The following is a 107,887-nucleotide window of genomic DNA, read 5'->3' on the forward strand; positions in this document are numbered from 1 at the left end:
AATTATATCACTGTTCTTGTACTGAGCAAAGACCATTGATTTAGGACACTATATATTGTTACACTATTTTGAAAGTTTAACGGAGCATGTGTGGCGTTACAGTGTTTTTCCCCACACTGACCATTTCACTACTGAGTCTAACTTCCAGAAAACACAAAACAAACTGAGTCATTCACTAGTCCAAAACTTTGAAATTTTATGCAGAAATATCCTCCTGTGCGATCGAGTGACTTTTATTTTTGTTAGTGTGACATTGCCCATATACAGTATAACCCATCCCTGACCAGCCCACCACCACCACAAACATGCTCATAGACAGATGGCGTACTACATACAGTATATCTCTGACTCATCAAGAGGACTCACATGAGTGTGAGCGTGGACTACTAATCCTGAAGCTCAGGAAGCTGTCAGAATGAGGCGAAATGGGCTCTCTGCAAGGCCACTCTTTGATGCTGGATCAGTACTTTTTCATAGGAGTGCTGTATGCGTCTATCACTGAGCCGTCACCAGCAGTTTCATAACATTCATCTCTGCAGACATGCCATATTGGCAGGCAAAAGTATTACTCTTGCTCTCCCCCACCTGCTCAATTCTGCAAGCACACCACACTGACACATGTAGTCGCAAACACCAACCAAACCTCTAATGACGGGGCTTATACTGGACTGTATGGGGCAATCTGTCAGAGTAGGAGTGATTCTACTCAGAAGAGCTCTATGGCCATGTTTTCCTCTCATTATATAATCTGCAAGGTCAGACTCATATGTTTGAGTACATCCCAGGTCCTGAAAACACATAAAAATCTGAGTAAAGATTATACTTAATCATAATGGAGTTCCATTCAAAAAAATATCCAGTCATAGTTCAGTAGACCCCCCTTATGTGGGGCACTTTGGGTCTGCGATGAGATAAAGATTTAGCCACTCCACACAACTTAATTTCTATATGAATAAATAAAACAAGATGGCCAGTTGCCCCCAGAGGCAGATTCATAGCTTCCTTACATTATGTGCATTCTGATAAATGAATTGCTCCAGCAGGGCTGAAGCAGTATTCTTTTGCATTTGAGTAATTGCCAACATTAGTGAAAATTGTTTCCTCCTGTGCTCTTTTATGGGTCATACCTTCTTTATACTAATGGAATTAGACCCTGACATAAGTTTGAATATATTACCAATAATGTACTAAATTTATTTGAACATACATGCTGTTTCACATTTAACCACACTTTAAAGGCATTAAGTTATACTGTGTCATACAGTGAAATAGCTACTAATATAACAAATACTTTGTAATACTCCAAAGTGATAAATATAGTGAGACAAAAAATGAAAGCAGCTTTTTTTCTTTGCAGTTTCACATTTATTGCATTGTCATTGCTTTAGTTATCTGGCAATCAATGTGTTGATCACAAAAGGCTATAATATTTGCCCAAAACTATCATATCACACCATAAAGCCTCTGGTTAAAAGGTAAAAGAACAAAAAAAAGAGGTAGGAGGAAGAAAAAAGAGAAATTGAGAAAGTGACAAACAATGAGCTCAGAAGGATGAAAGAGCATGAATAAAAATGCAAGCTCATTCTGCGTTTCAAAGAAAACCTCAAGTTCAACTCGGCTTACTTTCTCTGCTGCCTGCAAGGTGACTTACAACCAAAATAAAACTATTCTTTCTTGAGATGGAGCCACACTGAACCGAAGGCATCCCAGAAGACAATGTGCTAGATTCCGCTCCTTGTAAAACCACATTAAGGCCAGGCTATTTCTGAAACACAAACCTCAGGCTACAGACCTGTTTCTGTGCTTAATTCTGATTCTAATTCCGTGAGTATGCTATTCGTCAGGCCGTGATGAATGTGCTCCACCTTCTTGATGTATATCAGCCATGACTTGAGTAAATTTTGCAAATTGCACCTCATATATGAAAGTGTGCTTCATTTTTCTGCACATGACACGTCTTCAGTTGATTAAACATGTCCTTGAACCCCATTTGAACATGAGGCAGGTAGTGTTTGTGAGTCAGGGTGTCACTGATGATGCTTTGTCACATTAAGCCTCCTCCTCTGTCCCATAAAAACATCTACACTTGAACACAAGCACTGTGTGGTCGTTGCACCTCGCTGGCTTTACAATACATACGATAAACACTGCCCACACAGACAGCGCATCTCCCATTCTGCCGCCGTAAACCCTAAACATGTCCTGTCATTGGTAAAGGGCTTTAAATAGATGAGCAACTAACCGAAGCAAGATACACCCAACTCCCCACCTCCACCTTCTTTATTTGTACCCATTTCTCCCCACTATGAGATTTATTCCTGTCAGAGGGGCAAGGACATCTATTGCCGTCTGCTGAAGGTCCAGTGTGGCAACACTGGCGCCTATAGATCACCAACTATCATGAACCTGGGTGACAGCTCACTCTGAGTGGCTCGTCTGATAGAGAGTGAGGTCCCAGGCCTTGCTGCACCATCCATCATGCTTCCTTCAGTACCAATATGTGCTCTTCATCAAGGCCGGGGCAAGGATGAAAGCTGTAAAAGATGGTGCCCAACCCCCCCTTTCTCCAGTCATCGTCCTCGTGGCCCCGCTGTCGCTCATTTTTATTACTTCCGATGAGTCGACAATTAGCTGGCTCATTAATAACCGCTGGATGGAATTGGACATTTGTTCAAGTTTTAGAGAGTCTGTTCTCCCGGGGCTTCCACACACATTTTCTACCTCAGCTGTGATCCCAGTTAGGAATACTTAAACAGGAGCAGACAGGACAGTTTGGATGATACCAAGGAAGCAGCTGCAGAATGTGTTAATGCCAGCAAGCAGTTTGCAGTTTGACTCCTTGCCAACTAACCCGTGGATGTGTTTCAGTGTGCCTTATCGCCTGCGGTGATGAAACAAACCCTTCATTCTTTTTAAGTTTGGAGAAAAAAAAAGAAAAAAAAAAAGAAACCAAACAGGAAAAAGGTTTAGTGGGACAGTTTGGATTATTCATTTATTTATTTAGGTTATTTTATGTGCAGTTTAAGAGCAGCAGAGTGTCTTAGCTCCGCTGAATTTCACCAAATCAAATACAGTAGCAGCACCTCTGTGCCTCGGGAGCAGAGAATGGGGTCATATTCCTGGAAGGAAACTTCCATCGTCTCTGTCATTCCAAAGCACCATTAAAGTTTCAGTGCTGCTGTGGTTTCCTTGGCAAGGGATTGCGATGGATATTATGTGTTGGGTTTTTAGGACCTTGTACTGGTCTGGAGGGTGTTAATGCAGCAGGTTACTGAATCCAGGAGCCCGAACGAGGCACCAAGATACCGATGAGTCCTGTAGGAGAAAAGGCATGTGGTGATTAATTGCACCGGGTGTGTGCGTTGGTGTGTATGTGTTTTATGGGGTAAACACATGAGGGAGCATTGCATCACACAAGCCTACTGGATAGTAAACCAGCTCTTGTTGGCATATTAGCATTCAGGTTTCACTTTGTCGTCAGGGCTTATGACCCAATTTACTGGCCCTGCTAAAGCACTGTGGAGGTTATGGAGTGCAAAAAGTTCAGCTTTTTTTTTTATCAGAAAAACATGGTTTCCACCTCATCTCTCTCATCTAAAGTTCTCTATTGCAAGTTTAGGTGTTTAAGATTCAGGTCTGGATACTACAGAATCATGAAATACATACCGACCTCCGGGCAGCAACCTGCCACACTGAAAATTTCAAGTTTTGCAGAGGATTCAAATCGTGCAGTGAGGCAGCCCTGCTCGTTTTTTCAGTGGATTATACATTTTAATAACAGTGCTCATCTCCCTGCATGCAAATGTTTCACCAAAACAATTCCACTCATCACTAGTGCATCCTTCATTTAGCCCCACCCAAGATGACGGTGATTAGTTTAAAGGAATATGAACAAGCCCAAGAGTTTTTTGTTTTTTTTTAACCTATGACAAAATGTGGTGCAGCCAGACCACGACGGTTAAGAAACAGATAAAATAGTTGTGGAATTTCAGCACTTTTTGGGCAGCAATCATATTTTTCCCTTTTCATGTTTTTCCAAGACAGCTTAGTGTAATGTTACAATCACGGTGAATGTGTTGGATTTGTGAATACAGAGCAGAAGTTTACTGACATTTTCTGCCCACACAAGTCCGACTTATACTCAGTAGATCAATATAGTCAAACTATTCCAGGATTCATTCATACAAATATAGCAGTGTGAAGAGAAAAAACAATCTCACATTTGGTGATATCAGTCTTTAAAGCAGCACCGGCTGTCCTAAGTACACTTTTCTATAGGTAGTACTTGGGAGGCACATTGTTCTTCAGCAGCTTGAAGAACCTGCCAAAGATCTTGTATTTAATCTATCTCAGCGTCTCAGTGTCTTGTGTCTCCACACCGACTCTCTAATACTGCAACCCTGTCTCACAAAAATCACCTTCCTATTTAACTAAACTGCATTTTCGTTTTTGTTTTGAAAGAACACATTTTGTCCTCCAAAAGTAGGACTATGATGCAATACAAAACACAGCCTGAAAGCCTTCGACAGGAGGAGGAGCCGTAAGTCTGAAGACACGTGGACCAGAATCTTATGTATGATACATCACAAACAAATGTTATGCAGGAGAAAATATGTTTGTCTTACAATGTAATTGAGAGTGCTGTTTAATTGTATAGGAACATAGTTTTTAGTAGACAGAACTTAATGTTGAGATCGGGGCTCTGTGGGGGTAAAAATATCTGTTGTTGGACCCATAGGCTGCAAAATAAATTTGAGACTGATCAGATGGATGGTGTTGTCTGATAAGAACCTAAACACCTAAAGACTGTAAAATCATGCTTACATATGGGACATCGAGTGGACTGAGCTCATGTTTAACCCTCTGAACCCCATTCATTTGCTCCTGTCACTGTTCCACTCACTGTATGTTATTTTTTACTGCAACATAGAGTCCTGTCTCTAAAAGTAGAAAGAGCTCAGAAATGTGCAGTTTGACACAACTGTAATGTCATAAAAATTTTTATATTTTTTTTTAAATTATTGTTATTTGCTGGCATCAACTGGAATCAACATTGTTTCCAAGTTTACGAAAGCGTTACCAATACTGGAAAAAAGTAATCTATGTACTACAGATATTTCACTGCGTACATTTTTATTTTGTTTTCCTGTTTGTCTTGTCTCTGCTCTGTGTAATCACAGCCTGCAGTTCAACGTCTCAGTTTTTGTCATGTGACTGTTGTCACAGCTGAGCGACTCGAGGCTTCACAGATCTACAGAGAAGTGTAAAGTTCTTCTTCTTTTTTCTTACAAAATCTGTTCAAAACAAATGCTTTATTTTTGTCAGATTCTTAAATGAGTCATATAAAGTGATTTTAATTAAGCTTCACGATTTTAAGCTTATTTTTTAGCTTTTCTTTAACATGTCACACACATCATGTTCACAGAAATGTGACAGTTCTTTCTGTTTTTATGGTGCAATTTTGACTATTTTTGTTGAAGACAACCTGCAGGCAGGTCTTGGGCTTGAGTGGGTTGATGTTGCCCTTAATCACTGTGCCCATAATTTCCTTTAAGACTAGAATAAAAGAATAAAACTTTATTGATCCCTTCAGTACAAAACCTCAGGGAAATTGCTAATATATATATAAGATGAGGGGATACTTTATTTCTAAATAGCACATTTCACTGTCAAACTTTATCGATACATTCGTGTGTGTTCACAGTGTTCGGTAACTCCTAAATCTACATTAAAAAACAATATTAACTGGATCCCTGTGACGCTTACACGTTTGCTTTTTTTGACCAGTGTACGGTTTTGTTTGTGTTTTCGTCACAAAGGCAGAGTATGTGTGCTTCTTGATCTTATTTTTGTGAAGAAAACACCGGGTCCTCTGTGTAAAAATACAGCATCATTGAAGTGTCTGGTAGGTGTCTGTGTATGTAGCGTTTTAGTTTATATTTAGTAGTTTAGTGGGTTTTTCCAGGAGCAGAAACTGAGGCAGCACTGTGTTCCATTCATGTTTCAGATCTCTGAATAAGGCTGGCCAAGGTTTACATGCAGTACAAAGACGTGATCTTATCGCAGCATGAGAAGAGTTGATATCAGGTCATCACAAATAACCGTATGCATGGGAAAATAAGTCATGTGTAAATTTTTAATATCATTCATGACGCCATATTTCTGGTGAGCTCAGTCGAACTGAAAATTAAAAATAATTATGTTGGTCACACATGTCATGAATGAAAGGCGGATTAAGCATTGTAGTGGTTTGATAGAGGCTACTGATTAGCAGTCTTCGTTATAGTCATTTTCATTAAGTAATAAATGTGTCAGAGAGAGGCATGGCACTCAAATCCATTAGGAAAAGAAGATACAATTTATTTGGGCTGATTCGCTTGTAGCTAATCCATCAACACAGAGAAAATAGGTCAATGATCGAAGCCAAGCAGGGACTGTGCCCAGAAGAGGACAGATGCAAATGGGTCCAACACACAGACAGAAAGAAACACAAGGATTTTCACAGGATCTCAGAATTCCTACAGACAAATGCAGAGTGATGTTATAGAAGGAGATGCAACTTACAGTAAGCATGGTTTCATGAAAGCAAATCTGGGCCTGTGCATGCCTTTGCATCTGCTTGCCTACTCATACAGTAAACTGGGTGGACATGTGGTGAACAGAAGAGTCACAGTCACCACCTGACCTAAGTTTCAGAGATGCTGACCTGGTATGTTTAGTAGAAAACTGCACGTCTGCCTTGCACAACTTTATACTCCTCTAGCAGCCCTACCATCACCTCATTGAAGCGCAGCATCTCCTGGTTCAGTGCCTGCTAAAAGTCTGCCATAACACTGATTTTGGACAAATGTTCTTGTTTCCCTTTATGTTTTCTTTGTGTTATTTTAACACTTTCCCTTTTCAGCGACCAAGGATGTATTTAAAGGAGCCCCCACTGTTTATCATTTGGTTATCTTTAATTTGAGTTGTTTTGTGATCTTAGTGTTCTTGATCTGAGCCTGTCTTTTTATTTCTTATTCTCTTTGGTCTCTCTCTCTCTCTCTCTCTCTCTCTCTCTCTCAGTATGTGCTATAGTACTGGTATTTAAAGCTGTTGCTGTTGCCAATGTTTGATGTGTTTTTATTTGCCTGTGTTTCTGCCTGGTGTGTTTTTTGCTGTTGTTGTTTTCTTTTGTTTTCTGTGTGGTGAACCTTCTAACCCCAGTTCATTCTGTTATGGCACCACCGCAGTCCAGGATGACGCTGCCCCAGGTACCCAGGAGTACATTATGTTACGGCAGGACTCCATCCACTCTGCGGATATAAGGAGTAAAGGGTCCCCCTTTCGTGCTAAGTGTCACGAAATCTTCTGCTGCCCGCTGAAGCAAGCTGTCCACAAAGAGAGCGCAGAGCCCGAAGGTTTGTTCACACCCCCTCCTTGTTTTGATTTGCTGATGCTCCTCATCTCCCCTGCCCACTCTCGTCTTGTTTTCCCCTCTCTCTCATATTCTGTGTGAACTGATAGTTCTCCGCCCCTCCGAACTAAGTTCTCTTTCATTCCTGTCCCATTTTTAGAGAGCATCTGGTATGCTTCTGCCCCTTTCCAGCATGTGTGCGTCCGTGCACGAATGCGAGTGTGAGTGCTTGTGTGTGTGTGTGTGTGTGTGAGCATGGTATACGACTGGGGAATGCTTGCTTGCAGAGAACCTGTAGGACGCCTTCTCTCTCTGGGCCTCGTCCAGTGCGCTGTGTTTGTATGAGTGTGTGTGTGTGTGTGTGTGTGTGTGTGTGTCCGCCCGCACACCCCTCATGTTGAACCGAGGAGCATAGCATCTGTAGCTCTTGCCCACCCCCTCCCTACCCCAAACCATTAACTCGGTCATTGCCACCCCGAGGCGCATGCACAGACCAAAACAAAGCGCAAAAAGAAAAGGGGTTATAGATGGCGGCAGCTGCTGCCCTAATGAGTTCAATGACTAGGCAATTTCACTATGTGCTTTCACCTTAACTGGCCTCATAGAACAAAAAAGGCAAAACTCTTATCTTCCTGTCCAGAAGATTATGTATTATATTCATGACTAAAGAGTGATCTACTCAGCTACAGACTGCAAGTCAGCAAACCCCCCCTTCCCGTTCCCTGTGCTTCCTCTGCTTCTGCCTGTGGCTCTCTGGTCTTGGTGGCTGCAGCCTGCCTACTCCTTACCTCCTTCCTTCTCTCCCTACCTGATATTCTTTTTTCCTCCTTTACCCTTCCCCCCCCCCCACCTATGTTTCTTTCTCCTTGCTTTAGTGCTTGCAACAGCATGGAAATATATCTGAATATGTTACTGGCCTTTTTCCAGTTAAAGACATGTAGTGAAATAAGTTTTAAAAAAAAGCATGCTACCCTGCTCTGCCTGGCACTCAGGCTCTTTGACAACCTCATTTATCATCTATTCCTCAATAGAGTGCTAAGATTTTAGATATTGCTTTCCTTTGCAGACTTCCTGATAGGTAAGAGATGAACTCCCTCACTACTGATGTGTTTTCTGCAATGTGTTGGTCTGTCTTCTGCTGTATCTATAAATGGTGCGTGTTTGGTTCAAGTTTTTCTGCACTTGGATGTCAGTTAACCTGTTGATAGTTTTCTCTTCACCCGCTGAAGGAGTCGAGCACATGTACTTACCCTTGCGAGGAAAGGGAGGGAGGGAGACAGATATAAAGAAGTGGTGTACTAGCAGAGGTCTGGCTAGAGAAGTACAGATGTATTATTCAGTTTGTCTGCAGCTCCGGTTGGACGTGACTGAATTTACAAAGGAAGGAGGGGAGACTACAGCTGTTACGTAAGCGGTTCATGAAGACGTCATTAATGCTGATGCGTGATGCAAATGGAAAGTGTATTAAAGCGTGCATGAAGCAGGGAACGCATACACACAACAACGCAGTGCTGTGCATTAATACTGGTGCCAAATGGAATAACAAACACACTGAAAAACTAACACACTTGGTAAGATAGTGATATATTTACATTTAACTCAGAAACGTTGGGAAAAAGCGACACCTTTGCTGATCTGAGTTTGCATGTTTTGAGGATGATTTAAGCAGGAAAGATGGCTTTGTCACTCTGTTACCATGGCAACAACACTCCAACTGCTTTGTGTTGCACTTATTAACGATTTCTACAGATTCGCTACAAAAATAGTTCAATGGAGTTTGTAAGTCACAGTGGCTCCAAGTCAGGAATGGGTTGGCTGCCTGTTTTTCCCCCATAGGGTGAGATTACACCAGTGACAGATTAACGGCAGCTATTATACTAAGTAGTGAAAACAAAAGTGCCTCTGAGAAGCTGGAGTGGATGTGCAGTTGTTGGAATTGTTGACACCTGTTCTGAAAGGTATGAACAGTGAGAACCATTAAGCAGCTTTGACAGAGTCAGCAGCCTCCTGAAATCTCTAATTCTTCTGATCCCAGCGCTGCAGTGAAGGGGCAGATTCAGAGAGCCAGATATTGGTTTCACATGTCCAGAGATACGCTTGACAGAACAACACGTCGGCAGCACATGGATTTAGACTGTAACGCCTCGGAGGATGAGTTCAAATCATGCCGGTTCATCTCTGCTGAGCTGCAGGGAGCATAAAGACACATGTTCACCTCAGGCTGAGCGCCACGGACTCTTCCTCCATCCTCAGGCCCGTGTCTACCTGCTGTCAATCAGACTGTTTGCTTTCTGGCTCAGTCTGTGTCACTACTTCTTGATTCATTTTTCTCCTTATTCTCAAATCATCCTCTCAGTTTCCTCTGCTTATGTTTCTCTCTTTGGCTCTGTTCTGTCTCTCCACAGCAGAAACAAAAGGCAGCGCCTGAGGGGCAGATCTGTGTAAATATCCATCTATAATTCAAACGACTGCAAGACTTTGTGTTTATAGTTCCAGGCTACACAGACAGACAACTATTCTTATAGAGATATAAACACAGAAACATAAGGCTTGAGCAGGATGTGTGATATTTAGGTGAGATATACTCAGCAAGGAATAGGAGTATTTCTACTTGAACTAGGCAGTGCTGTACACTTGTTGGCCTTAAATTTGAACGCTCACTTTTAATTTGAGATATTTTCACCTCCTCTGCGCTGACTTGAAGGCTTTCCTGACAGACACAAGAGGAATTTTGCCTCACACTGGCTGCATTTAGATTACAGGAGTTTTAGAAAGGCTAAACTACTTAGAAATTTGACTACATTGCAGGAATAAAATCGCTCTGTGGAAAAGTATATTTGAAGGTTTATCTGAAGCTAATACGAGGCCTCAGCAGTCTGTCAACTCATCTGGGTATCTCCCAAAGTTGCACTCTCTTCCCTATAAAATGACAAGAACACAACTTTTTTTTTTCTTTCTTGATCTGTAGCAGCCAGATAGAAACACTAAAGGGGCTTTCCACTTATCCTCTTGATTTAATTGGCTGAACATTACATTAACTTCAGATAATGAGGAATTTTGCACAGAACAAGGATGGAGGATTTTGCTTTTGTTTGTTGGAAGCATCCTGTTAAGGGCTGGAATTAACAGAAAGATTCATTACATCAAACTAAATCTATTTAAATATTGATTTGAACCTAAGTAATGTTTTAAAATTTTAGAACACTTCCTTTAAAAGATGACAGCATTGGTTTTTGTTTGACTCTTAATCTGCAAATCACATATATTTCACATTTTTGTACACGATGACCCGTTAGGTTGACTTCCAACCCTTTGGACAGCCTTTGGTTTTGGTTCTTTTCATTGTAGCATGCAAACATTTAAACTTCAGCTAATCATGTCTGTCAATTAGCTTATTTTGCTGTGAACTGAGCTCTGAAACAAAGTAATGAAATCAGTGAAGTGATGTGTCACATACAGACAGAATGAGGTCCAGCACCTGTGTTGCTCAGCATTCAGGCCACTATCTAATCTGTTTCAGCCTTATTGACAAAATAATTCATCTGCTGCCCACTCAGCCAAGAAAATGGAAGTAGAAGTGCAAGAGGAATGAGTAGTAGCACCATTCATTTCCCACATCCAAATGTAAAATGCATGGCCGTGACTCACCGCAAAGTTGACACGGTGCAATTACATTTCAGGAGGATAGTGTTGCTGCTTATAAGAGAGCATCCTGTTGTGGTGTGTCACCAGGTTCTGCACATTATTGCAGTGTTGACAAGACACAAAACATGCAGCCACAGGATGTACTCATACTGCAGTAGCAGCTAGTTTAGTTTTCTTTCTTTCCATGCAGCCTGTCTTTCTGCACGAAAGCAACAACTCTGTTTGTCTAAGTCGATACATAAATAGACTATGCATGAATAAATCATGTGTATGATAATGTGATTTGGTGCCTAGAGAGAGCAGGCTAGCAGGAATGTGTCAATGTCACATCAGCACTGTAAGTTCTGCTGCTCTTACCTGACCACTCAGGTCATCTGTAAGAGCACAAGTGTGCAGTTTGCATTATATAAAAGTTCTGCTTGTGCCTTTACTCTTGTTAAGATGGACAGGGAGTACACCTGAAGTATAAACTTTGATTTGTTTTAGCAGACAACATTAAGCCGAATGCAAATTAAAGCTACAATGAGACAATATCCAATACGAACGATCCCACATGTATGAAGGAGTTTTAGTTTACATTGCAAATTAAGTTTAAAGTGTGACAAAATGTTAAAGAAAAGCAGAGTGCATGTTCAATTGCTGTAATATATATTTATATCTGTAAGCAAAAAGTCGTTAGCAGCTTACTGCATAGCTTAATGCCACATGTACAAACAGAAGCACATATTTCCATTTCATACTTTCTCAGATTTGGACAGAAATGCTGATTCACTGTTAATTTCTGACTCCTCTGGGGCTTAAACTAAAAGCAGAAGCAAACAGCAGGAGTGGGTGTGCATGACAACATTAACAAGAAACTACTCTGGAGACCGACAGAGAAATGAAGCAGAGTCAAGTTGCCTGGCTTATTACATTCCATCATTGTCTATTTAATTAACGCTTCTCCCTTATTTGCCTGCGCACCTCAGGTCCTCTCCTCATGGCAAACTTAGCAACAGCCACACAAAGAGATATAAAGGAGCCAACGATTGGGAGCGTATTGTTCATAAATATAGTGCACTGGTCTGATATGACTGAGTTTACATGTACTGTACAGTACATGTATGTGCACCATGTCATACTACTCATGCTTTAAATCTGCACCGTGACAGCCATGCATGAGAGAAATTAGGCTGAACCTATAGTGTCACATTTCTAAAAAAAATCTCCTGAATTGTCAAATGCTCGCCCTAAATCGCACAGTGCTCTTATAAATATAGTCATGCAGCAAATGATCTCCCTTATCACGATTTTTCCATCATTAGCATATAGCTTGTCAGCTAAGAAGGCTGCAGAGACTAGAAGGAAGAGTGGAAGAGAGCAGAATGCATCAGCACGACGAGGCTTCATTTCAATGGTCCATTTTTATCTTTAACCAGACTCTATTCTATCTTACATTGCTTATTTTAAGGCTACTTTTAATGAATAACACTTGCCAAATGTTAATTCATTATATTACCAAGCTCATATTTATAGCACACCAGGCAATAAAAACATGCCTCCCTGGAACATGCTGTTTTATATTCCACACTGCCACATGCAGCATGTGTATTTCATCCCTCATGTTCACATTAGCAGTTTTCCTGATGTAGATAGTCCCCATTACTCCCACTACCTGACTCAGATATGACAGACCTTCACCCAGCTTGACACTAAAATCCCAGCTTATGCCACTAATGGACTTGCTGCATTGTTTTTATTTGGTAAAGTCCACATTTAACTACAGCCTGGCTCTAAATCTGAGCTAAACAATCGACAGAGAAGTCAGGGTAAAGTAACTGTGACACAAGCAGCATGTAACTTTTCCCCAGAGTAAACAAGCGTTAAGCTATTTAATTGGGGTAATGAGGCACACTGCTGAGTCAGCACAACATTAATGGGAGGCGAGCAAAGTGGCTCCTGACAGCTGCCAGGATGCAGATTACAGGTATACACAAATTACTGTCACTTACAGGGGAGAAGAAGAGGTTTACATGTTGTACATCTACAGTAAATAAATAAATAAAAATACAGCATCCTGTTTTTAAGAAGCATAACATTATATTCTTTCTATTTATACCCTCCTTTGCAGTGACTCCTGTAAGGGAAACGTTTAGCTACTTATGTGTCCTCACCTTGTCTACAACGCCGTCCCCTGCACTCATGCGCTCTCTCCAAATGCTTGTTTTAAAACTTTGTAGAATTAACAGGCTCGATCTCTGTTTCTAAATTTAATATCACATCATTAATAATTTCTTTAACAGCTCATAAATGGAGAATGTTCATGTGTTGCTCATGAGTGGATGGTCAAAATAGACAGTGCACTAAATAACCCAAATTTTGTATTCATGTACCCTAAATTCCATTAAGTCTATCTGAAGGTCATTTTTTGTGAGCAGAAGTATTAGATACTTGTGTGTCACTTTCAGGTGCTGATTCTCACTGATTGAGAACTGATGCTGGAACAGTTGCACATTGTAAAACTTTTTCCATGACTGATGTTTACGGGGAAATAGAAGTAGACACACATATTGGCTTTATGGGAAAATAAACATTTAATGTACGTTTATTTAAAATGGTTTTATGGAAATCTTAGAGGTTTAACTTTCTGGCTTTGATTTACCAATATTTCCCCACCGCTGTCTGGTACCTCACATGACACCAAAAAGTCAAGTCAAAGTCAATAGGCTCCACACTATACTGTGTACTGTATTTGGTCCTCTGCCAACACTGCAGCATGCCACTGCTAGTTATTCAACAGCTTGTTCCTCTCCCCAAGTCATAACACAGACATTCACTGGTAGAGACGAGCCCCTCTTCATTTCTGTGTTCCCTTTTTCCTTTAGTGTTTACTCTTGAGGCTTAAACAAAATTTATGTGTACTGTATGCACTTAATTGTGAGACAAAAAGCAGCAACGAACTGGAAAAATTCAACTATTTGTTTTGCAGGCATTCAATTGGTTTAGAAAATTTTCTACATTCTATTAATGTGTGTTAGAACCAAGAGCTCATTTTAGGTATTTTTGTATACATTAGGAGCAGGAATGCCAAAGATCTGATTGAGGTTGTTTAGATTCTGCATCACTATTGCATTGTGTGTTCAGCAGAACTAAAATGTCCCACTCAGTAAATAAGATACAGAAGCTATAAAAAAAAAAAACAACATGTAAGAATTCGTTTTCAAATATGTCTGTATGTGTGTATGCTAAAAAAAAAAAAAAAAGGATTTATTTCCTCTATCTGCCTCAGAAGTCCATCATTGTCCCCCATTTCTTCACTGCTGTATTCATTAATTACTGACAGTTGAGCTGTTCTGGTTGGACAAGCTGCTCCAGTGATCACAGTAGTTGTTAAAGTCTACAAAAACTGTTAATGTCAGCACCTGATCACACTGGAATCCCTCTACTAACGGACTGAACTCACTTGTTGAGCCCTGACACTAATGACTGTCAAAAGGACATTAATAAGTGCACTGTGACTATTTAACACCTTAAATGCTCCTTTAGAGCTCCTGAGTTGCGGGCAGCACCAGAATTGTCTGACCACCACGTGAGCGAAGCCAGCTTGGCTCTGACACATGCAGACAGTTGGAGGGTCATCTTGGGAGCTGGCAGGGTTATGTAAAACCCTTACATTTTCATCTCAGGGGAAACCAAGTAATGTGCCGCCCTGCCAGCCAAGGCTAATGTTGGCTCGGATTCAAACAGGCACCCAATTTTTCCCATCATGTCGCCTGCCAGCCCCCGAGACGACTTGGCTACTCCAGGGAGCCAGACGAAACCAAGATTAAGGACTAGAAAAGTCGTGCTGTCCTCCACATACAGAGCGTGTACTGTACGGTGATGCTGCCAAATGCTGCAGAAAAGTTGCTAAGCTGACATTCAAGAACATTTAGTCAGGAGTGGGATCAGAATTGAAACACTAGTGTTTAAATGCTGTGCCAGCCAGACATTCTGTCTTTTCCCCTCCCGTCTCCCTTTCTTGGTTGTATTTTTATGTGCTGCACAAGAGAGAGATTTTTGTTTACTTTCTTTTCAATGGTGGTTAAACATCTGGAAAGTGTCCAGGGTATTCCACAGTTGCCTTAGCCAATTTAATGCCGACTCAGTGATGTGTATGCTCTGCAATCTCCTCCCTAACTTTGCAACAGCAGCTATAGAAAAGGAAAACAGCTAAAACAGCCAAGTTATATATTCAGTAATTATGATGACATATATTGGCTGTTTGCATTGGCATTCTGCACTTCTGCTTATGATTCATATGTGATTGTTTGCTTAACCTTTCATAACTCGTTCAAATTTAGGGTTTGCATAAGCATCACAACAAATAATCCTCCCAAAAAATAAAAAAAATTCTATATATATATACATACACATACATACATAAACTGTATGTCAGAAAAGACGTATTTCAAACAGGAAAAGATCGTTCTTCACAGGAAAAAGTCTGGTGCAATAATTAATGTAGAGCAGCCTCCTAAAACAACACAACTCTCAAGGTCATTGTTAATGACTACCTTTAAATAATAAAACTGTAATTTTTCCACTGTCCAAAAAAAAAGACTCTTCCCTTTCTAGTTAGTTGTCCTATTCTCTTCTTCAACTGCCCCCAGCTTGATTTTCTGTTCACCAAGGTGTACAGTGCTTCTCCGTTACCCTCTGCGGGCGTTTGTCAAATGACTCCTGATACGAGTAACTCAATTGGCCTGTATGACGTGCCCTTTACTTCCAACAAGCTCCATCAGAGTGCAGCGCTCCCGTGTCACACACAGCCTCGCTTTTTCCTCATCTTTCTTGCCGCGCAAACAAACACACACCCTCAGTCGGGCGTCTTGCATCAGTATGCTGCGAACCGGAGGCCCGCAAGTCATTATCGCAGACTGAAATCTAATTTTACAGCACGTATACAAGCAATCAAGCGGGACAGGCCGGTGCGCTGGGCTGAATAAACAACAACACAGAGGTGTTGCATCTGTGTGCCGGTGCTGCACCTCAGCTGTAAAGTGCTGCTGATTGGAAGCTCTCACGCAAACACACGCATGCACACAATCAGTCCAGTGAAGGCAGATTTTAAAAATTCCACCACTGAGTAGTCAACTATACACTGTCCAGCTCAAGCACCACCCGTGGACATCTCTGCTAAATGCCTCCCAAAAGCCTCCTCCTGACCTCAGTGCATTCTGCTGTCACCTCACTGACCTGTCAGAGTCTCCTGTTGTCAGTGGCGGCTGGTCAATACAGGGCGCAGGGGGGCCGCCCCACTACTAATGACCAGAAAAAAGTAGTTCTCAAACACAATATTAAACTTGAATTAATTCTAACATAATAATAATAAAATTAATAATGATGTTCATATTCTTTTGCCACGTTAACTATATTTGTATTATTAACAGATTTCATATTAGTCTTTACTGCGTGTTTACTAATTTTACACTTCCTGGATGCGGGGCGCCGGCCACATGAGTGTATATGCAGCTCGAAAAACTTTTCGTGATCATGTGACCTCAGCCCGGGTTCTGATTGGCAACTGCAGAGTTTCTCACGGGGCGCAGCTCGGTGCGTCCTGAACCCTCCCACTTTGGCTGTAAGCCAATTAAATTTTGTCTTGACGTTCCTACAACTGGGCTTTCTGACGCCGTCATGCGGCCGGTCCCGTCGCTCTTCTACTGGATGACAGCTGCTGTCGTGATGGCTTAATGCATTGGCCATGCTGTCAGTGGAGAAAAGAATGCTCACAGAGAAGAGTGACTTCAACCACAAAGTCATAGAGAAGTTTGCTGAGCAGAAAGAGAGAACAGCCTTTTTTTTTTTTGTTCAAATAGCTCCAGACTGCATTTGCGACCTTTATTTTGAGAGTGTGTGAATTGATGAGCATGATGATCATGAAGCTGTATTAGTGTCGCTGTAACCGGCACAGGAAGCTGCTGTGTGGACCACAGTGGTGAAAAGTAGGACTTTTATAACTTCGGTGTACCGCAGTATTTACGCTTAAAAATGAGGTCTTCTCGTGAAAAACTGAGCGTTTTCCCGCTCATAGAAAAGACCGTGTTTAGAACACATGTAACTCGGTTTCATCTCGGACAAATCTGACATGAGAACCCCCTAGTTTATTATTTTTAAAGTTATTTTGGTCGCACACCGGTCAGAGCACACCACAGCCACCAAGCAGCGTCTACCACAGCCTGCTATGTGGGGCGTTTAGGGAGCATCAGTAAATCGTAGTGTCTATTGATAAGAAAATGTTCAGCCAGTCATGCGTTTTACCACTGACCAGGTGGGAGGTGTGACAAAATGAGAAAGTGGGTCGCACTGGTGCTATCAGTGAAAAAGTTAGTCTGGAGCCCTGAACAGTGGTTTTTTTTTTGAGTTTGTACAGATTCTGTAAATATTGATCAAAGTTTGATGAATGGTTTTGAAATTTAGTTCTGATAAGTCTTCATAATGTTAAATTATATTATGATTAGAATATCCTCCATAGGTAGACAGTTTGCATTCCTGTAAATAGTTGTGCCTGATGTTACTCATATTCTGATTTCTGATTTAAAATAAAAGGTCATTTGCATACTGCACCCACCCATCAAAAATTTTCACCAGCCGCCACTGCCTGTTTTCTCAAAACCACATCATATGGCAACAAGCCCCTTAATTGTCAGCACTCAAAACACAGCACACTTGTCTTTTTCCAATTAGAAGAATACCCCGAACAAGCTTATCTGATCTGCATTTTTGACTTTTGTTCAACTGTGTTTGCGTGTGTTTGTCAGGGCCTACGGCCTTATGGCAGCCATTAGTGTTAGCGCGCTAATCCACTGACTGGAGAGATAATTAGACATCGCACATGTCATCAGCCCCTGCCAGCATACATTGACAGCTGTCTCTCCTTTTCTCTCTCACTCAGTCTCCCACAATCCTAGTCAGAACCAAACAAAGCCAAAAGAATCATGAGTTTTAAAGTTTGATGATCCATCAGAATGCTCAAATGTGAACAAAAAACAGCTGCTACATGTTTCCGATGTGTTCTAATAACAGGAGAGCTTCTTTAGTGTGATGATGATTACCACATATGTGCTCTGCTCTGTTGGTGTCTGTGTAGGATGTCACAGGACTCTGATGCATGTTCAGTATGATGTAATGGGTAGCAATCAGGCAGACAGTGAGGCAGTCCTTCAGCGGTACAGATGATGACACGTAAAGCCCCATCACAACAGGCCAGTGTCACGCAGCCTCCCATCTCTAATCTGTGCTCCTGACTGCCAAAGCATTGGTTAATATGTCCTAATCTCCTCATGTTATCTCCTCAATTGCAAACACACACATTGACCCTGGATGATGGTGCGTATCACAGGTCATGCTTAGAGACACTACACTCTGCAGTATAAATCTGACCCAGCAGTACTGAGGCAAACTGAGCAGCACTTGGACCAACTTGTTCTCACTTGTTGAATATGAGTGCATGTTTGTGGCAGCTACTGTTGCTAACTGAGCCCCAGACACAAAATACAGCAGCAGCTGTGCTGCTTGGGGACCATAGCTTTAGTAATATGATCTAGCCTCCAGTCATTTGCACTGATCCTTCAATCGGTAGCAAAGGGTTCAGTGCAATCATTCAATCATTTTAAAGCATAACCTCTGACTTAGTGCGTGCCACAAGGGTCAATTTGGCTGCCGGGCCTGATAGAAGGAGGAGCCGAGAAAAACACTTTGCCTCAACCCGATAAGGAGTCCACTCACACTGAAGCCTTAATGTTCACCTCTGTGTTTCCCAGTGTTAAGTTCATCCAATGTTCTTTAGCTAACGTGCTTGCAATCAGTACAAGTTTCTGTATTTATTTACACTGAAGGTGCAATGAATTGAAAGATTTTTTTGTGAAGTTTCTCAATTTCTTAAAGTTGGAAGTCCACCTGATGGTTATTTTTTAATACTCTGAAAAGCACTTCTAAATAAGTTTAATGGTTCCAGGTTAATAGAACCATTTAATCCTCTGAACTCCAGGGATTTTTTGCTCCTGCCACATTTCCCCTCACTGTGGGCTACTTTTTCTCTGCAATATAAAGTCCTCCACTTCTATGGAACCAGTGCAACTATGGCTAGAAGTAGAGAGAACTCAAACATGTCTATTGTGCAATATGACAAAGTTATGATAAGCTTGCTTTAATTCACTGTTTAAAAAATTCAATACAGTCGAATCAAAAAGCTGTGCAACTGCAACTCCTTTTTTATATATACGTTTAATAAGTTACTTATGTTGCGTTGCTTATCTTTGTCCTTGTGCACAGCATTTGTAGCCCTTTTCATCTACATTTGTAATGTTTATTGATTTCCAGCAACATAATGTAGCCCATAAATCCATTAATGCTCAGCAGCCGTCTGCCGTTCATCAAATGTTAATGTGTCAGTGTCACGCCTGCACTTACATGCACCAAATAAGAAAGCTTTACAGAAATGTTCTTAAATACAGTGGCACTAATGTGTTGCATAGAACAGCTGAACATGAGTGATGCACATGGAGTCAGGTTTTTGCTTTCAGGCATTTTTTTTTAGAATGTTCTTTCACAGTATTTTTCATATATACCAACATTTAAATAATGTAAAAAGTCATTGTAGTCTGTCTTTCAGTACATGTTAATATCGCTGTGTTAACATCTGCAATGTCACCCCAAAGCCAAGGAAGAATAAACAAAGAATTTAGTTTTATTTTATTAAAAGGTCACTAAAACCTCTGTTACTGGGTCACTGCCTATGTAATGTAAGCAAAGAGATTAGATAACATTGTGTTATGACTGCAGGCTTTATTATGATTTTATAGGACTTATGCTGTTCTGCAATAGTGTCAAACAGTGTTGCATTTCCTACTACATGCCTGCTGCAGACCACAGAGAGCCATCGCTGCTTTACTGCTGTGTTTTGTTCCACCTTTTCGTACCTCTGCGGGGTTCTCTATCAGCTCGGCACAGCTCCTCCCACCTGTTATGTTCCAAACATTGGTTGACTACCATCCATTGTCATTACGCTTCTATTGATTTCTCCGTGTGCTGACTTCACTAACAAGCACGGGGAATGAAAGTGAAAAGTGGGATACTCTGTGTTGGGTAGGGAACATGACCTATTTACCCACCCACTCCCATCAGTTGACTCATGTCTCCTGTCGTGTCATTTTCAGCTTAGTCGATCTGTTCCACCTAACGCTTTTAAGTATACTGAAATAAACTATGCCAATCTGAAACCATGCAATCACACTGGCATGTTTACACACATTCCAGTCTTTTTTGTAAATATGCATAATCGTTTTAACTTCAAGTGCTGCGCCATAGATTTAGAATCCATATACAATCATTCAATCTTATACTGTATACACAAAAGCTGAAGAAGCATTCTTTGCATCCACCCCGTCTCTCTGATCTGCAGCGGGGAGCATCATGAGACATCACTGCGTCATACTTTCCTCCCAGGGAAATCAAACACCCAGCACCTTCCTTGAGGACATGCATCAGTTTCAGGAGAAACCCAGAGTGTGTGGCTAGACTAAAATGAGCTTCATTAATGTTCACATCCAGTTCGCTGCACTGCACATTTTACCTCATTGCATAATATTCGCAGTTATTCTTGAGACCAGTGATGGGGTTATTCTGAGGACAGAGATCTGGTTAATTGTGAAGATCAGTGACAATAACAAATAACTGTCACAAGATGACAAACACCAAGACAATAGCCAGTCAGCAGAATGCTTTCATCTATATTAGGAGTGTGTTTTTTTTTTTTTTTTTTTTTTTTTTTTAGGCCCCCTTCTTTTTTTTTTTTTTACTTTCATCATCCTTCTTAGGAAGCATCCATTACCTAAGATGACAATGTGTCCAAAGTTAGCAACTCCTAAAAAAAGCAAGCATGGCCTTGTGCCCCTTTGCCAGTCTCAGAGCTTTGCTTTGTGTCTCCATCAGTAAGCAGACAGTTTAAGCCAGCTGGTGTCTGAGATGATGCCTTTAATCTTACTCCATCCCCTTACTTGATGTGTCATACTGGAAGGGATATGTAGGACAACATCACTGCACTTACTGTATTCTGGGACTAAGACTACTCTTGCTTGACGGGTATAATTAGCATGGAGTTATTAATACAAACTTTCAGAAAGTCTGCAGCACACTTCCCTGATTTCTCTTTGATACCAGATGTCCCTCTTCACTGCGATGAGAGCCCATTTCCTGGGTGTGTTCTGGGTAACGGAGGAGGGATTAGTTGAAAGAGAATAAAAGTGATTTTGTTATTTATGGCCTTTCAACTCCTAAACGCTGTCTCTCTGTAGCTTTCCCACCACGATGGATTCTGCCAAAGGGCTTCCACTGACTCACCATGTATGATTCACACATGTGACTCTTCAGTCATCCATTTTGGCAAGGGAGCGTCTCCTGCACTTGATTTCCTCCTCCAGCTAACTCCTGTTGTGATGCTGGCAAGGATACACACTGGATGTTGTTCTGATAACAGGCATTTAGAGACTCATATTAGATTTGGCGGGCTGGCTGCCTGTGGGTACACGCGTGTATGTGTCTGTGTGTGACTGTCGAGTTATCTATATACACAAGTGAATGTGTGTGTACTGTTCATCATGCTGTGTGATCTTATCTTACACTCTGCTTTAACTGGGAAAGTAATGTGGCGTTAGAGACTGTGTGGAGTAGCTAATCTAGAAACAGGAATCACGTGCCTTTGTCTCTTCTGCAACTTAACTGCTTTCCATATAACCTGAACTGTTTATTAAATCAGTATTATACAGTGGCTTTAGTTGTATGAGAGCATCTGCTGTTTAACATATTCACACTGTCTAGGATTCCGTGCACAGCAATCAGTCACAGGGGCTTTTAACCACCTCCTTCTGGCTTACAACAACACTAGTTATGATTCACTCACAATCCCCTGTGGGACCAGAGAACTGCAGGGTCATGCAATGGAGACATATCCACACATATTGCACAAATACACTACGTGCCTATGTACACACATTTCAATTTTCTTTTTTTTTTTGTTAAACTGATTGTATCTTTTCCATATTACAGCTCAGGGCACCTGGGGGGAAAACAGGACATGGTAGACTTTGTTAATCTGCTTATTTTATCTGTATGATTCAGCTCCGAGATCGTCAAGGTCTGTGGCCAGGAGCTTTTTTAGTAAAGTATCCCCAACAAACCCCGTCTCTGAAGTCTGAGGAGAAGTCAGGGTCATCTGCTTAGAGGACAGGAGAAGTAAGGAGCCTCTGTAGCCTGGAGTTTCACACTCTTGTATGTGACAGGGTAATGAGATCACAGTGCTGGTACAGCATTAGTCATTCTGAGCAGGCTGCCGTCTGAACTCTGGCCATTTCACACACCGTTTGGTGCCTCTGATTGAGAATTCTCCACGTCATTACAGTTTAGGCACTTACACACACATATAATCACATAGGCGCAAACGCACATTGTAAAGCACAACAGAGCGCAGGCAAAAGCATGTGGAAGCCTGCAGTATCCATCCCAGCTTCATGATGTACTTCACATGGAGTCAAATGAACAAATCAAACAAGTCAAAGCAGTGTAAATATATTGACTGGTGCAGTCGCTTTGTTCGAGCCTGTGATTTCTTTTGTTACAGGTAGACCAAGCACATGCCTCGGACAGCTCATTTAGTCTAATCCCAAAGACAAACATATGAACTATTATTGTCTAAATTGACAAGACAGGCTGAGGAGGAGCATATTGAAGCTCTATAAATCCAATTTAATGATAGTCTTTGGTGTTGTGCTTTTTTTTTTAGTCAGGATGGATTATCCAGTTCAAAGTGTATCATATCATTTTCATTAACTTACCATAATAATTCCCTTGCAATTTGAATGTCCTTGTTTGTTAAAAATAAAACAATCAACCGAGTTAAGCACTCAGGTAACAGAAAGGTAAACCAGTATTTCTATATGTTTTTATTTAGTCACTTATATTATTTACATATTTGAATAACTGCATGTATCCATCCATCCATTTTCTATTCATCACTTTATATGGTGGCTGATGAAAAAAGCAGGGTGGCTGGAGTCTATCCCAGCTGACAGGTGAAGGACATGGTCCAGCCTTGACCAGTCATCAGTCCATCACAGAGCCTAACTGCATATTTACAACAATAATGTCACAGATTGTGCAACTAGTTGAGGCACACATGAATGAAATGAACTGAAATGCCACTTTTAGAGATGATCATAATCGTTTTTATGACCCACACTTAGCTGTGGACGTCCAGATTGCAAACAAATACCTAATGGATGCAAATTATTCAGCAATGAACCTCGTCGTCTATTTGTATCATTATCAAACAAACAGACACAAAGTGTCTGGCAGATGCTCAGCTCCTGAAATTGCTTGAGTTCTGTGTTTCAGTGCCATATTTAGCTTTTATTGATATATGAAATGGAATTGTGTTCCTTTCACTTGGGTAACAAAAAAGCTCTGCAGCTATTCCCTCCTTGTGAGAGAAAATATGGCAGCGCTAATCAGCGGATAAAGACTTTGAAGACAGTTGTTGTACAAAAGGTGAGAGGTTAGACGACAATTGCCAGGCATTCTGTCTGTTCCTAATTAGTTTTAGCAGTTTAAACTGATGGTGGTGGCGTAATGAGGTGCAGACTGGCTCTGAGATCATCTTATAATATAGTACTGATGTGTAAAAAACACAAGTTATTTTCCCTGAATCTAAAAACAAACCTGTCAAAAAATGGTAATTACTCCAAAAATAGAATACTCTGGTACTTCAGACACAGGATGAAATGCAGAATCACAGTTTGGAACCCACACTATCTACAGTATATCTAAGTTTAAGGTTGTGACATGAAGCTGCTCCTCATTGATGGCTGACTGTTGTGGTGGAGATCATCCTGAATTACCTGCAGGAGGAAATGCTGGGAGTCATGTCCTCCTGTTTCAGTCTACTGACTCCTTCCTTTCATACAATGAACACAGCTCTCTGGTTTAAAAGGGACACAGATCACACGATCATTGCCACGGCTCTGCCAGTCAGCCATGACTGTGCCGTAGCCCCCTCCTCTGCTGGAACCTTGAGTAACTGATGCTTTCTTGTTCTGTAATACCCAACCCCCCATTCTCGGCACACATTCTCTCTCTCTCCGTCTTTCTCTATCTCTATCTTTCACACACACCCTCTTACGTATGTGCAGTCTCCATGGTAACGCATGGTATCACTATGGCACTGCTGGCCTAGCATGCTGCAAGCTGCTGTTGTAGTGGATTTACTGTACCCGCGCACACAAAGAGCAGACAGCCAGCACAATGTTGCCAAAGGGCTGATTTGAGAAGCGGTCCTTTTAGCTTATAGGAGATCATTCCTTTTCCCCCTGATGCTACTTAATTTTATCCCCTCACTCTGTATCGAAAGGTTACAAATCCTGGATATTTCAGTTAGAAACGATGTGAAGATAATATTTTAGTGGGACACTGAATATCTTGATGTAGTCAATCGCACAATCCTAGTGTGCAACTTTGCCCTCTATTAAGCACCACAAGCAAGGTTAACCACCCCATTTATTCAGAGTTTGCCCTTGGAGGCCAATTTTCTCTCTGAATTTAAAAAATTCATTAAACCCTGGGTGTTATCATGACAGCCTTGGGTTATTAATAAGTGGAGATAGCTTTAATTGTTGGGTTATATTTAATAATACAAAGGTTAACACGGTGCTCAACCTTGGCACGCCATCTCTCCCTTCTTCTCCGATGTTCTGCTCTCTAGTGGACAGAGATGGGAGGGCAGAAGGGTGAACCTTTGGGTCTTTTAAGTGGTTCTAGGTGTGTATGCAGCCTTCAAACAGTTAATTGCATAAGGAAAAGGAGATGCCAAGCTTCAGCCTTCTCTATTCCAGCAGCTTCTGCAGTAGACCTCTTCCTCGTTCTACCACATCTAAAGTGTGTACTGTATCAAATGCAAATCTAATCTTGGCCTGTTAATGCAAACTTTATAATATATTGCTATAAAAATGTCATTTAGCATGCATGTTGCAGGCTCAAACACTGTGGCTCAGGCAGAATATATTTTACACGCTACACATATTGCATCTGCATGGTGACGGATACAGTCCAATCTGTGTGCTTTTAGCTATTCTAAATTATTTTCTCACTCTCCCACTGTGTGTATGTATGTGTGTGAGCACAGCACAGTGAAGGTGCCCCCGGGAGGCCACAGTAGACTGGCATTCTGGGGCACTACAGTAATTAATGTACCCATGGCACACTGCTACACAAGCAACCAAACTGCACAAACACACACACACATACAGAGAGAGAGCACATGTAGACAGTTTCTGTGTTTGTGTGTGCCCTTGCGTTTTACAGGCTTGTCTTAATTGCTGTCTATAGGTGCTGGTTGCAGAGGTCACTCGCTAATTGTGTCTGTTTTTGAGACGGAAACCCGTTTTGAACTTGGATAAAAACCACAGATGGCTGCGTTATCTCCAATCTGCTAGTTTGGTTTTCTAACAGCATAGATCATGAGTCTATCCAGACTTCAAATGAGTCAAATATAGCCATAGTCCTATTTAGTCTTTCGAAAAGACAAAAAGGCATAAGAGACTGGAGCTATATTTTCTTCTGAGACTTCTGAACACAAATAATACTGCCAGAATTAGGATAAGGAAGAAAGGTGTCTGGTTTATTTTGTTCACTTTATGTTATTTTTACTGATTCAATTTGTTCCTTTGTGTGCTGTTTTGTTTTTACCTTCCTTATCAGAGCCTGGTTGCTTCTAAGAAAAGCACTAAAAGGAGGAGGGACATTATCAGGCTTATACACATTTGTAGTTTCTTCAGTATCATCTTATGTGCTTGATTAGTGTCACTGTCATACAATGCAGCCTGACTCTCATCACCCCTCTCTGTCTTCCCAACTGTCAGCGATAAACCCAGTCATCCTCCTGAAGGGCCACACTGTCTGCTTGAGTGATGGCATGGATTTATCAGCGGTGGGACAACTGATGCAAAACCTGGGATTAGCGGAGAGCGCTGTCTGTCTGTATTTGCTCATGGCAGAAATAAAGGTATTAGATGGTACCAGGCAGGGATACTGTATGCTGCAGTGTAAATCCGATTGTATAAAGGTTGAACATGCTCCGGTAGTAACATGCATCTGGGAGAAGGAACATAATATGCCCATTAAACAGGGACGCTGTCAGATGTGCCGTTGTACGAATGGTTGCATTTTACAAGGAGCACAGTTGATACGGCATGTAGCTGTAATGTGACACCACTACCATTAAAACCTATATTTGTAGTCATTTTTAACTCACAAGCTACATTATGTGATCTGCAAGATTTTTTTCAGATGTTTTAGTTACATCCAAATAAAGTAAGATTTTTTAGTTAATTAGTTAGACTAGTCTTATTTTCAACATTGCAACTTACTGCATTACATCTGTTTCATGACTTTGCTTTGGTTAGAGTGTATATTACATAGGTAACGATGCCCTTAGCAGCAGAGTCGTCAATTCGACTCCTGGCTGGTCCTGCGTCCATCTGTCTTTCACATCTTCCGTCTACCATCACTGTCACTATCTATATCAATAAAAGCAAAATAAGTTAAGGAAAAAAAACACTAGATTGCATTGAACAGACTGATGTTACTTTTGTTTTTTGTTTTTTTAAAAATGCATCATGATCTTTGATTTTTTTTTTTTTGCTGCCGCAGTAAATGGAAAAAAAAGAGCTCCACATAAAACTTGATCTAAAAATAATCTCTTATCTCAATCATTCTCGTGTGTAGAATTACATATCGAGTCACATGCAGGAGGAAGTGAAAAGAAATACGAAACTGTGCAGCGTTTATCGAACAGCTAATCATTTGTGACTTTGTAAGCACTCTCCTCTCATCTCATCACAGTAAAACACATAAATAAAAAAATCCCCCTTATGTATGTGATTGCTTCGTTATCTTATGGCGCAAGCTGCTTTTGAGATAATGCTTTGACAAAACCAAGTTCAACCTTCAAACAACCTTTGCCAACTACATTTTCTCAGAATGCGTGAGGTTAAAGGTCAGTCGGCTCCGGAAAAGGTCACTTCCTCTCTACCATTATGGAGAGCCATATATGGAACACATCGATGATGGTAAATGGGAAAACAAATGCTTTTATCATTGAAGTATGCCTTATGTCATTTAAGCCACATCCCTTGTAAATCAATACATTGTTATTGACCCATGAACAATTTCTATTCCTATCTAGTCTTTCAAACCACACAGAACTACTAAAGTAAATTAACTTTTTATAGGAGCATAAATGAGCTGCATGGCTGACTGCTCAGCATCTTGTATTAGCACTTTAAGTGAAATATTTATTTTTTCCCAGGCTTAAATTTATTGATTTGTTGCTTCAGCATGCTGGGATGAGGCATTTGTAAATAATTTTACACTGTTATCTACTTAGTTTGTGAATTTGAAGATGAAGTGTCACTTGGAGACAAATTCTTGAACTAAACTGAGCTATAAATAGTGAATAATTGTGGTTTTATTGAGATATTGGCTTCAGTTCTACATTAAAAAATGAGGGGGGAAAAAAAGACAGTCATAAAAGAGAGAGCCAATCCCCAGTTAAGTGTATTTAGACCAGTGACAAAGTTTGGAATATTAGGTCAAATTCTGATTAACTGCTTACAAAGTTACTTATAATAATACTGTATGCAGACTTTAACATTACTAAGAAAAACACAGTTCTGCTTGAAGTCAGGTTTTTTCTTTGAGCGTGCACATAATGTCTTTTTTATTCAGTCCACTTGCTCCATCTAGTGTTCAAACTGTGCACAGTCCGTGATGCTACACTGCTTCTTTTCCAGGGCTTTAAGTTTAGACTCCAGATCTCATCAGTAAAAGCTGCTTTCACTGTGAGGCCCGTCTGTAATTAATCCAAAGAGACGCGCACCACACTCCAAACTTTACGCACACACCGTACATCAACGAACGAATAAGAAACGGATCTGCGTCAGCAAACCAGGAGAGTACACTTCTTGGATTGTTTTGTGTTGCTGATGAATACCATTATTATTATTATTATTTTGTGCTTAATTTCACTGTTAACTGGATGATTCCAGACAACTGTGCCTAACAGTACCAAGGAACACAGAATCGCCTTAGTAAGAAAAACACTTCGCCTAATGCATACTGTTGTCTCACTTGATTGCTCATCGATATTTTTTCAGTGGAAAGTGGACAGGCCCGTATAACCGGTTTAGTCAACGCATTATCGGATCATTTTACATCATTTTTTGTAATATGAGAGCAAAGTCTTCACTGCCCCCAAGAAGGAAGTACAATTCCAGCCTGCGTTTTTCGTTCACTTTGCTCCAATCTGCGCTCCCCCCCACCTCCTCCGAGCGCAGCAATACATTGAACACACGCCCGTGTTTGCCGGATCAACAAGACCTCGAAATGAATGTTTAATGAGCATTCTAGGAGTCATAATGGCATGTCGCTAATGTCCTGTAATGATCTCCCTGTTGATGGCCACGCCTCGATGCTTTTTCTCCTCCACTACGCCTCTGACAGTTGTCTGACAATGGTTTGAACTTTGCTGAATCTAGTCTGCTCGTCTTCACTTCACTGCTCCAGGATTGCAAGCACCCAAAGTCACAGCTGTGGAATTGTGCTGTGGAGAAAGTATGACTTTTCCCTTGAGAAAGTCAGTTTCAGGTAGGCTGCCGTGCTTGTTTTTGAGTTTAAGGAGCACTTGTATTTGTTTTTGCTTCGCATTATGTTGAAGTTTGAAGTTGTTTTCTTTTTGTAAAATGGCTTGTAATGCTTCTAATAATACCAGCTGTAGTGTTTTATTGTGCTGATGAGCGGTCGACTTCTTGTACTGTTACTCTACACGAGTTAATCCTCTTGTAGCTGTCCATGGTGCTGAAGTTGAGACTTTTAAAAAAAAAAAATGATTATTTTTTTATCTTTTGAAGACTTTATCTTGATTTGCAGCTGAGTTTTGGTTCTGTTTGGTCAGAGCCTTTCGACTGTATTTACTAAAAACACATCCAGGAGATTTTTAATGAAACTGGTTAGTTTTATATAATTCTCGACTGTATTTAATGCACTAATAATGTGTCAGATTTCAGATTAAACTATATGACGCCTCATATTTCAGTACAAGATACAAAATCAGCAAAACAAACAAACAAACAAAAAAAAACACCTTTACCTGTCTTGCTTGTTTGTATTCTATATATACATACTTAAAAATGAGGAAATCAATCACAAGCTTGCGACAGTTTTGCTAGAGGACTGTAGATGGCACCATTGGTTAGTGTTAAATGTGCTCAGTTCAGTTCTGAGGAAAGCAAAGGAGCGATGAGGCTGGAAGTCAGACTTGGAAATCACAGTGTGGGACCGTAACCTTTGGTCTGGAGTGTACAGCTGCTGAAAAAATGCACAAAACACTTTTTAAAGTTGGCCTTATCATTACGCAAATTCACAATTTATCAGCCGTTTCCTATTATAAGCGTTGACAGACGTCTTAGCGGTATGGGGCGTTGTATATTATTGCCATGATAACACGTGACTGGCGAATAATTATTTAGGGTGTTAATGGCATCGTTAAATCCACCTGCATCAGGCTGTTTGGATCTTATTTCATTGCTGCACTATATTCATTTTTGCATTAACATCACTGCTGACGTCTAACGATGCCTACCTGCTGTTCAATTCCTCGCAATTTTACGCACGTTAAAACAGGCAGTAAAATGAGTGGATGAATATGTTTGGTTATTGTAGTGATTTGTCTTTGTAAAGTCTGAGAACAAGGACTGCACGTATGCACGGTTGGAGGGTTGGAGGCCCTTAATGAAGTTTAAAATCTGGGAACAACTGAGCTGCACCACTAAAAAAACAAAACAAAAATGCCTTTTTCCCCCCGTGACTTTCTGTCCAGTCCTGTGAAAGAAAAAGTATCATAAATGTGTGCTGAGCTATTCTCCCTCTCTCTTGTCCACCTTCCCGCCCCCACACCATCTACGCCTCTCTCCCTTCATATTTAATATGAATTATCGCACCTGACAGCTTGTATGCAGATATGCATTGTCTAACTGTGCGCACTGACTGGGTTTGTGTCTCACTAGTTAGGCTCCCCGTCCTCTCCCTCCTCCCCACTGCTCATTCTCCAGGCTGTAGGTGGGATGCTCTCAGCAGCACAGCTGAGTTTGTGTTTGCGCTGCGCTCGGATACTGATCCAGAATGAGGCGCCTCCTGCTATCACCTTGCGTTGCTGCGCTTCAACAAAAGAGAGAAAAACTAATGGAGTCTCCGTAGTGATTCGTGCACATCCTCTGCGTTGCATTTCCAAAGCGCGCTTTAAGTGTCTTTCTTTCAGCAAAGGATTAGAGAAACCAGATAAAGAGCAGCGCAAACACTCTCCCGGCGTCCGCAAACAGGTGTTTCCATCCATGGCTGCGCGCTGAGCTTCATTCACGACTATCTGCCTGCACGATCACCATGTGCGCGGCCATGTAGTTTAGTGGGATGATGCAAAACCGCTTACAGAGACGGGCTTTGTGCGTATTTGTTGTGCTACAGAGAAAATGATACAGTTGGAGGAACATGCAGCGTGCTGTGGTCAAAGTCTTTGTAAAGCTTCGGCTGGAACGTGTGGTTTTTATTTTTTGTTAAATTTCACTTTTTTCTCGGAGATACAACGGACAACTTCTAAATACCGTCTAAAAAAATGATTCATTTGGACATTATCTAACTGGCTCTACCGCACCTCTGGGACTATTCCATTACACCATTTAGTGCACTTTGCAAATTCTTTATTTTACGTATCGTTGCTGCCTCAGATTGTTGGACATTTCCCTGCAGAATCCAATTTTCTGGATTCAAAGGGGGTGATTATATTCACGCTTCTCTGGAAGTTTTCTCCAGAGCGCTGCCAAACTGGCTATGGCGGCAGCGATTGCCAGCTCCCTCATCAGGCAGAAAAGGCAGGCGAGGGAGCGGGAGAAGTCTAATGCCTGCCGCTGCGTTAGCAGCCCCAGTAAAACCAAAGGAAGCTGTGAAAAACCCAGCCGACTGAACGTTTTCTCACGGGTCAAACTCTTTGGTTCCAAGAAGAGGCGAAGGAGACGACCAGGTCTGTTGTACGAATTCTTCAGCCTCTTATCCCCTTGATCACTAACTTTTCGTCTATTTTAGGATGCCATTGTGTTTAAAAATCAGTGGAACAAGATAGCATGTACTTAGTGCTGCTCAATTCCTCTGAAAGATTAATGACTCTGCCAAAGTTGCTGAGAGAATGAGGAGGCTCCTTATCAAGTTTATCCACAGAGAAGTCACCTCTGGCATCTCACGTTGCGCTGAGGGATGTATTAAACAGATGCATAATCCTTCACTGTCCCTTTATTCTATCCACACTGGAACTAGATACACAAAAATGTTTACTCAGTGAATCATTTTAAACTTTACTGTAACTAACAAGTCATGGTTCACAGTTCAAATTAAACTGGAACAAAGTCAAATTTCTGTATTATCTATTTCCAAAATGGCTTAATACCATTAATACTCAGTGGTGTGGAGAGAACAGATTAAATAGCATACAGTTTCATAATCGCTGAGACAGACACAGGTTGGCACACAGATTTAAATAAGCAGGTCCTAACTTTTATTTTGAATTTTAAGCAGACCTCACAATTAGCTCCAAAATTATATTCCCCGCATAGTATTGCCAAGTTCTTTGTTGCTGAAATTTATCCAGCTGAAAAAAACATTGGCAGATAAGAAGAAATAAGCTGTACCTGATGGTCAAAAATAAAACTAGAGATATTGTAACCATATACTTCTACTCTTACAACAAGTACAGCGTATTGCTGTATCTCTAGACATGTGATACATGTCTGAGTGTGAGCTTGGAGTGTCTGCTCTTACTCATATTTTTGCAGTGACAGAAGTGCCTAAAGCACCCGCTCCTTTACAAATCCAGTGTAAAAGCGATCATCTGATCTGATCATATCTTAGTCAGGCCCAAAGCTTACCTTTTGTCAGGAGTGTCAGTATCTTGATGTTTTACAATATACATCAGTGTTTTCTCCACAGTTTTATTCTATTTTTTCTACATCATTCATTTTCAACCGGTTTTATAACTCTGTATATAATACAGCTGACGGTTAGGGTGCATGTTTATATAACAGTATAACTATCCTACAGTTTTTGCACCCCTCTCACTTCCAATTTCCATTTCTATCCTGTGGAGGAAGCAATGAGTGCCAAGAAGAAGGCGTTGTCTGCGTGTGACTTACACATCGTAGCTCACTAAAAACACACAGAACTGCCATCTTTACGAAATACAGTATTGTCTGTATGTGGTTTGGTGCATTGTCACATAATGCTGTGTGTGCACGATCATATTCTGCGGTGCTTTTGTGTACATGCTGATGTAGAGTGTGTGCAGCTGTAGGTCTGATGCACACAAGGCTTCGTGCTACTGTTCTTTTGTCTAAGTGTCATAACTCGATTGTGAAATGTACAAAGTTGTACAACAAAATCATGACAATATCCCCGCTTTAGAGGCTGGATAAACTTTCTGTGTAGCAAAAGTAACCTTAGTAAGGATCGAATTGGCAGTACTGCAAGATAAGTGAGATGAAAGGATAGATGAAAGGTGTGGTTAACCACAGTAAAGGACACTCCACTAGGGATAGTAACCAGAGAAATGGAGAGCACTTAGCTCTCATCATACTCCGATGTGACACAGACAGGCTAACCCGCACTAACACTTAAAACTATTGTCTTTTAGACCCACTGATGCTTGTTTTTCTCTCTTGCTGCACATCACAGTGCAGCTTTTGCCCGTTTTAGGAGTAAAGCTACTACCATTATCATTAGTTTATGTTTTTAAATATCCTGAGAGATATTTGAAAAACTTGGCTCATTCACTGCCTCAGCACTGAATTTCTCCCATTTGCAACTAATTTTCAGTTACCTTTATAGTTCAGAATTGACTATTTTTTATTCTTGTGGGTGTTTAATGTTAGATTTCACTAAAGTTCAAATTTGTATTTACTTAGCTTTAAAAATAATGTGTTATGCTACCTTTCTTCCAACTTTATTGCAGTAGAAAGTGCCAGGAAGCATGGAGAGATAAAGAGAGGTGACATGCAGGAAATTTCCCTCAGCCATCTTGGGCCACTGAGCCACCAAATGCCCCCCGGAGCCATTTTTAATTTTGATACTTTTGGCTCTCGTCCATCTGTGGTCTTATTTATGTCTTGCTAAGCCACTGGGGCTACTTTTTTTAGTCACCTCTGGTCCAGTGCAGAGAAAAGACAGTCTGCCAATGCTCATTGCTTGTGGAGACAGCAGCATTGATCAAACTCTGACTCTTACCATTTCGCCATTGACACACTTTGATTCCGCTAAGTGGGAACCACCGCGACATTTGAAGCCAATGTGAAAACATCTTAAACTGCAGCTCTTCTAATGATTGCAAGATTCCAGCTCTGAGGCTATCTAGCAACACACAACTGCATTAAAATGGCAAATTCTTTTCCACAAGAGGAGTCAAATCTACATAGGTGAATTTTCTTCTTCTGACACGTCTTTGCTGGCCATTTCGAATTCTGTTTGCGTGACTGATAGAAGTGTCTCAGTCCATCACGATCAGCTGTCCTAAGTGCTCCTCTCTGTCCCACCTCTGCTCCACTCAGCATTACTACCCTTTGACTCAAATGGATTTTTGTGGCTTCAGTAACTTCTAAATTGATGTCAAGCAGTAAACCTCAAGCTTCAAAATGTCCCATTAAAAGGCTACAAATGACATTGCCTAGCAGTCTGTGGTTTCATTCTTGTGTCTTCTTGTCTGCGTTTCCCCTCTGCTTTCACAGAGCCCCAGCTGAAGGGGATAGTGACGAAGCTGTACAGTCGACAAGGTTTCCACCTGCAGCTGCAGGCAGATGGAACCATTGATGGAACAAAAGAGGAGGACAATGGTTACAGTAAGTTTCACTCCAATATTTAGTTCCACCGTTGTTGTTGTTGTCTTTCTTTTTTTTTTAATATACATTCATTGGCGTTAGGCTCCAGCCCCTCGGCGACCCTAATGAGGATTAAGCGGTGTATAGATAATGGATGGATGGATGGATCCATTGGCATGCCATGCTGTTGGCCAGGGTTAACTTTTAACCTTGTGAATATGAAATTCATGCACAACAGACAGCCCTACACAAGTCATATACCATCTAACAAAGTGTCAACATCAAATCCATGCCACTTAAGAGAAGCAGTGGAGAACTTCTATCTTCCAATAGTTTTCTTAGTTTCACTCCATTCTGAATTTTAGCACTGTACAGCTTTCAAAATGTTCAAAAGTGCTTCTGTTGTTAATTTGCACTACTGTGATATAATGGTCCGCAGTGCAGAGTAAAACACTATGTGTGTCTATGTCATTGCATTTAAGTGGTGCAGCACTGAGTAGCTGTTTAATTTTATCCAAACAAAGTCATTCTATACCAACCTGAACACAGATCATGACAGGCTTTTTACTCTCCTACACACTGTCTCTGTGGCGAGAGCCTGTTTTGTCTTATGCTATGTATTGATGCATCCCTATCATTGCCACAACACCCACCAGCTCTTTGTTTTCCAATAGATTACAGAGGAGATCAATGGAATGTAACAGCTCAGCCACTTGTCTGGTAGCAATACAGGAGACATGTACCATCTTGTGATTAGTTCAATGAGCACCACGTGTTTTCTAATGGTTAGAACAGCACAATGGTAGTTACCAGGCTGAAATTCACTTGGTTCTGAATAATACTGTTGGAAGAAAAGATCTGCATGATGCACTGAAACAGCTTTCATGTAATACTTAATGTGTAATCCTACTACCAAGCGGATGTAAACACTTCTGGGAGTTTCTTAATTTATTTGTGTGTGCTTTAAGTATAAACAGCAGCTCTGTTGGTTGTCTTCTGTAGATCACCACCTTGTAATTTTGAGTGGAATTTGCTTCTTAAATTAAATATTAACAAAGTTTAACACCACATAAAAATGAAATTAAATCTTATACCTCACTTTACACACCGACCACCCCGCCCATCACATCTGCATGGACTCACTTTTCTACTGACTTGCATAGTAACTGGCCTGCATTGGCACCAAAGTAGTTTATGAGGAGAAAATTAAAGAGTGCTGCTGAATAGGAAAAGGAGAAAGAGTGAAGCTCTTTGCACTGCTCCAAAAATAGCGTTGTTAGGCGCTGGGTGCGCTTGTCTCCATGGTGACGGAGAGCGCAGTCCTCTTGGAGCTACTGGTGTCTTGTGATGGTGGGAGAGGACCTTCTCAAATGCGTGCACACACACACACACACACACACACACACACACATACACACATGAAAGTAAGGATCTGATCTCTGCTACGAGAGCTAGCTCTGAAGACACACAGACTCTGGCCGTTCGGCTGCAGCAATAAAGACGTTTGATATTTTCGTGACATTTTCATTAGGAAGGAAAACAATGTCAGGAATAACAAATCCAAGTCTGACAAATCCCACCCATTTCTCTCCCGGTTTATACAGTATCAGCTATTTTCTTGTGTTGCATCACAAGCGAGCAAACCCACTGGGTATAGACAGAACCATGAGGCAACTCTAAATCCTGTTCTGTGAGAGAAGGAGGGTACTGTTTCAGTCTTCAAAATGCAGTCCATTTACAGTCTTGTCCTAGATGCTACTCTTTCAAGGCTTTCTTGTCTTTGCAAACAGATTCAAATGCAAACATTTGAAAACTTGTTAAAATAAAACAATTCATTGTCAGCAAGATTATAGATACTGTGGACCCCAGAAGCAGGCAAAGAAATATGTCTACTGATGTGTAATTCACATCAGACGTGCTGTTTTGGCAGCTAAATACAAGAGTCTTACATTATTTAACTAATTCAGCCTTGTATTTTTATTGAAGTAACCCAGTTTTCTCAGCCAGAGAGCCACTGTAGTTCGACACTAATCAGACCACAGAAATGCCATGTAATGTTGTCACAACAGCTTACTTTTAGGCTCTAATGCTTTGTCATGTTGTCATTTTCAGACTGCTCTAATTGCCGGCATGCAGCTAACAGAATGAGTAACAGATATGACAAACGTTTAGAATGTGACTTGCTATTGTTAGGGACCTTCAGGTTTATTGTCACGGTGAATTGGCCGTGACTGCTCGGCTGTTAGTAGGTAGAATTGAGACACGGAGACAGGCTGAATGCAATTGTGAAAACTGTCCCTCAGGCCTCTTCAGCTGTCTTATTCCATGTGTCTGTGTTGCACCAGGAAAGGTCTGCGAGTGGGTGGGTGCCCTGTCATCCTCTTCAGTGTGCTCAGGTGTTTCTAGGAGCCAGGAAGTAATTGAGTTTCCCCTCTTGAAAATCTCCATCAGTACACCGGCTGGTAATCCTTCTGAAATGAAGTAGCGTGCAGGTGTGTACGTGCAGATCGCGGTGGGGGAGTATCAAGGGAGAAAACTCAGTTGAGTGACGCAGAGCGAGAAGGGTGCAATTATAAAGACAAGAACTGCTCATGTAGCGAGATGTTTCAGGGAGAGGGAGACATCAAATCATCAAATCTAAACCTTGCTATATACAAGAAGAAAAAAAAAAAAAGGTTTTTACATAGATTCAAATTTACACTTAAATAAAACTACAAATCCTGTTGGTTTGCCAGAGTAGTGAGGAGAGGTTTCTTATGAAAACACTTGTTCACATCCCCTGTAGCTCTATTTACAGCAAAGCCAAGATGGATCAATCTGTACAATGGCTGTGGAGAAAGTTTGCGGATAGTGCCATCTTTATCCTGTAACCTGAATTCCTGGCAAGAAATGGTTGAGCATCCGCATTGCAGCATTCAAGGACGCTTTAAAAAGTAGAAAGAGTTAACTCGGTGTAGTCTTTAGTTGCAATGGAAACTTGCTTTCGCTTAGTTTCCCCATGTCTGTGGCTTGAGACCTTCCAATCATTTATTGAGAATGCATTTGCTGTGAGCTAGTTTAGTAATTATGTTCACACACTAATTATAGTTTATTCTTTATTGTACCTTCAGTAAATTAGGAACAATCCAAATAATTATTGTCTTTTTTCCTCTGTGTGTCCCTCATTAATCTGTCAGCTTAATAAATGCACATGGTTACTGTAAAATACACCTCCAAGTACTGCAGAGGTTGTAAATAACAGGTTTGAGACTTTAAAAGCAGGCATCACCAAAGATACTCTCCCAGAAAAGATTCGCCAAACTGTCATTTCAAAAGCTTCAAGATAGAGTGGTTTGACTTTCCCCAGGGAGCCACGTTTTGATAGCTGGAGTACTGTGTGACTGTCACTAACTATGTGTTTGAGGGATGGCGCCGTTTTATTGTGAGCTGAAGTTTGTTAACAACGTAACTCAACCATACCGCGCCTGCAAGTATAAGTGGGAATTTAGGCTGAGTGGCAGATTCTCTACTGTGCAAAAACAGCATCAGTTAACAGAAGTCCTGTTCAGGAGAAATGAACAGCAGGTCTGATTATATAACAAATAAATAAATAAATAAAAAGTGAGGGAAAACATGAAGAATGCCTGCTATTGAGTATTATACTACAGGGTAGACAAAGGCAGTGTTTGTGATGACAGATGTTTTAGAAACATTTCTCGTCTTCAGTCGAGTCTCTGTAAAGCAGCTAGCAAGTAAACTCATTGGATTTTTTTTTAATCTCTTCAAAATCTTGGCTTTTTTTTCCTCATTATTGTTGTATGCTATTTATTATATTATTTGTCACCGGAGACAGGCAAGAGTGTATATTTAGGAAGACCCTTAAGGTGGCATTTGAAGAAACAAACAGAACTGAGAGAGATGGAATGAAAAAGAGGAGGGCGCAGAGAGAAAGTCAAGACAGACAACCAGAGAGCTGGTTGTTTTGGGACTTAAATACCTCCACAATGAACCAAGAACATGCTGGCAACACCTGTTTACTCCACAAAGTAAATATATTATGCAGTCTTTTGGCATGTTTACAATGAAAGCATGAAGAGAAGGAAGGTCTGCAGCGTTCAGGCGATAACAGCAAATGAAATAGCCCAACAAAAAGCCCCTATAGTACATTTTTGCTCAAAGGAGTCTGCAGATAGGGATCTGCTAAGTGGCTGACAAGAGGACCTATAGTAAGAGCACACACTGACTCACAGCTTAACTGATGTGTCAATGTGAAACTCACAGGCATCTAAACTCAGACGTCCCTATAATGCAACAACACACACTCCTAACATTCAAAAAGGGAGAATTAAGTGGAGTGTTAGGATTCTGTTGTGGACATAATTTACTGTATTTGGGACTATTAAAAGGTACTAAAAATTCATAGCAGTGGTGATGGCATCGATGTTTGGGAGTAATATCCAAGAACAGTCAGTACAATGGAGCAGAAGTTTTCTTTTTTGGGAACAGGAGCAGGCAAAGAGACTCTCAGGTGGACGCTCATGTGCTTCCCTTTATTTCAGCCTGTGGGTTCAGCCCAGCACCTTATGAAATACACACACTCATATACTGTACAGGCCGACACTAATTAGGGTGAGATGTACCTCACTGACCAGCTGGGCCGCCGCTGGCACTTTCAGAATAACAACTTCCACTCAGCGGCATGTGTGTGTGTGTGTGTGTGTGTGTGTGTGTGTGTGTGTGTGTGTGTGTTGAGCGTGTTGTGTGCAAGTTGTGCAACAACACAGCATTGCGACAACATAGCTAAAACCCCAAGCATACTGTAGCTTTGTTGGGTGCCAGTGCCATGTAGTTATTTTATCTGAATGATTCTCTGTGATTAAATTACCAAATGCACCACCAGATGTCCTGCACTATTTGCTGGATTTCACTATTGCAACAGTGACCGATAACAAGCATGAAATCACCTCCTGCACTTAAAATCTCCAGAAAACATTGTCGGCTTTGTCAAGGATTTGCATTCAGCTGCACAGTTTGTTTCCATGTTTTTATTTTGTGGAGTTTAATATATTGTTTGCAACACTTTAACTTTAAAAAGCCTGTTTTCAAATCATATGTGTAATAATTTCTTAAGTTGATTTGCATAATATCTCTTTCTACCTTCTAATTTTGTTCATTTGTTTGTGTGATAGTGTCTCTCTGACCTTATGTTGTTCCTGTATATGGGATGTGGTTTGACAACTCTTTCTTTAATTCATACAGAGATACGAGTCACTAATAACGATTAAAATACCTTATTGGTGAATGCTACATGGTTAACCAAGCAGAGTTTACCAAATTACAATTTGTGATATTTGCATAAATTCTGTTTTTAATGTATTACTCTATTTAAAAATATATATATATCTATATGATAAGTATATTAAATCAATTTGTTTATCCTTTCTTTCTTCTGTTTTGTCTCTTTCCAGCCATGTTCAACCTTATTCCAGTGGGGCTGCGAGTGGTGGCCATCCAGGGGGTGCAGACCAAACTCTATCTGGCTATGAACAGTGAGGGCTTCCTGTACACATCAGTAAGTGTCTTGCTTTACATGTATATTTTTGAGCAAGCTTGTGTTCGATGGGATGTTGGTCTCTATCATAGAGCCTGACCTTTTAGTCCAAATGTATGCAGAGAGAATGTTGGTTATCTGGCATCTTCATGGCATCTCATAAAGAAGATAGATGCTTTAATGTAATAGAAGTCACTTAGCTTAAAGTGTTTTTTCTTATTTTCTAATATATGTGGAAATGGCTACTGCACCCTCACCACGCTCACTCTAACACAACGCCAGATAAAAAAGAACATCATTTTCTGATATAATTCAATGTCAATAAAAAACTCAAGAATGGTGTAAAGCCAGCTACGAAGTGAGATATCCGATCACGGCAGCTGGCTCTTCATCTTTGATTAAATGTGCAAGGTTATGAATAATTCAGTTACGGGCCGAACAATGTCCCTGTTCGTCTTTTTTTTCCCCAAATGCCACCACTGCATTGTGTGGCAGGCGTCAGTGAGAAGACTGACAGGCTGGTTGATTGTGCATCCAGAGGGCATGCAGACAAACACGTTCGCTGTTGACAGACAGTCTTGATAGTCAAATTACTAAAGATTGTTCTGTATGTTAAAGGTCTCCTGATTGATAGCAACAAGAAACGGCAAACAAAACCTAATGATATTGTGACTTTTTTTCCTGCAGCTGCTACTGACAAATTATCTGTTAAACACTTGGGCAGTAATGTGATAAGGGAAGAGGAAAAAACAGCCTTCTGGCGACTCTTTCCTTGCTCTGATTTTACTCTCTCATACACACAAACACACATGCCCTAATAAACAGATTTCTATGAAGCCAGAACACTGACTTTAAATTTTGGTAGTGAAAATAAACTTTGGCATTGAAAATGAAACCTTCACTGAAAAAGGAAACACTGGCAATTAGACACTTTCAGTAAAAAAAAAAGATGTACTGGTACTGAAAAGGGATTGGCACTAAAAAAAAAGTTGCACTGAAAAATACAAAACAAATCACAGCTTTGAATAATAATCATTAAAAAAAATAAAAATCTTTACAAAATCTTTTAGTGCTTTTGCAGTGTTTGACCTGTTACCTTAGTTCATTTTGATGTCATTGTTTTTATGCTCACTTTTTCTTTTCAGTTGTTTTCAAGTTTTAACTGTAGACCACATATAAAAGATGGACATCCAGGTCTCAGAAGTGAAGCCAATGTGGAAGAGGCATCTTCATCATTCTTTGTACCAGTCAGCAGGGGGCGACTCCTCTAGCTGCAAAAATAAGTCTGATTATATAGAAATCTATAAGAAAAGCTACCTTTTACTGGATTTCTTATCTCAGTAAACATTTTCCTCATGAATTTATGGTCTCAATCCCTCTTTGCAAGCCTCCTTCAAAACAGCATGGTGTTCATTTTGGGAATTATAGTCCCGTTGAGAGTAAAATAGATGATAAAGCAGGGTGTGCTTTAGGGCGTGGCTACCTTGTCATTGACTAGTCTTTGCCATATGGCTGTACATCATGTCCTCCAGTTCTCAGCCAGACCCACCCATCACTTGTCAGTTTCAAAATACTAAAATGGCAGTCTCGCACAATCTGACTGGCTGAACCTCATTATTATATTTCTACAAGGGAAAAAACACCCTAGGGTGATTGTATTTTCTAAAACCAATGACAATCGGAGCCAAGCAAAGGATGCAGCAACATGGTTCCTGCAAAAGGTGGGGGGTTGTTTTGGTGGAACATTTGTAGTTTCATTGTAGGAAACCCTATTTATCCCTATTGATCAGGACACTCATTAACAACATATAGGTTTGGTGCTTAAACAAGAGCTAACAGAGTTAGTGTATGGTTAATGGCAGCCAAATCTCACACCCTGTAAAGTATTTTTATTTCCTTAGAAGTTAGAGGTCAGTGTTATGGCTGCTGTAGAAGTTTTCATAAACATATAAAATATTCGGCAGCCGCTACCCCAGTACATCGGAGTTGAGTGCAGTAATGTGAGCAGCAGGGTCAGGAAGCACAAGGCTGACCGCTAACAAACCAGACTGACACTATTGAGCTATTGCTGAAAGTAAACTTTAACCCAGCAGATGCCCAGTCTATGTTAAAAACAACAAAACAAAACAAAACACAATAGCCAAGAAAAACAGCTTACTCGAGGTGTGGGAGTTCTACTTAAACTAATGGAGGCTAGTTGTAAAGCTACGCAGCGTTAGACTGGTTTGAGATTAACAGCATCATCTGTACAGAAGGTGAGGGCAGGCATTGGAAGCAGCATTGGGCAAAGACAAAAAGCTGTGATCAAATCAGAGAGTTACAAGCAGCCTTTAGCCTGGGCAGAAAGTCACAGAAACCCTCACTGTCTTTTAACATTTGATGCCAATCTAGTAAAATGTTATCAGACAATGCCACCAGCATGGATGTATTACACATAAATACATCCATGCTTCAGGCAGAGCGCGAGTCAGGAGGAGAGATGCTCTTTTTGCAGTATGGAAATTATATGCAGATTATATGGTAATCATGTTCTCACTAACCCCTCCTATCAACACCTCCCTTCCATGCCAAAGAGAGTTGAAACTGAAAACCACAGATGCTGAAAAGACACTGTCTGGATAAAAAGATTGACGAGAAGGAAAATGTTGCAGGTTACAATCAGAAAACACTGCAGAATTTAAAATAAATAAATACATCAAAAAATCTAAATTAAATATAATACTAAGCTTGCAAGTTTATGGTCAAACAAAGAACAATTACGGAAAACTAACCTTTTAATGAAAACTGTTTTTTTTGTTTTGTTTTGTTTGTTTTTTAATGTCTGTATTTTATGTTTTGTTATTTTTAGTGCATTTTTTTTAAAGTACCTGTACATCTTTGTGTGTTTTCAATTCAGGTTTTGTTTCCATAGGTTCAATATTTCACCCAGCATTAATGAAATGAGAGACATTCAAGTCAATGATTTTCAAATAATTATACTATAATTATATTATCGAGAGGGCGCTCAACAATAATGAAGGACACAGTGCTGAAAGAGCTCCGTTTCTAAATAACAAACACATAAATGACCATTAGATCTTCAGAAAGACAATATTAGACATACTAAACAGGAGACTGAAGTGCTGGGAACAGCAATCGGCTTTATAGAGTAGGATACAGTTAGTAGCAGTTCAGAAAAGGTGTGAGCCGCTGATAATGATGTGTAACCTGAAGCTAATCAAGTTAACTTAATTGCAGTTGAATCAATATAAATAGACAGACTTATTCAATGTTAAATGTAAGTTAAAGACTTCAGTCACACATTGCTGCATGCATAATCACTGTAGCAAATGACTTAAATTTGCTAAATCACTGTAATAGCCACAGTATTTATGCAGTATGTCTCTGGTCCAACCTGAATGTTCCTGCTCTGCCTCCCTTTGGAGAAATTAGCAGTTATCTCTGGAGGGGATCAATAGCACTCATTAATAACTTGACCTAAACTGTCAGTGATTTCTTATATTGCAAATAGTTGTAACATATCACCAAACATACAGTGAATACTGGTTTTTATTTGTATTTTTTGTACATTTTTAATTTGTAGACCAGCTTTGCATTTACAACAGAAAAACTCAGGTTTGCTTTTATTCGACACTCTGAAAACAGACACAAGAGCCCTGAGTGGCCGTCCATGTAGTGTGAGTATCAAATGTAATTTCCGATATTCACCAAAAAAAAAAAAAAAAAAGAAAAAAGTTATTTCTTGTTAACTACATTCAAAAACAAAGAGCTCGTTCATGTGAGATTTGAAGGATCAGAAGAATGACAACATAATCACTGTAGCTTTTTGCGAATGTTGCATGGTCTGTCTGTAATTACATTCTAGTGTAGCAGTTGTTTGACAACAGATCCACGGGTGTTGCACCCACTAAGCTGCCTGAGGGTAACATACAGGAGTAATTGAAATAAAACACACTCCTTCACTCACACACACGTTTATATGCAGATTGAACATGTCTCCTCACCAGTCCACAGCTCCCAGTGAGTGACTTTAATAATATGAGTGTGATGTCTGTCGGTAATAAAGCTTATGAAGCAAATTGAAGGATTCATTTAAAATAGATGATTCTTTCTGGCAAACACTATGCAAGCAGAGAAAAGCAGAAGTACAGGTATTGTCTTATTTCTTTCACTGCCAAAAGGTTTAGGGCAAAAAAATTGGATCCCAGGGAGCTTAAAATAAGCGTAGATTGGTGTGATATCCTTGTTGAGGGTCAGTCTTGTTTCCATTTGTTGCATCTGGTTTGTCATGGTGATGGCGGCGCGAATGGACGCAGTGGCCCTGTTAGGAGACACCGAAAGTGAATGTTTTGAGTGTCTTTCCTATCCCAGACGTTCATTCCGCAAAACTTAAAGCCGAGAGACTTTGCTGAACATCAGGACAATAAACAGCGCTAAAACTGCGGAGATCGGTTGTGATTTGTACATACTACGTCAACACAGAATCCTATGGGAGACTACGCCGGCAGTTACCCAAGAGAGAGGGAAGCGCAAGTGATACGAACGTAAACAAAGAAGGAGGAAGAGAGCCGGGATCCATGCTAGACTAAAGGCTAACCCCTCCAGACCAGCAGTCTGCATTGACGAGCTGGCAGATGTGCTGACTGACATTTTCAACATCTCCCTCAGTTAGGCCATTGTCCCCAGATGCTTCAAAACATCCACCATAGTTCCAGTGGCAAAGAAATCAGTTGTAGCCGGTCGGAATGAATATCGCCCCATCGCACTGACACTGATTGTGATGAAGTATTTTGAACGGCTCGTCAAACCACACATCACAGCCAGTCTTCCTGCATCGCTTGACCCTCTTCAGTTCCCTTACCATCCCAACCGCTCCACAGAGGATGCAATATCCACCACCTTGCACTCAGTTATCACCCACCTGGAAAATAAAGACACCAATGCTAGAATCCTGTACATTGACTTCAGCTTAGCGTTTAATACTATCATCCCCCAAAGACTAACAGAGAAACTCCTCCTTCTTGGCCTGGATACATGTCTCTGGGTCCTGGAATTTCTGACCAAAAGACCCCAGTCTGTCTGAGTCGGAAAGAACATCTCCAACTCCATCCTGCTGAGCACTGGATCTCCTCAAGGCTGTGTACTCAGTCCACTGTTGTTTACACTGCTAACACACGACTGTACAGCCACACATGAGGGGATCCAGATCATCAAGTTTGCTGATGATACCACAGTAGTGGGACTTATTCTCGAGAACAAAGAATCAATGTACAGAGATGAAGTGAAACACCTAGAGGGTTGGTGCAGTAAGAACAAGCTGCTGCTCAACATGGACAAAATGAAGGAGATGATCGTTGACTTCTGGAGGTCACGTCCTGAGCATGCTCCCCTCAGCATCAGCGGCTGCACAGTGGAGAGAGTGGAGACCATCAAGTTCCTCGGTGTGCAGATCTCACAGGACCTGAGCTGGAATAAGAACACCACAGCGATCATCAAACGGTCCCAGCAGAGACTACATTTCCTGAGGAAGCTGAAACAAGCCTCTCTCCCTGCCAGCATCCTGAGGACTTTTTACAAAGATGTGGTGGAGAGCGTTCTGACATACTGCATCTCAACATGGGACTCCACTGCAGTATGTCAGACAGAAAAGCCCTGCAGAGGATAGTTAGAGGAGCTGAGCGGAGTTTCCCTCCCCTCTGTCCAAGAACTTTTCCAGAGCCGCTGCAGGAGCAGGGCACTGAACATTGTCAGGGACTCCTCATACCCTCTTCATAAACTGTTTGAACTACTACCATCAGGCAAACGTTTCCGGCGCATTAAAGGAAGAACCTCCACAATTATCAACAGCTTCATTCCACAAGCTGTCAGAATGCTGAACTGCTGATCTAGATATGCAAAAACTTCTTTATTTAAATTGCTTTAAGTTATTGGATCCTAAAGAAAAGCTCTTTCATCTTGCCTGTACTACTGTGTATGTACAGCAATATGACAATAAACTTGATTTGATTTGATTTGATTTCAATGAAACATCTCTGTGCCAAGTCCTCAGTGAAATCAGAATGCACAGTAATGTAAGACAATAATCAAGGTTGGATTCTCAGTGCACTGTTCTGTACTGTTGATGGTGGTATCACCAGTTATAAGACTGTGGCAGTGGTTGGGTTTCTCTGGGCAAATCATGAAATCCCTTTTGAATACTGTTAATAATGCATTTGCACAGTCTGTTTTGCGGTGTACCACAAGGTTATATTGTGGGTCCTATTTTGTTTGCGTTTTCTATCCCTTCAGTAAATACTTTGAATGTATATCTTATTACTGCCATGCAGATGATGTCCAATTATACTATACATCCCTTTAGGACTAAAAATAGTCGCATCTGAAGATGAGATGGAGAATTTTCACATATTTACCGATCCAGAGACTACAAAAAAGTTTCTGGAAAGAAGTGTCCTCCAATCAAACTCAACCTTAGGGTCCACATGATTACATTTGGAGCTTTCCTTTGGTCAAACATCTGTGAACATTAGCGAGCTACAGTCTCTGTGTTTCTGACTGGAATTGGCTTCTCAACTTACTCCTATGGGATTTTACATCTGCTGACAATACAGACATCATTAAACGGCAGCTTAATTAGCTCCTGTTTGGATTGCTTGTTAATTTTTACATATTTTATGCTGTCTCTTACCGTAGGCATTTTTCAGATCATCTTTGATTTCAAATATGTATGTATATTTGTTCTGAAAGATGATACTCTGTACATATACATGGCCTTACTTCCACTTTTTCACTAAGGATAAATAAGTGGATTTTCGTAGTATAAAGATGGATTTTACTTATAGAAAGAGGAACCAGGATTCAAAGAACGCTAGAATCAGAATTTGCACTGCAATCATGAACATCCTATCCTCCAAGCTTGTCTTAAACAATGAATTTTGATTTTATTCTCTTCGGTTTTAGGTTACACTGTTACATTTTAGCCAAATAGAGAAGGGAAAAGCAAGAGTAAAAAAAACAAAACAAAAAGAAAGCTACAGTCTAAATGTAATATTGCTGGCTGCATATAGTCTATTATCTACAGGGTTTTAAATACCAGCCCTTGTGTGGAATATAGTACATCTAGTTGATGTGTTAAATTGGAAAAATGCAGTTGAGGGGGATGGGTTGTAGAGCTTTCTATTTCAGCTAAATTAGAGAGGGAATTGAACTGAATGTGAAGCTGGTTGCCTATTAGTGCCAGTCTTGCTGGGATTGCCTCTATGGTAAAGTGCTGCCATCAAGCCACACACGATACCAGCCAATAGCAGGTCAGCATTGGGGGGAGAATCCCTATCAACAGTGGAGAGACAACAGATGACGTATTCTGGGTGGGGAAAGGAGCGCTGCTGCTGCTGCTGCTGCTGCTGCTAGGACGTAGATGTCTCCCACTATTCTACATGTGTGCGTGCAAGTGCATGCATGAATGGAAATTGGATTCAGTGTTGAGTTAATACAATAAAAAGAATTCATATGATTTGCATGTATAATAAATTTAAATTTTTTAAGCAAATTCTAATGTGCGCTAAATTATAAATGCACATGCATGTTTAGGTTTACTGTGATGTTAAACATTTGCTTTGATGGCATTAATCTGAGTGGCTTTTCCAGCACAGACTGTGCTGCCTCACATATACATCTGGTGTGTGTGAATTTGTTTGTACATAACTGGGTGTACTGTACATCTAAGGGCAGAAAACATACACCAAGATAGAAAAAAGATAGAGTGTGAGAAAAATGAAGAGTGAGCAAAAGAGTGCACATGTGTGGGTGAGGCAAAATGCACCAGTGAAAATATATTCATCAGCGTCAATGTGTGGGAGAGGAAGAACCAATTAATATGTATTTTACTTTACTATCCTCTATTTTCCTGTTTGCCTGTCTACTTTTACAAAAGTAGTGCAGCAAGTTTTGCTTCCGAACTGCACAAGCGTCCTTTTTTTCCTGACATAATCTAAAGCATTCTGCAAAAACACAGTAACCAACTTATTACCCCTTTTAATATTGAAAAAAACTCGCTTGAGTTTTTCGATATGTTTTTAGATTTGCGAGTATGTTTTCTAGATCCTGAGCTAAGTGGTGTGCACATATCTCACGAGGTGCCTTTGAAGTGGTGTTATTAATTTCCTGGTGGGTCATATTTGAATTAGTGTGAGTCACTGAGGCTCCAGTTGAGTCTCGTCTAGACTGCTCTGTGAGTGTGTGTGTACAATGTAGAGTTAAAGGCTCTCGGGGTGGAGATATTTATCAGGCAAGCACTGAGGTTTACAGGCTCTTGTACCTAAAATGTCAGTTAAATCCTTACAATGATCAGTTTCTGCACAAGACTCAACACAATCCCAGTCATCCGTAAAACATCGCGGATATGCTTTTAGAACCAGCTAACTGTCTAAATTGAAAAGAAAGGTCATTTGAATAATGTATAGAGAGCACAAAAGCTTCATTGAAGAAAAAAAAAAAGTTTAATCCACTTTATTTCGAGTCAGTTAATGTATTTCCTATTTTGAGTCGGGGTTTAACTATAGATCCGTCCTTCAAAAAAATCATTCATTTTAGTCACTGCCACCCTGTACAATGGAGGCAGAGGCTGTGAAATAATTAAATTTTTCTTTAGAATAAAACAATGACATGTTATTTGGGTGTTTGTAGTATAATCAGAAATAGAATTACAGGCAGTTTAAAAACAATCTGTAGCTATGTTGTTGTGCTTGTACATTACGCATGTGTGTTTCAGTCCACTCCTGTTAGATATGTAGCTGACTCACAGCCATGCCTTTTCAGCTATTTAGCAGGCACAATGCCTTTGGTAAATAACCACCGCTGTAAGGTTTCACTCCACTGAGCTGTGTCATTAACTACTTTGTGTTGCGTGTGTATGTGTTTCTGGAGTGAATGTGTACCCTGTGTGGGTGTGCCTATTTGTGTTTGGTATTTGCAAGGGTCTTTTCCGCGAGATTAAAACTCTCCTAAACAACCCAACGCTATGAGTGTACTTCATCTTTAGCAGAAGGAAAAAAATAATAATTTGCCTTTTAATGCACTTCCACTCCATTGAAAAAGACTGGGGCATTGAAAAGCCGGCTTTAGCAAGATTTGTCCTCACTGGCCAGTGTTTCCGACTCTCACAAGCAGCGATGTGGCTGCAAAGAAACTAGAACAGCACTCAGCCCTGATTGTATTGGCATAATTGGTGTCATTTTAGTTTCGATATGGCAGCTGAATACGCATGGGGCCGTGCGCAGCATTGATTTGGCTTGACTTGTGAAAAGTCCGGCCAATATTTTTACAGAGGAGATCAGATCCATTATGGTAGTATTTCTCCTCCTGCTGATTGGATCAAGAAAACATTGCTGGGCTGTAATTACTCCCCAGAAGCCAACCGAATACAGTTTGAGAGTGCATCATAATTGATAGTGTTTTCTTGACATAACTGCCTTGATAATGGCATATTCATTTTACAGTTACCCTTACCGCTGTTAAATTGTATAATTGTGTGTGTAAGTACAAAAGATTTCCCAGTTGGGCAGTGTGAGCATGTTAAGTCCATGTGTTTTATAAATGGGAGGGAAACATCGTTAGCACACTTTGCCCAACACTCCATCAGCCTTTAAATGCCGCCTTCCTATAGGCAGTCATTAGATCGTAAAGAGCTCGGGCCGTAACTTCAGTCAGGATTCCCCCTCGTTGTAAAACGAAGACCATTCTCTGCCTCCCTTTGACCTTTGTCCATGAGATAAAATACAAGTGCAAATTAATTTGTGTTTAAGACATTTCTGTATGCAAGAATGCACATAATTGGGAGGTGAGACACTGACGTTGAAGATGTTTTTTTTATATACATTTAAATAAGCTTGTTTACATTCCAGTGAACACACTGTACTGAAACAACATTTGCATTCCTGTCACAACAGAAAATGTCAAAAGAGCAGAGAGATGAGAAGGAAGGACGCAAGAATATCGTAGGCAAAGTTTTCATGCCTCTACAGCTGAAATTCACACAAGATAAATCCTGATGTCTTGTTATTTGTAATCTTACTTGTTTTAATTTTGCAAATACTTTCATGACATTAAACATAATTAAACTAAGTATGAATGCGAATATAGTTTTCATCATGATGAAAACTATATGGTGGAATCCAAAATCGACCGCAAGAAACACCTTTTATCCACACAGCTACATGAGAGGCACCCTGTGAATACCAACCAAGTCTACAAATTTAATGGAAGGCAGGAGGTAAAAATAGATGTCATTGCTGGCACTGTATTAGGTTAAACAACGAAGCTGGTATAAAACATGAATAGAAGACACTAAAGCTTTCAATTCTCTGTCCTCCTGCTCTCTTTCTTGCTCCTGTCTACCAGGCAGGCCAGTCTATAAAGTCAGATAAAAACATTACTCACCCCCGACACAGATGATTTAGAAAAGAAGTATGAATAGGGATGGATTGAATTTGGCTATTTCATTCCTATAAAATGAGAAGAAAGGTTTAACAGAGCTGCCAGCAGCGCACATTTTCCCTCAGCTACAGAGGGCAAAGAGCAGGTAACGGACCTATACAACAGGGGTAATTAGGCCTCTCATTTAAATCTTCATTGTATCAAACACACCAGAGCTTTCATCATACTTTCCATCACCCCACTAGGTTTTATACGAAAGAGAATCTGCACCTAAAAGCATTGTATACACTTCAAAAATCTGTGATAATATTTACAAAACTGCTTGCCTGGACTTTAAGTGAGCGAGGTTGCCAGCTGTGCATCATTTGGACAAGGACTTGTCATAGTTGCACATTTCAAGGAAAAGCCCACGTAGTGTAATGGGATCATTAAAAGTCCATTTAGCCAAACCACCATAGAGACATGCGGGGAGGGAGATGACAAGACAGATATTATTTCTATGCAGATAGTGTCCTCCTTTTTTTATTTCTAAAGTGATTTCCCCTCGCTCCATCTGGCACTGGAGTCATGATTAAAGTGATGTGATTTTTTTTTCACCGGGAGATTGGTTTCAGTGAACAATAGATATGCTATTGAGTGAAGAAGATGCTACTGGAGCCTATTCAAAAGAATCTGAGTGTTTCTGTCTATCACAGTCCTGTTAGAATAGAAATGGGGATCCCCTGCCATTTTGGCCCCTCCTTGTGTCAGCCTGAGATAGCCTGTTGTCCAGAGACCCACTCCAACACAGCAGTAATGGCCAGCAGCCGCTCCTCCATCTTGGCTCTAACTGTGCCTGTATCTATCTGTATATGTCTGTTTATCAATAGACTCTTATTCATCTCCAGGAGGAGTGTAACCAGCCAAATCCACATAAGCTCATTATTAGAGGTAGAACAGAACTCCTGGCTCGAGAGCAGCCTGTTGTTTTGCTTCCAACTGCTGCTCGTGCATAACTGAGATGGATGCTGCCCAGTTTCTCTAAGACTGCTGCTGCTAATCAGGCTGAGCAAGAGACTTCATATAGCAAGAAAGAAAGAACACGCTGAGATAATGATGGAGGTGAACAGATGAGAAATAGACAATGCTTGAGAGGGTTTACGAAGGCACTGGAAGACAAAAATATTACAAGTAAAATCTGTCTTCTGGAGGATAGATGGGAGAAAACCTTGGATACCATAAAAGGTCTAGACAAAAGCACTGACCTTACATCTAGTTCACTGTGTGGCCAAACAAGAGAAAGACAGCACATCAGCAACATGGAAAATATATTCACACTTCTTATTCCTGCTTAGCCTTTATAATCTTTCTTTGTTCACACAAATCAATTGTGGTATGAAAGTTAGTTCTTGCTATGTGTGGACTATGCATGTGAGTATAATATAAAAAAATAATTTAAAAAAACAAATCACGTGACAGTGACAATCTGGCAGCAAGGAAACCAGAAAAAATATGTTTTAAAATGGAAGAAAAATGTAACATCCAATAAATACATGAAACTGAAAATAACGATTAACTGTAAAATAAGGATTTTTTTTTTTAGCTGATTTCACTACAGTAATAAAATGTCATTTTATGGTCACACACAGTAAAAGAACGAATAACTATTTCTTTAAAAAATAGATAGATTTTTCATGTTGACATCATGTACAGCTTTTCATGCCATACTGATGTTTCAGTCAATATGCAAATTAACATTTTGTTCTGTAATTTTACTAGAAAATATCTTACATTTTATAAATCCTTCATATACAACATTTTTCTTTTAAATAATTTTAAACACCTGTAAAAGAATTCTTCTTTTTTTTCTAATTTAAACAGTAAATTAGTGTAATCCTATGGTCAAAAATTATAAAAGAATCAACTGCCATTTATGAAATTACAGATTTTCAATGTGGACATGATTTACAGATTAAAGATTAACACGTCGTAATGTGCACTTTAATGAAACAGGGAAAATCTGTAAAATAACTGATTTTTTTTTTTTTTACAAATGACAGTTAAAAGGGATCATTTTTTACATTGTAGGACCCTGTCTGCCTTTCAAACATCAGTCTGTTGTGTGTATACTTTGAGAGTGATGGCAAGTCGTTTCTGCTGGTTAGAGCGTGATGCTACTACACTCTCTGTGCAGTGTCTCCTCAACATTAATTGGAGAGCTTTCTCACCCCCTCCCCCCTTTTCACAGCATCAGGCATGCTGTTGAGCTGAAGGGTGTTAGTGCCTCGGATATTCAGACAGGGCTTAGTGGAGGGAGGGAACTGTTATCATTGTTCCACATATAATTGCACACCAGATATGGCATTTTATTGGTTGATGTCTTATAAATTGCACGTTTGTTTTGATTTTGATGTGAATTATGCAGCTAATTTCCTTAAATTAAAATAAATTTTCATGTGTAATAAGTAGCATTTGGTCTCATTTATATGTATATGGATTTATGATGCAGATGTGGTGTTTAATCATGAGTGCTTGAATGGGAGGAAGCCAAACAAGATTTTGCATAAGTCCTCCAAAAAAAGGTTAAAACAGTCCTGATATCAAGACGAGATTCTGATACACAGAAGAAGAATACTGCTGTGCACAGATCACAGTTACTCTGAGGCTGAACTGACTTTCTTTCCATAAAACTATAATTTGAGGGATACAAATAACTTAGAGGTCTACCTCGACAACACACTGGAAGGACAATGCTGCGTTGCCTAGGCAACTAGGGGCCAAGGCAGTCTGTATTTTTTGAGGATGCTTAGGTCCTTTAATATGTGCACCAAGACACTGTAAATCTTTTTTTACCACTCTTGTTGTTGCGAGTGCAATATTGTTGAAATCTGGCGGGCATAAACATCAGAGCTGGTGATGCAAACAAACTGAATACGCTGATCACAAACACAGGGTCTGTGCTGGACCTACTTTGGAGCTGTCAACAGTTTGGAGAGGAAGATGCTGCTCAAACTGATGTCTATCGAGGAAAAAATGTCTTGCTTCTTCTCCAAGATCTAGAAGAAAAGCAACAGAAATCTTCCAGTAATGGACTGTAATGGGCATCTGCTTGATTTTGTTTAGGGATTTGCAAAACCTCTTAAATAGGCCCTTCATCTGCAATTAGAAAACGACAGCTCTTTCGCTCTAGTTGATGCCTTAAAAGGCCTAACAATCAAAATTCTGCTATTTTGCTAATTTTGCAACGTACCAATGTCAAAAATGTAACGTCCGTCTTGCCCACGCTGACAAGGAAAGGCCTAAAGGTTAGCATTAGTATTATTCACACTTTTGAAAACATGATTTGATGGCAATCTGCTAATTAGATATTAAGATATGAGTAGAAATAATATCTACATTTTATAGGAAAGTGGTCAGCCCATGTCCCAGCAGCCTTGATCATACTGTCGGATGGACAGGCTGAAACATCAGTGGACTAAAAGGTTGGCATTTTACACAAAGCAAGAATTGTGGGTTTTGTCCTCCTTCATTTATACTGGAAGTGCTTTAAGAAGAGTTCTCATAGCTTCGTTGTTCCATCTCAAATCATCAGGAGTCTTGTGCTCGACCACGCCTGGTTCTTCTGAAACTTTTTTTTAATCATAAACTGGATATTTAAAATAGCACATGTGAAGTTTTAAATTAAAATATCTAGTACTTTCTGAGATAGATGGATTTAACAGTTTAGGTTTTTTTTACATATTAAAATGTGAGGCTTTGCTTGATTTAAAATATTTCAGGAACTATTAAGGATACAAACAGTGCCTCCAATTGTAATGTGCAAAACAAAATGTGCTGAAAGTGGTTTGATGGGCAATTAAAAAATTTAAAAAAAAAAAAAACAGAAAATATTTGGTAAAGCAGTCTAAAATTTTACAAATATCTTTAGAAATATCCATATTTTATGCTATAAAATTTCAGGCAAATCAGAGACGGTCAGACAGCAATAGTATTAAAACTTTAATGATTTCAGATGGAATGACCCAGTAGCCTGTATGGTCAGGAGGAACAATTGCATTTCATGAATAAATAAATGCAATACATAATACATAAATACATACATGATTTTCGTATAAAATACATTATTTTCTCTCCACTAGCAACTACTGCTGTTTGGTCGCAGCACCTAAAGGACAGAGATAGGATGTAAGTGTTTATGTGAATGTATCAGTGCTTGGAAAAAAAATAATGTGGTAAAGAAGAGTATGTGTCATTTTACTTGTCTAGTCTCAGAGCTTTTATGTTTTTGTGGTTTAAAAGCAGTCTTGTCTGAAATAAGCATCATTTGGGGGGCCAGTTTCTTACTGACCCATAACACTCTAAGCTTCCAACTGGATCTGCAGCCGCCCTGATGAGCTTAGCATTAATTCAAATTGAGTTTTGGGTACTCCTGTGATGTTGAAGCTTAACAGAGACCTGGAGCTGAGCCAGCAGGATGTACCCTACTGAGGTGGTTTGTCACAAGCTTTCTGTCACTTCATCTATGTTTCTGTCAGAGATTTTTGTCAGGGGTGGTCTGTGAAGGTTGGATCAAGGATGATAAATGAGTGTGGCTGTCAGTTACTGTAGGTAGGTGTAGGTTCTGTGGCTTGGTGTGACAAAAGGCGCAACAAAATGTGGAGGCCTTTTAACAAGTTCAACAAGTGAACATTTTCCAGTCCATTACAGTTCGCTGCTTTTATATTACGTAGTTTTTATATTTTGTAGCTGTGTTGTATACAAAGACTTCAATAGAGGAGCGAAGCACATCATCATCATCATCAGACATGAGCCTCATTCAGTCTTTTGAAGTCCGGTTACTGCTGCACATGAAGAGTGACGCTGTTAAACTGTTAAAAAATAAATAACAGAGAGGCTGTTACAGATGACTCCCTGTCTGGTAGTGACATGTTGTTTGTCATGATCTCACAGCAGGTCTTTGGCCCTGGGGACACGTCATCACTCCCACCGATGTGAGGTTTTTTTAATTAGGTTAGCACTGAGCCCAGCGAGACCCACTTTGGTCTAAAAGAGGTATCCACACGTGTGTTTCTTAGGAAGCTCACAATACCCATTGTGAGTTTCAGCCATTGGCTATTCCAACTGTGTCGAACTGTGTGGTGGTGTTTTCATATACTGTGTGTATTTTCTTTTGCAAAGTGTCCTCTGAAGAAAAAATTTAAAGCAGAACAATTCACTGCTGACTAACTTCACTCCTCTTAAGTTGCCTCATGCACCGTCTTACACACTGTCCCTCGATCTCTCTCAGGGAGAATTGTCTTCTAAGTGATTAGTTTTATGCTCTGTTTTGCAGGCACACTGCCCAAGCAGCTCCTCAAATTGAACAAACAGTCAGACACCTAAGCACACACACACATATACACCCAGGACCACACACACACACATACACACACAAAATCTTGCCTCAGGGGAAATAAACCTCAGCCACACCGTTGCAGCATTAATGGCAAAATCCCATTGAAACTCAGGATTCAAACAGAAAGGGCGAGTGAACTCTTGCCCAGTGTAGAGTCTGGAAGATGAATTTTGCACGTCTCTAAGGAGTCAACCAACAACCAGTACATCAGTGAAAGTGACAAAGAAGCACCTTGATATCATAAAAAGATAGAACAGCGACCTTGCGTGTGATTAGTGAACACTGGTTTACACGTGATCCTGTTAAAAACACCTTTTAAAGCGCTTTAATAATATTTTTTGTTGTTTAAAGGTCATTAAATAGAAAGCACAAGAAGTCATGACAGTAATAAAAGATCTTGTCCAGCAAAGTCTTAAATGAACAAAACTCCGAAAGATAATGAACTGCCCATACATAATTAATAACTCGAACCAAATGAGAATATACTATTCATCTTGGTTGTATGTTTTATTAATGCTCCTCTGCATCTGTCATATCACTGCTATCTATGTCGTTAAGTGCTACATTATTCACTGCAGTAAATGGAATGAATAGATTTAAAACATTAGCAGGAACTTGAGCCCCGAGATAGTTCCTTCACTGGTTTCACGGCCGAGTGTGCGTGTTGTACGTACATGCAATGTACCGTTGTTAAGTTGCCCTCTCAAGTTATGAACTGTTGCATGTCAGCTGCTTCTATTCATAACAAGATGTCACTGACTCTTGGAACCTCGTGAACTACTGTCCAACAACAACTGTATCTGCTTGTTCTCCCTCCTCCAGGAACACTTTACACCAGAGTGCAAATTCAAGGAGTCGGTGTTCGAGAACTATTATGTGACATACTCCTCCATGATATACCGGCAGCAGCAGTCGGGCAGGGGCTGGTACCTCGGTCTGAACAAGGAAGGAGAAATCATGAAGGGGAATCATGTCAAGAAGAACAAGCCAGCAGCCCACTTCCTACCCAAACCTCTAAAAGGTAAGTCTGTCTGGATCCACATTCACATTTTACTGTTCAATATTCAAATCATGTTCAATCAGAACTGGTTTGTGCAATGTGTTGTCCAGCCCTGTGTTCATAGCTGCTCTGAATGGCAACTCAAAGGTGTGAAAAGTCATACAGAAGGGGGAGATGTAATGTTTAAAAATGGGAACACTGCATTCATGCACTCGAAAAGATACGTTTTGTGAAGAATGAAAAGAAAAGAGGTAAAGAGAGATAAGTTTATGAGCCACATCTGATTTTGAAAAGGTGTCTGTGTGCTGGTGGGGTTCCAAAATCCTTCAGCGATTTGTCATGCGGTTATAACACAGCATATTGGCTGCTCAAACAATGCAATGCTTAGCATCAGGGATAAAGTTGCTGTAATTACATAATCTGTTAAGAAACTTCTCTTTGACTATTCAGGCGTTTGGCTATTCTAGCTGGCAAGGGAATTGTTTTTCACAGTAGGAGACCTGAGAACAACTAGTTTTTCTCCGATTAAATTTCCTCATTTTCTTTTTCATCCTCTTAACACTTGAGGTCCGCATGGAGATTCTTTAGCTAAAGACTAAATTAGCTGCTTTCTACACGACTCTCCGCCGTTTAGCATTCTCCTGAGAGATGCCGACATGTGCCTATTCGGTAGTTCGCTCTAGCTGGTCGCACTCGGCTGCAGACGAAGCGCAGAACAAGGTTGAGCCATTGTGTGCAAGCAGACCCACGTTTAAATGCTTTGAATGGCAGCAGACAGGACTTCATTTTCATTAAAGTCACAGAAAACCACACCCATCCAGACGCTGTGTGTGGCAGTGTGGCTTTGGAGAACAGAGGAAACAGGGAGGAGAGAGGGGAGAAATGGTTCTGTTCTCTCTGTTGAAAAGGCCACAGTCCTTTCATCTTCAACAAGACACAGATTCACCTGTCAACAGAGAGGAGACAGTGAGAGAGTCTGTTTTTTTTTATTCAGGGAAGAAAAAAAAAGAAGAGCACTCTGGGTCTGTTTTTTCTTTTTTTTTCTTTTTGTCTCGGTAAGATATGAAAGGCTTGCACATCCAAATACTCAAACAATACAGAAAACAGGGCAGTTTCTTTAGATTGTTGGTTGTTGAGTACAGTTTGGATTTGTGATCTGTACATGCACTTACTTTTTCAGTAAAATAAGTAACTATCCATTGTTAAAGTGGGTAGTTTAGTCAATATACTGACACTGACACTAACTGGCTCATCTACGAGGCTTGCCTGTATAATCTAGGGCAATCTAAGTCAACAGGTCTGTACTGGAGTGGATTACATTTAAAGATAATTCCAACATTTTGAGGACGTATGTATGGAAGCTAATACATAACATTAGAAACAGCTTTAAACGCAATGCAGTCCATTACAATGACAAAATGGAACAGCGGACAAACACTGAATTAACTCTCTATGACTTAAATGAACACCAAATTGTTTCATAATATTATCAGTACAGTAAAGGCCTAATTAAAGTTTACATGCTAAGTTGTGGACACCCCATTTCACTATTCTAATTTCAACTAAATCAAAAAAGAAATCTTAATTTTGATTCTGCTCATGGGTTCTTCAACAGATTTCACTAACTCGTTCCAAATAACCAAACAGCACAGCGATGTAGCACAGACTTTTTGTGTTGTCTGGGACAGAGTTACAACAAACACCTTCTGAATAGCGGGCTATTCTCAGTACACCTACTCAAGCTGAGTTGCTCCATTAGCAGGTGAACAGCACAAATTGTGTTACGGTCTTCTAACAATCATCGTACTTTAGCAAATGCTATTCTACAAAATGCTCGGCACTGGCTTCCTGTCGCTCAGAGAATTGACCTTAAAACAGCGTTGCTTTTGTACAAGTCTCTTCATGGTCTAGCACCAAAGTACATCTCTGACATGTTAGTGCCATATGAACCATCTCGGGCTCTGAGAACCTCAGGTAGTGGTTTCCTGCTGGTGCTCAGAGTCAGGACTAAACACAGTGAGGCTGCATTCCAGTTGTATGCAGGTAAATTCTGGAACTGTCTTTCAGAAGATGTGAGACAGGCTTCAACTCTGACAATGTTCAAATCCAGGCTGAAAACAGTTCTATTTAGTTGTGCATATGACAGCTGAAAGTATTTTATCTGTACTCTTGTAATTAATGATTCTATTTATGTTTTTATGGATTGATTTTATCTGCTTCTTTGCTTTTAATGTAATTAATTAATGATTGTGTTTTATGTTTTGTGGATTGACTTTATCCGATGTCTTATAGTTTTGTGTGAAGTACTTTGAATTACCTTGGGGACAAATTGTGCGATACAAATAAACCTGCCTTGCCTTGCCTTGCCTTTACCGTGACAGGATTGGACTCGTCCATCGTTAAAACAGAGTTGTTAAAGTAAACCTCAAAATATTCAAGAAATCAGAAAAGAAACCACTGTCGTTATGGTTATGATGACTTTATCTAGTTCTATGTTTCTGCTTGTACTTTTAACACAGTTCTTCTGTTGAAGCGTAGCACCATTACCAGAACAGCGATTTTTTTATTTCTCTTCTGTGACAACAAACACAAAATTTTTCTGCAACTATTCAGCTTATCGAGGCGCGTTACAGCAGACTAAATTAACTTTATGACACTTTATAGCAACACATTATCTGTGACTGTGGCAACGTGCTGATATTTTTCTGTCACACACTGGGAGAGAATCACTTCACACAACACACCCACTAATCTTCGTCACCACATTTCTTAAAGTGCAGTTAAGACTGTGGCTGTGCTAACTTCACTAGCTAGAAACACAGTAAATATGTTAATTCATGTAACTGCTGTTTGTTTACCTTGATTGGCAGGGGTGGTTGAGGAAGTGTTTTACCTAAGTAAAAGTATCACTACCACACTGTAACAGTCCTGCATTGAAAAAGTTATAAAAGGTATCTAAGTGTAATCATATTACAGTATGATATATCATTAGATTCAAATTTTTAATGCAGGTAAAAAGAGGATTTTACTGTTGCAGTAACAATAAGCTCCATGAAAATTGGAATTGAGAATCAGTAAGAACCAGAATTAATAAGCAGAATTCTTAATATACAACCATAGCAATGCTCCTTTACAGAGAAGGTCAATAAAAATCACTCTTTTGTTGCCACAGAACTTAAATTAAAGGATAAACTATTTCTGTCCAGATTTATCACTGTCACACCGAACACAATAAACGATGTGTTATATGCTTGTGTTTGACTATCTTAGTATTATATGAGGGATTTCATTCAGTAATCCAGAAGTAATTGCAGTGTTGAATATTTGAGTTTTTAGAGTCAAGTTTCTCATTTCTTCTATTTGCTGCCTCTTCTTGCGTCTTTGGTGGAGCTTCTCTAGCCAGCATCTTATTAAGAATCCATATCTGCCCTCTGAGATCGCTATAATAGCTTTTCACTTTCATTTAACGGGGCATCCAGGGGGTCTCAAACACACTTAAGAGCAATACCCAAAGAATGATTGCCTTGCTTTATGCTGAGAGAGAAATACTGAGAAAGTGAAGAAGCTGAATAACAAGAATAGATATAGGCTGGGTGAGACGGTAATTCTAACAGATACCAAACACCATTGCCCTTAGCTGCCTTTTGTGCATTTTATCTAAAAGCAGAAAAATAGCGTCGCTGAAGTCCAACAACAAATCCAAAATGAGAAAAACAAATTTAATACATACTTTTGCTGTAATACCCCATCTTTTGGACAAACTTCAAATGATCCAGTAACGCACAATATTTACTAAATCTTTTGCATAATTTAAATTTCAGATGTAGGTAGCGGCTCGGAAAGAGCTCCGCGCAGTAAGGAGAGAGAAAGAGAAATAAAGGAGAATTTGTTCCAGCAGCTCATAAAAATTCAGAGGCAGTGGTGTTACAGGGCACCAATTAAGAAGCTGTCTCTGCATTGGTGATGGCATCTCCTCCAGGCATTACTCACTACTCTGCTGGTTCCAGTCTGAGAGGCTCAGCCCACAGCCTCTCATTCTGTCTTCCTCTGGATGAAGCAAGTTCAGCTCACGTCATTCAAACCCAAACAGGAAAATCCTCTTAAAATTCTTCCAGAAAGCCCCGATACAAGAGACAATGCCTTTATCTGGAGAGTGTGTAGTCTGTCAAGTGGCGTCTCTCGCTGAAAACAAGGGGAGGTTTGTGTGGAGAAAAAATTACAAGATGGTTAGTTGTTACTGGAGATTAATGCTTAAAAACCAACAGCAGCAATGGTGTTGAGGCGATATTATAATTCTGAGGTCTGCCATTATAATCATACAGTACTGTGACTAACAAGACCGACACCAATAATCAGCAGTTTTCCAGCAAAATCCTGCCAATGATTGATGTGTGTACACAGAGATGGTCTCTGGATTGCTGCTGTAACAAAAAAATGCTGGGCTAAGTGAAGTGTCTGAAGGCCTGGGTTTGCTGTTTCAGCCACAGACTCCCTCAGGAATGAACATCAAATAGCATTCTAGGCAGAAGGATGTTGACAACATCCTGAAACCAAAGACTGTGAACCTCAGATTACTGATATTTCTTCTGAAAAGGAGGCTGCTGAGATGCAGATTGGGCCAATGCTGCATACACAGCAAAGCTGAAGCACTAGCAACTCTTGAATTTATAATGCTATGCTGTGAATATGGGATTTTTTTTTTTTTTTTTACTTCAGCACCAAGCTAGTCTATTGGGATCTCTAGATTCAGCAGTTTGCAGGAGACTATACAGTGGCTGGAAAAAGTAATTGAACCGTCAGGTAGTCTTCCATGAGGTTCAAAAGGTTAGTTCACAAAATGTTGTAAAGAAAAAAAAAAATGTATTTAAGCCACAGAAACACATATGAAGCTCTAACCAACTGTTTTCTACTAAAACGAATCAATAAATCATGTGATAACATGAGCATACCAGTAAATGGAATAGAAACAGCTGAACACAATCTAATTGTCAAACTAATGAAACATGTCAACAGCTCCCACTAAATTATTTAAACTTTGGTAATTTTAAGCCATAAAATTGTGAGTTATGGGCACTTAGGTTCAACAATTACTAAATTACTAAGTTTTAAATTTGTATAGCTGATATAAGATCATTTTGGTTGGGAAAAAACTAAACTAAACTAAACTAAAAGACATTAAAATGAAACCACTGCTTAGTCATGTGGGAAATGTTAGACAGATAGATTTGCTTTTGTTCTTTTACATATTCTCAGTTCAAAAACTTATTTTGGTATGAAAAACTTATAGCTGCAGCTGTTGAAGCTGTTTTTTTTTTTGTTTTTTTTAATTTATAATTAGTACAAACACAACAGAATAGGCTGTTTCCAGTTACTTTGTTCAAAAGCATATACGTGACACTGAATTCAACATTTGCTAATATGTTCATTTGGTTTCTTTAGAAACTATAAAAGTTGTTGTGTTGAGAGAACTCTCAGGTCTCTCCTTTCAACTCAGCTTTTGAAGACAAAAAACCTCAACTTAGACTAAATATTGTGATTTTATGAGTTCTAAAGAGGTGGCAAAAAATGGCAAAGGCAAGTGAAGTGAGCTCAGCAAAAAGATATTCAGCAGGTCTGAGTACAGAAGTCCATCCTGAAGCTCAAAGAAATACGACAGCCAGGATAAAAGTTGCAAAAGAACATATGCAGAAAGACATTCCAAATTCAACTTAAATGGACGTGACAGTAGAAAATATGCGTGGAGAAAGCCAGGAGAAAGCTGGGAAATGGGAACGTCAAAGTCTGGAGCCGTTTCTGTCTTTGAGAACTAGCATGTACTGATGGAACCACAAACTCTGAAGTGCACAGAGGAATTTTGGATGCAAATTTGAAGAAATCAGTCAAGAAATGATTCAAGCTCCAGAAAAGGATCTTTTAGAAGGATTGCAATCCAAAGCAGACCAGCCTGTAGTTCAAGGAATGTTTTACCCAAGAGAAAAGTCTTGAATGGTCCTCCCAGAGACCTGACCTGAATCGAACAGACCACCAGAGAGAAAATGTCATCTCATTGATGCTGTAGCGCGGATAAACAGAAAGTTTTGCTGGCTGACAAATGGAAAAAGTTTTTATTACAGTTATTATAGAAACTGTTTTTTTTACATGCAAAGACATTGTCAAGCAGCTACAACCTACAACATAAAGTCTAATGTTACCATTACGGGATCCATTCAAACCACCAGAAGAGTTCCACAAAAGTTTTTCTTTTTTTTCTTCTATTGCATTACGTACATAATGTATTTATCACAGTTCTTGTTTTCTATTTGTTCTGTGTGTTTAAGGTATAAAAAATGTCAGTTTTTCTTATCCTGACTTATTTTGTGTTTCCACAGTGGCGATGTACAGAGAGCCATCTCTCCATGACTTGACAGAGTTCTCCCGCTCTGGCAGCGGCACGCCCACCAAGAGTCGGAGTGCCTCAGCCGTCCTCAACGGAGGCAAAGCCGTGAGCCAGAATGAGTCGACGTAGCCCGGTAGCCAAACCCAGGCCTGGGGCCGAACCACGAAACCTTACCTCTAGCAGAGCGTGAATCCAAGCAGACTTGTTTCTCCGATCAGCGGTTCAGGACTAGCGACGACAACAAACCACACATAAAACGCCCAGACACCACCAATAAAAACAGCTAGGTACCATCCTGGTCAATCATCATCAAAAAAAAAGCATCAATAGTAAGAAACGTAACAGCACATAGATCATTCTGGATTTTTAAAAAACGAATGAAAAATTTTGTTTTTGGGCTTGAGATTTATTTGTTACCTTGGTCACTCTCTTTTGGTGATGATCGCATACCAGTTAGCTCATCTTTATCTCATTTTGTTCTTACTTAATTTCCTGTGGACTAACTTTTCTTAGGTCATGCAAACACCAAGCAGTCGTGCATCTGTCAGACAGGGACGGGAAGGTAGACATGCAGGTGTTCAGGGCAGCCAGTCATGGTGCTGGTCTACAAGGCTGCAGTGGTACAGTACAAGCCCTGATCTCTGTCTCATCCATGCTTCTGTGAATACAAAGCCTATAAACTCCCTGGTGTGGCACAGCCTAGTGCTGCTGGGACTGTGGCCAGCCAGATGGTAGCTCTCCTGCGTCCTAGTGCACACGCTCAGAGACTGAGCTCTCTAGCATGGGAAAATGAAGCCTATGTTCAACTGACCTGAAATATAAAAGGGACAGTGTGGCTCTCTTGCAGTTTTTTTTTTTTTTTTTTTTTTTTCATTTTAGAGATGCCACAGCTGCACCTTGTTTTTTTTGCTAATTTTCTGAATTAGCTGAGCGCTTTTTATTTGATAACCGGTTTTGTTTTTTTTGTCCCCTCTTGTTCTCTTCCCTTGCCATTGTTCAGTATTTGTATTTTTGTTTATTATAGAAAAGGGTTCCAGCAAACCAAAGACAGAGCGTAAGAGTGTCCCTTTAAGCCGCTGAAAACCAAGCCAGTATAAAAGGCAAAGCTGGAGTTTTTTTTTTTCATTGTACATTTTTGATGAAAGAAAGCAAAGATTTTGTGGGGGGAAAAAAAGAACAATGGACAAAGGAAGTGATTTTAAACACTTTGGAGTTGGCAGCGTGCTTCATGTTGTGCTTTTTGCTGATATGCTCGATGACCGAGGTATGAAACGATTATTCTGTGTCCCCATTCCCTTCTGTTACCACTGTGTCACAATGTCTCTAGCTCTTGTCCTCGTGATCTGTTTCCTCCCTCCGTGCTTGTGTCATACTTCGACTCCCCCAGCCAACCCTATTTTGTCGACTTCTATTGACCGATACAGTTCACCATAGGAATATGGTGGGAGCCCCTTTCCCAGGATGCTTGTTATGTGTTTGAGTAACTTATTGTGGTGACAATATTTTCTAAATTTAAAAAAAAAAAAAAAAAAGAATACTGTGGACTTTTAGGTGGCTTAACATTTTATAGGACACGTCATATTTGTAAAAGTGAAAAAAAAAAAAGAGACAAAAACATACAAAAATGAACATCTTCCCTTTCTTGCACAGGGCATGTACAAACACAAATATGTACAAAAAGGACCCTTTTTGTGGGCTATGTACTCTTCCCTTCAGCTACATAACTTCTTTCTGGTACATGCTTCTGGGAAACTTTATTTTCTTGGTTTCCCCTGGAGGTGGTTTGTATAAGGTGAACCTATCTGTTGCATGGGAGAAAGCAGGGAAATTCTGGTCTAGGGCTGCATGATGTAGGCTATGTGTATTAACCCATGTTGGATCATGTGTTCCAAACTACCAGGCTAAATCTGATATAAAAAAACAACATACACAGACGGACATTGTGGCTGTCTGATAACTTCCAGTTGTTTATTATTTGTTGTATACACAAAAATGCACTGAATAAAATGTTTATATTAAGATATACTTTTAAAATGTGTCAGACTTTCTTCTTTGTCCGATCACTTGCCTCACGAATCATTGCAGGTAAAGAGAACACTGGGCAGAATTGAATTTCAGCTGGCACAATCAGCAGCAATCGGTGGTGCAGAAGGGCCTTCGCCATTAAGGCCCTCCTGAACACACGCTCAGTTTTTCTATCTGTGGATACCAATGTGTCACGTAGAGGTGGGATATGCCTTTAATTGCCTCAGAGTTGCAGCTGGTGTACAGGCTTAGGGCTCATTCTATGTAATAGATCAATATCTCTTTTGGACATGATAGAAGACTTGATACCTGGAAATTGCTCGGCTGCTGTGGATTTTTCTCTGCGTCTGAATAAGCGCTGCCCTGACTGTGTAATCTCGCTAAGTAAGTAAGATTGCTTTTACCTTCTTCCCAAAGGCTAAACATGAGATTGCCTTTAGTGCAAATGATTCAAATCTTTTCTTCTTAGAAAATAAATCACATCTGAGCAAAGGCACAAGACAGCTTTGGGTTTCATCTTAGTTGGTGGAACTGCAGACTTTACCAGGTCAAGTTTTTACATAATTAAGCAAGAACAAAAAAAAAAAAAAACGAACAACAATCCTTTTTGATGAATACAATTAGAACCCTTAAGTGCTATAAGGTCTTCATATGTGGAGAGAGGCCGTGACCCAAGGTGATGATTACATGGTGAGTCCGTTACCGCTGAGACAAGCCGGGAAAGAATAATCTGAGTGATGGCATGACACTGTGTTAACCTGCCGAGCTTTGTTAATAAGGTCAGCCGTCTCCCTCGCTCTCTCTGTCATCTTGGGAAGAAGCACTTTCTTTAATGAGGGGTTACGTCCATAATCACTCCGCTCTGATTGTCAGCTACAATAGATGTCAGAAATCATGTGTCAAAGTGTGATGCAAAGAACAAGCAGTAAGGAAAAATTCAAACTGACAATAAACACTATTGTAGAGAGGAAGTAGCAGCGGAGTGGATAATGCAAGAACATTTAGGGTTTCCTAAATTAAGTTTATGATATTGTGGAGCTGTTTCTAAATGAGCTACAGTGTGCGTATTTTACATATTAAAGCCACTTGTCACCTGGTGCGGCTCAGCGATGTGCTTTTGGACAACAATGGAGTTTTTTAAACACAAAATCAGATCTGATCATACTTTGCGCTGCAGATGTGAAATTGCAATGCTATGAATTTTAAAAACAAGTCATAATGCTATAATTAACACAAATGAAAACATTACAATAGAAGCACGTATTATAATACCAGCCTGCAGCTCACGATCGTTTGTTGAATGACATCAACAGTGCAAAAGCCTGCAGTTATAATTTTGATGTTCTCTCCAGAGTGCCACTGATGTGCGGTTACAGCCGAGACCTTTAACCACCAATAAAAAATAAAAGAAAACTACAAAAAGACATGTTAAATTTCTGATTCATTCCAATAGGCATTTTTTTTCTGAATTTAACAAATAGCATACACATGCAGATGCCAGTATAATGTATAGATTTTCTTCTTAATCCTTAGATTGACCTAAAGATCTAAGTCTGACTCATGTCATTTTACACAAGCGAAAGATACTTCTACTGGTTATTACAGCCTCTTGTTCAGCTTTACAGGAAGCTTGCTCCTCATCCTTGGAGTGCGAGTGTGAGTAGGCATCAATCTGGCCCCTGGAGACTACCTCATTACGCCCATCGCCAGCAGAGACAGGAGGACTAATAGGCCTCTGTAATATAAGCCCTGATATGAGCTACTTCATCGTTCATGTAGTTTGACATCCCCCTACTCCCTTCATTTCCTTTTGCCCATCACTAGACTCCATTCATTAGCATGGGACAGTCCAATTCATTAACGGAGGCTGCCAGCCTTGTTCAGAGATGGTGATGTGAAGACAAGCCGCCTTCCCTCTGTGGTATCTCTTTCTCCTTTTCCCTTCTTTCCCTCACTTACTGACCAATCAGTTATTCTGCCCTTCACTTGACCAGACTAATGAGTCTTCATGGAGCCCTTAAAAATAAGGGCAAATGCAAACCCAGGGTGTGTCTCATACACACATATATATATACACACACAGCCAAACATATAAACCATAAACACAAGTCAAGCAAAGCCATTGTTGCTCAAGCGTGCAAGGATTGGAGATTTTTTGAGTGAGATCATGCTGAAATATTCTGTCACGAATCCGACAGAGCTGATGGAGCTGTGATATATGTGAGCACTGTGTACCTGTGAATGCTATAACTCATTGCCCTTTATCACTGCCAGCACAGGCTGACTGGCTTCCTTTCTCTCTCTCTCTTACTCAGTCTCCCTTCCTGTCTGCCTTTGTCATCTCCTTCACAATTGCACTGTTCCGCTGTTTTAATTTTCAGTGCGACATTCTTCACCCGTACAGAAGATGACATGAATGCCGCTATAATTTGCTTCTTATAGAAAACTGAATGGCAAGTGTCACAACATGATCTTTTTTTTTCTTTTTGAAGCCACTTGTTAAAACTCTATCAAAAGTCCAATTCAACTTCCTGTATTGATTCCTCAATTATCAATCAGGATTAGAAGTTTCCCTCCTTGTAGCTCCTTCCTTTTCTGACTGTGTTGTCACGGGAGGTATGTTATACAGAAAACAATTTTCCACCTGCCAGTCAAGAAGTCAATGCATGAAATTACTCTAATTATGAAACCGGCTGGAACGATTTGCTCCCTGAAAATTGCACACAATTTAATGTACAGCAAACTGAGTTAAGTGCAGCTTCCCAGAAATATTGACGTTTTTACAACCTTCGGAAGAAGACCAAGACAACTGAATTTAATTGACCAGCTGGCGCAGAAACCTCCCACGAGGGGCAGCTGCATCTCTCATTTACTTCTCCTTTTCTGCTCTTTCTCAATCTCCTTCCTTATCCACTTGTTGTGGACAATTTAGGAACACATTGACAAGTTATTTGCAAATAAAAGGGAGAAACAGAAATTATACATCATCAAGAAGGGGTCTATTAAAATATAAAGTTTTGTTATAGTTTTTCACAGGTCCCAACCTCTGAAAACAGGCTTCACGAAAACAAACCAACGATAGAAATTGAAGCTAACAGACTCTAAATAATGCTAAGCTATATAGCCCTAAACCCTGGAGATATACCAAGACTAAACAGGATGAAGTGGGCACAAAAAAATGTGATAGAGGAAGAAGAAATAGGATAGAAAGGCTTAACAGTGAGATAATAAACCAGTCAGCTAGTGTTAGGAAACAAAGTTGTGCATAAAACCTCCTGGGGAGAAAACAGCAAAAATGAGTGACACTTGACTTTAGTTATTGTGTAAAAAACAGTGCACAGACCTGCATACATGCCTGGGCTTTCGCAGGGAAAACAAAGCAAACACAGAAAATAAGTCTTTGCAGGTGGCAGCAGTCAGAGACACAAGCTGACTAACATTCTGCAGGCCCTCGGCTCATACAAGAGAAAACTGTCAGGTCGAGAAATTGATGAAATTGAAAGAAATGCACTGCTGCTAACCCTGAATGGCCTCTCAGTCCCTCAGCACCCCGGTGCCCTCTGAGAGCAGAGATTCCAAATAGAGTTGGCGGCTATTTGTCCCTGTAACAACCTCTCTTCCATCACCACCCCCCGTGTGCCCCTCGGTTGGCACAGAAAAAGCAGCGGCTTCGTTCTCAGCAGATTACCCTGTGCAGAAAGTGTCTCACACTTCTGCTTATCAGTGTTACCAGCACATCAGAGCACCAGAGACGGACAGAAAAGACGGGCACGACATGCTGCTCAGAGAGTGCACACATTGATAACATCCACCGCAAATAGCATCAGACATCACGGCTTCCACCATCAAAAGATCCAGTACAGCTGGAGGGTAACCTTCTGCTTGTTCTTCAGGTTTTAGTTTGATTTAATATGGATTTTTTTTTTTACAAGAGGTAGGAGCTCAACACCATTTGTCTTTACTGAGAAAGAAACCTAAAAGAGGAAGATCGGAACACTGTATTTGCAAAACCTTTTTGTTGTTGTTGTTATTGTTCATGCACTGAACTCCAGCCTGAACACTGAATATGAAATGAAACAATGACTGTAAGGTTCAAGTTCTGACTTCAAGCATTAATTTTAGAGTATTTACATTTTATCCACATCAGATAAACAACATAGCTCTTTTAAAACATGCTCCCCCCAATGTAGCGCATAGACATCAGTAGACATTTGGGATCTTCCTTCCTTCTTAAATGTTTTGACCACATTTTCGTGTTCAGAAACTGAAATCCATGCTCAGGTGAACCAACTGACCTATTCAATTAAGAATATTCCCCACTTTGGCAATAAGAAATTCATTGCATGCCTCATTTGTAAATTTGGGGTAAGTGGCAAGCTACATGTGGGGCTCTGTATTTAAAGGGCTATAAGTCCTACAAAGACCACTGCAGTGAAGACTCCGATACTTTCTCAAAGTCAGCATGTGGCCCAGAGGTGTAGGACTCTTAGGACTGGTTGATACACAGCTGGTAACTTTTGTTGCACGTCAGTTTGCATTTGATGCTCCAGATTAGGAAATAGATGCACTGAAGTTATTACATGTCTGTCCAAAATTTGGGGGCAATTAACAGTTGTCAGCACATTTAATGTCACCCATTTCCTGTGTAATCAGTTCATTAAATGGCCATGATCATATCTGATATCAGCCTGAGTTTGGTTAAGTTTAGGCATCAAAACTGCTTGGTTTGGTTTAGAAAAAAAGGATCATGATATGGGTTAAAATAACATATCACTGTCATCATACTGTATGACTAAAAATTTGTAGGCACTTTAGATTTTTATCCATCCTTCAGTACCATCAGGGAGGCATCTGATTGTCTTGAGTCAGGCTGACTAAATGAATAGGCAGAAGCAACTAAATTAACAGAAAAACTGTGGTAAGTTTTTCAAGGTGCTTGAAGCCCATCTGCTAAATATCTTGAAAAACTGGGTAGAAGTATATCTACAAGAACCAGTGCTAAGCAGCTTCCACACACATAGCAATGACATTTAGTTTTCTAAATTCTAGTTTGATTTAGTTCATACTTTTTTCTACTATGCATTGATAAAAAAAAATACATTTTTAAAAATCACTTTACTAACATTTTGGCCCAGTACTGTATGTGTCTGACATACAGTTCATCCATCCATACAACACATCTACCATTGTTAGCACATAAGGGGTTTTTTCCACCCAAGTTGGCCTACTTCATTCACATCATGGTGCAGCACACCGTGATGACATGTTTAACAAACCACCCGACAGTAGTAAAAAGGCTAAACGAGCCGCAGAAAAATAAAGTAGCATGAGTTAAAATTTAATGTAAATGACTTCTTGTGCATTCAGAATACAGAGAGGTGGGTGGGCTTAGAGTGCCATAGTATTCCGGTTTCATTAAGATATCACTTCCCAAGAGTGGAAATCAAAGTTGCAGATTTTTTTTCTTAAAACCATTTGTACATCTGAGGGCCTCAGGCAAGACAGAGAAATTGCAGCATTGTAAAAGCTTTTAGTTACAGCACGCATAACACTGTCTTTTATTTATATTAGGCAAGTGGTTGTCTCTGGAGCTGAAAGCTGAACCCAAAGACAAAAAAACTGCAGTTCCACAAATGTCCAGTTGAGGCTGGCTCCAAAAGTGATCCAACCACTTTATAGCTGAAATAAACGTGTTTACAGCCTCGTACAAAAAAATGTTTTGGCATCTAGAACCAATTTCCTCATTCATGACAACTGTACAGGGGGTGAACTTTATATAACTAAAATATTTAAATGGTAATATGCCTTAAAGTTCTCCTTTATTAAGGACAAGGCTGCTTTGAGTGACAGGATGGTGCCATCATTAGAAATTCCTGAACCAGCCTCAGCTCCAAGCATGCTCCATGTTTTTGCTCATATTTGAAGTAGCTGAGATTTTGGCACAGACGGGCATTGTCAGGATGGTGATGGCTGGAGCCACCACACTGTGTCAAAACCGCTCTTCAGGAATCCTGTGGATGACGTCACGGATAGTTCGCCTATCTTTATCTACCATCAATGGTATTAACAGATTAACAGAGGAAGCACAATTAGACATCACAAAATACACAAAAGCTGACAAAAACCCATTATAAAAAGCCATTTGTCCAGTTTCCGCAACTTTTATAAAATCTAGTAATGACATATAAATTCGCACATCTGTCATCAGGTCTGCCGTTCATCTGGACCTTCTGGATGTTTTATGCGGGATTATATATGCGCTGACAGTTTTGCACAAGACCCATCATTATATCAAAGATTATAATAAATACATGATGAGTAATTAGATTGAATGGAGGAAAATAATTGGTTGATGCAGCATCACAAAGCCTGAAAGGGATACGACCAACGAAAGAGTAATCACATATTCCAGTCTCATGCAGACAAGTGAGATTAACATTATTATAATCCAGACAAAAGGAGCAATCCATTACATTAATGAATAATCCCCAGTTAATAACATGGAAGAGCCGCTTTGGATGTGAATTACGGATAATGTAAGGTGGAAACAATGAATATTTTCTCTGCTGAGTACAGCAGTTGTTTCTCATTATAGTTTTTTTTTATTCACATGCCCTCAAAAGGTATCTCTGGTCTGGCGGTGAAAGATAAGGAACCAGCTGTAGTCGTGTTGTTTTGTGGACAAGCTCTCTTCTTATTTCAGGAGGGGAGGAGAGGTGGGAGTACACACATGGGATGCCACAGTAACTTCAACATCTAGCCTTAGATGTTATATCCAGCAACGGATCTTCATGTTGTCTGCTTAAGGTACAGTACTCTGTATGAACTACGCTCGGTGTAAAGGTAAATTCACTCTAAAGAGTAATAATATGCTTTTAAGATTCTTACAGAACAGTGTCAGCAGACGTAATGCTGATACACCTATCTTACAGAGTGACATTTACATGACTTGCTCTTAAAAGCTGAAAATACTCGAACATGATATCTTCAACATAACATGAAGAGTGTCGTAAACGGTAAATGCTCTCCAGATGTGCTGAACTATTGACCACATGCATTTCAGCAGCAAAGTGCTCCAAATTTTGATCGTTGTTCATCATTTTTGTCCGTCTACAGGAAGTGTCTGTTGATTGCATTTTAGCAAATATTTGCTCAGTTTTATACTATAACATAGAGCATAGGTGTTAAACTCAGACCCGCAGGCCAAATTAGCACAGCTAATACTACACATCATGAAATGCTCTGCTAGTGTGTTGGTGCATCAATGAAGACCCGCAAGCGTCCCCTCCCCCTTCTGTTGACATTCATTAGCAACTCCCAACATTCATTAGCAACCTCATGTTACCAGTCACCTTGGGAAAATTTAAGCCACCCATCACATAGAAGACCAAATGCAAGATGGAAGACAGGAGCTTATTCATTTAAATAAAAATAAGAAATGAATGCACTGCTGAATCTTTTATTTGAAATTTGATTTCTCATGTGTTCATAATATTAAGCTTTGCTTCTTCTAATAATTAGGCAAAACCTAAGTTTGCTTCCATATGAAAAAGTGTATCATTATAAACCCAGAGAGAAAGGAAAATATGAACAATTGTGGTAATTTTTACAATAAATATTGAGTCTGGCCTGTGACTTAATCCCAATTTTTTATTTTGGTCCACTGAGTGTTTTAGTTTGACACCAATGCTGTAGAGTGTGACAAACTGAGTGAACTCAGTCTGACAAACATCAACTCCTGCTTTGTACTAGGCTTAGCTGTTATATGCGTACTAGTTGGCAAAAATGTGGTGGTATTCATGTTTTTAGTAATTGCTCATAAACAATGAATATTCATTTGGTTAGTTTTGCCATTTCACCCAGTCCAGTTTAATTTATATAAATCACTTAAAAAGTAACAGAGCAATTTAATGAATTTTGGCAGTTTGTCTACGGAAAATTAAGACACTGACATCTGTATACTGAGAAGTCAAGCATCTCTGCTCTTAAAAGACATCAAGCGTATGTATGTCTGGGCACAGTGAGCTGGTCTGCATGATGCAGAACATTGTACCAAAGATGGTCTTTTTTTATTGGCATATCTGTGATGGATCTGATTTTGTCAGGTCATAAGAAATCTGTATGTGCATCCGTCCCTCTCTCATGCAACATTTTCCAGCTCTTCCTGGAGGACCTTAAAGTGTTCTCAGGCCAGATGAGATATGTAATCCCTTTCATGAGCTATGGTCTACCACAGGGCCTCCAAACCTCCAAAAGAAAGCACTCAGAAACCCAAACCACTTAAGCCTATAAACTGTCGACTGACCAGAAGTTAAAAAACAAAACTGGAAATGAACAAATGAACAAATAAAAAAAAAAGTGACGGGCTGCATAAGGTCAATACGAAAACACAGGTTTTGCGACTGATCTCTGATCCTCCCACTGCTGCATGTGATTAATATGATCAGTAAATGCCTGGAGTTATTTTGTACAAAACAAACAAAATTACAATAAATTATAATATTTCCTTGTGGCTGTTTTGTCTTCTGGTCTATTGAGGTTAAAGTCTGGAGACAGTTTCTCTCTCTGGCTCATTAAAAATGCATTTCTCCCAGAAGGATAATTACTATAAATGTCAGTGGAAAATGTTATCTGGCAAGAAGCTCTTCCTCTTTAAAACTAAGCAACTGACACCAAAGCCTGATGCTTACTGTCAGAGATGTTAGATAACTTTTTGTGAAGCCAATTAACATCGCAGCTTGGTGATAAAACTCTGTTGCTGTGATATTACATTATCTGTGGAAGGGATGGGGTTTTTGTACGAATGGGATATATGTTTCACACACGCTACTGAAATAAAATAAGAAATCCGGGAAAACAGAAAGAACACGGAGAACAAAAAATAAAAGCTGTTACTTCATACACAAGGGTAAACAACTAGGCTTTGTGTCCAATACACACTGCCTATTGTGAGTAATAGGTTATATCACAACAGAGGGGTACACTACAGATAGGACCAGCTACATTTTATTCCTTTCATTCCTACTTTTTATTTGCTGGTGTGCGGTTGTATGGGATTTTGTGTCCTACAAACTCTGTATTTAGTGTCATTCTTTCTTGGAGAAAACAAACATTTCTGGGTACATTCAATGTGGGACCATATGGCTTTGGGCCTTACATAAGAGAAAAGGATCAGAAACATTTCACGTACTTTGATATTGTGGGTTCAAATAACAGCCACTGTCTGAGGTCATACCATCACTCTCTTTTGTCTGTTTAGTCACTCTCTTCCACGCCAGTCAAAAGAACAAAGATGTTACATAACTGTTTAGTTTTTTTTTCCAAATGTGAGAGCATTTCATTCATCATGGCACATATTGAGTCATGTTTTTGAGAGGTTCGTCTAAAGTCAGGATGTAATTAATTAACTTTTCCTCTGTCAGCCGTATTTGTGTCTTCAGCTACACTCAGCATTCTCAGTTATCACAGTGCCAGTTCTTAACACCTTTCAACCACATTGCTGTATAAATAAATGCAATCCAATCTTACAGTTATGGAGATCACCAATTAATTTTGCTCTTTAAAATTGGATTTACTCAAGACAAGTCCAAATAACCAGCATGGAATGTTATGCAACAGCAGCACATTTAATAGATAAATAAATAAAATTGTGTCACTACTTCTTTACCTGTTCCAGCTGGATTTGCTTCAGTACGTTCAATCACAGCCCTTATTCAAATCTCAGCCCTGCAAAGCCCAGTCAGTCCCCTCAGGACTAGAGGAAACACTACTCATTTCCCATGCCTGACTAACACACTCACGATGTCATTTCCAGCACTGTGAATCTCCCCTTCTTATCTGTCAGTTTCCATAATCAGTCACTCAAATAGCGAACAATAGACATTGTGTCTCCACAAGACTGAAAAATCTAATCTTACTCATGTCTGGTCATTATTGGTTTTGTTAGAAGAATATATTTAGCATCATATCCACGTTATCTGCAGTCCAAATACATTTGAGTTCTCCTTTTATTCTGCCTGCCTCCACTTGTATCATTAATAACCACCCAGTTACTCTTTATGCTGCGGCGGTCTCCCTCCCTCCTCTTCGCCTCGCTCCTCCTTTCTCCCCACTGCTAGTTTCCATGTGCAGGAGGGAATCCCAGCTCTTGCCTCACTGCAGTGGATGAGGTCACGCGTTATGTAACTGGGAGTGAACGACTCAGACAACCAGTACTCACCTCTCTTAGCATGCAGGCAGGAAATACAGCAGGCATTGAGAAGTAAGCGGGCAGGCAGGGGCCACATCCAATATTTATGAAGCCTCTGCAGCACAATTGCATTCTTCCTCTGCTTTGCCACAGTACAGCACAGCATTTGGTAAACAGCTGTGTGGGGAATAGATTTTGCCAATCCAACATCCTGCATCCTCCCCCTCCCCAAATAAGTAGGTGGAACGTACAGGGAAGTTTAGCTACAGGGATACGACAAATATGCCTGAGCCTGAAAAACATTAATGACAACGCAGATCTGTGCCTGTCTAACCAGAAGACTGAGCCGATCTGACAGATGTGAGCATATGTTTTCAGAATATCTGATAACATCAGTGACTGAGAGCACGTATTGAAATGTGTGTCATGATGTTTTGATATTACTTTGAATATGTATCACTGGTAAACAGCAGGACTTAAACAGAATGCGTAAAAGATGGCATCGATGATGTTTGTCCCAGACAAAACAACAAGCACAGCTTTAATATCGCGCTGGATTGACTGCCACAAGATGAGGTCCGGGAATGAATCAATACTGTCACCCTTATCGTATTGGTGGGATGATGTGATTTACTGATATGATATTTGAGGAAAGCAATTTGTTCTGCTGAGAAAACATGACAGTTTGTGGAGACTATTTCCTCTTGCACATATACATATCCTTAACATAACCACAATAAGAAATGGCCTTGACATTCACATGTGACAGGAGAATGGAGAGAGTGAACAAAGGATAAAGAAAAGGACTTAAGACATATAAGAGCCAAGGGCAATGCAGGAGAGTGGAGGAAGAAGATGTAGCTGAAGCACTGAAAAGAAGCAATAAATAGGGCAAAATATGAAGCTGCCTGCAAGGAAGACCTTTATTTGATCATAGAGGTTGACTGCCTGCAATAATCAAGTGTTCTCTAAAGGGAGCATGGATGCAGCTGCTTTGTATAAAGTCTGCTACTGTGAAAATTTCTATTTAATCTACAATCATATTCACCGTATGGGTACAATACTAGGATCTTGTAAGGTGTCCTATAGTATCAGGCACAAAGATGTAAACAGCAGATGATTTGAGTCCTGTAAGGTGCAAGACAGGGCCTCTACAGTTCAGACTTGTTTTTCCAGCACATTCAAAAGATGCTCAATCAGACCGAGAACTGGCAAATTCGGAGGCCAAGTAAACACCTTATGACTTTGTTCCTCAGTTTGGCAGGGCGCAACGTCCTGCTGATAGAGGCCACCGCCATCTGAATATCGTTGCCATGGAGAGATATAAACGGTCTGCAACAATGTTTAGGTAGGTGGTAGGTGTCAAAGTAACATCAGAATGAATGCCAAGACCCAAGGTTTCCATGTCGAACATTGCGTCCACCAGCCTTCTTCATCTTTTCATTATGCACCCTGTTGCCACGTCTTCTGTAAAAGATGCTCATGCACCAGGTCAGTTCCTGACACTCAGAGCAGGTGCTTTGAGCAGAGTACAGGAGTGAACACAGGCACTCTAACCGGTCTGCAGCTATGCAGCCCCCATACACAGCAAGCTGCAATGCATTATAATGTAATGCATTATCAGAGCAAGCATTAATGTTTTCATCAATTTATACTACAGTAGCTCTTATGTGGGATCAGACCACACTGTCCAGTCTCTAGCTCTCAGTGTGCATCAGTGAGCTTTGGAAACCCTGTTGCCATTCCATGGATCACTTTTGGTACTAACCCCCTGAAGAATGGAAACTGCCCACAACACTTGCCATTTAGGAGATGCTCTGACCCAGTCATCAAGCCATCACATTTTGGCACTTGTCAAACTTGCTTAGATCCTTATGCTGCCCATTTCTCCTGAGTCCAACACATGAACCTCAAGAACTGACTCTTCACTCTCTCCTAATATATTCCTCCCCTTGACAAGTGCTACTAAAAGGGTAATCACATTCTATTCACAGATAGAATGAGACGCTGATGTATATCTTATTTTATATTAAAGTGAAATAGTGTGTGAATTCACATGTCACTAAAAACATGTCCTTTCAAGGATGTAAAATAGTAGCTCTTAACTCTTAAGTTGTGACATTTCATTGGCGTTTTCCATATAATATTGCTTTCAGCTGATTTTTCCACTTTCTACACACTATGTGGTGCCTTTGAGCTTAAATCAGGGGGGAAATTACAATAAAGCTCTGTTTGGCATTTGGTCACCGTTTTCAACATTTTTCCTTCAAAATATTTATTAACTCACATCTAATTGTAAGATTCAAAAATGAAATTATCTTCATTAAAATGATGGAGAGTGAGTCAAACAGGATGCAAACTATTACTTCTAACAAAACATCACAAAGCATTTGACAACAGTCCATAACAACTAGCCCAGACCATAAAAAACACTCCGTCCAGCTTGATCCGATCTGTCGTGATGCCCGTATTAACAGCACAATTGATCCAACAATCAGAACGAGTGTCTGTCTTTACACACCGAGCTGCAAGCTTCCTGTCGGATCTCTCCCCCTCTCTCTTCTCCCTTTTATCACACAACTCCACACTGTCTTTCCTCCTTTTCCACACCATTACACTTCATTTCTCAGTTTCCCTCATGGCTCTTTGCTCTGCTATCTCCAGCTCCTACCTCTTGTGCATAATCTCCCTCTCCCTCCCTCCCTCCCTCCCTCCAGCAGCAGCTCTCTTGCGCTTTGTATGTCATATCTTTAGTCTCCATCTCTGAGTGATTGTTGTCTCCTTGTTTCACACAAGTAGAGTACTATTGTGGATATTGCTTTCCTTATTACTTCTTACCCTCTCTCCTTCCTGATAATTTGGTGTTGATTCCACTTGTCAATAGTGGAACTTGTGGTTGGTACAAATAATGCACATGCTTGGAGATCTGGGGCTTAAATGCCCATTAATGGCTCAGCATCTGAGCTCAAATGAACCAGGATGTCGATATCTTGGCCTACTGTCTATTAGCTTTCTAAGTGCAGCTGGGACCAGCCGCCCAGGGAGATCTACAAAATCTGCTGGGCTCTAACATTAACATCATAGGAGGGGCGTTCTCGCACTGTAGCACTTGTTTCTTCTGAAAAGGGTGTGTATACTCTTACAGACCACACTCACTTAAGCTTGTTAGAATGCATAACCATTCTGCTGTATCTGCAGGGCGATCGGACCCTGGATATATGAGTGGGTGTGGCATCAGTACTTCTTAGGAATGGGTGTTCTCTTGAATTGCTTTAAGTCTCAGGGCAGAAAGATACTCTAATAATCAAGGCACATTCATGCTAATAGTACAATGATGACAGTAAGATAGGAGATAGAGCAAGTCATTTCAGTTGTAGTTTTTGTGTAAGATATGGACATTGTTGTGTTTTTATTGAATTTTCTGATCCCGTGTTAGCATAATGCCATCCAGTGTTTACACTGGGCAGCAGAGAGTTTAGCTTGTTTCACCAAGAGGCAGCACTGTCTGCCAGTATCACTGGGTGAGCTGGCAAGAAGAAGTCATCTCCGCCGCCCACTGTTAATCAGAAACACATATGTACATTTGTGCACAAAGATTTGCAAATACAGGCCCACAAGAAAACACAAGACTTTCCCAACATTGCCATCTAGCAAAACACTTTCAGGATATTAGTCTACAGGAAAATACAGAAAGTAGAAACCACTGTGTGTCATATATGCAGTGAAAACTGAAAATATACTGTACACAGTGTTTAGAGCTAGAATCAAGACTAGTCTTTGTACGTTCGCAGATCCCACTTATTTTTGCAAAAACATTGGTTGGTCTGGATAGATCTGATTCAGTTACTCTGTTCTGCCAACTTGAAACACAACTTTTTTTTTTTTGTTCTCTTGACGTGTTAAAGAAAACAATTCAACACTGAGTCAAATATAGCAGAAAAGTTCTGCTGGAGTGTGTGCTGTAACAACTTGTTAAGACTTGAGCAGATCAGTAAACTAGTATCAACAAGCATCACCCACCAACACACTGAACCTTAAGTTGCTCCTGATGAAATGCTAATACTGGCATGCTAATAGTCCCAAATGCCATTTCCTGCTTAATATTTATCTCTTTGTTTCTCGAGAACCACTCATCCAAGTGGCTTTTCACTTGACATTGCATTTCCTCAGGTACCCAGTAGTACACCTGTTAAGTTTGAAGTAGAATCAATGAACAGTTGTTGACAAAAAGGAAAAACAGAAAGACACACATACATAAATTGTTTTACGTCAATTGGTGAAGAGCAGATGTTTTGCCACTGACAGCTGTTACACGACTGAAGTATGAGCAGTGATATGTGCACAATATGAAAGCTCGTTGTTGGTTTGGTTTGTTTTGTAAATTGGCACCAATTGGACCAGATTTGCTACACTCTGATGGCAGGTTTTCACTGCTGGAACAGCCACAGTGAGATGTTTGATGAAAAACTGCAGACTACAGAGTCTTACAGCATTTTCTGCACATAATCAGTCATGTATGTTGGGCAAAAAGGAAAAACAAAGAATTACTTTAGCTTTTTTTTTTTTTTTTTTAAACTAAATGAATCTGTCTCAGTTAAATCACAGTAGTGCAAAAAAATTAAAACAAGCACCTTAAGATGGCGAACAAGCTAACCAGGGATGTATAATGCCTGCGTGGTGTGCAGTTATGTTCAGTGACATCATTTTCAGTAGGATTTATTATTATTGTTCTTATCCTTATTATAGGCACCTGTGTCTTCTGCAATCAAAGCAGCGCAGGTTCCGTCCCCATCAATCACTGCATAATTAGTAACCTGTCTGCAAAGCTGTTTTTAACTGAAATTGTTAAAATTACCTGGCAACAAGATAAAAATGTACTAAAGGTGAAAGTTGTTTGAAACAGGAATGAGTGTTAGATGCTGTATGTCTACTAATTGGCAGTGCTCAAGCCTTTTCTAATATTTTATTCATTGGCTTGGCTTGACATTGTTGTGATGGGAAATGAAGCTGTTGTGTTGGTACATTTATCATTACTTATCATAATTCATGTCTACGTTGAGTGAAACACCGGAATCACATCACATTAATGATGATTAGGCTGTCAAAGAGCTTGTCAGAATCACTTTATGCTTGTTATGAAAACATACTAAATGCATCTTAATCATGTTTATGTCAGAAATGCAGACTTAATATGAGAATTTGTACTGCATATTTCTGTGGCATAATGGCTATGCCCTCCTTTGTGAACACAGATTCTATAACAGTATCTGTAACAAATGTTTTTGTTCTGTTATTTGTCACAAGACAATGGCCTCATTAATTACAGTTTACGGAAACATCGTCACATCTTACAATCCCAGAGGAAGCTCGAGAGACAGTTTGCAACGGACTACCCTCGCTCATTCTGCCCCTCAGATGCTGCAACATAATATTCAACTGTAGTATAATCACTGCATTTCAACAACAGGCTTTTAAATGCACATTTATTTGCAATTTTAGGACACAACTGAAAAAATTTACCGCAAGTGGCACGTTGCAATACAGCAATATAATTTAACATGTCACAGTAATATGATCTAATCATGTTCATGTCCCACAGAGTGTTACCTGAATATTGATTCAACCAAGATGCAAATTGTATTTGTGATGTTTTACTCATCCGAACCTTGAAATAATCCAAAATAATATAAAAAAATAAAAAAATGTAAGGATTTAGAAAATGTATAAAATAATATAAAAAAATAAAAAAATGTAAGGATTTAGAAAATGTATAAAGTAGTGACATGTAATATAGAAGATTTAGCAATGAAAATAAGTCAATCCAAGACCAAACACTGAACATCACATTTCACAGTGGACAACTGAAAAAAATGTATAAATTAAAATGTGAAAATCAATCAAAAGAAATGCACCTATTAATATAAACCACATCACCCAATCTAGCTGGCAATTACTTTTTGACATTTATAGCACCATCATGTCAATGAATTTAATGGAAATCCATGGTACATAGATATAGATATTTATGCGATCTAGTACTTTCTCAATAGGAATCACTCTAAATCATATGGATTTTGTGCATACTACTCTGTGCATTTACTGCCATTTGGAGTTTGTTGGCAGATGCAATAACTGGTGCAGGGAATGTGAAATGTCTGTTGACGATGAGGACTGAGGTGCTGATTGAGCACCGGGGTCCCTGAAGCTCTGAGTGCTGACAATCAATCTCTCAACAGGAGCTTGAGAGAAGCCCTCACTGAATGGAGGAGATCTTTTCTGGTTGTGTTTACTCAAGGCTGAAGGAGAGATGATGATATTCAGTCAATAATGTGTACGTGGCTGAAATGCATGCATCTGCAAACGAGGGAGCCTGTGAGCAAGTGGGACACTACGATGTGTGGGTGTGTCATGTGGGTGCACTCGGTTTGTAATGCTCATTCTTAGTGCCACACTGTATTGACAACATATGTTTCATGTGAGTACAGTGCAGTGAACAGCACCGGTTTTGTTTTTCCAACATTTGAAAAGCAGAGCTTGAACAAGAGGAGCAAGAGTTCAGAAATCATCTTAGAAACTAAAGGCCCTTGGCATTATTTACAAAAAGAGGATGAGAAGAAGGGAAGGAGAAAGAGGAGGAGGGTCGGTCATTCTGGGCAGCACACAGAAGGGAGCTGGTTGCCATGGTTTCAGAGTAGTTGTGGCTGGTGTTGCTGGGCCGATGGGAGGCAGGCAGCTGGTTGCCTAACAGCAGCAGATGGAGCAACGCAGGTTTCCAAGAACACACAGGCACTGTCCCTCGCCTACATGTGTCATATCATTCCCGTCATCATTATTCTATCCACACGTAGACATGCACACACAAATACACACACAGTCACACACAGATTGACACCAGACAATTCCATGGGGAGTTATGACTGGGTTTTAGCAGACTTTTAGTCTTTTATGTGGTGCCTCTTCACCACCAGAATAGAGCACCGTGATGTCATCAGCCTTTCAGTAGAAACTTTTAACTACTAGATTCACAACAAAAAATACAGTTTGATCTGAGCAAGCTAACTTGAATTAACCACAAATAAATACTACAGATACCTATGTGGATACATTTAAAAAATAAATACTGTTTGCTCTGATAAGCAAAGCAACTTTGAAATGCATGTGGTGTAGTTAATAATGATTATTTGCACGTTGCTGAAAAATGGCTCCATGTGATCATAAATGACCTCTTCATTTCTTTAACTAGTTGATGTCTCGCAAAAACACATGAACTCAAAATCCCTCAAAGTATTCTGAAACTATATTTAACAAAGCTGATTTCTGTCAAAAAAAAAAAACACGGATGTGCACACCCACACATACACGGTATCGAAACAACCCTCTGCTGCGCTCTAAGGTTTGCTGGAAGTTTCTGTTGTTGCTCCTCAAATATATTTGACTGTGCAAATGTACATGCTGATTGGGGCAAGTGCATGTGTCTGTGCCTGTATGCATGGTGTTATTTTGACAGATAAGCAGAGGAGGCAGCTGAAAACAATAACCAGAGGATCACTGAACCCACGACACTGAACTTTAATAACTTCACAGACCTGTGCTTTCACCCTGGGTAAGATTAGTCTAAACATAGCAGGCAGCATGAGACACGAAATACACGGAAATTCTATCAACCCCCATCTACAGCCATTCTTTACCATGTGCAATGGCATCAGAATCATTATCACAGATGTAAACTCACCAGGCACTACAGTATGTGAGCAGGAAAGGATGAACAGACGAAAGCATACCATGCTCTTAATATTTTTTTTCCTCACGACTCTACTGTAGGAAACCTTTTTTTGTGTGCTGTTGCTACGGAAACCATAATTAGAGTCCACCACGATACTGTTTCCAATTAGAATATGGCTCTGTACCAAACTGAGCAATGCCAACTGGTTACTGGGTTTTATTATATCTCACGAACAGCACATTTGACAAAGTTGGGTGCAGAAGAGCCGAGTTATCCTAAACCAAAACACTGGCAGGAAAGAGTGTGGAAAGAAAGAGACACACACAGACAGCAACAAAGAGGAAGGGCGAGAAAGGGAAAAGATGGACGGCGCATTGAGTTGAATGAATGTGACAGAGGAAATGGAGCGGCCATGACAATAAACAAACTGCTGCCTTTATGTGAAAGCAACGCTGCTTTGGCTGACCTCCCACAGATGAGTAAACAGTCAAAACACTGTTTGGTCAGAGGGGATCCTGTTAATATCCACTAATTAATATTCATTTGTTAAACTGCTTCCAGCACCCCTCAACTCTGTCTCTCTTATCGTGCTTGCTAGAATCAATCTCTGACATTTTGCTCACGAGAAAGTGTTTTCCTGAAGACCACATACGCAGATCCTTCAGCTCTGCTCACGGCTCAGCTTAAGAACATTTAACGGCAGCATCCATGTCACTGTTGCACTCAATCACACACCTCATCCATCTTGTCCCCCACATACTAGGCAGGAGGAATTGGAGCGACAGTGGAATTACAGCCATTAGAATAATTCATTTCCCATGGCGGGCCAAATGAGAATGTATCAGCGTTATTAATAATGTGGTGGCCAGGTCCAAAAACAGCCCTCCGATGACAGAGATAGAGGAGGCCAGTCAAATTAAGCTGAGAAACTCACCACAGGCCTCAGGCTGCTGCGCCGCTATGCTGAACTGCACTTTACCAGGGAGCAGGAACCGGGTCTTATCGTTATTCTATACATATAGAGACTACAGAAAGAAGAACTAGCATATGCAAAACTTATTCACTTAAGCTGAATGTGTGTAGTGTACTATGACACCCATGTATGAACTCAATGTATTGATTCACTCCCAAGGATGCAGCCGGCAATTCATCATTTCTATAGAGGGCTATGTGTTTCTCAAATACCTATAAATCATGGTCTGTAATTGCCCACAGCAGGACTTTTTTTTTTTTTTTTTTACATTGCCTAGAATACCAGCTGACAGAATATGTTCATACATATTGATTCATAGTCATGTTTTTCTGTTTGTGACACAGAAGAAACTCCCTTGGTTTTTTGTGTTTTTTTTTGCCACAGGACTGTAATTACCGCTCAGCTATTCACCAGCCTCCTTTTGTTGTGTTTATTTATTTAAAAGTGATACGTCTGATTGGATAATGCACATTATGTTCCATTCTTCCGCTTTCATATTGGCTTAATGAACACTCATCCTTCGAGTGATCTGTTCAGGTTTACAGCAACAACAGTTTTCATCGCTATCTATTATACACTTAAAGAAAGATATTTCTTTTACTCTAAAAAATTCAAAATGACACAAAGATGCATGAGTCGGTGGAGTCCCCACACATTCAATGTGTGTCACACAAGAAAACGTACAAGGATCTGTAGGATTGAGGGCAGCTGGAACTGCCAAGACGTTAGGAGCCACGATGTGAGTGACCACATTCATGATGGAGCTTCACACATGCATGCACACTGCCACATACAGATATTCTTGCCATTACTAAACACACAGGACTGACCAACATATCATGTTTGTGTCAAGACCCAGATTGGAATTCGGCTCAATTCTGGATCGGGCTGGCCCAGATCAGAATTCTGTTCTAGGCTTGCCTGGAATGGAGTCTTCATGTTTTTCCATTTGAATTCTGATCTTGGCCGGCCCAGATTAGAATCTGGAAAAAATGAAGATTCTATTCCAGGCCGGCCTAGAGTAGAATTCTGATCTTTGATCCAGAATTGAGCCGGATTCCACTTTGGGCCTTGACATTTGCATTATTGCTGGCATCTGGCAAGTCAGCTTTTTGAAAAATGTTATAGCTTTTGCTCAAATACAAATGCACAAATTACAGTAGATTTTAGTGTTGTATGTGCATCAACTATGTGGCTTTTAATTTAATTTTAAGGGCCAAAACAGTTATTTCTTGACAAAATTCAAACTCATCAGTTATATAGGTGCACTCATCTTTAATTATGCTCGTGTTAAGACAGACAAGTCTTACTGATCAAACGTGATATGTGCTTTTGTTATGATGTCTATTACTCTGACGTGGATGTGTTTCTCTGCATGTGCATTGTGTGAACTACTGCATGTCAAACATTCCAGCCCACAGCTCTAATCTCTCAGATTGCTGTGTTTCATATTTTCAGCTATCTGCAAATGACTCAACACCAAAATACTTGATGTCAATCTTGAACTCTTTAGTTAGTGAAACTTATCACATGCTGTCAAATAGGTACGGCCTGTCAGCTATCATTTCCCAAATGTGGCTCATCACAGAGGATGAAAACGACACACTCACAGAAATGTTTGTTTATGGCTAATCCAGGAAAAACACCTTTCAAATCAAGGTGCTTCATTACACTAATGTATATATTTTGAAAAATCCAATTTTGCTACATTGCCAACAAAATGGATTAAAGTGGATGCTGCCACAGCGGGAACAGTGTCACAAAATCTTCCATCCGAGGGCAAATTTATGTCACCAGAGAGTACACAGTACCATTGAAAGGTCTGGACACACCCACTGAGTCAGTTTATTATATATATATCTTTAGTATGTTCTACCTTGTTAAACAGTAGTGAAAGAATCCAAACCATGAAGCAACACCAACAGAATTATGCAGTAAGCAAAAAAGCGTTAAACAAACCAAATTATGTTTTCTGTTTTAGACTTTTCAAAGTAAGCACTAGTAACAGCTTTGCACATGACTGGCAATGTTTAAACCGGTATCATGAGGGAATAATACAGAATTTGAAATATGAAACTTCAGTTAACAGCAGAGCCTTCGACTGGTGGGATTGTTTTTTTTACCATCAGTTATTTTGTGTAGAGTAAATACTCCTATTCAACTACAACAGCTTCTCAACTAAGTGAAAAAAAATGACAGCTGATCATGACTTGAAAACTTGAAGATTAGTCAGTACGGAAAGTTTTGAGAAATTCAAAAGTTTGATAAGTCTATGATGAAATTGCAGCACCACAAGAAAGGACGGGCAACTTCTGTTACAGAGGAGAACTTCATTAGATAATGAGAATTAACAGCATCTCAGATTAGAGCCACATCTGTGTTTTCCAGGGATCACGTAGCAGACACATCTCAGCATCAGCTGTTCAGTGGAGACTGTGTGAATCACGTCTTTTTAGTTGAATTGCGTCAGACCAGAGTGATGGATATTTGGTTGTTTGCTGTCTGCTTATTTTAAAGTTGTGATATCTTCAGTACTGTTATAGAAAATCTATTTTTTTAAATAACATAAAGAAGCACGTGTACCCACATCTTTAAATATTCCATGCATTATATAAGTACCTCATCATCCTGATGCAGCTTCACTGCATTTTAGTTGCATGTTCTTCAGCTTTAGTAGAACAATATCAGCCATCTCAAAAAGATATCTGCAGGATGTCTGTGTACTTGTGCACATTCACAGATGCATGAATGTAAGCGAGGGCATTACTACAGTAAAAGGGAAGAGTCAAGGAGAGGGAGAGAGGGGAGTCGTATCTTAATGAGGGTGAGTTGGTTTTATCCTCTCTAGCCACAATCCTAAAAAGTATGCTGGTGTGACAATTCAACTTCCCCGAAGCAGCTGAGATGCTGCATTATCGTTTAATAATTCACGATTTCAGCAGAGCCTCTTTTTTTTGTTTGCTTTTGCTCGTAGCGACCACAATGTGTGATCTGCAATTGGTCGCTAGAAAACGAAGCCGCGAAGCGAGCCAAGCTAAAAGCGCTATCTGACGATGCAACACCCGGAGCATGCGGGTAACTCCAAAGATTCCTTCCAAATGAAGAGTGAGAAATACACTAACGAATGTTTAACCATGTAACAGTTTCAGAAAAAAAGCACAGAGGGTGTCTTATTAGTTGGCTCAGCAGATTGAAACAAAACAAAAAAAAGTCACACACACATTTGGAGAAAAACTCAAATCACAAGCTGCGGTTGAGTTGTGTGACTCATCACTGGGGCATGTTTGCATGTATAAAGTGACATTACAGTCTTGTGGTCAACTACACAGACCAGCATGCACCTCTCAGTAACTTCAGGTAGGCCATCAGCATTGCAAATGAAAGGAAAAGAGCTGAAATGGTACAGTGAAAACGTTTTGAAAAGAGGTTCTACCAACCACAGCATGTTCCATAACAGTGTTTAGGCTATGTTCCATTTATGCTGCGCTGGGTGGATCAGTTAGAAGTCCTTTGAAAAATTTCTCCCCTCTAAGGGGTCTGTGGCCTGATAAAGTTTGAGAAACCCCGTGCTAGATAACCAAACTTTGATCTTTGCTTGTATTTATGTAGTTCAGTGTTATTCAGAGGGGTTTAGTTAAAGCTACGGTTACGTAAAAAACATGAATGCTGTTGTTAGCTTGCCTATCCCACCAGCAGATAGAGCCTCTGTCTTCTACAAATAATGAATAAATTCTGTTTGCATTCTGTTGTGTGTCAGATACATGTGCTCTATGCCTACTTGAATTGATATAATTATGTTATCAAATAAAAATGAAACCAAACTAATCAGAGAACAATGAAAGACCAAATTGAAAAATTACACGTGTAATCAAATAGAGGCCCTACAGACCGAGAGATCGATGTTGAGAAACACTGCGAAGAGCTTCTGAAACTTAAAGCCATAAAATCTTAATTATAGCCTGAGCTTTACACAGTTTAAGTCCACATATGGTATGTGCCCTTTTCAGTCTTGATGGGCCTCAAAACGATCGCTGTAGGGAATAGTTTATTGAGAAATTGAATAATTTCCATCTTGCATTCGCATGTAAAAGCACATTGAGCTCAGTCGAAGGTCGACATAATCCACAACAAAAATCAAGAGGCAATTTGTGCATCACAGCATTCCTTTGTGATATGAAGAGTGGGAAAAATTATTACACTCCACAGCCATTTAGTGCCAAAAATATCACAGATAAAGTTAGTTTCTGATTTGGCAGTTAAAGACAATGTTAACAGAAACTTCAATTCCAGTAGCAAACAACTGATTCTCCATTATTTTCAGTCATAATGTTGGGTGTTAGACATCCTGCTTAAAGTCTTAACACTGCTTGAAATATTACTTTTCACAAAAGTTAAAATAAAAAAAAAGCCAACTACAACAAAAGACAAGGTCTACCGAGGGAAAACATGACTTGCACTTCAGAAACTTGGACTTGGATAGAACAGTCTGCATGTGTTCACATATTACACGTTTAAATTAAAATCCATTCTGGCATCCCTCGTTGTTTGGGTGACACTTGCTTGCACACTTGAGTCCTGCTCGTTTGCAGCAGAACTTGTTTGAGTAAGTCAAATTCCCATCTGGGCCGGCCAAGATCAGAATTCCAATATGGGCCAAGTTGGTGTCAAGATTCCAGTCTGGGCCGGACAGGATCAGAATTCTGTTCTGGGCCGGCCCAGATGGGAATATGTAGGAAAAAAATGAATATTTCATTCCAGAATTCATAATTCCCATCCAGGCCGGCATCGAATGGATTTCCAATCTGGGCCGGATCGATCCAGAAACAGACCGGATTCCAATCTGGGCCTTCACATATCCATATTTCAACTTTTGTTTTAAGCAATAGAGGGAGGACCTACATGGCAATATGTAGAGATGCTGACTCATGCAATGATTTCCCCTCCAATAAAGGACCCGCTGTTGTGTTATTACTGTATAAAATACTGGTAAAAAACACTTTGGTACATTTATAAGAACAGATTAGAACGATCATTTCAATCACATCAGAAGACAACCAACTGTAAAAGACAACTCTAAAACGAGTGGTTTGATTTTCAGTTACTGGAGTGTGCTTGTTGATCAAGTCTGGCTTTGACAAGCCTAAGTGTAGCTGTTGTGGTCTAGATGGAGTGAAAGCAGTGGAATTACCACCATTTTTTTTTTTTTGCTTTGAGAATAGAGATTTCACAAACACGAAACAGTATTTCTAAGCAGCCTTTGCACTCTCCTTGTTCAATTACAAGTGTAAGTAAACCTAGATGTAATTTGGATATTTAGGCAACATTTACTCAACATGCCACAAACCTGGCCTTTCCTTTCCAGGTACCCAGTCTCAGATAAACCACAGTGAACTCATCATCAGGACACACATGAAATTACAAGCAGGTTTACTGATAAAACTGAAGCCACAAGTCTAAATATGATGCTAAAACACACACACACACCCTGAATGTTTTTATATAAACATCACTCAGGTAATGAGAACGTCACTCAGCAGTGAGACTCAGGCCTCCTCTCATCACAACAGCCTCGCAAACTTGGCAACCACATGAAAACAGCTGCACTGATTAAAATAATGCACCGATGGCACACAAAACACAAACAACGCAACAAACAATGCAGGAAAAATCTGTTGCACCTACTGTTTGTGGAGCTGGACTGGGATTAAATCCCACCTGGAGAGCTTTTGGTTGAGGTAACAACGGTGATCCCTGATTTTTAAAAAAATCCAGTTCATTAACTCGCTCTTCTTTAAAGTCGTGCGATCTGATCTCAGTCATTCTTCGTTCCTCCGAAAAAGTAAGTTCAACTTCTAACTCCGCTGTTGGAGTCGCGCGTCCTGCACCTTGATTCCAGCGTTTTGGCGCATTCGCAGTAAAAATAAATAAATACAAGCTGGTTCAACTTGACAGGTCGTTTAACGAAACAATCGTCGCGCAACTGTGGTGGAGGGACATTTCACAATGCTGAGACTTTGCAGAAGGTTTGACGGGATAAAAATAAATAAATAAATAAATAAAACAATTCAATCCGTCTCGTGGCTTCACGTAAACAAACATTGACCCGGATGTTCAGCTCACTTGACAGATCTTCTTCCGTCCACTTCATGTCCATCTACAGCTGCTTTGATCAGAATCCAACTTTCATAGAGTGCAAATACAAAAAGTTTCTGCGTCGCTGCGTTTGCAATTGAATGATTGTGACATAAAGAAAGTTTCATAAGGAATGTTATTTAGAACACTAATATACTTTAATGTTGTGTTGTTTCTAATGCTTAATATGTCTAATATCGTTGTTTAGACTTAATTCAACTTGATTTACTGATGGTTTATTGCAATTATCCTTTGTGCTACAATCTTTAAAATATAACCCTTGTGAATGAAATCAAACAATTTCGATGCATTAATAACATTTGAGCTGAAATATAATGGCTGCAGTCACTTTTTGGCAACTGGAAAACTGCTTTATATGAGTTGAACTGGTCCTACAAAAGTATTTCAAAGAAGCAAGATAGAGCATAGAGCAGTAAAGCATCGTTGAAGAATAGTTAATCCCTTTTTTGTACAACACGTGTTGCGCTCTCGGCCCTTTAACGAAGCAAAAATGTCATTTCAGAAGAAAAAACAATGCTTATGCTTCAGAAACATGGACGGATAATAGGTAAATTAAGTAACTTAACTACCTATTGACAGAGGTTATAGTTCGGCTGGTTTCTAATGATGTGCGCCTGATAATATAAAATCTGTTATTTTGCACAGTTAATAGCAACCTTCAGCTCTTTGAAACTCTGCATGCTTTCAATCATCTTTTCTTTGCAGGTCTCCTCTCCTGTACCTGCTCATTACTCCGACATCTGTGCAAGTCGGCAACACAAGGGATAAGTGAGAGTGCCAACCCCCGTCTGTGCTGTAATATACGTACTTCTATTCTAACATAATTTTTAAAAAGTTATTTTTTTTAATTAGTAGCCAGTGTTTTCATCGACAGAGTAATTATGCATATAGATTTTTCCATTCTTACAGTATGATCCAGTGCTTACAGTGTTTACCCTGATTTACGCTTCAAATCCAGGACCATTATTTCACCTTAATGTTCACCTTATTGATGCAAAATACTCTCCCAGCTGTGTTTGCAATGGTCTTAGTGACTATCCATCCATCCATTATCTAGGCAGGGGACACCCTGGACAGGTCACCAGTCTGTCACAGGGCTACACTTAGAGACAGACAACCAAGCACACTCACATTCACACCTACGGACAATTTAGAATCACCAATTAACCTCAACATGTTTTTGGACTGTGGGAGGAACCCAGAGAACCCAGAGAGGTCTTAGTGACCACTGTTTATTAATATGAGGAGGCGGTGGTATCAAGTGGAAAATAGTTTAAATAGTTTAACTCACACTGAAAAAGTAATAAATATTTGATAAAACTGATGTCGATAAAGTTAAAAGACAGAAGCTGTGTAGGAGTCTCTGTTAGTTTGTTTGACAGAAATCTGTGCATTTTCCTGTCATTTTTGACCATTTGATTTTATTTTGGGGTTTTTTAAATGCTTGGGTAAATGAATTAACATTAAAAATGGAAACTTGAAGTATTGACCTTGTTAGAATTAGTGAGCGAGTCCAGAGTGATGACAAACAATTCACCTCTACTCACTTCAGCACGCTAACGAGTAGCAAGAGGACGTTGTCGATGCCAACAGGGACACTGTCGTATCTCACTTCAAGTTCTCAGAAAGCACGTGCTTTCTAATTAACTCCGTTTTAGCAACAACAACCCCGGTTCAGGGATGAAATGTTTACTTTGTAGAAAGAAATATGAGGCCTTTCAGAAGAGTGTCGTGTGCAGTACAGAGGTCTGAGCTGTGAAAAAGCTTGTGAAAAAAACTAAAGCTTGCTGCAAAGACATAGACTAAGCTGCAGGGCAAAGATGTCAAGAATGTCAAACTTGAAAACATCATGAAGCAAAATATCAATCCAAGTTTGAACTTCAGTGCTTCTTTCCTTGACAGTTTTGCAGGTTAGGAATTGATGTAAACTACCACACTGGTGTTCTTTTTGGGCGTCTCTCCTCACCAGCACTATCTATCAGAAATTACATTCCTATACGTCTAAACTCCATTCTCAAATTATCTAATTTTCTGCCAGATTATGTTTGTATCTTTGCATTTGTTTTATTACTTTACAGTAATTCAGATCCAACCTTGTCTTTCCTCCAACAAATTCCTGTCTTTGAGCTGTGGCCTCAGGGCTGTGGTGGTGACGCTTTGATAAAACGAAGCCCGCTCTCGCACCCAAAACGTAAGGAAAAACTGACAATATAGTATCTATATTAGATCCTAATAAGACAGAAAATGGAGAATGAGCAACAAACTTGTTGTGGAAGGATTGTATTTTAACCCAAGGTGTGATGTTTTCCTATACCTAATCACGTAGTTTTGGTGTCAAATCAAACCATTGAAAGCTAAAAGTACACAGGAAGTGAAAAGTCTAAAATTGATGGTCCCACATGGGATGCAAAACCAACGTCAAGAGTCTTAGGAAGGTGCTAAGCCGTTGCTTGCGACCAGCACAACTTCAGTGCACCTTGACATTGATTCTGAAAAGTCTCTGGACTCTACTGAATAGACGAACATCCTTTCTGCCAGAAGATAATTTGTTGTTCTGATGATGGTGGTGGAGAACACTGTGAACTTTGAATTGCTTCAAGTTCTCCTGTAGGTGTTTCCTTGGGTTGTGATCTGATGACTGCAAAAACCACAGCATAAAATTCACACCATCACCTTCATCCTGGAAGAGAACCGTTCCAGCAAAATGCCTTCCACAGCTAAAGAGAACCACCAAATACCCTTACTGTAGGCATCCAGAGTTTAAGGTTTTATTTTAAATTGTTACCTGTGTGTACCTTAAAGCCTCCAGATGCTTTAATTTGACAGCTACCTCAAAGAACCAAGCAGCACTGCAGAGGTTGAAATGCAATGCTTCTTTGCTCTACAGTTTTAATAGACTCTATTGTAGAGTTGGTATTGATGTAAACTATCATCCAACCCCCTTAGCTAAGTCTTAACAATCAATAGTCTTGTACAGTTTCTTTAAGATTTTATGGTCTGTTTTATCACTGTAGCACTTTGTCTGGGATCCTGTGCTGGTTTAAAACTGCTTTACGGTGTTCTTCTCTCTGATCACATTGTGTTGTCTGCTTGTTTTTCCTTTTCATTATATTGAAAACAAATCTCAATCAACTTGGATGACATAAACTACTGAGCTTAAACAGTGTACGAGTAAATGAGTCTGGCAGTGAATGACCGAGTCAGTGTGTGATTAAGCCAATAAATGAAAACGTGAACAAATAAAACGGCAGATTGTTCTGCCATTCAAGCTCTTAACAGCTGACAGTGATGTTAAGTCAACAGTACTTCACCTTTGTCGTCTCAGGGCGTTTGTGTACTTACAGTATATGTGTAGGTTCTGAATGCTTGTGTATTCGTATGTGAGTGTGTGTGTGCGCGTATTTGTATATCGGGCTGTCAGGGCTGTCCTCCACTCCTAATGGTTTAATGGGCACCCTGTGGTGCCTCTCAAGCCCCCTGGAGTGGGACACACTCAGAGAGTGGGGGAGCACAAAGGCGCAGCCATGTCTCTGGAGAGGAGTGTCTTTGTGGCGAGGGGCCACTGCTGTGCTGACTGTTGCTGGCCTCATGGTGATTACCTTTCCCAGGGGGTCCGCATTGTGGGCCATGAGACCCAGAACTTCACCTTTACATACCCCCCTGCTGTGCCTCAACAGGGGGCTGAAACGTACCCCTGTCGATCATCCCATTCCGGTCGAACAGCCAGCCTGCCAAGCAATCTCGAGTAAACACATGACTGTGCTTCACATCCACACGGATCCCTACAGTTCATGTAAGCAAATATATCTAATACAAGGAAATGTAGGCCATCTGGACAGGTTAGTGTAAAGAACTAAATTCTGATGTTAAATTTACACACAAACATGCACTCATGCCAGTGTTTTTCTGTCTTGGTAAGCTGTGAAGTCAATTTCTGCACAGAGCAGCATTGAAAAGATAAATACATCCACCATACATACTGTATATGCACACACCAGGAAACACCATACAGTAAATACATCTGCAACCACATCGAATCTTCTCTCATTTCATGACCTACTTCTAAACAAATGCATGTTTTATATGTCAAGCAATTTCATCCGCATCATGCTCACACACAGAAAGCCAAGTACAGTATGCAGATCCAGTCCCACACATTCTACCCACTGGTTTCTGTGTTCCACACCAAACACCGTGCGAGAAGCTATAATTGTGCGTTCCTTAATAAAGTAACTCAAGACTTAATATGCCTTTTGAGAAGGCTACAGCCTGGAGCAGAGGAGCAGGCAGCCCAGAGCCCGGCTTCAGGTCCAGGGCAACGGAGGCGAGTAGCTCAGTTCCTCTGATTCCACTGATCAGGGTCACACTGCGGGGGCCAGTCCCTGGTGAATAGTTTGACGCCCACCTATGGATTTCGCTGTCATGGAGACTGCAGTTGACTCCTCATATTTCTTTTTCCAGTCTTGATATGATATCTTAAAATGTTGTCCATTTCTGAAGGATGCCGATGTTACAAAGATGATATATTTTGCTCTGTGTGTGCAGCATGTGGCTATTTCTTTATTTTACCTGCATTCTAAAGCCACCTGACATTACACAAAACACGGTGTCAGTTAAACTTCTCTCCTAAAGTACATACATAGATTAATATATGGAAATACAGTAAATGTTGGCAAATCTAAGTCTAATCGAATATTCCATCAAGAACACTAAAGATTGAATGCCGTTAGAAAGGATGATAAACAGCCTCAAATAAGCGACTAAGGAATATGACTGTCTACATTTAAGTGGTGCCTGCAAGAGAATAACCACATCATCATGTTTGGTGTATGTATGAAGGTGTGTACGGTCCTTTAACCAATAAACATGATGACTTTCTCAAATCTTATGGCTACTAAAAGGAAAAACAAGCCTGATGTAGTAGGGTTCTGCATGTAGCATGCAGTACAGTGTGCAGCTGCAACCATACAGCTATAACTATTATGTCATTATGTACAAGGATAAACGGATAGTCTCATAATTAGCATAAATCACAGGCAAAGATATCTGCAAGGAGCACTGACAAAGCCAGTAGTCAACAAATTAGCCATAGAGAAAACATCATCACCAGATTGAAGTAAAACACGACTGTGTGTTGGCTGAAGGTGATTTCATAGAACACTGTGAATCTGTGTATGTTGTGTTCTTTTGGCTCAATATGAGCAGATGTCTGATGTCAGTTTTTCCTGGAAGAACTCTGAAAATTGCAAAAATCCCAAGCATTGTAATTCTTTTCATCTATTCGTTTAACGTTATACCATGCTGGCATCAGAGTCTTTAAATCATTTTCATTTCATGCAGGAATATTGCAGGACAGTCTCTGCATACAGGAGTAATTGGCCTCATTATGTGGTAAGGTGAGGCCAAAGGGTCAGCCCCTCTTCTCTGTTTCTCTCTGTTTTTCTCAACAAAATAATAATCATGCCTCCTCAAACTAGAATTAGATACCCGGCTCTCTTCTTCGCATGTTTAATTTTTCTTCTGGTGAGTGAGGATGCATCTGTGGTGTCTGGCTGTCCACCACAATCAATAAGCTCTCTGAGCACTGTCTGGGAACAATGGTAGAGTAAAGACCTGCTTAATGCGGATCAGTCGATGACCGGAGCGTTTCGGGTAAAATGCTGACATCAAAATGAAAATTGGCAATTTCTTTTAAACTTCTTTTTTTCTTTCATTTATTAGGCAGCGTGCTGTTCAGTTTTTGACCTCAGAAGCAATGCACCTGACAACTGTTGCCTTTGAAATCAAACCTGAGAGCAGATGTACTCTGCCTTTTTTTGTTTTGTATAATTGTTGTACAGTGGAGATCATTTTGCTCCTTTTCTTAAGCCGTGGTTCCAATTGTATTGATCACAGAGTTAATAGGGTTGGGATTTATAGGAAGCAGAAGAGGCTGTTTTACCAACACCTCAGTTTTCAAGGCAAGATCCTGTCAAAAAGGTAGAAAAAATGAACATGTTTATAGCTTAATATTGCATTATAATATTTTCACATGGGTATCTAATCATAAATCTGTCTATTTTCTGCCTTTGGACTGCAGTGGCAACAGAAAAAGCAAGATAGCCTGGATACCCTTCTCCCCACTGATTTCTGGAGCTTCCTTAAGAATCCCAAAGAGGCCAGACAGGATAAAAAAACAAAAACAAACAAACCCTCCAAAATGTTCTGGATTTGCCCTAGGGGGTCCTCTCAGTCAGAGTAGCAAAGAATACCTCCACAAGGTGACCACCAGAAGGAATCATGGACGTCTGAGCTCCTCACCGTTGCTCCTTAAAGGCAAGCCCACCCACTTTACAAAGGAAACTTATTTTGCAAATTGGTATTCCGCTGGTCGATATGCACAACCTGCATCACTGCAGACACAGTTGTGAACAAGTTCCAGAAACATAAAATTAGTTCTTCCACTAATCCAGTCCCGTGACAATGAGAATCCACAGAGCCTCGCAGCATTGGTTTGGAGGCGCTGGCTCTAATTACAAAAGCTCCCAGAACACCCTGAAGGTTGAAGAAGACTGCAAAGGTACATGTTGGTGATTGATTGGCCATTTTAAATTGAATTTGACTTGCCTTGACTGTACTGGTTTCATATTACTCTCCTCCTCTCCTGAACAGCATCCCAATGGCTGTTCATGACCAGCTAATGTTGGCAGCAATAACAAAAGGGGGGAGCAGTGAGTCGTGACAGAGGCAATGTAGTATGTTTCCTGACAACCCTCTGCTTTTCAATTATCTTCTTTCACGCTCAGATGTGATTCAACTCTACAATAAGTATTCAGGCAAGCATTCAACGGCACCTCCCTAAGTGATGCCTAAATAGGGGCTTGTTTAATGGGAATATTTAGACAGGGGATTTAGGGTTTCGTGCTCACTAGTTGTGTTCCTGCTCAGGCTCCCGGCTACATCCGAGGTTTGTTGTCTCCAACCTAATCAGCTTAGATTCCATAATGTCTTCCCAGCATGCAGAAAGATAAAATAAAATTTACACTGATGTGGGCACATCAGCTGGGATCACATACAAATATCTGTTTCACAAAACAGGATAAATGGACAGATAAATCCAGATAATTTTCTTTTACTGTCTCACACAAACATACACAGACGCGTTTTGTGCAGACGAAGGACTTACCAGCAAAAAACAAGTCATAGTTCTGCAGAAAAAAGCAAAACCAAATCAAACTTAATGCTCTTGGGCTGAAGAAAAACAAAACAATTTATTTAAAAAGCATCTTTATAAACATATGTATATGAATTGTGTATATGCTACAAATGAATATGTAGTTTTTGTGTTTGTGTGTTTGTGTGTGAAAGCGTAAGAGAATATTCATTTCATTTAATGTGAGCACCATTATGTTCCAGCATATTGGCAAACAGAATACACTTCTGATGCATTATGTAATTCTGGAGGAGTTCCTACTGTAAAACCAAGCAGTAATTCAGAGGCTGCAAGGTGTGCTGCTGCCTGCAGGAAAGCTGCAATGAACTATTCATGAAACTTCCATTATAGCCACAGTGTTTCTTCATGCCTTTCCTACTTTTTAACAGCTGTGCAAATTTGCCATCATAGGAGAGGTCAGAAGTGATTAAAATCATTCTTGGCATTAGTGTGTGTGCCTGCGTGCGTGCCCGTGTGTGTGTGTGTGTGTGTAGGCCGTGTGTGTACATTAAAGGCTCTGCTTTCTGGGTTCAGATGACCCAGGCACCAGTGCAAAACTGTCAGCACAGAAATCTTGAAAAACATCAAAGAAAAACCACACACACACACACACACAGAGAGAGAGAGAGAGAGAGAGAGAGAGAGAGAGAGAGAAAGCAAGATTTTTGTTAATACTTTTAGCATTTAAAGCACTTCCGGTGAATATATTCAAAACAGAATGCAGTAACCTGAGTATAAAATTGCCGCTGGCCATTTGCACGGTGTAAATTGAATTCAGTTGATTCAGCCCAGTGCTTTGTCCAAAGCCTGATCCAAACAGCTTATAACTGGAAGCTTGCAGCATTTGACTGTGATAACTGCACATGAAGGGAGGGAAGAAATTGAGCTGTTAGGACTAATCCATTGTTAATGGCCTATCACAGGTTTCCCACAGTTTTAATGGCAGTCTTTTCAGTGGAGCTGGATAAGGATGAGGGCGAGAGGGATAGAGGAAGATGGTAAGACTGTGACAACAAACACATGCAGAGGAACCCTTTAGAAAACTGACAGTCTTCCAAACAAAGAAACAAAGACACAGGGAAGAGAAAACAGTGGGAAACATGTATTTCTCTGTAGCTGATCATGTAAGAAAAACCTGACTCAGCACTTTGACACCAAGGTTATATGTTGTTTATTCATGAAATTCACCATGTTCTGTTCTGCACAGTGTAAAATAGGGCAATGCAATGCAAGTAGAAATCATACATTGAGATGAGAAGCGGCAAAAGTGTGACACTGAAACACAGAAGGAAAACATGAAGTTCTGCAGGATGTGTTCATTTTTTCTATTGGCAGACAACAGTTTCCTGAGAAATCCTCGGTGGGGCAACCAGCAGCAATCCGTTCATTAAATGTCTACACAGGTGAGAGTATTGCAGCATCCATTCTACCTTCTGCAACCTTACAGCAGTACACCGACTGTTAGTATCAGTGGACAAACTTTGTCCGATGTCCAAAGAACATCGAGCGAATGCAACAAAACAAACACGTGCAGCATGTAAGTTAGTAATTCTGCCAGAAGTTACTCAATATTTCATTATGCTGTTGTGTATTTCAAGGTGGGGTGAATAGAAGCAGCTTGGTTGTTCAACAATCCGATGGTGCAGCCTTGACACAATGCAGAGTTTTAACTGTTTTGGAAACACCTCAGTGCCAGTTGTCAAAACCACAACATCACCTCACAAGACTTTGTTACCACTTTTGGTGCATTAGTGAACACCTCTGAAAATACATCTGAGGGTGGATATCATAACGAATCCGTTGGTGTTTGAAAGGCCTTTCTAGCAAAAGAGGTGAGTGTCTAGTTAGCATCTCCTGTGCGGCTTTGCAGAAAATGCGTAATGAGATGGGTCTGGGAGCAGAGGGCATAAGTGGCACTCAGACCTCCCTTGGGTGTTGAGGCAGCTAAATTTCTATTAATGATCATGCACAACAGCCTTGTGCTGCCTAATGGCACCTGAGAGATGACTTGCAGATTGCCACCCCTCTAATGATTATCACAGCAGAGCATTTGTGATTTGATTGCGATGCTTTGTTTGTTCTTAGCATTCTCTGTTAAATCTGTTTATAATATATCATCTATAATAAATAATCTTTATATAGAGAGCATTCTTTACAATCCATGTTACGAAGGGCTTCACAAGGACAACAAAATAAGGTTATCCCTTTCTATACTGCAGTGCTGCACGAGCCAAGTTTTGTGTTCAAAAATATAACACTGCACAGGTTATGGATAAATACTTGCCATATGGCTGTATACCCACTGCACCATATGCTGTATGCAGTGGCATAGACAGAGGGGAGGAGAAAGGAGGCTAAAAAGGGTCATCCATGAAAGGTGCGGTACAGTACTGTGCATTAAGTGTCAAAAACTGTGTGGATCCGCAGCAGACCTGCCTGGCTTATGTAATGGATGAGCCTGGTCTGTGAAGCCTCTGCTGTTATCATTAATTCATGTCACCCAGGACAACATGCACAGCAGCTGAGGAGCCACAGTGGGAGACACCGAGAAGGTGGCTGATCCTGTGGGAGGATCAGGAGGCACAGAGGATGGAGGGTTGGAGAACAGACTGGAAAACTGAAGTCTGGGCGTGATCAAAAAAAATGTTCCAACAGTCCAAGAGCCAGACAGACACAAAGACACCGTGTGTCAAATTGTGAAAGTATTGTGCTGAAAGTTGGACCAGCCGAACGTGACTGTGATGTTTTAGATGATGAGTGTCCTTGCAAATTTCAAACTGAGACTTTACCTCTAACCTTAATGGATTAGTCACACTGCGGAAGCCAGCCTAATGTGACAGAATAATATGACATCATGTGGATGAGCTGAAACCTTTTGTTCCTTTCCACTGCAGTGTGCTAAATCTCCAACAACAAATCTAATGTTCTGTGACAAACTGTGGAATCACCTCATTTTTTTGCTCTGAACCTAATTAGCGATGTCACAAGAGGGAAATTTTGAGAATTCAGTGCAATTGTTAATTCTTGTTAACGGAGACTCGAAGAAGACTTTGCAATAATGCTTGTTTTGTCCTCTGTGTTGAAGGGAATAACAGCTACCAAATGCAATATATATATATTGTTCACATAAACAAATCATTTGAATAAAATTGCTCAATGTTTCTTGCACAAAGTAAGAATGTTAATTAGCGATGATGATTCCAGGTGACTGTTGTAGTAGCGTACAACTATACAAATATTATGTTTCACCACTACTGCAACCACAAACATGCATAAAAAGCATGCACAGATGTATGCAAAATGTACATTTTGCACATTTCTGCAAGCATTTTATCACCATGCTGTTTGTGTAAATGACTCAAAACACAGCACTTACATGTTCAGTTGTGATGACTTTGACTTAACTTGTTTAACTTAGGTCAGTGAGCTACATTTCCTTGTAGACGCCTGCTGTGGTTACAGCTTTATGGGTGGAGATTAATGGCGCTGCAGCTGAGGCCTTTTAAGTTCCACAGGGGACAAACCAGGGGTCTGTGTCAATGCTGTCCACTCCTCAGTGACACATCAGAGAGCAACACCTCTTTCCTCTCCTTCCATCTGGCCCACTAAGCTGTTGTAGCCCTGATAAGCCTTTGGTCACACAGTTTTACATGTATCCGAGGGGGCATAAAATGCTTAACTTCCTTCCACCCAGATTGATATTCACTTTCTGTCTGTCTCATTGCTCCCTTCATGTGATTTACAGCCGCAGTCATGTCATCCATGGCCTTAACCCTAACCTAACCTCTGACAGCACTTAACCCAACCTCAGCGCTCCCAGGAGGACATAACATCATAAGCAGACACAGTCGGGCCTATAAATGCAACTCCTGCAGGAGCGAAAGTGTCATAAACTCTGTGTAAAAGTCCAAAGGCATGAAGTTTATCTTTTTTCTGAGAGAATGGAAATGACTTAAGTAGCTTGTGTTCACATTTGTTCACGCAGTATAAACATTTGGCATTTTTTGCAGAAAACAAAGAGAAATTCTCTCCCACAACAATATCACAAGCTCATTTTTACTTCAGCCAGATGGCAGGTGGCAAAGCTAGATGGGAAAGTTATTGTCATCAATCAATAGAGAGTAAACAAAAATGTACCACTATTCCTCACAGAAATGAGAAAAGCCAGACCAGGGAATCAATAGAACCCCTTTTTGAATAATTGGTGAGATATATTCATCAAGATACACGTCTCCTCTTTGATGTCAAGGTCACATCTCGGCTCGGTCTTTGCTTTATTAAATGACAACGATGTGAATTTTAACTGTCACTGTGTTTCACACAAATGAGCACTGCTCTTATCTCTGTAATGTAATTTAAATTATCTACCATTGTTTTATTAAGCGCACATTAATTATTAACTGATAGTGCAGCTAGATTACAAAATGATCATGGTTAGATTAGCTATTATTTAAAAAGAGATTACAAGTGCTGCTTTACATTGGCAGACACTGTTTTGGTATTAGTGTTATCCTCAAAAGAAACGATACCCAGTCACCTCTTAAAGAATCTAAAGAGATCCGAATTTGAAGTTTGTGTCTCTGATCTATTGTACAGCCAGTATTATCAGAAGCTGTTACAGCGCTGGGATGAAGTGCTAGATAATTATCATCAGTACAGTATGTCTGTTCCTTCCTGTCTTCTCTCCCATATTCAGATTCTGGTTATGTAATCACAGCATGCCTGGTCTGTGGAGGCTGACAGCGTTGGATGTCAGGCTACGGATAGAGATCTCTTTTATAAACCTGAAAGTCTCTGCGAGCTACCGAGAGCAGTCTACACCTTCAAAATGAGGTTGGTTATTTGAACGAATTAGGAAAATTTCTGCAGGTTGAGGAGGGTTGCGGGGGTGGGGGTGGGGGATGCCGGCCACATCCTGATCAGACTCTCTTGTTTTTGACAGCTCAATACTGAGAGCCCAATCTGAGTCGAACAGCGTGGATGTTTAATAAATCAGGAAGAAAAGGAAGTGGACCAAGGCCAGGGCAATAGTGTCAAGACAACTTCTGCTGGCAGTGAAAGAGAAGGCGTGAAACAGTGCTGTCTTCCTTCACTGAATAGTGTGGAGAATTTCACAAGAGAAGGAAGAAGATCTTTACAGAGTCTTGTAAGGACAGTGTGGGAAAAAAAATGCATGTCTAAAAAAGTGCAGTGTAAATCTCTGACTGACTGTGGTGGGTACCTTTAGAGATGCATTGTGCTCGATGCTCCACCACTTTTCCTCTTTCCTCAGGGTGAAATGAATAGTGGCACAGGAGAAATGAAAGTAGTGTACATGCAGGGGATGCTGAAACCCTTGTCGTCTGCAATTAACCTTAGACGGTAGATGGGCTGAATCCATACTGTTTTACAGCCAGCGGTAACGTATGCGTGTGGAGAGGTCTGAAAATGCATTCATGTTCACACATGCATGCACAACTTTCACAAACTGTTAGCTTTGTTTTCTAAAAGAAAAAAATGTTATGATTTGTATTATGGCTGAAACAGCTGTCATTTGTTGTCGGGTAAAAGCCCTCAGGGACATCAGGCACTAGTCTCTTTCTTTAATTTAGACAATGTTATTGTGGAGTCACTAAAGCATTTCATCCAAAGTCAGCCAAGCTTTGAATAACCTTTGAAAGCACAAAACCCACAAGAACAGAAGTAACAACATTTATTTTTGATTGTTTGATTGTTGTTGTCCATTACCCGAAAGGGAAGAAACACTGAGTAATATTACTTAAATATGTCTTTTTATGCATAAATCTAGAGGAAGTAAAACAGCAAATCTGTCTGTTTAGTCCTTGCTTGCCTTGTGATGTCTTCTAGCCTGAACCCTGGTCAGTCATCTCCTGATGCCCGGGACTCCAGACTTAAAGCCCCCTCTGGTCCAGCTAATCTCACTTTACACAGATCTTTGCAATGGGAAAATGCCCTGGGGTCATGTTTCTCCAGGCAGTTTCTCATCTCCTTCACCGACTCAGAGCAGCCGTTCACTTCCTCAGTCACATCACATCATCTAATTTTTTCACCGTCTTGATTTTGCTCGGCCTCCATTTCCTTTCGGTTGCATTAAGAGCCCACAGACACAGAGCCATAGCCTGTGTTAGTGCTTTCACAAAGTGGCTCCAGAGGTTAGCCCTCACTTGTGGAAATGTTCCCTGTAGAGTTACTGCCTATCGGGCCAATCCATTTCACACTAAACGGTCATTAACCAGCCCTGTGCGATAAGACATAAGAGCAAGTAAAGACTCTTTACAACTAAATGGCTTCGGGGCTCCACGCTGAAGGTTCGAACCTCAACTCAGTTCACTTCAAGTGGGAAGATAATAAGGAACTGGACAACTGACTCATATATGCTGCCATCTGTTTTTGTTGTTGTTTTCCCTGCAGCAGGGAACACATCTGTACTTCTGCTTCAAAAAAAAAAATTACAAAATATATTTTTATATAATATATTTAAATAAATGTCACAACTTGTCTATTTGCAGTCATTGATCAGACAGATATTATTGCAGGGAGATGATAAGGGGACAGAGGTGCTCGCTGTAACAGTCCCACGAGACACATGTCAAAACACGCTCACTTGCATTCTGTCACGGCTGTGTGAGCATTAAAAATTATCCAGCAGCCACAAAAGAACCCGTGCATGGTGACAACAAAAATGGTGAAGATATAAATACTTCAAGGAAAGAAATGGAATTAATTATGGCCCCTGTGACATGTTACCGAAGCTTGTCCCGCTTTCCTGGGTCGCATTTTATGTACAATGCTGCCATCTGCTGAAAAAACAAAGGAACTGATTTATGTTAAAACACCACTCAAGGCAAACAAAAGAGGAGGTGTGACCTCTTTGTGAATTAAAAAGAAAAAAAAAAGCAGAACATTGTGTTTTACTGTTAAGGTATAGAAATATATAAAACCACCTTAGGCGAAGTGGAGTATGAGATGAAATATGAGTTGTTTTATGTGAACTGGGGATTATTTGCATAGTAAGACATGGGACCAGTGTGGAGTTGGCACCTGAGAGACAAGTACACTACTCACACCACACAACTGTCAAATCTCACTTGGATCAAAAAGAATGGGAAGACAGGTTTGTCTTTCAACCGTGCCACGCAGGTTGTGCAGAGGCTTTCATGCTGCAGTTAAGTTTCTATTTGAGGAATGTTAAGTGCCAAGTGAAGTTTGAAATGTTTAATTACAGCACCTCATGCGCTAGCTTTGAACAGTGTAAGCTAAAAATACAGTAAGTGTCACCTCCTCTCCTCTCCTGTCTAAAGTGTGCTGCGCTAACCTTATTTTCCCCCATGCTCCCCAGTGAGAACTAAACTCTGTACTAGATAGCTTTGCTCTGGGATAAGCACAGAGAACGTAAGGCTCTTTGAAGTAGCAAATGCAATCCAGTAAAGGACGGTGAGACACACCCTGCTGGCCACATTGAGGTCCAGGATATTTCCTTGCATCACTCAGACCTCGAGGCTCCACAGAGCCAATAAACAGGCGGTCTAATCCGATGGGTTCCAAGCGGTCATCTTTTAGGACAAACAGAAAGAAGGGTCAGTGAATTCCTGATGCAACATTGTTCTTAGACATTTAGCAGTTTGTAAGCAGGCTAGACTAAGAGTTTGTGCCAAGATTAGTCATGTCTTAGACAGCATCCTCTTTTCTGGCTGGGCTGGGTGTTCAATGGGATGCCGAGGAAAGGAGGGGGGCAAGAAAGATCAGCTTATCCTCTCTTACTAACCTACATTAAATTAAATGAGCACAGGGCCAACTCTTGATATGTGTGAAAACCCTGGGAGATTACACAGTGGCAATTAATAGGAGTAGCTGAGATTACAAAATGCTTGTATCTGTGTGTGTGTATGCTTGTGTGTGCATGTGTGTGTGTGTGTGTGTCTGTGTGTGTGTCTGTGTGTGTGTGACCCCCGAGCTCACAGGAGGTCTCCAGCCGGACATACCCCCCACTGACCATGCCCCCTGCTGGGAAATGTCTCGCCAAAGTCCTTACTTGAGAGATTTCCCGCCATTCTGCATCTTTGCCCCTTCAGCCAAATTAACACAATGTCCCTTTTGTAAGACGCCATGATATAAATTGCAGGATTAAACACAAACCAAGGACAAGCGCCTCATTGTGCAGTGCATGTTTGTCTCATGAAACATTTTGTTTTGTTTATAAGTGACATAAAGCTTAAGTAGATAATCTTTTACGCTCTTCATAAAGTGTTGTGTTCTCCCGCTCTTTCATCCTGCACTTCGGAGCACATGTTGTGAGTGAGCTTTCATCATAATAGAAGTGAGGTTTATAATTGAAACATGAGGAAAGTGATGACAGTCGTATTGATCTCGCCGGGAAATCATTTACATCATTCATCGACTGTTTCGGCACCGATACTCATCATGCACCCTCGCCAGACGAGTAAACACGCACAATTTATTATACAGTAAGGGAAATGGAGACACGCAGGCAGATATGCAGGCGCTTGAGAAAACAATTGCAGTGACACAGGAAGTCACATAATGAAGACTAGTTAATTCTGTCTGAATCCAGATGTAATGGATGTGCTCACAGATCTCTGGGAAGGAAGGCAAGCAGTGAACAGTAAGATGTCAATGCTTTCAAGTCATCCCTTTCTCGCTGTGATCCAACATTTCATCAGCTGTGCCCTCAAAACACTTTTTTCACCTCAGATCCACTCTGCAGCTCCCAACCAGTCACTGTATGCATGTGAGCAGAGCAGAGTTAAACACGAGCTACTACTGTAACCGTGGCGCTCCCTCTAGTGGACACGCGTGATAATGATTAATCCGACATTATCTGTATACTATATTTATGTTCTATTACTGTATAAGATGTAAACTAGTGCATTAAATGAACTGCAACATAATAAAAGGTCTAATTTACAGATATTTTTATTCTTGTTTTTAATGACAAAAGATTTACAATAACAACCTGTTTTTGGATAGAACCTTTTCTGAGGCAGAGATTTAAGTAATAATAATAATAATAATAATAACAGATAGATATAGGGTTGGGAGTGTGTTAGATAAGACTCCTAGATGAGGGTGAAGGAGTGCACAAAAAGCTGTCTTAAGCTGTCTCCATGTATGTTGTAAACATTGTGGACACATTTGGACACTTTGCCTTTAGACAGATGACAGGTGCTGTCAGAGTGAGGAAAAATAAAGTTTGGATCTTCCCGTTTGCTTTTTTTAGGAGTTAAATCAGATGCTTAACATCTTAGGAAGCCAAGCCTGGGCCTCTCTGCTCATCAGACTCCATCCTTAATTACATAATGGGATGAATTAATTGACTCCATTAATCCAGGTGACCATCTGTTGGCCGGTCTCAGTCCAGACAGTGTCCTATGATAGTGTAAGCCAGTCCTCATCCAACCTTTCGTGCCAAGCATCCTGACCAACCTATTACACTATAGTAGGCCTGTCTTGCCATAAAGTCCTTTAAATCACGGAGGGGGCCATTTGACAAGCTTCATTTCTCTCTCTTTTGACTGATCTGAAGGAAACTGAACGGGTAAAAACGCGTCTTGTAAGGGCTTATTTTGACATGGATGTCAGAAAGAGAGTGGCTGAGCGTACATACGTACGTACTCCCCCATACGAATTTCTTATAACAGCTCAGCTGTCACACCGTAAAAGGCGAGGAACAAAGCCGAAACTTTGTGTCATGTCATTTTCTGAATAGACAAAGGAGTGACTTCTTTTCTGGAAACTCTTTATTTCTCTGTCTCTCTCTTCCACCTCTCAGTCTTCTCCCTCTCTCACTCCAGGGGCCTCAATCTGCTATAAACTTTAATACATAGTGTTCAGATAGGTGCAGCTTAGGGCTCTGCACACACTCTCAGCAAGCTGTGAACAAAGACCTACCTCCACCCTGTCTCCAGCCTTTCAACTTGAAATCAGCCACCTTATCACTTAACAACAAAGGCACGCTGGATTTAAATGAAGTGACTGTTTTTTTTTTCTTCTCAGTACAAAGGTCCAAAACAATAGCGACGGTTCATATATTCTCTGCAGAAGGACTCAGATGTCCATTGGTGTTGCAGAAAAACAAGATGCAGCAGCCTAATAGCTGTTATTTGAAGAGGCAACTTGCCAAGAACACTTTCATGCTAGTCCCTAATGATACCAGTCCACAGAGAAAGGATTAGTGAGGTCTTGGTGTAAATATAACACACTTCCTGTTTACTCGGAGCTGAAGATACTTGAGCCTGTCTCAAGCTTTATAATGTCTCAGGATGGAGACAAAATACGTGACACAAAGATGCTGTTCTTTCATTTGAAAGTGAGTGGCACATTCAATTGTTTGTAAATGATCCTTTCAGTGACGTGCGATTCAATTAAAAATAAACCAATCAATCAAATATCAAAATTGACAAAAAAAAACAAACAAAAAACTGTCACGTCTACATTGTAGTGCCATGAATAACCAAAACTATCTACTTACGAAGTGAAATCTTACTGCCGTGACAAACATCATTTTATATGTTGTCCAGCAGAGGGAGACACACAGCCTCTGTGAGAGTCCTTCCAGGATTAGTGGCCTCAGCTGGCAGACTGCTCTCCGTTTAAGACAATAACAGTAATAGTAATGATAATTTCAGGGTATTTACCTACAATTCAAAAAAAGAACCTGGGAGGACTATTTTCCTCTATAGGCCACATGTCATTTCCATTTCTGCAGGATATGCTCTTGTCCTTTTTTTAAATTATTATTTTGTGTATAACAAGCGCGCAACTACGGAAACCAATTAAGAAAACTGGTGATTTTGTGGTTTGCATTGTCACTTCTGCAGCAGTTAAGTTATGGCACTAAGCTAAAACCAGCGTGCATGCCTGCGCTGGGCTGTGCCTTTTTTTTTTTT

General features: G+C 40.2%; 1 protein-coding gene across 4 annotated transcripts; it reads left to right on the top strand.

The window, feature by feature from the left end:
* The first annotated feature begins 7,234 nt into the window (after positions 1-7,234).
* On the top strand, positions 7,235-64,759 carry fgf13a (fibroblast growth factor 13a). 4 transcript variants are annotated; one of them, XM_008306891.1, is made up of 6 exons: positions 30,989-31,178; positions 33,925-34,035; positions 39,462-39,565; positions 56,172-56,370; positions 62,718-62,758; positions 62,987-64,759. In XM_008306891.1, the coding sequence occupies exons 1-6, from the start codon at positions 30,989-30,991 to the stop codon at positions 63,053-63,055; spliced, it is 714 nt and encodes a 237-aa protein (XP_008305113.1). In that variant the 3' UTR covers positions 63,056-64,759. The 4 variants fall into 4 exon arrangements, with proteins under 4 accessions (XP_008305106.1, XP_008305121.1, XP_008305113.1 ...); XM_008306884.1 differs by lacking the exon at positions 30,989-31,178 and adding an exon at positions 7,235-7,397 and having other exon boundaries at positions 62,718-63,065; XM_008306899.1 differs by lacking the exon at positions 30,989-31,178 and adding an exon at positions 28,709-28,753 and having other exon boundaries at positions 62,718-63,065.
* Positions 64,760-107,887: the final 43,128 nt, after the last annotated feature.

Source organism: Stegastes partitus, unplaced genomic scaffold (assembly GCF_000690725.1).
Source record: "Stegastes partitus isolate 25-593 unplaced genomic scaffold, Stegastes_partitus-1.0.2 Scaffold2, whole genome shotgun sequence".
Taxonomy (NCBI): Eukaryota; Metazoa; Chordata; class Actinopteri; family Pomacentridae; genus Stegastes; species Stegastes partitus.

What these genes read in the sequence shown, in the direction of transcription:
- fgf13a (XM_008306877.1), top strand. Translation starts at nt 30,989, where the DNA reads ATGGCGGCAGCGATTGCCAGCTCCCTCATCAGGCAGAAAAGGCAGGCG. An exon ending in GAGGCGAAGGAGACGACCAG is followed by an intron (nt 31,179 to 33,924) that starts GTCTGTTGTACG and finishes CTGCTTTCACAG; the next exon opens with AGCCCCAGCTGAAGGGGATA. An exon ending in AGAGGAGGACAATGGTTACA is followed by an intron (nt 34,036 to 39,461) that starts GTAAGTTTCACT and finishes GTCTCTTTCCAG; the next exon opens with CCATGTTCAACCTTATTCCA.